A 144,179-nucleotide genomic window follows, 5' to 3' on the forward strand; every position below is an offset into this window, starting at 1 on the left:
CCATCTTTCTTGTCAGGGACATAACCAACAGTTTTTAGCGTTTTTGTCAACTTAGCCAACACCATATTCATTATTCTAGTTTCACTATGAGCTTTATCTCTTGCAAAGAACGTATGGACAACGCTATTGACTTCAATCAACCTATGTCCTGGTTCTTTTGATATTTTATTTTTTGTCCATTCTCTTTCCATGCTAAAAATACTTGAAAGTACAACATAAGATCCACAGTCATTTGGGTCCATCCGGATTGCATTCTTCGTTATATATTTTCCTAAGTTTAATGACTTGCCATCACGCACCGAGCAATCTTGACGAGGCCTGCAAGACTACAAGCGGAGAACAAACCAACGAACGTTATGTATCTGGGTTGTATTCTTTTAGCTCTCATCCTAAAGAACAACATCAAAAGATATTCATTGGCATGCCCATGTTGTGCGTATCTCAAAATCACCGGGTTCCAACACACAACATCTCTTTGGTTTTTCTAATCGAAAAGTTTTTGAGCTTTTTTTATACTCATATATTGCACACGGTATAAACAGAAGGGCATTTGAGGCAAATGATTCCAATTATATACCAGTTTTTTATGAGCTGGTTATGGAACTGCTGACTGTGTATGAGAATATCCAGGAGGTCCCAAGTTCGATTCTCATTGGAAGTGAAAGCTATGAGTTATAGATCCTGGGGTAAATTTAATAGGGCCTGGGCTCCCTCCCAATGTACTGTTCCAAAAAATATATCCAGGTTACTAGCTGCAGCCTGCAGTTACAAGAGGAGCGATTGTGAACTATTGGGTTTGATTCTCGAAACAGACAATTCTAAGAACAGTTTGAGTGCTTCCTTGAAAAACCATGACATCCCAAATTACAATATCTCTTCCACTCATCTTCTTGATCACAAATCCTTCATAATTAATAGAGAAACACTTAGAAGAAACTTCAAATATTACACTCCAATAAGGCCATGAATTGCTTTCTCAAATCCACGGTGGATAGAGAAACTGAAACCCCACGAAGATTAACAAATGTTAAGGATTGATCGAAAACCTCATCTTGTGAAATAGATTAAGTGACTCACAAAGCTTTTGCTCGCGCGCGCGCATACCCTTCGGGCAATGTAAGAAATCATATTGTGTTCAGTCATAACACTGATAGCTCTTCTGGCATCCACAAGTGAACCATGTCTAGCATGCATATCAACCAAGACGTATTTATAGTAAAAGCTTTGTTGCATCTGATCAAATAATTTACGTCCTATCTTAATTTCACGAAAAAAAAAATCTATTAGCACATTCATCACTGAAGGATCAATTTCAGTTCTCTTTGAAAGTTTTCAGTAGTTCGATAAAAGCTTCGTTGGTCATTTACCACATCATTTCGGCATAAAAATCGTCAAATTTACTTTTGAACCTAGCATTTCCGTTGCGTTAATATTTTGTGGTTTTCCAATTCAATTCAAGTCGTTAGATTATAAAATTCAAGATGAAAATCCGACAGACGTGAATATCTCAGAGATAAATCGACGGTACAACTCAAAGAACACCATTGTGCTTTATATAATAGATATCAGAAAATAAAAGAAGACCTTGTTCAAACCTAAAAGAACAAAAAGGATCAAGCGATACACAATGATTTACGAATAAAAATAAAAAAGATGCACTTTCTTGTTTTCAATGCCAAAAATGATACTTGAATAACTAAATAAGTAAAAAAAAAAATCTTCTTCTTCATTATCAACATCTGAGGCAACCAACACACTTCATCGACGACCACAACCTTCTCTAGCAACCACTGTGATTTTGATCTTCTATATCACCCAACTTCATCGACACTCATATGCAAAAAAAAAGCCTAACTATATATTCAACCTTGTCAAAAGGTACAAAATGGTAAAACGGTTCAGATTGGGAGAAATTCAACATTAAGAAATTATATAAGCGACAAAATAAAAAACAACCATAAACACTACCAACTGTGGTTCCAAGGCACCAAGCAGCAAGTTATCAAATCCCATATTGAGATTTGGTATACCCCCTCTCAGTGGCTCTTCTAACTGTAGTTTTCGATTCGTAAGCCCTAACTTCACCAAAAGCTCTTCACGCACAACCTAGGGTGGATATGTCTCCATTAATGATATCTCCAACGAATCAAACCTACCATTAGAACAACCAATTCAAAACAAATTCAACCGTAGAAAACAAAAATGCAACAAAGGCGAAAATTCTAAAAACCTAAACTAACATGCATAAGTTTTCTGCAGAAGCTCTAACAGAGAAGCAGTCTTCATCTTTTTTCTTCACCATCACTACAATTAATCTTCATTGTTTTGAATAGAGAAGTCGCTGATCTTCGAAGGCAACATAAAGGATGATATTCTTTGACCCTGTGTTCCATTTACTTGAAGAGAAAAGCATAACAGATGATATTCTCTTAACCCAAGAGAATGCAGTGAATAGTAGCATATATCAAAGAATATAACTTGGTTGAGCCGAAAAATTGAAGAAACAGTGGTCAAATTTGTAAGACAGAAACTGAATTCAAATTAGGGCAAAAATCAGTAAACCCACAAGAATTGAAATGAAAGAACCAAATGAAATGAAGAAAATTGTAGGAATAAAACTGTTTTATTGATCTCCTAAATTGAAAGACAAATAAGAGATTCATTCGTGTCTGAAAAAAAAGTACTTGTAAACCAACAATAGGTATTGTAGGTATTTCTAAGTCGAGCAACTTGTGATCCAATGTCTTGTATTCACGGTGTAATCATTTAAACAACAAAACTGCCAAAATCATTAAACCATGAAAAGAAGAATATTAAATTTAGAAAATGAACTTACCTCTTGTTGGCTTAAGATAGAACCGATGAGAAATATCCTGCACTCAAGGCTTTTCAATGGATGGTATAATATAGCAAAGAATCTCGATTATATATAAAATATAGGTTCTGAGTCAACATAAAGAGAAGCATAACCTACAAATTAGCCCGTTATAAATTGTATTGTTCCAATGTATTTTAATTAATATTAAGTGAGTTAACTATGTGTTGATATACTTTGTGTGCAATTTATATGATTTATTCGGTTATGCTTGTCTATAAAATACATTTTTTGTTGTTGAAAGTGTCTCTAGAATATATGAGTGTAACAAATTCTACTCTTCCAACACCATAGGCGACTCACACACTGACTATGACAGAGCAGTCACCAAAAACTAAGGTACAATATTTCACATAAAGTCAGGTTATTTACGTAAGTGTCGAACAACATTTAGAGAGTCTAACTAAATGTTTATAAATAACGTAAGAAAACCAAAAACAACTATGATAAACATTATTGATCAATTGAAGAATACCTCATCTGAATCAAGCCTTGTCCAACTCAATTTGGGATCACCTGCCAATAGAAGGAGCATAATTAGCCCAAGAAGTATAAATTATGTGTGAAGCTGGAGTATGTTGATTTTTCAATAGAAGATGCACATATTTGTAGTAGTTGAATAACAAAAAAAGGCCCACTGTGTTCCTCACCTTCTAAATATTGTTATAAATGCATCAGTAACTCCATAGATTAAATTACTAAAAGAAAAACACTTAATATAGAAGGGGTCAGCAACACTAAATCACTTTTTACCTTGCTATACAAATAAGGTTGAAAAGGGTCATATATAATTTCAAATACTATGCTTTTATAGAGGACCCAATATTAAAGAAAACAGCCCATCCGAAGAAAGTGTCAATATTTATGTAAAGTTAAACAAAGAAAATGAAGGAACATGATCCATCCAAAAAAAAATTGAAACCATAAGTTACTCAATACTCAAACTATAATATGTAACAAACACAACAAATATTATTGTCAATAAAAATGAAACCAAGCTAATTAAGAAAGGAAACCAAGCATAAGCTCAAACACCATAAAAAGTGTTCAGAATGGCAAAGAGATGGTAATTCGAAACCCTGAGGTACATAGTTTAACTTATGTAATTATGTATGAAAATCGTTGTATCTAATTTTTTATGAACAAATCTAACAATGTAAATTTTTTTATAAGAAAAAGAATTAAATCTCTCCCACCTTCGCTGTGACAACTTGTATGTCTTCAAAATAGTTCACCATTCTAATCTGTTGAGTAACTATAGACTTAAAACTGCACTGGGGTTAGCAAGAGTATCAGCAGCTTGTCAAGTAATCACAAATTTAAAAAGAGCCAAAGACGAAGCTATACCGTTTTTATGCAGTTTTGTTGTAGGATCGCCATTATATATATTCTAAGAGGCGGCATCCTTGGGTTTGAGTGCTTCATTCATATAGGCTCACCAAATAGATAGATGTCCTATACAAACACTCCTGAACCTAAAACAAAGCAAAAAAAAAGAAGAGCTCTCACCTTCAAATGCATGTAAAATGGAAGATACAGTTCATACATATTCAAAAAATATAGAAGAAACAATAAATGTTTCTCATAGTGCAACAAATAATACCATGTTACTGTGAATTTTTCCAAACAAAGTAAACAACACTTACAATGCTATGATGCCGAAGACGGTTGGTAATTATAGCCCTTGGATGAAGTGAATTAGCAGTTATTTGCACTCTTTCCTGTTCAGATGAATAGACAATGACTTAGATTCCTCAATAAAATCTTGAATAACTTCTTGAAGAAAAGGTGTAAACTTTGAACCCTAAGCAATCACAACTGTATTGAAAACCCGTTCTGAAAACAAGTAAAACAGTGCAAATTAAACGACCCGGATCAGAAATGCATCAGTTTTCTTACATAAGAAGATTCAATGCAAAGCCAGAGAATTGAACTCCGATCCGAAGCAAACTTTCTCACTGATGCCATTGAGCTAAGATACCTCCATTATATCACTTTAGCAGTCTGAGTTTCCTTCACTATTGCTTCTTTGACATCCTCACCAGCCAATATAGTCCCGACTCCTATGACTACATAAACTCCACGCGTCACAAGAACACATGCAGTTTCAGAACCAATACCACTTGAAGTACCTATAGCCCTGATGATACAAACACATCAGTATTACCAAAGCTAAGTCATCTAGTTCTACTTAATGATTCATAGAAGTTAAATGTTCCTTTCTATGTAAGCAATTAGTGACCAAAATATGAGAATGATAAAAGAAAATAAACATACACTGAAATCCAGTAAACCCATCTGTTGGTTGGTTAGATAGGTATCAGATGAGTTCTTCCAAAAACTAAACAGATCTCACACATGGTGATTGATCATGATAATACAAAAGTAACCCATGATTTTATAAAAGTTGATACCCTAAAGAAAGAGAAATGCCTGAGGCAATCGTAGTTCTCAGTCCTTGTTTCATCACACCAAACTTCATTTTTTCTAAATTAGATGGGTAGATACAAAATTTGCAGCTCAGACAAGTTATGATTGATCAAAACAAACACCCAAAATAGTGAAAACCTAACCAGACCCACAACCCATATCCAACTAAAGAACATAAATGATCAAGTGACGATTTTAAGCTCTTGCTAATAAACCTAAAGAGAACCCAAATTTGTGAGCGCAATTATTAGAGAAAAAAACCTAGGATCGAATACTTATGGGGAGTCTAATCTGAAGAAATCAATCCAACTAGACACTCAATGCTGCAAATTTATAATAGGCGTGGAACTGGACAAATTAAATTTTAGAAACCACATCAAGTTGAGAAGAATATCTAGATGAGTTAGAGAAGCTTAGATGTACTTGAAATTAATATCAAAATAGGATGAAGATTTTAACACCCGGAGAAGATTATACCTTTCTGTTTTGACGAAGAGATGAAGAGTCTATAAACCCTAAACCCTGATCTAGGGAAGTGATTGCCATAAATTTTGTAACACGCGAAGAAATGAAGAGTCTGTAACTGGCAGGAAGAGTGGAAAGAGATAACGCAGGAAGGCAAAGACATAACGCGCGAAGGCAGATTCATGGTTCCATTTGCCTTCTTTCATGAAGGCAGATTAAGGGTTTCAATGTACTGAAACTTCATAATCTGTATAGTTCCATGAAATCGAATTCTAAAAACACTACGGTTTTCCCTAGCTTCATTAATTCTTACTTACCCAAACCCTAAATGAATCCAATCCAGTGCTTTGTAGAGATATGCAAGCTTTGATTTTGCATATCTTCTCTGTATGGTTGGATTTAGAATTGTATTCACTTTCCATGCTTCACTCAAGGACTGACTAAAATATGCAGAAATTAAGAACGAAATTTAACTTGTTGAATTTGAAATAATATACCAGTTATCAAGTAACATCATCTGACAATGAGATTTATAAGAAACATGAAAATTGAAGCTTAATTACCGTAGAAAAGCTTAACCTTCCGCTCATAAACGATCACCACCTCACCTATTAGAGGAAAAACTACATTTGGAGAGAGAAAGTAAAGGAAGAAATAGAGTTAAAGATGTGAATTCAGATTTGAAAAAGTTTTCTCATAAGTATTCCAGTAAGATTCAAAATCTATTTGCTGAAAAAAAAAAGGAAGTGTACAAACCCAATGTAATGAAATCTAGAAAGATGTGAATCCATATCTTGATAATGTTGAGCCTACCTGAATTCTTTTATTCATCTCTGCATGATTCGTCGCCACCATCTAGTTATACATGTAAATGAATCGTTAAAAAATATATATCAATATCAATATCTAAAGAGACAACCATTACCTAATCCTACTGAGATCTGAAGCAAACTATCTAAAGAAAAATATGACTAAAAAAATAAGTGATAATCGAATAATCTAAACCAATCAGACAACCATTACCGAGCGATTTTTTTGTTCAAACAAATCGCAGAAACAACGCAGCTTTAGATTAGCAAGTATACAAACTTAAAAGTCCTTCAATTTGTCAGGCTTTGGAAATCTCTTCGACAATTCCCCCACAAAGTTGTTCGATAAAATCTAATTAGACAACGAACCCCAAGAAAGAGAATGAACTAAGCAAAGTAGACATCAAATCTCCATTTTGCAGGGATTAGGAACATATTTCGGGTTTGATCGTTGAGAGAGGGTAGATGAGACAACAAAGATTCTTCGAATTTTAGAGAACCAAGGGTTTTGGGATCAATTGATAGAGAGGCAAAGAGACGCTGGTTTGGAGACCAAGGGTTTTGGGTACAAGGGGGGTTTGAGGTACGAGATGACTTACTCACCATGATCTCATTCAACCGTCCAAATTAAGTCTAGAGTGAGAGTGAGTTCAACCAAAGTAGTATTTGTATATTATAGGAAGAGTAACAGTAAGGGTTGAACATATAAAATGAATAACTGAAGAGTAACAATAATGGAAGAAAGAAAAAAATAACATATTTACCTCAATCAAGTTAAAATCCCAATACAGTTAGTCGTCTGAATGTAAGATTGAATCCAGGAAAATTTTAAGAATTACACAAGAAACTTGGACACATTTAATCAACGAAGAACAAAAGTGGGCGAAAACGATCGAGATAAACTTAACCGACCGAATTTTTGGGCAACTGATGAATAGAGTTTGATTGGTGGGAGGGAGATGAATAGAGTTTGATTGAGGGCGAGGTATTGCCCTTGAATCACCTATTGAGTAGATTCACACGTTTGATGAAGATGAAGATGAAATGGCCAGTAATGAATAGAAAAGACAAAAAATGAGGGAATGGTCCAAATTTTGGCCCATCAATACGCGTTCAGCCCAAACTCGGACCGAAATGCGTTTTAGGTCCAAATGTCAAGGACAGCTAAGAATTTTCTGTTTTTCAAAAAAATTATACATGTTTTGCCCCTCCAATGGAAACACTCTTGTTTCCTGTTGTTTTCTGACGTGTTCAGCGTGATGGAGAGGGAGCATTTAATTCCTAGGCTGAATTTAACATTAATTAAACCCCCAAATCTCTCAAAATCTTTACAAATATCTCTAAATCCCACAAAATACTCTGTTTCCTTTTGTTTCTCTCTCTAAAACCTTCTCAAAATCGATGGTTCTTCCCTATTTCGTTCAAATTTTGAAAATTTTAGATAAAGTTTTGGCGAAAATTAAGCCTCCCGCCCATATTTGTGAAAGATTTCATCTAAAGTAATTAAGCCTCCCGCCAGATTTTTGAAAATTAAGCATCCCGCTGATTATTCTTCTATATCTCTCTAAATTAATATTCCTCCCTCTCTCTCTAAAAACTCCCCCCCTCTCTGTCTAAACTAATCTTAGGAAGTTGATTATCTTCTTCCTCTCTCTTTCTAAATCTAATATCTCTCTCAAAAAAATTCTGTAAATATTTTTTGAAAAACAAAGGAAGAAGATATGTAAATTGTATGTAAATTTTCTCTCTCCCTATAAATATTTTGAAATCGATTATATTCTCACCTCTTATATTCTTGCCATCTCTATCTTTTTGAGAAAAGGAAAGTAGTAAGATTGGAGAGAGAAAATTTGGGAGAGAAAATATGAAAAAAGAATAAAATTTAGAGGGATGGAAAATAGGAAAAATCTAGAGAGAAATTCGAAAAGTGTCTAGTACACAAGAATATCTACAGTAAAATAAACAGTTTCTAGTAAACCAGAAAATTCCCAGCACAAAAGTGTCTAGTACACAAGAAATTCTTAGTAAATTAAACAGTTTCCGGTAAACCAGAAAATTCGCAGTACAAAAGTGTATAGTACACAAGAAAATTCCCAGTAAATTAAACAGTGTCTGGTAAATCAGAAAATTCGTAGTACAAAGGTGTCTAGTGCACAAGAAAATTCTCAGTAAATTAAACAGTTTTTGGTAAACCAGAAAATTCCTAGCACAAAAGTGTCTATTCTTTGTGAAAATTCTCAGTAAATTAACCAGTTTCCGCTAAACCAGAAAATTTCCAGCACAAAAGTGTCTACTACACAAGAGAAATTTCCAGTACACAAGAAAATTCTCACTGCAAAAGTGTCTATTCTTTGTGAAAATTTCAAGTAAATTAGAGTTTCCGCTAAACCAAAAAATTTCCAACACAAAAGTGTCTAGTATACAATAGAAATTCCCATTAAATCAAACAATTTCCGGTACACAAGAAAATTCTCACTACAAAAGTGTTTACTAGATAACCAAGAAAAATCGAAATTAGTTAGAAATTGGTTAAAATTTGAGAAAAATTTGGAATTGGTTGAATTAATAAATCTGGAAAGTTGGAGTGAAAAATTAAAAATTTGAACCAATCTGGAAAAATTCGAAATTTGAACCAATCTGGAAAAATTCAAAATTTGAGATAAGAAACAAATCTGGAAAAAAAAGAAAGAATTTTGAACCAATTGGAGAAAGAAATTTAAAGAGAAATATTTGTTCAGATTGGAGAGAGAATTTTAAAAAGAGAGGAAGTTGTTGAGATTAGAGAGAGAATAAGAATTGGAGAGAGAAATTAGGATTTGGTTAAATAGTTAGAAATTGGTTAAATTAGGAGAGAAATTAGGATTTGGTTAAATAAATAAAGAGAAATAAACTGGAAAGAGAATTAGAGAGAGAAAGTAAAAGAGTAGAGAGAGAAAGTAAAACGCGGAGTGGAGAATCCCGTGATTTTTCAGAGTGGCAATTTCGTAAATTTCTAGGTGGCAGCTTTCGTAAATTTGATGGAAAATCGAGGGTTCACGGTAATTTCCAGTGTGCGTCTGACGCTTTGGACTGGGTTTTACATATTTACCCGGTAATGGACTGGGTTTATATTTTGGGCCCAGTTTTGGGCCCAACGCTCATTCACTCTAGAAAAGATTGGTCGGACTTGGGAGGGAGAGGAATCGAGCTTGAATAAGAAAGAGCTACCACTCTTGAATCAGCCATTGAGTGGATCCACACGTTGAACGAGGGTTCTGATTAATTGTAAAATTAGTTTGAATGATCCAGGATTGTGATTGAGTTATATCTATGCAGCTGCACAAGTCATTATCCAACTCAACATTAGCAATAATTATTTCACTCATTAGAAGATAATTTAATGAGTGTGAAACTTCATGGTCGCGGCTTTGGGGAATAAAGAAAATTCTCCGCGGAATAAAGACTTTTCTTAAAACTAGTCAAATAAGATTGACTTTTATGTTTCGTTTTTATTGCTAAGGGGCTTCTAATTTTAGAAGATGCTATAAAAAAAGGCTCCTTCATCTTATCACCTCTCTCTACCACCTCATCTTCTCGCCACCTCATCTTCTTCTCCGGCGAAGGTCGCCTTCAAACATAAAAAAAAAGAAAGAATTTTGAACCAATCTGGAAAAATTTGTTTAGATTGAAGAGAAAATTTTGAAAAGAGAGGAATTTGTTGAGATTTGAGAGAGAATAGGAATTAGAGAAAATCTAAATTAGTTAAAAATTGGTTAAATTAGGAGAGAAATTAGGATTTGGTTAAATAAATAAAGAGAAATAAATCTGGAAAGAGAATTAGAGAGAGAAAGTAAAACAGTAGAGAGAGAAAGTAAAATTCGGAGTGGAGAATCCCGTATTTTTCAGAGTGGCAATTCCGTAAATTTCTGGATGGCAGCTTCCGTAAATTTGATGGAAAATCGAGGGGGTCACGGTAATTTCTCGTGGGCGGCTGACACTTTGGACTGGGTTTACATATAAACCCGGTCATGGACTGGGTTTATATTTTGGGCCCAACGCTCATTCCCTCTTATCTAGGCGAGTTAGTTCAGTGTGTTCACAAATGCTTATTACTGTCTTGATGTTACGACTACCGTTTTTATGCTTTACAGATTAAATGAAGCTTCTGAGTCTGACTAGCATGCTACACCAATTTTCCCTCTCTTTAATATTTAAACTTTCTATTTCCATCTGAAAGTAGGTGCTTTATGAGATAATATTAGGTTCTATTTCATCATTTAAACTGTGTATTGAAATCGTGTCTTGAGATGGTTAAAGACCTTGTCTCCTTGAGCAGTTCGCCTGTAAGGGTCATGATGTTTTTGAGTGATCACCATTTTGGACTATGAATAAATGTCATTGAATTTCAGATCAAGTTTCACTTGAGACTGAGGCTAGAATATCTCCACTTATCCGTAAAAAGAAAAGGTTATACGATGACTTGTTGACAGCCAAAGGTACCAAAATTTCTTGTGATGTTGTACTTCTTTTCTGTTCTATATCATATGTTACTTGATCTTGTGAGATATAGTTGATCAGCTCTAGGTTCTAATCTATTTTTGAGATCTGCTTAGACATTTTGTTCTTGAAACCTGCATTGGTGATGTCAGCAAACATAAAGGTGTATTGTCGCACAAGACCACTTTTTGAGGATGAGGGCCCATCCGTTGTTGAATTTCCTGATGATTTTACCTTACGCGTCGAAACTGGTGATAGTTCTCTCTCCAACCCAAAGAAAGATATCGAATTTGATAGGGTTTATGGGCCTCATGTGGGACAAGGTAAGAGAATAAGATACCTAAAATTATATCATACTTTATGTTGGACGACTTTGTACTTGGCCTCTTTTCTGATGGATGGCAAGAAAATTACAGCTTAAAAGTATTAAAAAGATAAAAGTCTATAGTACCTTAAAGGCCTAAACTATGCATTTTACATATACGCAGCACCTTGGCCGAAGAACTGCTAAGTCTATGGTCTCTCTTATAATATGAGAAGTTAAATGGGATATCTTTTGCGAGGTCTCCAATCTCCACAGCTTGACCTTTCACGCTTAACTGCCAAGAGCCTCCTCTATTTAGCACAGGAAAGATCTTTCTCATAGATACTAAAACAAGGCGAAAAGTAAGAAAGGGGAAAAGGAAACAGGAAATTAAAAGAAAAAGAAGGCTAGATTTTGGCTGCGTGAAGTTCATCTTTTTCTCATGTCTCGCTTGCATGTGTATTAGTATATGCATATTTTTCTCAACTTACCTGTTTGCTGATGTTTTTACATGCAGGGGAGCTGTTCCATGATGTTCAGCCATTTGTACAGTCAGCAATGGATGGATATAATGTTTCCACATTTGCTTATGGGCAAACTCATTCTGGGAAAACACACACTATGGGTGGTTTGATATTTATTAAAACTTAGAAAGAACTATTAAGTACTGTGGGTGTTAGAAAGTGATTCGTGGAAATGAAATGTAGTTGTAGATGCCAGATTGCTTGTGGGTTAGATGCACCAGACTGGCAGGTAAAGTAGAGGATGAAAGATTTAGGTTTTGGTTGAGGAAAACCATATACCTCCATGTTTATTTATAATAGAACAATACTACAATAGATGGAAACAAATAACGAGAAATAACGTAACTATGGAAACGACCCAAATCCTTAGCATATCCAATCCTTTCATATCTTGGAGATATTCATAAGTAGATTTTTCCTGATTTATATATTGCCCTTATTACCCTCCCGCAAATTGAACGGAGGTTCAAAGTGAAAGTTCAATTTGGAAAATAAATCCATGAGACGAAACTTGATGAAACCATTCTTCTACAAATTCTTCAGTAAGGCAATCATGGAATACATTGATGAACAAACTTTTATTTGGTGTAGATCGGTATGAATATTACGGCAGTAATAACGAACAAACATGACATAATCACACTGGATTCAGAGACCATTTAAAAGACACGGGCTAAACCACACTAGATTCAAAACCCTTTGCACTTAATGAGCTTAATCACAACGGATTCAGAGGCTCACGGCAAAAATACAACCAATTTTTGCTGATAAAGTAAGCAAAAACACAAACTGGAGGCATTAACCTTGCACTCCAAACAACGATAACAATTACAGCCGATATTATCGATCGGCGAAATCTGCCCTTTACGGATATCGAACTTGCACCAAAATTGAATTAACTCAAACTTACTTCAACACCAATTTAACTCTTAAAACATCCATGAACCCCTTTTTCATTATAAATAACCTATCTATCATTATTATATACTCCAAGCACAGAAAAGATTTGTCATTGTGGATGAACTTTCTTTCTTGATAATATAAACCTTAAAATCCACAGTTACTATAATATTAGTAACTAGAGTCGCCACCATTGAATATTATTGAAAAACATTAAAAAAAAAACTTCGACGGTAAACTTTGACTAAATTTATTGAGAAGTATGAACTAAGCTAATTAAAAAATTAGAAAAGACAATAAAGGAGAAAAAATAACTATGATTCCGGCGGACGGTAGTCATAGCGGCTACCGCCGCCGGTTAAGCGGAAGCTAAATAGGATCGAAACTCTACTTGTTAGAGTTTTCTAGGCTCCGATACCATGAAAGATTTAGGTTTTGGTTGAGGAAAACCATATACCTCCATGTTTATTTATAATAAAACAATACTACAATAGATGGAAACAAATAACGAGAAATAACGTAACTATGGAAACGACCCAAATCCTTAGCATATCCAATCCTTTCATATCTTGGAGATATTCATAAGTAGATTTTTCCTGATTTATATATTACCCTTATTAGAGGATAGGCAAGACGAGGGTTTTATGTGAAAACTCTATCTTTTGAGTAGAGAGAGGGATGGTGTTTGTAAGTATAGGATTCTATGATTGAGATGTTGCTTTGACTACAAATTGGGCCGAAAGTGGTGCAAGAATGAACAACAAAACAAGAGGGTTGGGTTGGAAAACCAAAGGATTTGATGTTTTCACGAGCCTGATATATATTTTATAACATTTTTGTTTGTACTTTGTAGTATGAGTCAAAAGTCGTCTTTAGCACAAAACTTTAGATGGTTAGGAGGCTCAGGTGCTGTTTGTTTTTCTATAAAGCTGAATCTGAATTTGACTTCTTATGTGTAATTTACTTGTAAACTTTGAGTTCTTATATGCAGTTATCTCTCGAATAGATTCTGATTTTAAAATTAGATTTCTTCTCTTATTCAGACTTGTTGTTTTTGTTGAAAACACTTACGTTCGATAGAAATACTTGTTTTCAGATCTAAACCCATTAGAGGGATAGAAGAATGCAAAACAACTAAAACTACATGTAGATCATTCAGATTTCAGATTATAAAAAACTAACAAACAGCACCTCAGTATTATGTGCCGCTGGTCCGGCTGCGGGTATTTGTAGATTGTAGTATGTACTGTGTTTTGTTTTGAGGAGCTATTTGATTTATCAAATTCGGATACAACTTCAACTTCTCGGTTCAACTTTTACATCACAATGTTTGAGCTCCAAAATAAGCAGGTTTGTGTTCACTTGCACTTTATGCGTTGTAGTGCGCCTTTCCAGTCATTAGCTAATCTTAGTTCCTAGTCTTGGTATGCTTTATATAGGTAAGGGATTTGCTGCCTGAATCTTTCAGCAATATACCTAAAGTTGGCATGGGATTCGCAGATGGTTTTTGATGCAAATGATTCTAGAATATGGTAGAAGTTTTCTGGGGTCTGGAGCAGTCAAGTCACTAGACTATTAGTCAAACAACATTAAATTCTAAATATTAATTAGGTGTCTAGGTAATGTGAGAGTTGTCTAGTTGCTGCCTAGAGAAGTGGAAGGCTTGTATATGGAATGCTATAAGTAGGGAAGCTCTCTAGGTTGTAAGTCAGTCTACATCTCTTTGAAAACAAGTAATAGTAAAGGGTTTTTCCTAACAAAGGGTTCCCAAAGTCTTTTCCTGGGTTTCAACTTAAGAAATTAGGACTCTAACGGTGTTTGGAGTACGAATTAGGCTCTCTTTACTTCTGTACACAGTAAGTTCAGCTTGTTCACTTTAAGTGTTTCATTAAGTGGTACCGGAGCCACGCTAGATTTGTGATTTTGCGAATCTATGGCAGGGCGGTGTAATAACTTGGAGCAAACGCAAGGAAGTACCGAAACAAATCTAGCAACAAGTAATATGGCTACAAAAGAAGATGTGGAGATGCTTCAAGAGTAACTTACACAACTTTGTGATCGCCTTGAGCAAGCTGGAATCTTTGGGCCTCGTAATGTGACTAATACGGAACAAAGAGAGCAACGTACCAACATATTTCAACAAACTTATCATCGGAGAAGACGACCAGATCGAGCAAGGGTACAAACACAACACCATGTAGAAGAATCTTCAGACGAAGAAGTTGAAGATCGGCCTTATGAAAGACACCCTCCTTTCAATTTGGGTACTCGGCATAATCCGGATCCACATGTGAGAGTAGAAATTCCAAACTTTACGGGAGAGGAACAAATAGAAGAAGTCCTGGACTGGTTGAATGAGGTTGAAAGAATTTTCGAGTATTTGGAGCTACCAGAAAATAAGAAAGTCAAATTGGTGGCTGTTAAATTAAAAGGGTATGCATCTTCTTGGTGGCAACAATTACAAATCACAAGAAGGCAGTCCGGAAAGGAGCGAGTTCAGACATGGTCAAAGATGCAACGGCTGATTCGGAGTCAATTTCTTCCATTAAACTATGAAGGTATGTTGTTTCAACAATACCAATCCATTCAGCAAGGACATCGTTCAGTTCGGGAGTACACCAATGATTTCTACAAAACAAAGACTCGTGTAAACCTAGTCGAATCATAAACACAAGTTATACATCGTTATTTGATGGGACTAAGGCCAAATATAAGAAATTGGGTCGAGTTACAGCCTTGTTGGACATTGGCTAGTGTTGTTCAGTTGACAATGAAGGTTGAATTACAACAAACAAGACGTAATAATCGGCAAAATCAGATGGACAGAGGGCAAGTGCAAATAGGGGCTGATAATGGTCAAGGTGGCTCAACCCAAAAGATCGAAACGGGACCTTCATTTACACAAAGTTCTGGACCAGCACCTTACTCCCAAGGGCGTAGAATCAAGGAAGTGGAACACCAGATTTCAATCCGGGAGATCGTGACATTACATCTAAATATGTGGGAGGAAAAATGAAGTGCTACAAGTGTGGGAAAGAAGGGCATAAGTCTGCTGAATGTCGAAAGAATGATGCCAATTTACTAGTGATCGAGTGAAGAAGTTGAGGGCTTTGGAGCTACTCACGACGATGGTGGCAGCATTAATGATGACAAAGATTTGCCAGCTCTAGTTGTTAGACGAGCCATGCTAGCACCTAAAGCTATCGAAGCTAAACCCCAACGTACTAACATCTTTAGAACAAGGTGTTCGTCACATGGACGACTTTGCAATGTTATCATTGATGGTGGTAGCTGTGAGAATTTTGTTTCTAAAGAAATGGTAACAAAACTGAACCTTGCGATGCAACCACATCCAAAACCATACAAAGTAGTCTGGTTCAAGAAAGGGGGGGAAGTAAAGGTAACCCATCAATGCCTTGTTCCTTTCTCTATTGGTAAAAATTATTCGGATGTGGTTTTATGTGATGTCATTGAGATGGAAGCTTGTCATCTATTGTTGGGTAGACCATGGCAATACGATAATAAAAACAGTTCATCTCGAGGAAAAGAACATTTATGCTTTTTACAAGAATAGAGTTAAAGTGGTTTTGGCGCCGATGCAAGATGAAGACTTTCCCAAAGGTAAAAAGAAAGAAGAGCGTGCTTTGATTATTCAACCATTTCTACAAGAGTGTGAGGCAGATTTGACAACATATGCTCTTGTTTTGAAAGTGGCGAAGGAACGACGACGACAAACACATTCTACTAAAATTGAAGAACTACTAAAAAAAATTGTTGAAGTATTTCCAAGTGATCTATCTACCGGATTACCACCTACGAGAAGTATCCAACAGCATATTGATTTGGTCTCAGAAGCTAGCCTTTCGAGTTTGCCGCATTATCGCATGAGTCCAAAAGAACATGAGAAATTCATTCTACATTTAATGTTTCTGATTTATATGCTTATCATGGAGAAGGAGCAGCAACAACTAACTCGAGGACGAGTTTTCTTCAAAAAGGAGGGACTGATGCAAATGATTCTAGAATATGGTAGAAGTTTTCTAGGGTCTGGAGCAGTCAAGTCACTAGTCTATTAGTCGAACAACATTAAATTCTAAAAATTACTAATTAGGTGTCTAGGTAATGTGAGAGTTGTCTAGTTGCTGTCTAGAGAAGTGGAAGGGTGTATATGGAATGCTATAAGTAGGGAAGCTCTCTAGGTTGTAAGTCAGTCTACATCTCTTTGAAAACAAGTAATAGTAAAGGGTTTTTCCTAACAAAGGGTTCCCAAAGTCTTTTCCTGGGTTTCAACTTAAGAAATCAGGACTCCAACGGTGTTTGGAGTACGAATTAGGCTCTCTTTAGTCTTTACTGCTGTAAACAGTAAGTTCAGCCTGTTCACTTTTAAGTGTTTCATTAGTTTTACAGAAATAGCGCAGGAGAAAGTCGAAAATCCTATAGAGTTTTCTCAAGTTCTTTAAGCAGGACTGCAAAATCGGGGAACAGACGTATCAAAATCCACTGTCTCTCATTTGTATGGTTCTAATCCTGTATTCTGGTGGAGAGAGAGATAGATAATAATTTTGGAGAATTATGTATACTGCTTTATTTTGTAATTTTCTGTTACCTCTCTCGCCCCTTTTCAATCCAAACTACTTCTCTTTTTCAAGGTAAAATATGCTTGTTCTCTTCCATCACTGGATACTGCACCAACAAATAGAGTTTATTTTTTCTGCATTTCCTTTATAAGTTGTTAGTCTTGTGAAACCAAATATACATATTGATTGACTTCATTCCACATTTATCCTCATAAGGCTCTTCTGCTGTACTTTGTCCAGGGTAGTCACTATTCATATACACTACAGCAATTGGATAACCCGAGAAACATTGTACACCAAACTTTCTCTTGTAGACTTGGCAGGAAGTGAATGTTTGGTCGCACAAGAGGCCAGTGGTGAGCATGCAACTGATATGTTACATGTGATGAACTTTCTTTCTGCGTAAGTTCCTTACTTGTCTAATTTATATGTGACTAAAATCTCCTACATTGAAAAATAATATCAGATGATATGTCTGGCTATCTAGTTGGATTTTCTCACTCTGTTGATATTCTCACTTGTAGTTTGGGTGATGTTTTAGCTTCCTTAACTTCAAAGAAGGAGATCGTTCCATATGAGAACTCAAGGCTTACGAAACTATTGGCAGATTCGATAGGTAATCTGTTTTTCCTTAAGCTGTGTGGACCTTTTTTTATCGTGTTACTTGGTCATCTTGTTGCTATATAATTTGATTCAATCATTTAACAAATGTTATCTTGTTCCTCAACCCTGTACTGATCATAATACGCTTGATGCTAATTGCTAATAGGAATATAAGATTCATTTCCTTTTCTTGTCTGGATTTATTTGGATCAACTCTTGTCTGTGTTTAGAATATGTTAGAAGCTTGTTTTTAGTTTACGACTTTCCAATATTGTGGATACACGGCTATTACATCTCTTGGAGTTCTTGATCTCCTACTATTTGCAGGTGGAAACTCAAAAACTTTATTGATGGTGAATGTGTCTCCTAATGGCTCAAGTTTATCTGAGACTTTGTCATCCCTCAATTTTGCTGCAAGCGCTCGGGACGCAGAACTAAGTCTTGGAAATCGAGATACTATTAAGAAATGGAGAGATGTTGTAAGTTCCCACGAGATGTTATAATCTGAAAAAGTTGGCCTTGTTGGAAATCGAGATACTACGGGGGATTCGTCAACCCTTCTAGAAAAACAAAATGTTTATCCTATAGAAAGTTATGTTTAGGTTCTGTAAGTTCTTGCTATTCAACCCTACATTTCCTTGAGAAAAATCTCTTCAAATTAAATTTTTTGTTTCATCTCACAACCTTAACCACGGTTCTTTAAATGCCTCAACTTCTTCCAAGAGTTAGTAAACATACTATGAAAGTTACACTGGTATGTGTGAAGAGGATGATACCTCTTTACTATATATGGTAGCCGAGAGAGAGAAGATAGATAGCCGAGAGATAGAGATAATCGAGAGAGAGAAGAGAGATTTAGAAATCAGTTTGAATCTGATTCTCTTGATGATTTTATTAATGTAAATACAATTATATATAGAGTTGTTACAAATATTTGAATTTTAAATACAAAATCTTAACCAAACTATACTAATCCTAACTATACTTGACTTGTTCAACCGGGTACTCGTTTGGCCGAGTAGAACCGGGTCTTGTAGGATCCAGTGGATCCTAATACTCCCCCTCAAGTTGGAGCGGTAATGGAAATGACTCCCAACTTGCCAATTAGCTTCTGAAACTGATCCGCACCCAACGGTTTAGTAAATATGTCCACTAATTGCTCCGTCGTAGGTGTGAACTTTGTCGAAATGATGTTATCTTTCAATCTTTCGCAAACAAAATGGCAGTCAATCTCTATATGCTTCGTTCTCTCATGAAAAACCAGATTGTCGGCAATATGAAGAGCCGCTTTATTGTCACAATGAACAGTCATTGGGGATGAGTGATCAAAACCCAAGTCTTTAAGAAGATATTTTAGCCACTGTAATTCACATGTAACTGTGGCGAGAGCACGATATTCGGCTTCGGCCGAAGATTTAGCAACGGTTGGTTGCTTCTTGGACTTCCAAGATAAAGGACTTGATCCTAGCATTGTGAAATAACCGGTGGTGGATCTTCTAGTAGTAGGACAACCAGCCCAGTCAGAGTCACAATAACCAGAGAGGTGTAAGGAACTAGAGGAGGATAAGAAAATTCCCTTATCGAGTGACCCTTTAAGGTAACGAACAATGCGATGAGCGGCATCTAGATGAGTATGACTTGGTGACTGCATGAATTGACTAAGCTTATTAACTGAATATGCAATATCTGGACGTGTGACTGTCAGATAAAGTAAACGTCCAATGAGGCGACGGTAGATGGTCAGATCCGGTAATGGGTCACCATCTGACGGACGAAGATGTAATTTTTGTTCCATGGGAAAAGAACAAGGTTTGGAAGCAGTTAATCCGGAATCTTTGATAATATCAAGAGCATATTTCCTTTGACATAAAAAAAATGCCCTCAGAAGAACGAGAAACCTCAATACCAAGGAAGTATTGAAGACGACCAAGGTCCTTAAGAGAGAATGTGGTATCAAGAAATAATTTGAATTTAGAAATGGCAGAGTCATCATTGCCAGTTATGATTATGTCATCGACATAAACAAGAACGAATATAGAAATAGAACCAGAATTAAAAGTGAATAATGAGTAATCAGATTTAGATTGTAGAAATCCTTTGGAGAGAAGGACAGAAGAGAATTTTGAGAACCATTGGCGGGAGGCTTGTTTGAGTCCGTAAAGTGATTTGTTTAAGCGACAAACACGTGTCTCCCCCTTAGCCGAAAATCCAGGAGGAAGTTTCATGAATACTTCCTCGTCGAGATTGCCTTGTAAAAAAGCATTATTGACATCGAGTTGATGCAACGACCATCCTTTAATGGAGGCAATAGACAGAAGCACTCGGACAGTGACAAGTTTAGCTACCGGAGCAAAAGTATCATGGTAGTCTAACCCTTCAATTTGGGTATACCCTTTTGCGACTAAGCGTGCTTTGTAGCGTTCAATAGATCCATCGGGTTTGAATTTTACCTTGTAAACCCATTTACATCCAATAGGACGTTTTCCAGGTGGTAAAGGAACTATTGACCATGTTTTGTTAGTATCTAAAGCCGTTATTTCTTTGGCCATAGCCTCACGCCAGTGAGGGAATTTCATTGCTTGGGAAAAGGAGGTTGGCTCCGAAGTTGATAAAACGGAAGCAAGAAAGACTTGATGAGACGCGAAAAAAGCGTTTATAGAAAAATAACGTTCAAGAGGGTAAGGAGTCGTGGATGAGGTAGAACAAATATAATTTTGTAGATGAGATGGAAGTCGGCGGGAACGTTGAGGACGAATAAGGGACCGATTAGGGTCAGTGGCGGTGCCTGCATACGTAGTCAACTCATCTGGACAGGGGGTGCCTGTAGTTGCTGGTGATTCTTCGGTAGGATGACTAGAAGAGGAAGACACATGGGTGTCTGAAGGCACCCCAATAGAGGATGGTTGGGTCTCATCGTTGTGATGATGGACAGGAGAGTCAGAGGATAAAGGCACCACACGGTGGTCTGGAACGTTTTCCAGAGATCGAGAGGCAGCGGAGTGAGGCGATGAAGATGAAAAATTATAGGTTCCATCATCCGAAATTGAAATAAATGGTCGATGATTCATAGGAGGAGATGATGAACCGTTCATCGGAAAAGAAGAAGAGTTGTTCATGGGAAAAATATCTTCATGAAAAGTGACGTCGCGAGATATGTAGATGCGACGTGATTTAGGATCAAAAATTCGATAACCTTTTTGACCATGAGGATAGCCAATGAATATACCGGATGTAGCTCGAGAATCCATTTTAGTCTTAACTAATGGATTACGTGCAAATCATAAGAACCCAAAAACTCGTAGATGAGCTAGGGTAGGAGGTGATCGAAGTAATTTTTCGTGAGGAGATAAACCTTGAAGAATGGGCGTAGGGAGTTTATTGATTAAATAAACTGCCGTAAGCACACATTCTCCCCAAAATTCAAGGGGTAAGTGAGCTTGAATACGGAGGGAACGGGCCACCTCAAGAATATGACGGTGTTTCCGTTCAACTACCCCATTTTGTTGAGGGGTGTATACACACGAACGTTGATGGTTAACACCATGAGTGTGAAAGAATTGTTGCAATTCATTAGTCAAAAATTCAGATCCATTATCGGATCGAAAAGTCTGAATTTGTGTGAAAATGGGGGCACCATTTCCAGATTTGAAACTAGAAATGGTGGAACCAAATTGTGTAAACACATAGTGGAAGAAACGAATTATAAATTTAGTAGTTTCGGATTTACAATGTAAAAGAAACAACCAAGTGCAACGTGAAAAGTCGTCAACGATTGTCAAAAAATATCGACAACCCGATATAGATGGGACCAAAAATGGTCCCCAAAGATCAACATGTATTAATTGGAAGGGACGAGACAAAATCGAAGTACTAATAGGAAACGGTAAACGAGTAATTTTAGATTGCGGACATACGAAACACGGAGCTTTATTAATGTTACGAGAAGAAAGAGATTGCATACATGGAACCTTAGAAATAAAATACTTAAAACGCGAAACAGAGGGGTGACCTAATCGCCAATGCCAAACATTAAATGAAACATTTGTAGCACAATTATTGACTAATGAAGAAACAAAAGAAATCCTAGGCTCCGTGCGAAGGAAATAGAGACCATCTCTAGGATCACCAAGTCCAATCGTCGCTTTCGTTAGACGGTCCTGAAAGATACATTTATCTGAGTCAAAAAGTACCGTACAATAAAGAGAGCGAGATATTTCAGATACCGATATCAAATTGAATTGAAATGAAGGTATATGTAACACATTTTTTAAACAAAAGGAGGGAGAAAAATAAATGGAACCAATATGGAGTACTTGAACTCGGGTTCCATCCGGTAAACGTACGAAATAATTAGATGGAGCGGGTTCATAATCAACGAACCGAGAGAGGGACGAGCAAATGTGCTTTGCTGCCCCGGAATCAATGACCCAAGGATGAATATAAAGAACATTACCTGTTAGATTAATAGGTTGATCAGGGGTGCTCATAGACGAGGTGCCAGCAGAGGTGCTTCCATTTGTTGTAGAAGTCGTTGGGGGGTTGTCTGCAGCAGCTCTCTGTTGGGCCAGTAACGCAAGGAGTGACTGGTACTGTTCAGGAGAAAGAGAACTGGCTAGGGGCGCCACTGGCTGACTTGCGGTGGTGCCTACAGAGGCTGCTAAAGGTGTTGTTCGATCATGTTGCTTGTTTCGTGAACCATTCCTTGGAGGATACCCATGTAATTGATAGCATGAATTAGTAGTATGGCCATGAACATGACAGTGATCGCAGTAAGGCCTTGGTCTCTTAGCCCTTGGTTTGTCAAAACGAGATGAACCATTTGGATGACCAACGGCTAAAGCCGCGACTTCAACACCAGTAGATGGAGAAGAGATGATATGTTGTTGCACTTCTTCTTGTTTAACGAGAGAGTGGATCTTGAGAATAGATGGGAAAGGATCCATCAATAAAATTTGGCTTCTAAGAGCCGAAAAGCGATCATGGAGTCCTTGAAGGAACTCCATTGCTCTTTCTTGATTTGAACGATCCAAAATCGATTTGCCGTGACCACAAATACACGTTTCAATAGCGAGAAGAGAATGCAATTCATCTTCTAATGACTTGAGATGAGTAAAGTACGACGAGACATCCAAACCGTCTTGCTTGAGTGATGAAATGGCTCGTTTGAGTTGATATATCTTTGGAGCATTGGTTTGGAAGAATCGATCATGAAGATTCTTCCAAATGTCTGCCGCACTTTCATCGTAAAGAATGGAGGAACGTATGTCCGTAGCGACAGAATTCATTATCCAGCTAGCAACTAGATCGTTGCAACGCTCCCATGAACGAGTATCATTCGGAGGAGAAGGTTTTGGGATTGAACCGTCCACAAAACCAAGCTTGTCCTTAGCTCGAAGTGCCATTTTCATGGCTCGAGCCCATGATGAATAGTTGTCTCCAGAGAGAGGTGGAGTAATAAGGACAGTCGTAGGGGAATCGGAGTGGTGGACATCAAAACCATTATTGGTTTGAGAAGGATTGTTGATAGTAGTTTCAGAAGTGATATCACCAGGAGTAGTCATCTTGAATCAAAAGAAAAAAATTTCTTAACTAGCTCTTATACCATGTGAAGAAGATGATACCTCTTTACTATATATGGTAGCCGAGAGAGAGAAGATAGATAGCCGAGAGATAGAGATAATCGAGAGGGAGAAGAGAGATTTAGAAATCAGTTTGAATCTGATTCTCTTGATGATTTTATTAATGTAAATACAACTATATATAGAGTTGTTACAAGTATTTGAATTTTAAATACAAAATCTTAACCAAACTATACTAATCCTAACTATACTTGACTTGTTCAACCGGGTACTCGGTTGGCCGAGTAGAACCGGGTCTTGTAGGATCCAGTGGATCCTAATAGTAATATAGTATGAGACTACCATTAGTAAAATTATTTACTGAGTTTACTACATTCAGCTATTCTTGTTCAACTGAATGTGGAACTCTCCAAACTGAGTCAACTCGGTTATTACTGATGCACCTCAGAATAGCACTTTCTAGATGATTAATAGTGACTTACACGTTCTTCTTTATATGATGGTTATCGTACTCTTGTAGGCAAATGATGCTAGGAAGGAGTTGTATGAAAAGGAGAATGATATTCAGATTCTAAAGCAAGAGCCTTTGGGAATTAAGCAAGAACTTAAGGATGCTAAAGATCAATGTGCTCTACTCTTCAATGAAGTACAGAAGGCCTGGTAATAAGGGTAAAAGTGGTACATAAGTCAAGTATTCCTACCCAAGATACAATCAAGGAAATATTCTCATATATATCTCCATAATATGGATACACTAGAATTAGGATTATTTCTATGTTTACGTGATTTATTTCCAACCAGGCCCGTGCATGGGCCAGTGCGGGCAGGGCGCCCGCACTGGGCCCCCCACTACAAGTGCCCGTTTCTTGTAACACACTAGAATTGCGTTATGTAAAATCCAACAGCGATGAATAACACAATGTACCTATCTGCCCGAGTGGGATGCTTCTGAAGCTTCCACCGTGGAGACACGGGTTCGAATCCCTCTCCACTCCAATTTTTTGTTTTTTTTCAAACTTTGTAGGTTGAGGGTAAAAGTGTTAAATATACTTTTAATCCTACTCCATTATACTTTTTCTTCACTGTCTTGTTATTTTGGATGAATTTTCAATTTTTGAAGTGTTTTTAAAAATGAAAATTTAAGAAAATTCTATCAATATGTAAATATATATGCGAAAATTACTACACAAAAGACATCATATTCAAAAAATTACTTAGATTCTAACTTGGTGTAAAGATAATTTCTTTTTTTTTGCCAACAACCCTTGTTGGAATGGTAAGAGGTATAATCTTCCACCTCAGAGGTCAAGGGTTAGACACACAGTGAACAATTAAAAAAAAGATAAATTATTATTTAAAACTAGCCATGCTCACTAAAAGTCATTGTTCTGCTCCTGGTCATATTTGATAAGTAGCGAACAATCTATATTAAGATCTAGCATTTCATAAAACCTTAATATTTCATTAGAAGAAACAAAAAAATGGGTTTAAGTTATCGTGGATTTTTAGACTAGATTTTTTTATAAAATAAAATTTTAAAACGGAAAAATTTTCTTACGACTGTTTTTGTCAAAATACATTTGGATTCATCTATACTATGCACTAACATATTACCTTGCATTTTTTCAATTTTCATTTGTAATTTTTTATTATACAAAAGGCCTACAAAAAAAATTCGCACAGGGCCCCTGAATTCTCAGGCACGGCCCTGTTTCCAACCATTGTAATTCTCTTCTATTATAAATAAATATGGAGGTATATGGTTTTCCTCAACCAAAACCTAAATCTTTTATGGTTTCAGAGCTACAAAACTCTAAAGAGTATAGTTTTGATCCTATTTTTGCTTCCGCTTAACCGGCGGCGGTAGCCTCTTCCATGACTACCGTCCGCCGGAATCATAGTTATTTTTTTTTCTCTTTTATTTTTTTCTCTAGTTTTTTTAATTAGTTTAGTTTATACTTCACAATAAATTTAGTGAAGGTTTACAATCGAAGTTTTTGATATTTTTTCAATAAAGTTTCAATGGTGGAGATTCTAGTTATCAATAGTATCGGTTAATGGTTAGGGAGGTTTTTGTTATCAACGATGGACGAATTATTTATAAAGGGAAGGGGATCTTCAATCTTAATGAGCTTCGTGGATGGACTTAAATTGGTGTTCAAGAAAGTGTAGGGTTAATTCATTATTGGTGCAAGACGGTAAGAAAAACAAAGTGGTGGTTTTCTTTTTTTGCCGATCGATAATATCGGCCGTCGTTATTTGTCGTCGTTTGGAGTGCAAAGTAGTTGCCTTCCCGTTGGGTGTTTTTGCTAGGTTTGTCTTCACAAAGAAGACGTCTCGTGTTGTTGCCATGACCCCCTGAACCCAGAGTGGTTATGCTCACTAAGTACAACCTTTCTCGATGTTATTACGTCATGTTTGTTGGTTATTACTGCAGTAAATCTTATTGATCTACACCAAAGAAAAGCTTGTTGACCAATCAATTCCATGATTACCTTAAGGAAAAATGTGTCGAAGAATCGTCTCATCAAGTTATTTCCAAATTGAACTTTCGGTTTGATTCTCCGTTCAATTTGCGGGAGGGTAATAAGGGTAAAAGTGGTACATAAGTCAAGTATTCCTACCCAAGATACAATCAAGGAAATATTCTCATATATATCTCCATAATATGGATAAACTAGAATTAGGATTATTTCTATGTTTACGTGATTTATTTCCAACCATTGTAATTCTCTTCTATTATAAATAAATATGGAGGTATATGGTTTTCCTCAACCAAAACCTAAATCTTTTACTTGGAAAGTTTCTTTTACATTGCAGGAAGACTTGAATGTTCGTTGTTTTAGATGTATATGCTAATACATGTATTCTTTTATGTGGCATAGAATTCGAAGGTTACTACCTCTAAGTTTAAACATTTGGTTTTATGTTTGAGGCTTGTTATCTTCTCAAAGAATTCCATGCTACTTGGATTTCTATTTATATTAAAATAATACTGAAAGCCAGAAATGCCCTGTCAATCTACTCTTTCCTCACTTGCGCATGACCAACACTTGTGTTATTTGTATGTCACATGAAACAGAAGAATGACATTCTCTTTTTCTCATTTTGTTGCTGTCAGAAAACATAATGTTAGAGGAAAAGCATAAAATTGAGAAGGATCAGAACGTGCAGCTTATGTTAATTTTTATGTAATTTTACTTAAACTCAAAATTGTTTTTATTTAATTAAGTAATTAGATAATTAAGTTAGTGGGAAGTTAATTTCTTTTGTTGATTAAGTTAGTGGGTTAATGGATGAGTTAGTGGAATCATGTTACTAGTGGTCTTAGTTAGTGGGTAGAATTTGGGTCTATAAATAGACCTGTCTTTGTAGTTTATTTCAAAAAATCAAATCAAGTCAAGTATTCAATTCAGATAAATATCTTCTTTATTCTTCTTTGTTTGTGCAAGTATTTTAATTTCCAACATTTGGTATCAGAGCTAGACTTATTTTGTGATTACTAACCGAATTACAAAATGAATGGATCAATCCAACCTCAGCTTCCGCGATTTTGTGGGAAAAATTTTGATCAATGGTGTATCCAAATGAAAGCATTGTTTGGCTTCCAGGAAATTTGGGAGGTTGTCGAATTTGGGTATGTAGAACCAGTTGATCAGGTAGCACATGAAGCTCTCTCTCAGGTCCAAAAAGATAGTTTGAGAGAGAACAGAAAGAAGGATAAGAAGGCATTGTTCTTTCTCTATCAAGCTGTTGATGAGATTGTCTTCGAGAAAATCTCAAGAGCTGAAACAGCTAAAGAAGTGTGGGATTTGTTGCAAAGATCCTACAAAAGTGATGAGAAGGTAAAAAATGTAAGGTTGCAAACTTTACGAGGTGAATTTGAATCTCTTAATATGATTAACTCTGAAAATATTGCTGATTATTTTTCTAGAGTTCAATCTATTGTTAATCAATTGCGGGTTAATGGTGAAAAATTAACTGATCTACGTGTTATTGAGAAAATCATGAGATCATTGACAGGTCTTTTTGACTATGTTGTCGCTGCAATTGAGGAAGGAAAAGACCTTTCAACTATGTCAGTTGAAGGTTTAATGAGTTCATTATGTTCTCATGAATATAGAATGAACCAGAGAGCTGCTGCAGGGTCTATTGAACAAGCTTTTCAAAGCAAAGTGACTCTGCTTGAAAAAGGTGGTTCAAATGGTGAAGAGAACCATGGTAAAGAATCCAAAAGAATTGGAAGGTATGACAAATCTAAAGTTAGATGTTTTCATTGTAAAAAATTAGGTCATTATAAGTCAGAATGTAGAGTTTCCAAAAAATACTCAGAGCATGCTAACTTTGCTGAAGATGATGTAGAAGAGGGAGAAATTCTTTTATTAGCTTGCATAATAAATGAAGATTCAGATGAAGATTCGGATGAAGATTTAGATGATTATTCGGTAGAAAGTGATGAAGATGCAGTTTGGGACTATCTTGTTAAAGAAGATCATCAAATAAAAATTGATATTGATGATGAGACAGTAGCTTCAGAATCTCAAGTAATTGAGATTCCACCTATTTCTCTGAATATTCATGAAAACTCAAATCCAGAATTATGTCCCAGTTCAACTTGTATTCAAGTTATGTCGTCGAGGTTTGATGGATACGTTGTAAGCAATGATAATGATGATTCTGACGAAGATTTTGCAAGTTTTGCATTTTTTGCAGATTGCAATCCTATCACTTTTAAAGAAGCAGTAAAAAATGTGAGGCAAATTTCAGTTACGAATGATGAAATTCATTCAATTGAGAAAAATGATAATTCGAGGTTAAATTATCTTCCTACAGGAAATAAGACAAATGGGTTGAAATGGTCTTCCAAAAACAAGTACAAACCAGATGATGGTCAAGTAGACAAATTAATTGTGAAAGAGTATGATCAAGAACCAGATTAATGTGCAGTTTTAAATTGAAGAACAAATGGCTGATATTTTCACTAAGCCATTGAAAGTTGATTCATTTTACAAGTTGAAGATCATGATGGGCGTTATACCGTTTGAGTTTAAGGGAGGGTGTTAATTTTTATGTAATTTTACTTAAACTCAAAATTGTTTTTATTTAATTAAGTAATTAGATAATTAAGTTAGTGGGAAGTTAATTTCTTTTGTTGATTAAGTTAGTGGGTTAATGGATGAGTTAGTGGAATCATGTTACTGGTGGTCTTAGTTAGTGGGTAGAATTTGGGTCTATAAATAGACCAGTCTTTGTAGTTTATTTCAAAAAATCAAATCAAGTCAAGTATTCAATTCAGATAAATATCTTCTTTATTCTTCTTTGTTTGTGCAAGTATTTTAATTTCCAACAGCTTAAGCATCAAGTTGCTCATCTGTTGCAGTTAGAGCAAGAGCACAAACTGCAGATACAAGAACGAGATTCAACAATTCAGACTTTGCAGGTATAATTCTGAATGATATCTGTTGGTTGGCGAAAGGGGGTCAATTACCCAGCCATTTTTTTATTGATAATGAATTGACCTGTAATTGAGTTTGTAAGATTATAATGCTGCAAACAAAGCCAGTAGGAGTAACTAAGTTTAAGTTCTGCCGTCGTGAAGCTGGGAAATATCAGTCACGAGTCAGAAGTTTGTTTTCCACAAAGCAATAACTTTCTTCTCCTTTTGCGTTTTATCAGCACGTTTTAAATGTTGGCGAGGCATTCAACAAATTTACATTTTATAAAAATATTGAACATGTTTTAAATTCCGTAGTCCATAGAATTTCTTTTTATGTGAAGCATCCTAACTAAGAGCATGTTGAAGTCCAACTCGGCTGCAAGAGGAGCCGTGCTGCATGCTTTTATCTTATTATCATTGGTTGCATCATTTTTCTCCTGCTTGAGATTTTATCCCGTGGTCCTGATCCAATATGGGTGTATTGAAAATTGCTCTATTTTTCTTTTCTCCTGATTCTCTTTCTTTTGTCACCTTATGGAGATCTTTGTTTTGAGTACCTGCAGGAACTAATTTTTATATTTATCCAATATAGGCCAAAGTAAAGAACCTTGATTCGCAGCTCCGTGAAGCTCTCCATTCTAATGATGCGAGGTCAACTGTTGTTCTGAATCTGGGACTGTTGGGGTTTCATCAACTTCCGTGGCAACGAGAGAAGATGCAAACTCGTCAGCAATTACCAAGAAGCTTGAAGAACTCTCGAAACGTGATGCGCTAATTGAGGTCAGCTGTGTGTTCCTCCGCTGAATTTTTCAAAAAATAATAAAACAATAATAAAAAGTAAACACTCCTAAACTCCAATGGTTATTGTTGCTGTGTGATATAGCTTGTGTTTTTATCATCTCATTGAAGATAATTTGGGGACTATTGAAAAATCATTCATTTACCTTTCATAAGAAAAGAAAAAATTAACTTCTTGAGAATTATTGAAGGGTCTGAACAAACCTCTAAAGTTTTGTTTCCCTTGGCCATCAATTGCTCATGCGTGAGTGGCTTTAATATTCCTGTCATATAATCTTTACTTCATCGAAGTGTCACATTCCGGATAATGAAAAGCTGGCAGCTAAATCTTGCTGAATTCTAGAACTGGGATGCCCAAAAATATATAATTGTCTCGATACTAAGATGGCATACTGCACAGGGACCTTGTAATGAAAACCTAGAACTTTATCCTTCCTAATAAGGTATAACTAGTGCAATTCTTTGGATGTTTTGACAATGAAGCGCATAAACGATAATGGTTTGATGTTACGTCTGACTTGTATAAAATGTATTTCCACATCTTCAGTTACTATCAAAAAAATTCTTCACGAAGTGTTCAGTACAGTGTGACACAGATGCCTTTTGTAAAAGCAGCATTTTCATAGCAGAGGAATTACTGTTCGAGTGTCATGCTAAATCCTATTAGCTGCAGCAATAACAGTATGGACCACTATTTGGATAAACTTAAGTGAAATGTTTACATATGTAGATCAGCTGTAATTTTGAGAGTTTCTCCGTACACCATGCTCGTACTTACCAGTGTCTATATGGGCATGTGAACTCGTTGGCGGAAGCTTCAACAAGAGTTTACGGTCACCGGAAATAATCAACAATAACTAAAATAATTAGAACTAAAAGAAATAAACTTAATATTTGCTGAAAAATAAAATAGCTAGAACTTTTCTATTTGTAACTTCACTAGAGGGTGTTTGATTTTTGCACTTATTAAGTGATTCTCACTTAATAAGTGCTCACTTAATAAGTGCGGGCCGGCAATTTTCACTTCATAAGTGAATATCACTTCTAAGTGGTGCCAAAGTAAGTGCAAAAACGTAAGCTCCAACTTGGAGCTTATTTTTTGCACTTACTTTCTAAGTGCTAAAAAGGACAAAAAAGACCTAAACAAAATTTAGAATTACAAATACCTATTACTACCTAAAACCCTAAATATGTAATTCATGACAAAATTGTGTGATGCAAAACTAGTAGGAATTCCGTATAAGTGAATTCTAGAGAGAAAAGAGTTTTAGAGCATTAAAACATAAAAAAAGACCTACCTACTAATAATCTAAAATCCTAAAGTTTTATTCATTAAGGGGAATTTAACGATACCCCCTTCCCGGCGTGCAAGATATTCTAAAGACACAAAAAAAATATTCCAGAGAGAGAAAAAACTTTTGATGTAAGGTCCTTAGGTTGTTCTTATTATTCATTGTTTAATTAGTTTATTGTTTAATGGTAATTTGTTTGCATTCATTATAATTTTGTTTACACAACATAAATAGTGTCATTGGTTAATATAATAGGAGTATTATTTTTGTTTTTCCCATACATTCATCATTAGTTTTGCCTTGTTCATTGATTAATATACAAGTAAGTTTGGTTCATTACAAACGTAATCTTTAATGGCACAAAAAAAATATTCATTACAAACTTTAGCAAATAACATATATATTTTCGCCATTAATACTTCAGTATAATCCATCTCAAACTTGTTTATTAACTATTAGTTATACTAGTCAACGGTTGGTAGCCCAAGTGGTTCCAAGGTGTTGACATAAACTCCAGAAATCCGTAGAGGTCCCAGGTTCGAATCTCAGAGAAGGTGGAATCTTTGGTTATTTGAATTGGGATTATTAGGGTATAAATAAGGTAGTGTAGTTGGGCTATAGGCCAGGTTATGTTTGAGTGGGCTATAGGCCAGGTCATGTTAGAGTTTGAGTGGTTCCAAAAAAAAAACTATTAGTTATACTAGGGTATACCCCGTGCCCTAGGGCACGAACAGTTGTATCAATTAAATTTTGACGACTTTCAATATTTATTATTGTTATATAGTGGATACCATAATTTTTTGGTATTCTACTTATTATTTATTTTCTTTTATTTCATTTTTTTCTTAAATTAGTTATTTTATGAGAGAGATTTCAATTTCTATTTTTAAACTTTGCAATATCTTTTGTTTCCTTGTTTTGTCAAATTAGATATTTTATTTCTAAAAAAGATTTTTTAAATAGGTTATTTTATTTCTACGAAAGACTATATCTTAAATTTTAGAAAGAGCTTCTAGACAATATCTCTTATTAGATAAGGATGTTTGTCCCAGTCATCATTTTCCCTTCTGTTTCATATAATAGATATAAGGATAATCTAGACAGTTCACATCTTTTATAGCGCTTGTAAGTGATGAAAAACAAACGACATTACACTAATAACTGATAGAAAACAAACGACGTTGCACTTATAAAGTGATTCAAATGTTCCTCATTATATTGAGGGTACTTTCCTAATTACTTTTAAAATCTAAAACTTGAAAGAAAAGTAAATCAAGTAAGGAAATTTGTCTCTAGAATCCTAAATTAAAGGAAAATATGTCTAATCTCAAATGATCTATAAAAAGAATTAAGTAAAAATTATGAACTTCTTAATTTCCGTCTTGTGGCCGGCCCTTAGGGAGTGCCCCTAAGGGTTTCCAGTTTCCATCACATTGAGACCGTTGTCTTTGGCATCAGGGTTGTCGATTAGGTGGTTCATTAAGTAACATTTCCTTCTACTACCCTCAGCCTCAGGCCTTCCAAATGTTTTGATTTTATTCTTGGAGTTACCTTGTGATGGGGGTATAGTTATGGATTTTTTGTTGATTTATCTTATCATCTGAATGGTCATCTTCTAATGTATACCTTTCAAATATTCAGTCCATTTTGGTTCATTGTTAGTTATTGATTAATGTGTTATTGCCAGAGGTTGCATGAAGAAAATGAGAAGCTGTTTGACAGATTAACGGAGAAAGCTTTATTAGGCGGATCACCCCCGGGTCTTACTTTTTTTCTAATTAAACGTATTACATTTTTGTGTGGTGAAACTATCCAAGAGCGTTATAAAATATTGGCAAAAAATTACCTAAAGAAAGTGGGTTGATTCATATTCTCGACCAATTGCACATCTTGGCTAGATCTTCCATATTGCTATGGTATAATAGTACGTGGAAGATACACTCGAATAACCTTAGAGCATCTCCAAACGTGCTCTATTTCTTCATAAATAGAGATTTTGGAGCTCCAAAGGCTCCTCTACTTCTCTATCATGTGAAGGCTCACTATTCACTTCTTTATATTATAGAGCTGACTTGACATAATAGATTTTTGGTCCTTGGTTGCCATAAAATTTATACTTGAGTCCTTAATATCTTTTATGAATTGACACTTGTGTCCTATTACTTTTGTATTCTAGTAAACTAATAATACTATTTAATTAATTATATAATTATAAATGGCCATAATTAAAATTTTATTAATAAACATAAAATACGTAACAAAATACAAAATTGGTAGATACGGAAGTGGTGGATACGGAGGTGGGTATGGAGGTGTAGACGAAGGTGGGTATGGAGGTGTAGATGGAGGCGAATCTAGAAGTGGAGGCGAAGGTGGAGACTTACATGAGTACTAAATAATTTTACGGGAGTAGTCACGTAACAATATTAGTTTATATTTTCGTAATTTGTAGTAATGTACGCATTGTAATATCTCTAAGATTTGTAGTAACGTACTCATTGTAATATCTCTAATATTATATGTATTTTTTAATATAATGTTTTTATATGTAATCTATATTAATTATATTTAATTTATCAAATTTTAGAAGTTATAAGTAATAAAAATAATAAGTTATAAATTTAAAACTAATAAAATAACAAAGATGCCTATATAGAGACTTGAATAGTGTTTTGCGTTTGGAGTGAAACTCTATTTAAGGAGTGAAAATATAGACATTATGCCAATATAGAGGTTGGACGTTTGGAGATGCTCTTAAGTCTTTAAGTGACACACTTAAATCATCAATTTAGTAATATTGTTTTAATCAATAGGTGTACCACAACCTCTGATTTCAATTCATTTGTTGGGTTTCTTGTAAATACACGGAGTCATGGACAATATCTGACCATGTCAGCCACTCTGCATAGGAATTATGAAATGTAGGCAAAATATACAAAGGTTGGAAAGAAATGGCAAACTAGTTTGATTTTTTTTTTGTTGAAATGGCAAACTAGTTTGATGATATGGTCAGATATTGTCCATGACTCCGTGTATTTACAAGAAACTGGGTAATGATAGAGTGCCCAGCAATTTTGCCCATTAAAATGCCCAACTTTCCTTATTTAGAAATAAAAGCGGTCCCCACCGTAGTCAAACTTTGAAAAACCCTTGTCTTTTAGTGATTCCACATCAGCTGGGTAATTTAATGGGCTAAAAACTGGGCACTCTAGCATCTCCCTTCAATAAGGGAAATGATAGAGTGCCCAGCAATTTTGCCCATTAAAATGCCCAACTTTCCTTATTTAGAAATAAAAGCGGTCCCCACCGTAGTCAAACTTTGAAAAACCCTTGTCTTTTAGTGATTCCACATCAGCTGGGTAATTTAATGGGCTAAAAACTGGGCACTCTAGCATCTCCCATTCAATAAATACTAGCAGTTGTTTTCCTAGTTTTGCGCATTATGTGTCAAAAGGGTTTCACGTGTGCTAATTTTTCATGATATTGAGATTTTTTTCCCTTAATACTGAGATTATTTTCTTATATTTATATGCATTTAGGTGTCAAGCCCATCTGCTAAAGCGTTGGTTAATCTACAGACACATGACACTAGCAGGTCTACATTCCAATTACATGTCTTTTTTTATCATTACTCATTTGTGAATTCCACAGTCCAGACTTAAATTTGATGTCAACATCCCTTACTGCTCCATCATACTTTATAAATTCAGTGGGAGGCTATTAAATTAAGATAGTAGCTTGTTAATTTCTCATGTTTACTTGTGTTAGATTTCCTTGGTAAGAATTCTGATTTTATTTCAATGAATTCTAAGTACAATTATAATCCCTATTTATAGGTAGAGATTAGAGAATAACTAGAATTAGTTACAAGTTTAACAGAATCTTGATTAGTTAGTTTTCCTAACTAATTCAACTAATTCTTTATTGTTACAGGTGCCTATAGACACTATTTGATATGCTTGACCATCTTCACAGACTTCTTAAACTGCTTTGACTTGGACTGCTTGACTTGGACTTTGGGCTTCTTGACTTGGACTTGAATCATGACCTTGGTCTTCATTGACATTTGACTCGGGTTGACTATATAAAGGAAATGTCTTTGCCCTAATTTCACTTCATCTGTTTCTCTCAAACCCTAGTTCTTACAGCCCCCCTCAAACGAATGGGGAAGAGAGAGGCGATGAACCATAAGTTTGGATCTCATCTTCTGAAACAGTTCAAAAGCTAAACCCTTTGTAAAGATATCCGCAACTTGATCTTGAGTTGGGATATGATGAACTGCAACTAAACCTTCTGAAACCAGATCCCTCACGTAGTGAAAATCGACCTCAATATGCTTCGTTCTTGCGTGGAATACTGGGTTGGAGGCAAGGTATTTCGCACTTATGTTGTCGCAGTAAAGCTTAAAGGGTTTCTGTAGAGGAAATCGAAGCTCGGCCATCAGGTATGAAATCCATACAACTTCTGTTGCCATTGTTGATAAGGCTTTATATTCTGCCTCTGTAGAGGACTTTGCCACTGTCGCCTGCTTCTTAGAGCTCCAAGATATGATGTTCGTCCCTAAGAAAACACAATAACCAGCTGTAGACTTTCTGGAGTCAGGACATCCTGCCCAGTCAGAGTCTGAATAAGCTGTTATAGTAGTCAGATCACTTGAAGATAGTCGAACTCCAGAGCCCACTGAACCCTTTAAATACCTTAGAATTTTCTTGACCAAAATAAGGTGAGTTGATGTAGGGCTATGCATGAATTGAGCTGTGTAATTCACAGCAAAAGAAATATCTGGTCTGGTTAATGTCAAATACTGTAGAGCCCCAACCAGACTTCTGTATTCAGTTGGATTGGATAAAATGTCACCATTATGAATAGATACCCTTTGTCCACTAGATACAGGGAGCTTTGATGGCTTAGAATTTAATAAACCAGCTTTCTTGAGAAGTTGGAGTGTATACTTGTTCTGAGTTAACATCATAGAGCTTGATGGTTTATCATAAGTAACTTCTATGCCCAGAAAATATGATAGCAATCCCAAATCTTTCATCTTGAATTGTTTGCTAAGATCAGTAATGAGATTGCTAATATGAGTATTTGAGCTTCCTGTAAGGATTATGTCATCTACATAGAGTAGAAGCACCATAATATCTGAATTACTATGCATCACAAACATTGATTGATCTGATCTGCTCTTCTGGAACCCATACTCATATAAGAAGGTTGCAAATTTATTGAACCAGGCCCTTGGTGCCTGTTTGAGGCCATACAAAGCTTTATGTAAGTGACAAACATGGGTTTCTTTACCTTTTTGAACAAACCCAGGGGGTTGTATCATATATACTGCCTCATCTAAAGTTCCATGTAAGAAGGCATTTGATACATCCAGTTGCTTGATTTGCCAAGTCCTTGAGATAGCAATAGAAAGAACTAATCTGATAGTGTTGGATTTAACAACTGGACTGAAAGTTTCTTCATAGTCCACACCCTCTTGTTGATGGAAACCTTTAGCCACCAATCTGGCTTTGTATCTTTCTATAGTCCCATCACTTTTCTGCTTCAATTTAAATACCCACTTACAGCCAAGAATGTTCATTTTATCATTTGAGGGTACTAAAGACCATGTCTCATTGTCTTGTAATGCTGAAAACTCTTCATGCATAGCTTTTACCCATTCATGGTGTTTTGAAGCTTCTTTATAACTAGAAGGTTCAGTAGGAAGCTCCAAAATGGATAAGAAAGCAACATCTAATAGGTGAGATGATGAATAGTGGGCAACAAAATCAGATGGAAGTTGCTTTTGCTTCACAATACCATTTCTGCCTCTAGTGACAATACAATCAGTCTGTTGTTGTTGGTCTTGTTGTGTTGAGTTTGCTGGTGTACTAGTAGAACTACTAGGAATGCCCAACTCAGGAGAATATAGACAACTAGATACTGTATTTGTTGGTGGACTAGTGTTTATACTAGATGTGCCCAAGGTAGTTGAGACAGGCTGATTTGTATCCAAAGTAGGCAGAGGTAATAGAATCTGAGAACTAGTATTCTGATCACCACTAGGCATAGAATTATTGATGTGAGCATAGGGAAAGTTGTTCTCATCAAAAGTAACATGCCTAGACATATAAATCCTTTTAGAAACAGGATCATAACACCTATAACCCTTGTGCTCAGCACTATAGCCCAAAAATACACATTGAACACTTTTAGGGCTGAGCTTATCTTTCCTAAGTTCTCCAAGATGAGGATAACAAGCACACCCAAAAATTTTCAATTGGGTGTAATCAGGAGATAGATGAAATAGAGTCTCAAAGGGAGAAAACCCCTTTAAAGTAGGTGTTGGGACTCTATTAATGATGTAAACAGCAGTGTTGAAAGCATCAAACCATAAATTTTTAGGTAAAGAGCAATGAAAGGATAAGGTATTACCTAATTCAGTGATGTGTCTGTGTTTTCTCTCTGCCTTACCATTCTGTTGTGGAGTGTAAGGACAGGAGCATCTGAAAAGAATACCATTTGAATCCAAAAACTCCCTAAAGTCACCTTTCTTTAGCTCAGGTGCCCCATCAGATTGGAAGTATACAATTTTTGACTTGAGTAGATTCTCATTTGTTGCTTTGAAGTGAGTAAAACACTTTATACTGTCTGACCTGAGTTTCATTGGGTATATCCAACTATATTTGCTATAGTCATCTAAGAAAAGTATATAGTATCTTGCTCCATTAGGTGTGCACACAGGGGCTGGTCCCCAAATATCACAATGAACTAGATATAAAGGTGTATGAGTTGTGGATGAAGAATTTTCAAATGGTTGACATTTGCTTTTACCCATTTCACATGATTTGCAGAAAACTTGACTTGTGGTGTTAGAAACAACAATCTTGTTTTCCTTATGTAGTTGCTTAATAACACCATTATGAGAGTGGCCTAGTCTTGCATGCCAAATATCAAAACTAGTAACAACATGTGCCACATGAGCCTGATCAGATTGTAGATTGTGTGAATGAACCTCTATAGGATATAGGTTGTTCTTAACAGGACCTTCTGCTAGTACTTTTTGTGACCAAATATCCTTAATGTTGTAACCCCATGGAGAGAATTCAACAGAACATGAATTTTCTTTTGTAAACTTGGATATGGACAGCAAGTTTCTTTTTAGAGTAGGAACACAAAGTACTTTATTCAGAGTAAAATCATGACTTGAGGTTGATAATTGAGAATTACCAATACTAGAGATAGATAAGAGATTGCCACTACCTACCATGACAGCCTCTGTTCCATTATATGGCTGGATAGACTTGAGATTTGCAGCTGAATGTGTCATATGGCTGCTAGCACCAGTATCAGCTAGCCAAGCTTGATCCTTAATATCTGACTTATGTGATGAAGTGAGAACATAACATTCTTCATTTATAATATCATCCCTTGTATCACTTATGATTTCTGACTCACATTCTGTATCACTTATGACTTCTGACTCACATTCTAGAAATATATCATCTTTATAAGCACAAATTGCAGTATGACATTCATGAAATACATCAGTAGAGTCATCATCCTCATATACATAGTCATATATAATGGCATTATTGCATTCTAGAAGTAATTCATCTTCATATAAGAAGGATTTAGATTCAATAGGCTCTTTGGGTGTTTCTGAAACTTGAATCTCTTGCTCACTTTTTGATTCAGTATGATATCCACTATGGGTTTTGTTTTTGATAAACCTAAAATAACAGACCCCAGCAGAGTGACCCCATCTCTTGCAAATGCCACAAGGGACAGTAGAGAAGTCAAAGTCCTCTGCCTTTTGATTCTTGTGCTTGACATTATCAGAATGAGTATACTGTTGTTGGGATGAAGACATATCCCTTTTTGCAGAATTTTGATTTCTATAGTATGAAGGAGATGGCTTGTTAACTTGTCTATGCATTGTTCTCTTAACATAATATGCTTCTTGGTCATCTTGTTTTGAAATAAGCCACTGTTCATGTTGTGTGAGTCTAGACTTAAGTTGTATGAAGGATAATAGCTCATTGTTAGCTCTTAGGGCTATGATAAACTGATCATAATCTGAGCTTAGTCCCTGAATAGCAATTCTGACCAAGTCTGAATCACTAATTCTATCATTAACAGAGATAAGAGAATCTGCTAATTGTTTAATTTCTCTGAGATATTCAGAGATTGTAACATTTCCCTTCTTAATTGACTGAAGTTTCTTTCTAAGCTGGTCTTTCTTAGATTCAAGACCTTCATTATGGGTAAGATTGAGACAATCCCAAATTTCTTGAGCAGAATTCAGTCCATATATATCATAATAGACTGATTTGGATAAAGTACTTTTAAGGTATGATTTGACAAAACTTTCTTTACTTCTCCATATTTGATAGTCAGGGTTAACTTGCTCAATCCCATGTATTATTTTTAGTTGTGGTGGGGTTTCAATGGTTCCATTGACAAAACCTAAAAGATCATATGTTACTAACAGTGTTTCAACTTGATCCTTCCACATCATGTAGTTAGAATCATCAAGTTTTTCTGTAATAAAACTAGTAACAGAGGATATAGGAGGAAGGTTACCAAGATTTGCTGAAGCCATGATTTCTTGTGGAAGCGTGCTTGAAGATAAGTCTGAAGAAACAGTAAGTCTTCCTTGAAAACCCTTGAATTTCTTCTTCTTCTTCGAAAATTATCTAAGATCTTTATGAAATGATGATGAATTTTACTGAGTATTGATCATCTTTTGGTTTGTGTTTGATTTTACGAGGTGTTAAATTGATTGCTATTGAATTCAAGTGAAGGAAACCCTAATTTGGATCTAATCTGAGACTGATACCATGTTAGATTTCCTTGGTAAGAATTCTGATTTTATTTCAATGAATTCTAAGTACAATTATAATCCCTATTTATAGGTAGAGATTAGAGAATAACTAGAATTAGTTACAAGTTTAACAGAATCTTGATTAGTTAGTTTTCCTAACTAATTCAACTAATTCTTTATTGTTACAGGTGCCTATAGACACTATTTGATATGCTTGACCATCTTCACAGACTTCTTAAACTGCTTTGACTTGGACTGCTTGACTTGGACTTTGGGCTTCTTGACTTGGACTTGAATCATGACCTTGGTCTTCATTGACATTTGACTCGGGTTGACTATATAAAGGAAATGTCTTTGCCCTAATTTCACTTCATCTGTTTCTCTCAAACCCTAGTTCTTACAACTTGAATTTGCAGTGGTGAAAAAATTAAACTGGAGAAGGAGCTTGAACGACCCACTTCTGAAATATTACGTTGCAAACTGAGATTACGTGATTTATTTCACCATATTGATATTTCATGTGCTGAAGGAAGGTTTGAAGAATGAAGAATCTGTGTTTGATTCCAATGGGGAGATCGACAGTGAAGATGTAGGGGAAATCTTGTGATCTCATAGATTTTTGTTCCATACTTTATCAAGCTGCTCATTACTTATTTCAATGTGGCAGATATTTTGTGCCAAATGCAGGTCAGAAGACTTGTCTCTTGAAAATGATATTATTCTCTGTGATGGTATCTGCAACCATGGCTTTCACCAGATGTGTTTGAATCCCCCATTGTTAAAAGAAGAGAGTAAGTCTCAGACCACTCCTGTAACAATCAGTGCAACGTCTAAATGATAGTTTGCCGAGTCAAAATTTATGCATTTTTCTTCCTTGACAGTTCCCCAAGGAGACGAAGGCTGGTTATGTCCTGGGTGTGATTGCAAAGTAGATTGTATCGATTTGCTTAATCACCATTTGGGAACGGATCTGTCGATCGAGGATAACTGGGAGGTGAATTACAAAGTGCATAGTTCTTATCTGTTTGTGTCTCATGAACATCACCTAATCTGTCCATCTCATTTTCGAATTTCCTTTTCTCCCTACGCAGAAAGTTTTTCCCGAAGCAGCGGCTACAGCAGCTGGAAACAAGCTGGACGACAACTTCGATTATCCATCAGATGACTCTGAAGACATTGATTATGATCCGAATGGTCCAGTGGTGGATGAAAGGGTAGAAGCAGAAGCTTCAAGTTCGGATGAGTCTGATTTCACTTCTGCATCTGATGACTCGGAGGGTTTACCACATGAAGATCCATTCATGGGACTTCCTTCTGATGATTCAGAAGATGATGATTTTGATCCTGATGCTCCAGATGTTGAGAGGAAAAGCTCTAGTTCTGATTTTTACACCCGACTCTGGCGACTCAGGTCCTCTGGGTGATGATAATGAATTTTTGGGTAAAGATGAGATTCCTGGAGACGAGACAGTGAATGGTCCTGCTTGGAGGAGAACTACTGGGGCTAAAAGGGTCTGTTAACTCCGAGCTGTTATCAATACAGGTAACAGGAAATACTTCTCCTGTGTCTCGAAAAAGGCACCGTGAACAGGTGGATTACAAAAAGTTGCATGATGTAAGTTTCTTCTTGCACTTGAATAGTGGTTCAATCGTGATTAGTAAGAAACTTATATGAACTCGTATGAGTATTAAGAAATATTTGGTGAGGTTAGGATTGCTCCTTCCCGCAATTAGGTTGGATCATGGGTGAGGTCAACTGATTTTTTTTCATGTTGCAAAGCCCTTGTGTTAAAGAAGCTCTGGAAGTGTGCGTTGCATCATAATTTCTTCTGATGTCACCATCTCGCAAAGTCCACCCAGAATGTAGTATAAGAGCATCTCCAATGGGACACTCAATTTTTAACACTTAGAGTGCCACATATGACTTTTTGGAGTTTTTGTTAAAAAATCATCTCCAATGGAACACTTTGTTACACACTCTATTATGAGTTGGACACATTTATTATAGAGTGTCTAGAGAGAGAATCTCTAAAATGAGAGTGTCTAGAGAGAGAATCTCTAAAATGAGAGTGTCTACTTGAGACTCTCTAAATGTTACTTTATTATTTCGACCAATAGAAAACTTTGCTTTTCAACTACTTTTTATCTATTGAATTGAAGAGGGACATGTGTATTAAGTAAGAGATTTTAGAGATCTCCATTGGAGACCAAACAAATGTAGAGTGTCTCTATATTGACACTAGGAAAGAGAATCTTTATTTGACACTTGACAACTAGATTTTTAGAGTGTTTATTAGAGTGTCCCATTGGAGATGCTCTAACATTAAAACTTTTGCCCAGTTTCTCTTAACCGTCTCTTTTAATGCTCATCTATGCAGGAGACATATGGAAACGCTTCTTCCGATTCAAGTGATGATGAAGACTGAAAAGATGCAGATGGACATGGGAAAAGGAAGAAGAGTAGTGCCGCTAAAGATTCTGCTTTGGCTTCAAAAGGAAATTCTAGGACAACTATGAGTGGAGCAACTACCAGTGAGAATAAAGGCAATTTAGAGAAGACAGAAAATGACCAGAAGAGAAGAGTTCGTCAGAAATTGGATATGTCAGGTAAAAATAAAACACGGCCGCATTCAAATAAAGAGGGTCTGGAACCGGGTAGTGCTAAAAAAGTGGCAATGCTTCAGGACATAAAGTTCTTGGAAAAGCTGTGACGGAGGTATTTTTCGAGCTGACACTAATATCGAGCATTCCTTTAATTATACTTTTTTTTTTTTGTTGAAAGCATTCCTTTAATTATACTTGTGACAGATTTATAATGTTCTTTTTCCAAGTCAGGTTAGCTAAAATCTAGCTTAGTTCGATTTCTTGTTTACTGTTTGGGGCATGTCTTAGCTTTGATGCTTTTCCAGTAGATCAGAAAATTAGTGGTCTGGTACTAATTGTACAAAAAAGCATACTGTTTGACTTTTCTCTCTTTGTAGCATTATTTTTCTATCTTAATATGTGTAAGCTTCGAATTGCTTTCTATGGCAGATTGTGTACATGCAGAAACTCCACGAATCGTTGAAGGAAAATGAGTACCCTAACCGTGAGAAAAAGGCACAATTGACGGAAGAACTTGGAATCACTCAACAGGTCTCATATCTTTCTTTTTGTATGTCCATTCAATCAGGAAAATCACGTTCTTTTATGACTCTTTCTTCAATGGACATTTAGGTAAACAAATGGTTTTTCAATACTAGCTGGAGCTTGAGACATCCAGGTAGCAGAAACCAACACTCCTCTAAAAAGGAGAAGACGCTTTTAGAAATGAAAGGAAAGACAATCGAACCTGAGCAAAAGATACTTCCCGAACAGCAAAGAAGTAGAAAGCAGCAGAGGATCGGACGAAGCAGACGATGCTTAGGCCGAGGAAAGTACTCCCAAGAAATCAACCGCGCTAAAATTGATAACTGAAAGAAACCGTAAAGGGAATGTTCGTGCTGTTGTATTAGAACACAGCGTAGCTAAAGGAGGTATTCTGCAAAAATCAACTAACCCCAAGTTGAGCGAGGGAAGAAAAGGCAAAGCAGTAGAAGACATAGCTGATGAAAACACTCCACAGAAATCAACTGGACCCATGTTAAGAAAGAAACAATAAGGCGAATGAGAAAACACCAAAGGCAAGTGAGCCGAAAGATTCAGACAAAGTGCAAACACCTCGTAGAAGCGGCAGAAACACGAGTAAGGAAGCGGAAGGATCTTCAAGTCGAACTAGAAGTAGAAAGGCAGTTGCTTGAAAAACGAGTAGCAGTTCTTTTTGACATGGAAATACGAGATATTGATTTTGATTATGCCCTTTAAATCCTCATAGTTATACTGATGATAGATTGCTGCCTTTCCAAGAGGCTATCAAGTTTCTGAATATTTCAAGACCAATTTGTTTGAGTCCCAACTGAGACTCTCTTGAGTAAGCTTACAATGAATTTTCTAATCAAATGATACTATATGCTTAGTCGAAATCCCCTTTTTCCGTCGCCTGCCTTTTCCTTTTTTTTTCTTCTTTTGTTTACATTTACTTCGGAGACTGCAACGAATTCAGTGCCGCCGTATTGGCCTCTTGAGTTTATCTACTTCTCTATTATAACATTTTTTTTGCCTGAAGTCTGGCGACTCAAACGATTTTTTTTGTACTTTTTTTTTTTTGTAATCTAAGGGTCTCTTATGCAACAGAAGAAAAAGCTTCAAGAAAGACCGAGGGAACGCAACGATGTAACTGTAAAAGAAACAGACAACGTAGGTGACCCAAAGCGAGGCCCAAGACTGAAGTGTCCCCAACATGCCCGTTGGGGACCTAACAGGCATGTTTGGGGGTCCTTCCCAGCCGTTGGAGCAAATCCAAAGGCTTGGAATGGGTTCATCACCCTCATCTTTCTATCTCTCTACTCCTTCAATTTCTTTCTCTCCCCTTCATCTCTTTCAAAATGTTTCTATATTTTTCATTTGTTCTTCCTATGGATCCACTAGATACTAATGAATTATACGACGAAAGTTTTATGGAAATGTTATCTCTTATTTCTACTTGCCCGTCGGCTCAATTAGGGTTGAAGATGATGAAGTATTTGCCTGTGTGCAAGAAGGGACTGACTTTAACAAAGATAACTAAATGGGAACCGTATAAACCGGGTGAAGATATTTTTCTTGCTAATTGTTATTTGAAAATCACATTTGATGCGGTTGTCGGAAATGTTCAAAAATATAAAGTATTTTGGCAAAAAATATCGGATGAATGTAATGCAAGTGCAAAGTATCAACGCACAGTTAGAAGTTGTAAATCTCGTTTCAGTGAGATAAGCTCTAAATGTCAAAGTTTTATATCTACTTTAAGGCTAGTAAATAAAGTTCCAAAAATCGGGTAAAACGGTATTGACCGGGTAACTTTTCAAACTTTTAATTCCTTTATTTCTATCCTATCACTTCATAATATAAACTTCAAATAAATTTTGTTTATTTCAGTTAAAAAGAGCACTTGAAATGTATAAAATTTTGATGACACGCAACAAGTGGATGTCAGACATGCCAGGAGAGTCAACATCCGACAAATGAGATTCTAGTATCAATCCATCAGAAGAAATACCAATTGGTTGTAAACAAGCCAAAACAAATGCAAGAGTTGGAGAAAATTCCACACATTCTACTGCTTCAAAAACTCTGAGTGAGGGATATTGAGAAAATATAGTAGAAGAATCCCAACGGAGAGCAACAACAATGGCGGAAGTTATACGGGTTCAACAAGAGACGCTACGGGTTTTAACAAGAGACGCTATGGGTTCAACAAGAGACCCTACGGGTTCAAGAGACCCTACGGGTTGAACAAGAGGCTCTACGAGTAGATAGAGAATACAAGAACCGAAAATACGGGATGTGTTAGAGAGTCAATTCCACTCGGTCACAACCGAGTGGGTTGGTCTTCATTAATCCTAATTCTATTAGGATTACATTAGATAATCCTAATTCTATTAGGATTACATTAGATAATCCTAATTCTATTAGGATTACATTAGATAAAGATAGAGTTTTAGTTTTTAATTTTTATAAGACTCCTAAGTTATAAACCTATAAATATGTATCTCCATAGACAATGTAATCAATCAAGTTGTAGTATTAATAAACAAGGTATTTACCTAGCTCTCTCTCTCCCTCTCTCACGATCAACTGTTCACTAATCATCATCAATCATCCTCGGTTACAACCGAGAGCTCCATTCTTCTCTCTCTCGGTTATACCCGGGTATCCATACTATCACACTCGGCTTCACCCGAGAGTCGTCACATATCATCTCGGTTATACCCGAGACCATCATCCCTTCTCCATCTCTCTCGGTTATCAACGAGACGATCATCTTCTTCACCTCCACTCGGTTATATTCGAGTGTGTTTATCGTTCAAAGGTTTAACCTTTTCACAGGATGCACTTAATGACGACTGATGCTAGGTCTCTCGACGAAGATGGTGCACGAATGTTTAAGGAAGCGCGAGACGCTTATTTATCAGGTCATCCACGAGACCCCAAGGAACTCCTTCTAACTAACTTTAATATTTCTATTGTTGTTTAGTCGTATTTAAGTAAATTTACATTTTTAATCAATTATTAGTTGTAATAAATGTTTTTTAATTGAACTTATTAAGTAAATTGGGGAATTTCACATTCAAATTTTCGGCCTCAAGAGAGGTTGGGGTTGGAAGTGATTTTTTGAGGCTAAGCTGAGGCTGAAAATTTTGAGTGAAAAAAGTGATTTTTCGACTTAAGACAGACTGGAGTTGTAGATGCTCTTAAAACTAATTTTTTCTTTTTCACATGTTGAATCTTTATTTTTGTTTGAATAGTTGAAACTTTTGCCGTATGGAATATCATGAATGTGATATATGCAAAACATGGAACTACATAGAAGGGTGAAATGAAGAAAGAACTGCTTTTGACTATTTTTTACCTATTGAGATGAAGCTACTAGCTAAGGCAAGGCAAGGGGCTCTCACACTTCGGTCATCGAAACATAACCATCAAAATCCCAAACTAGGTTGATTTGCTAGAAGAACCCAGAATGTGTATCCTGGATGGATGGGTCAACAGCCAAAATGCTTTAACTGTTGAGAATCTGCATTGTCTTATATAATTCTATCTGTCTAAATGAATACCTACCATAAATGGTTATCCCCATTTTCATTGAAGAAGTTAAATTCTTTCAAAGGAAACAAGAAGTTCGTTTGACGATTTATTAATAAATAGAATCACAAGTCGCAAATTTTTGTAATTACATTCCAATGGATCATGTGGGACATGAAATATAAAAGGGTATTTGATTTCTTTATTTTAAATTTCAAATTAGAAAAAAAGATAGTACATGACAAACAAGTATAGTTGATGTGTCTATATGATGATTATATTAGGCATAGGCATCTTCTTTCCTATATTCCTATAAAGTACTATGAGATTTGTTGAACAACAAAAAAAAGTACTATGGGATTTTTTTGTTGAAATATCAAGTACTATGAGATGCTCAATTTCAACAAAAAAAAAAAGTACTGAGATGCTCTTTTAACAAAAAAAAAAAAAAAAAAAAAAGTACTATGAGATGTGTTCACATAATTAAGGATCCAACTTGGGTGCCTTTATATTTTGTACTTTCTGTTTTGTAGAACGCTGTTACCTTTCTTTCTGTTGTACTTTGTTTTATTTTGGGTGTGTTTATCTGTTTTTTTGCTAGTGGTGCCTTTATATTTCGCCTTCTGCTGGAGTACTCTCTTAGAACTGTTCGATCCTTCTGCTTGTGGTGCCTTGTTTTTTTTGTCTGTTCTTCTTTCTGTGGTGCCTTCTGTTTGAGGCCGGGGTGCCTTTTGTCTTATGGAGTCACTAAAACCTGATCTGTCTATTCTAGCCTGGAACATACGGGGATGTGGCCAATACTTAAACCGTAAACACCTGTTTAGACTTATTAAAACTAATAAACCGGACTTCATTTTTCTCTCGGAGACTAAGAGCACCTCTAAGCAACTCCATAATACTCTCAGACTTGGGGATCACTACAAGCTAGTGGTGGTCGACCCATTAAAAAAGCTGAAGGGCTTGGGCTGTTTTGCTCTTTTGACTATGACATCAACCCTATTTGGACTGATGAGCACATGATTCACACTATGTGCACCCACATTAGTTCAGGCCTCACCTTTGCATTAACGGGCTTCTATGGAAGCCCGTACAATGGCAACCGGATGGCCCCTTGGAGTACTCTTAGCCTTCATAAGATTGAGCCCTCTATCCCCTGGGTCGTCATTGGGGACTTGAACACTATTCTGCATCCCTCTGAAAAGGAAGGACGCAGAAAGGATATCCCCACTTATGTTCCCAAGATTAACCATGTCATTAACGACTTGGGTCTCCGGGATGCGGGCTACAAAGGCCCGACTTTCACCTGGACCAATAGACAGTTTAATGGTAGGCTCATTAAGGAGCGTTTGGACCGCGCCCTCACTAACCACAGTTGGTTGATGGACTTTCCCTCCTCTCTTGTCACGCACTTATCCGGAGTAGGGTCGGACCATACTCCGATTCTTTTAACTACTCATGCTCCCTCCAACCTGGGCAATAGACCTTTTAAATTCATCCGGACGTGGATGTCTCACCCTGAGTGTCCGGAGTTCATTCAGGACCACTGGTCGCCTAATTTCAACTCTATTCAACCCAAGCTGAATCATCTCGCTATTCAGCTTGCCAAGTGGAACAAGCAGGTGTTCGGCAACATTGACCTCCGCATTCGCAACCTCACTGAGGCTATCCAATATTCGGACAGCTCGGAGATCTACCAGGAGTTAAATAACCATCTTGAGGAAGCGTGTCTCCAGCTGGAGAGTCTTTGGAAAGAGAAATCAAGAAACGATCAAATTCAGCTTGGAGACCAAAACACTAAATTCTTTCATGCCAAAGCCATTAATCGCAATCGGAAAAACCGCATTTCTGCCATCAAAGACAATAATGATTGCTGGATTCAAGAAGCCTCTGATATTGCTAATGTTTTCTCTGCTAATCTGCGTAACATCTCCACCTCTGAGAACCCTAGTTGCCCTACTGAGCTTCTCGACCTTTTTCCAGCTCAGATCACCAGTAACCAAAATCTGGTCCTCACTAGCATCCCAATGGAGACGGAGATCTATAATTCAGTCAAATCCCTTAAACCGGAGGCGGCCCGGGTCCGGATGGATTCCCTCCATTTTTTTACCAGTCTAACTGGAATACGGTAAAACCTGATATCATTCGTCTTGTCTCTGATTTCTTTCTTCACAATCACCTGCCTGAGCTAGTCAACCACACCCACATCTGCCTTATCCCTAAATCCAAAACCCCACAGTCGACGGCCGATCGTCCCATTAGTCTTCTTAACACCACTTACAAAATCATTACTAAGATTCTGGCTAACCGCCTCAAACTCGTCCTTCCTCATATCATTTCCCCATTTCAAGCGGCTTATGTTCCGGGTAGGCAGATCACGGATGATATAATCATTAGTCAAGAAGTGGTCCATTCGTTCAAACACTGTAGGGGAGCCAAAAGTTTTTTTTCTCTCAAACTCGATATGTCTAAAGCCTTCGATCGTGTTGAATGGTCCTTTCTTACCGCCATCATGAGGAGTATGGGTTTCGACTCAAAGTGGATTAGTCTTGTCCATTCGTGTCTCTCCACTTCGACCATGGCAGTCCTGATTAATGGTCGGCCAGGCCCTACCTTTAATGTCAGCAGAGGCATTCGGCAAAGTGATCCTCTCTCCCCTTTCCTTTTCACCCTGGCCATGGAGGGTTTGAGTCGTCTTCTGGAAACGAATAATCTGAACACGCCTTTCCAAGGCTTTCCTATCCCTGGCACTAGCATCAATCTCAAGCATCTTCTCTTTGCTGACGATTGTATTATCTTTGGTCAAAACTCGTTAGTCAACATCTCCTCGCTTCAGAGCATCCTTGACATCTTCTGTCGGGCGTCGGGACAGATGATTAATTACAATAAATCTACAATCTTCTTCTCCAAAAACACCCATCCGAAATTCAAACGTATGATCATTCGCAACTTTAAAGTGCATCAGTCCTCCAATCTCGATAAGTATATTGGCACTCATCTTTTCATCAACGCCAACAAAAAGAAAGTTTTCTCAGCCTTTACTTCTCAAATTGAAAATAAACTCTCTAAATGGCATTCCTCTCTCCTTTCTCCTGCTGGCCGCTCTGTTGTTATCAATACAATAGCAGCGGCCGTTCCCCAATACCAAATGCAATGCTTTGCTATACCGAAAGGCATAAGCAGTCGCATCGAAGTTCTTCAAAGAGCTTTCTGGTGGGGAAAACTTCGTTCTATCCATACCATTAACTGGTCCACCATCTGTCTCCCTAAGAAGCTGGGAGGCCTGGGTTTTCGCTTTCCACATCTCGACAACCAAGCCTTTCTCAGCAAACTAGTCTGGCGGCTTCTTAGAGACTCCGGTTCTCCGTGGGCGAATATTCTCAAAGCAAAGTACTTCACCAAAGAGCACAGACCTAAAACTGCAAAAAATCACCACTCGTGGCTCTGGAAATCCCTAGCCAAGCAGGTAGAGAAAGTGACCAACCTAACCTTTTGGGACATTAATAAAGGCACAAATATTAATATCTGGCATGATTACTGGATCCCCAATCACCCACCCCCTCTCAGTAACCCCACGAATAGTACTCTCACAGTAGTCTCTCAATTAATTAGTAATAATATGTGGAATTTGACGATTTTAACCCAATGCTTTACTCGTGATATATGCAATTCTATCTTGAGCATCAATTTACAGGCACAGATGGAGGATATTCCCAGATGGTCACTTACCAAATCAGGTAAATTCTCTATCAAATCTATGTATTACTATCTCCGTACGGAACATTATCCAGTAGAACAAAAGGACTGGACCTTCATATGGGATTTGCAAATACAGCCGAAAATCAAACTATTCCTTTGGAAATGTTGTACTAACAGCCTACCGGTCAGAGAGAAAATTGGTAAATATGTGGGAAATAAATTTAACTGTGAATTTTGTCAACATACAGAAACGTTGATTCATATGCTATTACACTGTGATTTGGCTCAGGTGATATGGTTCCATTTTAATCTCTTTTCCATCAATATTACTAACCTGGTTGAATTGATTATATCGTGGAAAACTCTGGACAATCACATCAGCAATCTTTTTGCTAATATACTTTGGCAGATTTGGAAAGCTAGATGTGATAAATGCTTCTCCAACAAGCAAATAGTACCAATGAACATCATAGACCAGATTAAAAGTATGGCTCTTGTCCCACAAATCCACGCCACTAACAGAAAGATTGATAGAACCAGCCCTTGGCTACCACCCTTACCACCGTTTAGAAAAATCAATGTCGATGCCTCTTTTATTAATGCACAGGAATTAGCAGGGATTGGATGTATAATGCATGATGAAAAAGCAAACTTCATAGCAGCAATGGCTTGTAATGTGCGGGGACAAAATGCGGAAGAATGTGAAGGCTGAGCGATCTTTAAAGCTCTCCAATGGTCCAGGAAGAAGAACATTCAGTATGTACATATCGAAAGCGAAAATAGTAGCTTGGTGCAATGGCTCAACAAGGAGACTTCGGAGATATCCTGGCAAACGAGCAAAGTCTTCGATAAAGTTCTCAAGCTGGAAGCACAGTTCGCCAGTGTGATCTACTCTCACATCCACAGAGAAGGAAACTACAAAGCTGATCAACTAGCCAAGTGGAGTAGGATACACGTAGGTTCCTGGGTGTGGCTATCTATATCTGATCTTCCAACCTCGTTGTACCAGAATTGGTCTTAGTTGTTTCTGTCTGTTTTTTTGTCTTTCTTTTCTCAACAAAAAAAAAAAAAAAAAACACAACATTAATTTAATCCCATTATTAAAAAAATATATTCATATTTGATTAGGTAAAATCTAATTGGATTTGACATCTTCTTGTCGAGCAAACAGTAGGCCATGTTGGCCACTACATGCATATGACCAACAATATCAATATCTCTATCTAATGCTACGTTCCCGTAAGAAATTGACGAATTAATCTTACGGAATGACGTGGCAGCAGCTTTCTGAAAGTTGACTGAATCTGAGCCGTTCACAGATGAACGGCTCAGATTTATCTATTTGTCTCTAACGCAGAGAGTACGAGAGAGAAAGGACTTCTTCTCCTTCTACTTATCTGTCTCACTTTCTCTCTCTAAAACTCCATTAAAACATGCCCATATCTCACCTGAAACTCCATCAATATTATAATGGTGTGTTTGGTTGCAAGATTCCTAAGTAGGATTCCTATCAAAAGTAAGATTTGGTAGGAATCATGAATTCTTGGAGCATCTCCAATGCAAGACTCAATCTTAAAAACCTCTCCAATGCAAAACTCAATTGAGATCTTAAGATGATGTGGAAGCATTAAGTTTTAAGATGTCTCAACTAGAAACTCTATTTTTGAGATCTCTTTTAAGAGTCTTAAGTGTCCTAGTCATCAAATTTAATTTTTGGACCAATAAAAAGTCTTTCTTTCTCAACCACTTTTTTCTATTAAATGTATGTGTGACATGTGTCTCTATTAGAGTTTTTTAGAGTATTGCATTGGAGAAGGACTTGAATTAGAGACACTCAAGTTAGCCACATAGGAAAGAGAATCTCAATTGAGACTCAACACATAAGCCAATTAGAGTTTTTTTTGAGTTTTGCATTGGAGATGCTCTTGGTCTGTTTGGCTACCAAGAATCTTAAGACTCTTGAATCCTAAGAGCATCTCCAATGCAACACTCAATCTTAGAAACTCCGAGTGCCACTTAGGATTTTTAGAGTTTTTTCTTAAAAACCATCTCCAATGCAACACTCTATTTGGATCTCTAAGATGACGTGTCGAGGGTGGAATAGAGATATCTCAAGAGGACACTCTATTTCTAAAGTGTCCTCTTGAGATATCTCTAATTGTCCACCTCATCAATATTTGATTTTCAACCAATAGAAATCGAGTCTTCTATATTTTCTAAAATAACTAATTATTTATTTACAAAAATAACTATGACACATAAGTAAATAAGATAAGTTTCGAGTTTTGCATTGGAGACACAAAAAATTTGAGGATCTCTATTGACGCCACTTAGGAGTGAGAATCTCAATTGGAACTTGACACATAGGATGAATAGAGATTTTTTTGAGTTTTGCATTGGAGATGCTCTAAGGATTCCTAATTCCAAAATTTGTATTGGACCAAAATCTCACCCTACCCCCTAGGATTTGCTAGGATTTTGGATGAATAAACCTAAATTTCAAACTTAAAACCACAAAATTTATTTCCCTTCTACAAAATAATTATTTTAAAAATCATTATTATTTCAAAAATCATTATTTTTTCAAAAATCATTATTTTTTTCAAAAATCATTATTTTTTTCAAAAATCATTATTTTTTTCAAAAATCATTATTTTTTTCAAAAGTCATTATTCTTTTCAAAAATCATTATTTTTTTCAAAAATTATTATTTTTTCAAAAATCATTATTTTTTATGAAAAAGCATTCATTTTTTTCTTTAAAAATCATTATTTTTCAAAAATCATTATTTTTTCAAAAATCATTATTTTTCAAAAATCATTATATTTTCCAAAGTCATTATTGTTTTTTTAAATTTCCAAATATCATTTTTTTTTCGAAGATCATTATTTTTTCAAAAATCATTATTTTTTTCAAAAATCATTATTTTTTTCAAAAATCACTATCTTTGAAGAATAATGATTTTTGAAAAATAATTATTATGTAGAAGGAATAACTATTTTTTGAAAAAGATAATGTTTTTTGAAAAATAATGATTTTTGAAAAAAATAATGATTTTTGAAAAAAATAATGATTTTTGAAAAACATAATGAGTTTAGAAAAAAATAATGATTTTGAAAAAAATAATGATTTTTGAAATAATAATGATTTTTAAAATAATTATTTTGTAGAAAGAAATTACTATTTTTGAAATTTTCGTGAAAAAATAGGTTTCATGAAATTTCAGTTACCCTAGAGACAATATTTGGATGAGATTTTGTTTTTGGGATATTATTCATGAATTTGAAGGAAATTATTTTAATTGGAATCTTATTTTGTAAGAATCCAAATATAATAGACAAACAAACCAAAAGATTTTAAATGAAAGAATCAAGAATCCTAGAATTCTTATTGGTTACCAAACAAACCAAAAGAAACCATTTGGTTTCATGAATCCGTGGAATCATGAATCCCAAGGACTCGTGAATCCGTGGATTCATGAATCCTGCAACCAAACGCACCATAAATTTCTTTCTCTTCTCTGCTTAGATGAATTGAAGTAAGAAGTTAATAAAATCAACTTGAAACAATCTTAGTTTGATCCTAAGCAAACCAAATCTTCAAGATGTGTTGGGAATTTCTAGGAAAAACCCTAAAATCAGTAGAATAGAAATCCTAATATGTTTAAATCAATAGCAAAAAGGCCTAAAATCATTGTAAGAACATAAAATCAGTATAAAAAACTAAAAACTAGAGAGAGGTTTAGGGCATAAATGTAGAGAAATAATTGATCTTCCCTCTTTTCTGCTTCCCGTACTTTCTCTATGGGTTATTTCCCTAATGGCCCCCTACTTTGTGACCAGCTTCCCGCCTGGCCCCCTACTTTACAAGAAATACCCATATGGCCCCCTACTTTACAAGAAATACCCATATGGCCCCCTTCCGTTATAACACCGTTACTCTCTCTCCTCCATCTCTTTTCTCTCTCTGCCATGTCACGCCACATCATCTGTTACGCCACCTCATCACCTTCTCCGGCAGAGGTCGCCGGCCGGCCTAATTTCCGGCCGGCGACCTTCAAAAAAAAAAATTTTCTTCTCTTCTTCTTCCTCTCTCTCCTATTTTCTCTCTCTTCTTCTTCTTCCTCTCTCTCTCTCATCTTCTTCCTCTCTCTCTCTCTCTCTCTACACACTCCGGCGAAGGAAAAACCCTTCGTCGGAGTATCTCGGTTTGTTCAAGGAACAGACCTTGAAGGTCTGCTCCTTGAACAGATCCCAGTCTGTTCAAAGAACAGATCCGGTCTGTTCAAGGAGCAGACCTTCAAGGTCTGCTCCTTGAACAGATCGAGGTACTCCGGCGAAGGGTTTTCCCTTCGCCGGAGTATGTAGAGAGAGAGGAGAAAGGGGAAGAGAGAGAGAGAGGAAGAAGATGAGAGAGAGAGAGAGGAAGAAGATGAGAGAGAGAGGAAGAAGAAGAAGAGAGAGAAAATAGGAGAGAGAGAGAGGAAGAAGAAGAGAAAAGAATTTTTTTTTTTTTTTAGTTTGAAGGTCGCTGGCCGGAAATTTGGCTGGCCGGCGACTTCTGCCGGAGAAGGTGATGAGGTGGCGTCACAGATGATGTGGCGTGACATGGCAGTGAGAGAAAGGAGATGGAGGAGAGAGAGTAACGGTGTTATAACGGAAGGGGGCCATATGGGTATTTCTTGTAAAGTAGGGGGCCAGGCGGGAAGCTGGTCACAAAGTAGGGGGCCATTAGGGAAATAACCCTTTCTCTATCTATCAAAAGGGGTAAAAGACTTAAGTGGGAATGATAAAGAGAATCAATCTGAGACGTTCATCATTAACGGCCCAGATTCGGTCAACTTTTCAAAAAGTTGTTGCCACGTCATTCCGTAAGAATAATTCGTTAATTTCTTACGTGAAGCTACCATTTCGGTATCTCTATTTCTTTTGAGTTTGAGCAACTTTGCCAAGCAAAACCTACTGTTTTCGAGCAAAATTCGGAGTTGTCAAATGACTTTTTGCCGAGCCAAGCAACATTGTTGTAGCTATTTGGATCTCTTTAACTAATAGTTAGACTCATAAAACCCCAACCTATCTAAATTATTAGGGCAACAATAATGTAGCCACTCTATGCACCATCTAATGTACTTTGACCCATAGATCCACATGGTTGCCCTCATATCTTCAAGTTCCAGTTAATTTAAAGGAGCTCCTTATAACATGAGGAAAAGGAACAATTGGCAAAGGAACTCCACGAATCGTTGAAGGAAAATGAGTACCAGAACCGTGAGAAAAGGGAACAATTGGCGGAAGAACTTGGAATCACTGTTCAACAGGTCTCATATCTTTCTTTATGTCCATTTAATTAGGAAAATCACATTCTTTTCTGACTTTTCAATGGACATTTAGGTAAACAAATGGTTTATCAATATTCGCTGCAGCTTGAGACATCCAGTTAGCAGAAGCCAACACTCCTCCGCTAAAAAGGAGAAGATGATGGTGGAAACGAAAGGAAAGACTCTTCAACCTGAGCAACAGATACTTCCCGAAGATAATAGCAAAAAAAGTACAAAGCTGCAGAGAATCGGGTGAAGTAGGTGATGCTCAGGCCGAGGAAAGCACTCCCAAGAAATCAACTGCGCCAAAATTGATAACTGGAAGAAACCGTAAAGGAAATGCTCGTGTTGTTGCAGTAGAACGCAGCGTAGCTAAAGGAGGTTGTCTACAGAAATCAACCAAACTCAAGTTGAGCGAGGGAAGAAAAAACAAAGCAGTAGAAGACATAGCTGACGAAAGCACTCCACAGAAATCAACTGGACCCATGTTGAGAAACAAAAGAAACAAGAAGGCGAATGAGAAAACACCAAAGACAAGTGAGCCAAAAGATTCAGGCAAAGTGCGAACACCTCGTAGAAGCGGCAGAAGCACAAACAAGGAAGTGGAAGGATCTTCAAGTCGAACTAGAAGTAGAAAGGCAGTTTCTTAAAGAACGGGTAGCGGTTTTTTTGACATGGAAATACCAGACAATGATTTTGATTATGCCCTTTAAATCTTTACAGTTATACTGATGATAGATTGCTGCCTTTCAGAGAGGCTATCAGTTTCCAAACATTTCAAGACCATTTTGTTTTAGTCCCAAGTCCCAACTGAGACTCTTTAGAGTAAGCTTACAATGAATTTTCCAATCAAATGATACTACATACTTAGTCGAATTCCCCCTTTTCCATCGCCTGCCCCTTCCTTTTATTTTTCTTCTTTTGTTTACATTTACTTCGGAGACTGCAACGAGTTTAGCGCAGCCATATCGACCATGCAGTTACATCAGGGCCTGTTGCTTCTCCCTTTTCTGATGAGGATGTTCTCTATCAAAAGACGTCAAAAGAAGGTTGGCGGATCATGATCTTCTGCTCCAAAACAACCATCTAAGGTGAAATGGGTAAATTAGATTTTTGGATGAGAAGGAAAAGACATTGTATATTGAGTTTTGTTCATATATCAGATTATTTGTTTTTGTATACATGGTGTTTCTCAGAGTTTTTTTGTCTCGAGTTTGTATGTTTTGTGTAGATTTTGGAACTTAAATTTGAAATGGTATTTTGAGTTCATTGAATTAGAACATTATATCTAGTTTTCGATACGGAACCACTTGTAATTTTAATGACGAAAGCTTAACAGAGATGAAAGCTTGCGGTTTGGTTGGACCTTCGTAAGATGAAATAAGGTATTTTGAGGTTGACATTCTTCTTAAAAATCCTCACTTCAAAATCTTCCGGTAGTTGAAACATTTGAGGCTATTTTATCGTGTACTTCAATCTTTAAACTAAGCCTATCAACTTCTGTTCCCCAATGGAAGAAGTAAAGCCGAATAGGACACTTGAAAGAGAAGCAACTTGGGCCACGGGAGGGTGGTTTTCTAATTGAAACTAAGACAGTATGAAATTTAGAAAGAAATGTGCCAAAAAACAGAAAGAGGCAATGTTGCATGAATTCAAACTTAATGTTATACAAAATAGTACCAAACAAAACATAACATGTTTGAGAAGGGGGGAGATAAAAGTTAAAGCTCAAGACACATGATCACTCTAGATAGAACTTCGAAGGATCGAATAATGTTTGAACCCTAAAAACCTAAGCTAATCTTACTTTATAATTACCATAAGCATGTGGAGTTCTTCATGAATAACACAAAATTAGTCATAACTACTTGAAACCTTCAAAAAGGTTTATAAGTAGTTATATAACAAAATTAGAGTCGCGCCACCTTTCAATCAAATGCAGGAAACAAATACCCCCCCAAATAAAATCGGTCTCCTATTGGCTCCACTGTTTTTCTTTCCTCTTCAAACACTTTATAAATTTGAATTAAAAGATCCGGATGATAAACTCTCATCGTCCGGCTAATGTGTGGGAATGTTCTCTTCTCAAACATATCCTGTGTTGCAAACAAGTAATAAGGATAACTATTTATTACTAGAAAGCAAATAAAAGAAAATTAAATAAAAAAAAAACATACCTTTGTCTCCTTGATATCAAGGTAATGAGAGATTAGATTTCTGTAGTATTTCACTAGATGTATTGTTGAGTTATAGTACTCCTCAACAGGCACAACGCCACCTTTAGAGGGACCCTTCTCTCGGGAATCCTCACATTTGTTTTTCAACTTATCTTCAAAGTCTGCATTCCAATTGGTATAGTCGAGACTTTTCAAAGAAGTTACGAAGTTTGTATTTTGTATTTGTAAAAAAGCTCCATTCAGAAAATCTCCGTATCGACGAAAATATTCCATCGCTTTTTCATCCTAGTAAAATAGAGGATGGCGTAATAATAGTAGCCAATTACCCTCAAGTATAGGTTTTAGACTACTATCCGGCCTAAAAATAATAAAAAAGAATTAACAAAATTAAACTATAATGTTAATAAGAATAAAATCAAGTGAAGAAAAAGGTTATCATATTTACCCAAATCTTTGTATAAGGTCTAAGGTCTTTGGCTTCCTCGTTGTAAAATTCTTTAGTTGTGGGATCATAGAAAAAATGCTCTACTATACTTTTCAAACTACTAAAATCTGAAAATTAAAAACTCTTAGATAATAATATTTAGTTAAAGTAATAACTAAGAAACCTTTAAGTAATAAAATCTTACCATCCTCCAGCAAAGAAGATGAGGGGAGTATTGGTGCCCTTATCGAACCAAACATAGTAAAATGATCTGAAAATTAAAAAATTCTTAAATAATAACATTTAGGTAAAGTAATAACTAAAAGGGAGAATTACTGAAACCCCCCAACTCTGATAATGCCTTTACTGAAACCCTCCACTTTAATTAGTAATTACTGAAACCCCCCAACTCTGTTTGATTTAACTTTGATATTTTCAATATTACTTTTTTACCCTCTTACGTTTTACCCCCACTTCTGATAATGCGTTTACTAAAATCCCCCACTTTTATTAGTAATTACTGAAACCCCCCAACTATTTGAAATGAATGAGAAGATCAAAATGAAGGGCCTAGATGTTTTGACCGTTTTACACCTTGAAAAAATTACAAGACACCTGACTCAATAGTAGTTCTAAATTATCCACTAATTTAGAACTGTATCCACAAAATTGAAAAAGAGAAATAGACTCAAAGAGAGACTCTGTAAAAAGTAAAACCAATTAAACCAAACCCTACTGATAGTCTCTCTCTCTCTCTCTCTCTCTCTCTCTTTCTACAAAATTGGGAGGTTGCAAATTGACTCTATTTTGCTTCCTCAACCGAAGAGAAGAAACCATTAATTAAAGTAAGTACCTTACTTAGAAAAAATATAGAAATACCAAACATGTCCCTAAAAAACTCCATTGACAAAGCTGCTTCCAAGTCAGAGTTAGAAAGGAATTTCAGTAAAGAGGAGACCTTTTTTTTTTGTGTTAACAATCATCCATTAAACAATTTAAATCTAGTTCATAATCAACAAATTATATTCAAATAATTTGAAAAACAAGTGAACTTGTGATGATTTCTTCAACCTCTGGGATCCTGAAAAGAGAACTGGAATTTGATCGAAAAGAAGGAAAAAAAAATCACTTGCTACTTTAACCTAATTAAACTAAACTTAGGTTTCACACAACAAAGTAATGAACATGACTGCTTAAAAAGAACACTTCTTTTTACTTTACTTCAATTAGCATTACCATGACCTAGTTATCTATACAACCCCCATGTGTTTGAGAGTTTCTTTATTCCACGCTTCTAAGATCATCCTCATCATTGGTGCTGATATTAAGGTTGTGATGGGTTTTGTAGACGGTGAGAAGTCTACGGGTCGGAAGTCAGAAGGTCGGTAGCGGAAACGTCCTCTGGAATTCCAAACGTCGAGTTCTTGATTGATGGGCACCAGCAACGTGTGAAAGAAACCTGCAAAAGAAGGTGAACAGACACAAACAAACCCGTGAAGGCTTGGGGGGACACCGGAATGGTGCCTGCCAAGGGCCCTCCGACGGTCAAGTCAGCAAAGTATTACAGTGAATAATAAATGAAAAGCCGAGGATGTAATCGTTGATGCGTAATCGGAGAGTGGCTGGGCTCGTAGAATGACCGGAGTTCGAATCTACGGGAGTGAAATGATCAGAAATATGAGAGTAGATGTTACCAGTAGCGTCGAGCAAGAAGAGGGTTGTGATCTCCTCGAAGACGTCTGGAAGCGTCGAGCAGGAAGCGTCGAGTCGGAAGCGTCGAGCAGGAAGCGTCGAGCAGGAAGCGTCGAGCAAGGATAAGCTTCAACACCCTTGAGGCGTCTAGTAGAGTCGATGACCAGAACCAGGTGAACTTGTATGCAAAATGTCTCGAGGACAGTCGAAGAACAGAGAGCGAGTAGAGAAGAAGAAGTTGTATGGGTTGCTTTGCTCTGTATTCGATGTGCCTTTTTCCTCCCCCCCTCTGAAGTGAAAGAGCTCCTCTTTATATAGGCGTGAGGAATGATCCGTTGGGAGGAGTAAATGCTGACCGTTACGGAGTAAGTGCATGGCAAGATACCTGGGATATGGTGACGTGTACACTAGCTGTACATGCACAACGGTTGTGCATGTTCTCTGGCAACTACTCTGATTGTGCATGCGCATGGTCTCACATTTATGTGAGACGTTACCATGTTATGCATGTCATTGATGGGGGATAATTGTCTCTGAGGTTACGTTGACCAAGCTTGAGATCTATGTCATTATGGGCATATGTGACATGTCGAGGATCTCATCGTCAAATGATCTTTAACACGTGGTGCATGGAGATCTAGACGTGTCAAGCGCCAGACGTGTGGAGACTCAGGCGTGTGGAGTTATGTGCACGTGGAGACTCTTTGCACGTGGTTGGGCTGGACACGAGTTTTAGGGTCTAGGCGACGAGGTCCCATTAAGAGACTTCTGGGTTGGGCCCGAGAGTGTTGCGCTGGGCTTGACGTCTTAATGGGCGCTTTTGGTGTCGAGGGCCCTGGTGTGGATTTTGGTCAACACAGGTTTCCATGCATTTGAGGAGGTACTTGAAGGTCTCAATTTCACATGGAATAGTAAGCCCACTTTGATGATCAAACCCAAACTCTTCTTCCACCTTCTCCAATAAGATTTCGAACACAGGATGACTTAGATAGTCTGTCGGAATTATGAACCTCCGAAGCTCTTCACCGACCACATAAACGGCTAAATACCCTTTCGGGACATCCGAGGGTAGGCTAGGACTATGACAGGAATCTTCGTCGGAATCACAGAGTATGTAATCATCTTTCAATCTCTTATCAATGGCAGGAGATATGCCACTTGGAAATTTGTGGTCTGATGGAGGACTGTTTCCTCTTGGAGTAAGGGCAAGTGATTGCCATTTTTGAAGCTTCTCTTTTAACCTTACTGGTTGTCCAATTCCTGATATCTTTGATGCACCTTCATCTTCAGCCATGGTGAAATTTTAATTGTCTTTAACTAAGCCAATGTGATGACCTGAATTGACAAAGGACGTGACTTTGATTCAACACCAATTGAAAGAAGAAAAAAAATCAGTCGTTAGAGCTCTGAAATCATTTCTTCAAATCGCCAGCCAACTATTTCAAAGAATTTTGTTTTCGTTGATGATCTTAGAGAGAGAGAGAGTAAAGAGGAGACCTTTGTGGGATACCCTTTCTTCTATTCATACTAATACCAATTTTAGATGAAGGAGAACAGTTTGGCCTACTAGGGTTTCTTGAGACTGTTACACTAGTCCCTTTTCTTCTCACAAAATCGGCCGAAGACGCCAGCTGCTCGGCTTGTGCTTGATTTCGTCTGGTTGATTTTAGCAAGGGAGCATGTAATCATGGAGGTAAGATGGGAGGTGGGAGATGAAGTCGTCTGGTTTGATGGGAGGTGGGAGATGAAGTCGATTTGGGGTTGGGAGATGAAGTCGATTTGGGGTTGGGACAAGGGAAAGTGAGGGAGAAGATATACGCGCCTTTGTTTTTAGTCGAAGGCGCCTCATTTTCTGCTCACTTTATTAGGTCCGGATTTAGCAAAGGGAGATTTAAGTAATTTCCCTCCCACTAACGGCTCAAATCTGTTAAATCAAACGGAGTTGGGGGGGTTTCAGTAATTACTAATTAAAGTGGGGGGGTTTCAGTAAAGGCATTATCAGAGTTGGGGGGTTTCAGTAATTCTCCCTAACTAAAAAACCTTTAGTAATAAAATCTTACCATGTACTCCAATCATCATGGCAGAAATATCTGGATTGGATTGGTCATTATGTTTAACAATGACGATATTAGTTAGTGACAAATCACCTCTCCATAGTCCAACATATTTTAAGAAATTTAGACCCCCTAGTATGTCTTCGAATATCTTGACTAATACTTTAGATGGATGACCTCCTTTTTTATCATCGAAAAGGTTATACCCGAAGCCATGACATCTACTTTCGAACTCTCCAAGGGTACATAAATAAGTTTGATAGACATGGTATGAGTTATTGTTTGCATCCTTGTATATACCCCAGTAACTTAAGAAACTTTTATGATCAAATGTAAATTTATCTACATCTACCACCTGGTTGTTGCATGATTTAGCTACAATATCATGATTCCCGAGCTTTCCTCTGTAGTATTCACCATCTATTTTGATGTAACTCTCAATAACTAATAGCTGGGACATATCTAGAAAAAAAAATAGGTTTAAGTATGTTACATTATGGATTTTTATGTTTTAAACTTTAAAAAATAACAAATAGAAAGAGAAATACTTAACCAACAACTTCAAAATTTGATTAAGTAAAAATGAAGGAACAAATTCATACCTGAGAAAGTTGAAGAACTAAGAGGGAATGAGTGAAAGAAGCCCTAGAACTGTCTCAACAACAACAAAAAAGAAAAAGAAGAAAAACCCTAGAAGTGACGAGTAGAACTGTCGAGTGGGGAAGGAGTAAGAGTGAGAAAGGGTTTTTTCTGTTTTTTGTAGAAGAAAAATAAGGGTCTTTTTGGAAGGGGGTTAGAAAATTTGAAAAAGAAAAGTTCTAAACCTACACCGCAATATTAATTTTGGCGCCCTATTTGCACATTAAATTGGGTGCTAGTTGCTAAAAGCTTTCAACTTATCCAATTTAAGAAAGCGACCTCAACCACATTAAGTAAGTCTCTAATGTAGGGTTCCTGATGGGAGATTGAAGGGGATCTAAAGAGCCAACGAAATAGGAAGCACAGATATTAGAGTTTTGAAGGTAACGATTGTAGGACTAAGTTGTGTTCAATTTTAGAGTTATGTTCGATTTTACATAGTTTTGAAATTGGGTTACTATTCTCTCTTGTTTGGGGAATTTCAAAGTTAACATAATTTTAGAGTCCACAAGGTGTCTTCATTAGTGTTAGATTGTTACCAATTTGGATGCTCAGATTGTACTCTTGTAGAATTTCAAATTAATTGAAATTGGTTCAAATTAGTGATGTGTTGTTGTGGATGACTTTACTCATGTAATTGTTATAGAACTTTTAAGCATTTTAGTTTTACATAACTTAGGGGCAAATAGGCAGACATCGCCACTGCTTGTGTGCATCTAATTCTTAGTTGGGCATAAAGGTTGAGTTCCAATCATTTTAACGTTATTAGTCAGTTCTTACAAAGCATAGGTGTTTAAAGTCCACTTAATGTTATCTTTATGGCAAGAACATTGTGAGAGGCCACTACGTGATTCTTTTGTTGCTATATGTTAGATAGTTTATGCTTGTGCTAACATTTTACATGCCACTGCTGTAGGGATTTACACCCTTCTACTAGTGTTTATTGCGGAAATATGACATCTAATGTCTACACTAGTATTCCCAGGATCACATGCAAAACTAGTAATTAATCTAATGGAGATAGTAGATTACCTTAATCGCTTTTCCCTCGAACTAGTTGAATTGATTGAAGAAGACCAAGAGCTTCAAGTGTAGCTCCTCTACTTGGGACACGAGCAATCAATTTGATCTCCCACCTTGTTGTATAGCTAGCACACCAATGGTGGTTGGATAAGAAGAACTCCTTTCTTCTTGACTAGATAGATAGTTAATGGGAATTAGCTCACTTTCTCTTCTCTACTTGATGTGGTAGAGTAAGAAAGCTTAGAGAGAAATTCCACACCTTATTCTCTGCCCTAAGAGTGTTTATATAGAACCCTAATAAGAATCCACCTCCTTTTAGGTTTCCTAAAACACCCTTTAGAATAAGATTTAGGGAAATAGTCGAAAATAGCAACTATTGGTATTTTCTCAATTCCCTAAGGAGGAGGTGCCCAAACACCACGAAAATTGGCAGATATAATGTTTATTATATCAGCAACTAACCCTCCAAAATTCAGCCCAATCCGAGTCCTAGAAGTACCCGAACCGGTCTAGGCCCAAACACCCTGTTTTTGGCCTTTTTGTACTATCTTTGCCTAATTCCTTTTTAGGCCTATGAGATATGTTTATGGGACACTCCCATGATTATATCTCACTCCCAATAGTCATATCCTAGATCAATTTGTCACTCTTATGTGTAACCCGTTGTAGGATCCGATCGAAGTTAGCCGCGAATTACTTCGTAATTCGACGATCGTAGTTGGTCTCTAGCTACAACTCTACGATCCCTAAATCAATCGGACTTGATGATCTTCCACATCAATTGTCCTATCTGACAATTTGTTCGCATTGTCACCTTGGTCGAAGGACATCTCCTTCAATTCCTTCAACTGCAACTTCAATACACAGGTTGGTTCACAACCAATCTCATCGATTGGATGGGCTTCCTACATTGCGTCTACTGGTCACCCTTTCCAAGGCGCGCTTTTAACAGCATAGGGTCAAACTATACGGCCCCCTTCATCTATTGAACAAACTGGTCTTTGCAAGCTTCGTGGAAGGCCTAAGAAATATGAAGGAAACCACAAAAGACACTTAAACCTCAAAAATCTGATGGTAATTGTTCACTATAAACCCAATAATGGTTTCATGTTGTAAGGGAGAAGCGACATAATGGCTGGCCATCGAAGATGCCACCGGAACATGTGAAGGCTTGGATGTTGGTGGAAATCATTCCGGGGATTAGGTAATCGAGCTGAACATTTGGAGAGATGTATGGAAGAAACAATAGCCAACTCTAAAAGAAGGAAACCATGGTGATGACGCCCAAGATGAAAATTTTTCATACCACAGATAATACACGCAGGAGCTGTGACAGCAGAAATTTTTGCCCCACAAAGATCACAAACATCATATCCAATGGTTGAGAGACGACTAAGTGTGGCCGAACAGAACTGAGAAGGATCTTCTAATGGATCAATAGATTTATTCGTCAATCCCCTTTGGATACACATGTCACTCAAGCTCCTTAATTCGTCTTGCTTGCCCGAAGGTGCCTTTTGAGAGAAGAAGGTCAAGCATCTGTTTGGAGTAAGCGTAATTTTGGATCTCCGCGTTCCATTTAATGGCAGTTCTTATGCAACTTATTCGATGTTTTGCTTGAAGAGGTAAAGAACCCAAATGACGGGAGAGTCTTCCCATCTCATCTTTTGCACTAAGTGCACTAGCGCCTTGAACCTTCTGTAGCCGCCTGATTTCCTGAAATAGAGCCCACCGAAGTTCTCTTACTATACAATGTCCATATGTGTAGGGCCAGCTTATTTATGTGAAAACCAAATATCATTGTTACCAATAAGAATCAGACAGTTAGAAACTTTATGAACAGATTACTGAATGAAGTACTTCACATTTTTAGCATGATTGTTACAACTATATATTGAGTGACGACAGGAAAAGTCAAGCGAAGTATAGTAATTTCCAGCACATCAGCCCAGGACGTGTTTTAGCCCTATTGTCAACTATCAACCAATTGTAATCCCAAATTCCCATTTATACAACAACTAAATGATTGCCACTAGTCACATTCTAAGGGGGAGGGGGGTTACAAAGAAACTATAAGATCCTATATTGCATGATGCCATGATCAAAAGTTATGCTTCCTATTTCCATGTTTCAAATTTTGCTTGGTAACGAATGTTGGATAAAGATACCTGAAGTAAAGCGACTGCAATCTTATATTGAGCACAAATTGTAGCTTGAGCTTTGATATCAGCATCACGGGACTGGTCCTTGGCCAGTGCAAGAAAACAGGATAAAACATCTGAGAGTTGATTCTGCTCCAGATGGACTAATCCAATTTTATAGCACACAGAAGCAGCAGCTCCTCGAGGAACCTATGAAAGAAAAAAAAAACCAAAAGATTACATTTAGAACTTAAAAGCTTAATGAACCGAAACACGAAAATACTGACAATACACTTCATATACCTGCCCAGGGGTTACAGCTGTTGGAGTAGGAGCAGGAGGTTTCCCAGCTTGGACGAAGCAGATCCTTCAAGTGAACTGAGGTCAATCGGTTGAGAGACTGCCATCTGAGCAACTTGTGGTTGTGACTGTGTAGATATACCCGTCGCGCCTATTGGTTGGGGTGGAACACCACCATCTGGGAGCCCAATGGACTCCATCGAGACACCAGGTTGATGAGATGGTTGGGGTGGGATACCACCACCTGGGAGACCAATATCAGGTGCCACATTGGCCTGGTTAGACATCCCCTGGTTGTTATCAACCCCTTGAGAATTCTGATCAAATCTTGAGGTATAGGTCCAGTGTTATCTGGCCCAGTATCAAAGACCAATATCTAGGGATACGGAAGCTGCAACCTGGAGGGACGATATTGTATTCTGGAAAAAATCTTCAGGTATAGGTCCCGGCCCAGCTGATGATCCTGGGCCAGATAACACTGGACCAGGCTGTGCCATAGCTGGAGTTAGTGCCAAGGTATCTGTTCCAAATATATCAGTAGGAGCAGAAACTCCAGTAGTTGCTGGAGTTGCAGGTGGTTGAGATAAAAGCTGTGAGAGATCTTGAGATCCACCAGACGATGTCCTGGTCCTACTCATTGGTGGGCCCAAGCCCTCACCAAGTTTAAATTGTCACGTCACTTCCTTAATTTTATTAACATCTACAGCTGCTGCAACGGGCTTGTCTCGTATTCTAATGTGTATCTTCTTGGTCTTTGATACTCCCTCTTCATCACTACTGCTACCATCTCCAGCATTACCGTATATTGATTTCTTAAATTCCTCTTCTGCCCTTGCCTGTTCATCTACACCAGTTGAGCCTCCCGTTTGTTTAGCTAGGGTTTCCAAACCAGGTAAAGCAGCACCAACTAGGTTATTATCACCCATTCCCTTGGACTTATTCGATAAGTTTGTAAATGCAGATGCTTGAATACCATTTGCCGTTTTATCAGCATTTGCAACAGTAAATGCTTTAACCAAGCTATCTTCTCTTACTTCTATAACATCTCCTCTTCTTTTAATTACGCCCAAGTAAACCCCAATATGATCCGATATGATGGATGGGATTGTACCATCATCAGTTTTCATGTATGGCATCACTTCCCCTGCTAGCTCCCATTGAGGTATACCCTTCATATCTATGGGTGTCTTGATTTCCCAGTTTCCACCTCACCATTCCGGCCCTTTAGGAACCATACTCTCAGCAGCAAAATTGGCAAATATACCTTGTGTCCATCCTGTTGAACGAACTCTCAAAATTCTTTCACAGTATCGTCTCAGTTCTGAATCAGTGCCAGCATCTTCCAATTTCTGAGCAAGACGACGCATAGCGCTGGGATTCAGGTGGCATATAAATAGGTCGAGCATACTTTCAAAGTCTACAATAACTACAAATGTTTCTTTAGCACTGTCGAACTGACCATATCTGCAAATTTCATCTAGCTGGTTATAACCAAGGAATGAAATTTCGGTTTTGGTGGAAATTTCGGTCGGTCCAAAAGTGGAAACGTTTCGTAGAAATGTTTCGGTCAGTATGGGAATCTTACAAATCTACAGAAATGATAGAAATATGATGCAATTATGTATAACAAGATTATTAAACCATAGTGAAGCATAAAAATAATGTTTAACATTATCTATTTAGTTTGAGGGAGTAATAACAATTACACAGTTACTTCCAGGTGTAATTTGAATAACTCTTTGACTATAACGCCCAAAAGATAACATTCTTACTAATAACAGTTAACAAACTATTTTAGTTTCAGAATGTATCGTCAATTATGCATTTATATCTGGGGTGTTACTAAGATAAAATCAACTTTAGTAAGTCAAGGCGTAAATCATTCAAATAGATTTAAAACCCACAGAAAACTAACATAAAAATCAAGAGAGATCTAAGAGAAATGAAGATGAAAAAGACGAAGGAAGAGCTATGATATAAGTATTAGTTTCTCCGGTTTTTTGCTAGATTTCTACTATGTCGGTCGAAATTTCCATCATGTCGGTGGAAATTTCGTTATTTCCAACAACTTCGGTGGAAATTTCGACCATGTCGATGGAAACTATGCAGGAAATAGTTGTAAGTGTTACTTCGTGCACCTAATCTCATTTTAGGAAACGTTTCGCGAAATTTCGGTGAAATTTCGGGAAGTTTCATTCCTTGGTTATAACTACAAGAGTATCGAGTTACTACACAAAGGATTGAGCAAAACTTGGACAAAAAAAACATATGCTGTCTAAGAGATGACACAAGCTAAATAATATAAATGACTTTAAATAAACATACTTGATACAGGCATATCCCAATTGGCGAAATCGGTAGAGAAGCGGAGGGCTTTAATTGCATAGATGCTCCGCAAAACCTATGAAAATTTAAAATACACAAACAAGTTAGAATGTATATCAAGCCATAAAACAGGCATCACAAGTTCACAATAGTTATATCAGACGTATCCCAGTTTGCAGAATATGTGAAGCAGCGAAATTAATTGCAACCACAAGAATATATACAACATAAGAGCTAAATTTCACCTGGGTAAATTGTGGTCCTGCTTGGGATAATGATACTGCAAGATCCCCACAAACAGGAGATCCTCTAGTAAGAATATCAAGGGACCTTGGAGTTATGCGCAAACTGTCAAACCCAATGTTGTCAAATCGTAAATCGTATCGTAAATCGTTTTTCATTTTACAAAATCGTATCGTATCCGTGAATCGAAAATCGTAAGATTTATAAATACATATATATCATAACTATAATAACATAAATATTTACTAACACAAAGAATACTTATATAATAAATACTAATATAAGAATCATTAGCTCATTATCCTTACTATTTACTGTATTAGTATAACATAAAGAATACTAATACTAATATAATATAATAAACATAAAACAGTAACTTATATATACCTTCTTCTTATTTTTATTATTATTATTATAAGTATAGTAATATAATAATCATCAAGTTATTATTATACTACCATTAATCTAATCTAATATTAAGAAAGAAAAAGAAGAGTAAAGAGACCAAAAAACAGACTTGAGAGAGGCAAGGAGAATGGGTTATTCTAGAGAGAGAAAGAGGCCGTATGTATCGTATTATCACTGTGTAGTTCTAGAGAGAAAAAGAGACCAAAAACCATGAGATGGAGTAAAAATACCAAGAAATCTGAAATCAGATGCGAAGTTAGGGTTTTTAAAGAGAGAAGAATGAAAAATATGAAAAAAAAAACACATCTGGTTTAATGGTATTTACTGATTGAAGGAAGGTGAAGTAATTTTTTCTCTTCATTTTCTTGATTTCTTTGCCCGATTTCTTCAAATCCCCTCTTATTTCTTTAGTCAGGGCTTGAATTTCGAATCTGGATTAAAAAACTCTTCAAATTTTGTTCGTTATTTGGATCGTGGGATTCACAATAAATCCCACGATTCGCGATTCAGTTAGGGATTCTGCCAAAAAATCGCACGATCCCTACATATATGCGATTTGAAGACCGATTCAAATCGAAATCTAACCGATTCGATTTAAATCTTACGATTTGCATCGCAAATCGTCCGATTTTAACATCACTGTTCTCAACAAACAAACAAAAAAAACTAGGAAGGTACATAGACTGCAAGACATCTGCAAATGCTATCAATTTTTTCAATATTATCTTTGGGCTAATTTTGCAATCATGAAACCTATGTAATATAGTTTTTTTTATATTTTTCATAATATTGTTTCTATATGAGTTTTACCGTGCCGAAGGCACGGGCTATATTCGGCACGGGCTATATCTAGTATATAACAAAACAGAAATCTTTTTGCTGACTGGGAGTCTGGGACAGAATTAATGCTTCATGATTGGGACAAAATAAATGCTACCGTCACCCTAGACTTAATCTGGACGGTTGAATGAGATCATGGTGAGTGAGTCATCTCGTACCTCAAACCCCCCTTGTACCCAAAACCCTTGGTCTCCAAACCAGCGTCTCTTTGCCTCTCTATCAATTGATCCCCAAAACCCTTGGTTCTCTAAAATTCGAAGAATCTTTGTTGTCTCATCTACCCTCTCTCAACGATCAAACCCGAAATATGTTCCTAATCCCTGCAAAATGGAGATTTGATGTCTACTTTGCTTAGTTCATTCTCTTTCTTGGGGTTCGTTGTCTAATTTGATTTTATCGAACAACTTTTTGGGGGAATTGTCGAAGAGATTTCCAAAGCCTGACAAATTGAAGGACTTTTAAGTTTGTATACTTGCTAATCTAAAGCTGTGTTGTTTCTGCGATTTGTTTGAACAAAAAAAATCGCTCGGTAATGGTTGTCTGATTGGTTTAGATTATTCGATTATCACTTATTTTTTTAGTCATATTTTTCTTTAGATAGTTTGCTTCAGATCTCAGTAGGATTAGGTAATGGTTGTCTCTTTAGATATTGATATTGATATATATTTTTTAACGATTCATTTACATGTATAACTAGATGGTGGCGACGAATCATGCAGAGATGAATAAAAGAATTCAGGTAGGCTCAACATTATCAAGATATGGATTCACATCTTTCTAGATTTCATTACATTGGGTTTGTACACTTCCTTTTTTTTTCAGCAAATAGATTTTGAATCTTACTGGAATACTTATGAGAAAACTTTTTCAAATCTGAATTCACATCTTTAACTCTATTTCTTCCTTTACTTTCTCTCTCCAAATGTAGTTTTTCCTCTAATAGGTGAGGTGGTGATCCTTTATGAGCGGAAGGTTAAGCTTTTCTACGGTAATTAAGCTTCAATTTTCATGTTTCTTATAAATTTCATTGTCAGATGATGTTACTTGATAACTGGTATATTATTTCAAATTCAACAAGTTAAATTTCGTTCTTAATTTCTGCATATTTTAGTCAGTCCTTGAGTGAAGCATGGAAAGTGAATACAATTCTAAATCCAACCATACAGAGAAGATATGCAAAATCAAAGCTTGCATATCTCTACGAAGCACTGGATTGGATTCATTTAGGGTTTGGGTAAGTAAGAATTAATGAAGCTAGGGAAAACCGTAGTGTTTTTAGAATTCGATTTCATGGAACTATACAGATTATGAAGTTTCAGTACATTGAAACCCTTAATCTGCCTTCATGAAAGAAGGCAAATGGAACCATGAATCTGCCTTCGCGCGTTATGTCTTTGCCTTCCTGCGTTATCTCTTTCCACTCTTCCTGCCAGTTATAGACTCTTCATTTCTTCGCGTGTTACAAAATTTATGGCAATCACTTCCCTAGATCAGGGTTTAGGGTTTATAGACTCTTCATCTCTTCGTCAAAACAGAAAGGTATAATCTTCTCCAGGTGTTAAAATCTTCATCCTATTTTGATATTAATTTCAAGTACATCTAAGCTTCTCTAACTCATCTAGATATTCTTCTCAACTTGATGTGGTTTCTGAAATTTAATTTGTGCAGTTCCACGCCTATTATAAATTTGCAGCAATGAGTGTCTCTTTAACTGTAAATAGTTGGATTGATTTCTTCAGATTAGACTCCCCATAAGTATTCGATCCTAGGTTTTTTTCTCTAATAATTGCACTCACAAATTTGGGTTCTCTTTAGGTTTATTTGCAAGAGCTTAAAATCCTCACTTGATCATTTATGTTCTTTAGTTGGATATGGGTTGTGGGTCTGGTTAGGTTTTCACTATTTTGGGTGTTTGTTTTGATCAATCATAACTTGTCTGAGCTGCAATTTAATTTAGAAAAAATGAAGTTTGGTGTGATGAAACAAGGACTGAGAACTACGATTGCCTCAGGCATTTCTCTTTTTTTAGGGCATCAACTTTTATAAAATCATGGGTTACTTTTATATTATCATGATCAATCACCATGTGTGAGATCTGTTTAGTTTTTAGAAGAACTCATCTGATACCTATCTAACCAACCAACAGATGGGTTTACTGGATTTCAGTGTATGTTTATTTTCTTTTATCATTCTCATATTTTGGTCACTAATTGCTTACATAGAAAGGAACTTTTAACTTCTATGAATCATTAAGTAGAACTAGATGACTTAGCTTTGGTAATACTGATGTGTTTGTATCATCAGGGCTATAGGTGCTTCAAGTGGTATTGGTTCTGAAACTGCATGTGTTCTTGTGACGCGTGGAGTTTATGTAGTCATAGGAGTCGGGACTATATTGGCTGGTGAGGATGTCAAAGAAGCAATAATGAAGGAAACTCAGACTGCTAAAGTGATATAATGGAGGTATCTTAGCTCAATGGCATCAGTGAGAAAGTTTGCTTCGGAGTTCAATTCTCTGGCTTTGCATTGAATCTTCTTATGTAAGAAAACTGATGCATTTCTGATCCGGGTCGTTTAATTTGCACTGTTTTACTTGTTTTCAGAACGGGTTTTCAATACAGTTGTGATTGCTTAGGGTTCAAAGGTCAAGAATATCATATTTGTAAACGAGGAGGCTCGTACGAGAAATTGCCGTGGCGGTGGTTATCCTATTCTAAACAAAATTATAGATTTTTGTGTTCTTATGTGGAAGTAACAATGCAGGAGTCATGGCAACCCCTTTCTTGCTATCTCAAGAAAAAATAGAAATGCAGTTTGCGAGAAAACATAAAGGTATGGGGCATATTCTCATAGTATATAAGCAACTCAAAGTGTGCTTTGAAAAGTTGTTTGATTCGAAGCGAACTGTCAAAAAAAAAGTTAGAAATGCTGTAAAAATTCGGTCATAGTAATACCAAACCAGTCCTGGGTCTTATGATATTATCCTCTGCATTTTTGTAAAGATCATGATGCAAAATAAATGTAGTAACTTAAAAAAATCGTTTTTATTTTTGCAGATCATTTTCTTCTAGCAGATCTTCCGTTGGAGAACATGAAAAATGATCACAAGTTTGCATACCGTGAAGGGATTCAATTTGATGAAATCAATGATGAAAAAGACTAATGTTCTGTTCTTTAAAAAAATTACTCTCTTCCAACTTCATAGGATATTTATGTGGAAAAATTCTTCAAACTGCGAAAGCTGTGTACCTCAACTCTCTTTCTTTGTTATAGCTACAGTACCATAAGGCATAAGCGCTTAGGGCCAATCAAAACTTGCAAATATAATGCATGCCAATGAGCTCGGAAGACGACTAAAGGTACTTGTAGCTCAATTCAATTTTACACCTTTTCTTCAAGAAGTTATTCAAGCTTTTATTGAGGAATCTAAGTCATTGTCTATTCATCTGAACAGGAAGGAGTGCAAATAACTGCTAATTCACTTCATCCAAGGGCTATAATTACCAACCGTCTTCGGCATCATAGCATTGTAAGTGTTGTTTACTTTGTTTGGAAAAATTCACAGTAACATGGTATTATTTGTTGCACTATGAGAAACATTTATTGTTTCTTCTACATTTTTTGAACATGTATGAACTGTATCTTCCATTTTACATGCATTTGAAGGTGAGAGCTCTTCTTTTTTTTGCTTTGTTTTAGGTTCAGGAGTGTTTGTATAGGACATCTATCTATTTGGTGAGCCTATATGAATGAAGCACTCAAACCCAAGGATGCCGCCTCTTAGAATGTATATAATGGCGATCCTACAACAAAACTGCATAAAAACGGTATAGCTTCGTCTTTGGCTCTTTTTAAATTTGTGATTACTTGACAAGCTGCTGATACTCTTGCTAAACCCAGTGCAGTTTTAAGTCTATAGTTACTCAACAGATTAGAATGGTGAACTATTTTGAAGACATACAAGTTGTCACAGCGAAGGTGGGAGAGATTTAATTCGTTTTCTTATAAAAAAATTTACATTGTTAGATTTGTTCATAAAAAATTAGATACAACGATTTTCATACATAATTACATAAGTTAAACAATGTACCTCAGGCTCAGGGTTTCGAATTACCATCTCTTTGCCATTCTGAACACTTTTTATGGTGTTTGAGCTTATGCTTGGTTTCCTTTCTTAATTAGCTTGGTTTCATTTTTATTGACAATAATATTTGTTGTGTTTGTTACATATTATAGTTTGAGTATTGAGTAACTTATGGTTTCAATTTTTTTTTTGGATGGATCATGTTCCTTCATTTTCTTTGTTTAACTTTACATAAATATTGACACTTTCTTCGGATGGGCTGTTTTCTTTAATATTGGGTCCTCTATAAACGCATAGTATTTGAAATTATATATGACCCTTTTCAACCTTATTTGAAAAGCAAGGTAAAAAGTGATTTAGTGTTGCTGACCCCTTCTATATTAAGTGTTTTTCTTTTAGTAATTTAGTCTATGGAGTTACTGATGCATTTATAACAATATTTAGAAGGTGAGGAACACAATGGGCCTTTTTTGTTATTCAACTACTACAAATATGTGCATCTTCTATTGAAAAATCAACATACTCCAGCTTCACACATAATTTATACTTCTTGGGCTAATTATGCTCCTTCTATTGGCAGGTGATCCCAAATTGAGTTGGACAAGGCTTGATTCAGATGAGGTATTCTTCAATTGATCAATAATGTTTATCATAGTTGTTTTTGGTTTTCTTACGTTATTTATAAACATTTAGTTAGACTCTCTAAATGTTGTTCGACACTTACGTAAATAACCTGACTTTATGTGAAATATTGTACCTTAGTTTTTGGTGACTGCTCTGTCATAGTCAGTGTGTGAGTCGCCTATGGTGTTGGAAGAGTAGAATTTGTTACACTCATATATTCTAGAGACACTTTCAACAACAAAAAATGTATTTTATAGACAAGCATAACCGAATAAATCATATAAATTGCACACAAAGTATATCAACACATAGTTAACTCACTTAATATTAATTAAAATACATTGGAACAATACAATTTATAACGGGCTAATTTGTAGGTTATGCTTCTCTTTATGTTGACTCAGAACCTATATTTTATATATAATCGAGATTCTTTGCTATATTATACCATCCATTGAAAAGCCTTGAGTGCAGGATATTTCTCATCGGCTCTATCTTAAGCCAACAAGAGGTAAGTTCATTTTCTAAATTTAATTTTCTTCCTTTCATGGTTTAATGATTTTGGCAGTTTTGTTGTTTAAACGATTACACCGTGAATGCAAGACATTGGATCACAAGTTGCTCGACTTAGAAATACCTACAATACCTATTGTTGGTTTACAAGTACTTTTTTTTCAGACACGAATGAATCTCTTATTTGTCTTTCAATTTAGGAGATCAATAAAACAGTTTTATTCCTACAATTTTCTTCATTTCATTTGGTTCTTTCATTTCAATTCTTGTGGGTTTACTGATTTTTGCCCTAATTTGAATTCAGTTTCTGTCTTACAAATTTGACCACTGTTTCTTCAATTTTTCGGCTCAACCAAGTTATATTCTTTGATATATGCTACTATTCACTGCATTCTCTTGGGTTAAGAGAATATCATCTGTTATGCTTTTCTCTTCAAGTAAATGGAACACAGGGTCAAAGAATATCATCCTTTATGTTGCCTTCGAAGATCAGCGACTTCTCTATTCAAAACAATGAAGATTAATTGTAGTGATGGTGAAGAAAAAAGATGAAGACTGCTTCTCTGTTAGAGCTTCTGCAGAAAACTTATGCATGTTAGTTTAGGTTTTCAGAATTTTCGCCTTTGTTGCATTTTTGTTTTCTACGGTTGAATTTGTTTGAATTGGTTGTTCTAATGGTAGGTTTGATTCGTTGGAGATATCATTAATGGAGAGATATCCACCCTAGGTTGTACGTGAAGAGCTTTTGGTGAAGTTAGGGCTTACGAATCGAAAAAGGGGGTATACCAAATCTCAATATGGGATTTGATAACTTGCTGCTTGGTGCCTTGGAACCGCAGTTGGTAGTGTTTACGGTTGTTTTTTATTTTGTCGCTTATATAATTTCTTAATGTTGAATTTCTCCCAATCTGAACCGTTTTACCATTTTGTACCTTTTGACAAGGTTGAATATATAGTTAGGCTTTTTTTGCATATGAGTGTTGATGAAGTTGGGTGATATAGAAGATCAAAATCACAGTGGTTGCTAGAGAAGGTTGTAGTTGTCGATGAAGTGTGTTGGTTGCCTCTGATGTTGATAATGAAGAAGATTTTTTTTTACTTATTTAGTTATTCAAGTATCATTTTTGGCATGGAAAACAAGAAAGTGCATCTTTTTTATTTTTATTCGTAAATCATTGTGTATCGCTTGATCCTTTTTGTTCTTTTAGGTTTGAACAAGGTCTTCTTTTATTTTCTGATATCATTTTCAAGAAAACAAGTGAATGCACTATCGAAACCCCATATTTCATTAAATGTCACCCGCGACGTTCACTAATTCTACTTCAATTTGTTCTTTTTATCGATATATTTAACATTAATCTCTTAAAATTCAATATCATGGGTTTTTTTTTCAAATTTGTGTAATTCACTAGATTGTATGGTGATTTCGTTTTTAGATCAAAGTTTAAGTGATCAACAACTTGCGTTGTATTGGAGCAAACGGCCCGTGCCCTATGGCCACGGGTTATCCCTAGTATGTACATATATATATATATATATATATATATATATATATATATATATATATAATAAAATAGGTTGAAAAGTGATGACTAGGACAAACAAAAAGATAAATCAAGCCGTCCATCCAAGATCATCACTAATTTGAACCGTTTGATCATTTCCTTTATGAATTCATTAATTGCTCTAATTTAATTGGCTCTCACTTTGGGTTCCCTGGAATCAAACCTAGGAAATTTTCTAGGCGCCTCAAATTATAGCAATTAAGCTCTAGGTGCCCCAGACTTTTTTAAATGTGGATGGCGCCTGTAGCAGTTGCTTTTATAACAAACCTTTAGTCTTTCTCTCCCATTAAACAATCTGCTTTCTCTTCCGTTACCTTTCCCTTCACCACTTCAATATTCCAACGGTCTCCTCCATGTCTTCCGTTACTTTTTTCTTCACCACTTCAATATTCCCTGTATCTCTCTCCTACCTGTCATCATTCATCCATTAATCTTCATCAATGGAGTAACTTCAGTTACTTTACCTCTGTACAAAACCAGAGCTGTTCACCATGATTTTGCACCCTTCTAATAAATCCCTGAATCAAGGTTCATGTTGTTTTGAACTTTTTGTAAAAGATTTGATAGTGGTTTATTGTTCTTCTTTTGATGTTATATGTTCTCCGTCCCACGACTTTGGTTGATTATCACCTTCAATATGCTACAGACTCATCCAATTTAACAACCCTAATTTGGTAAATTCAAAATCCTAATATTCATTCAATTTAATTGTTTTGATTTTCAATATTCTTTTGGCTTTTTAATTCGGAAGTGGGTAGTGGAGATTTCAATTTCCCCTTTCTTTCTAACAATTGTTTTGATTCCCAGCTCCATCATTAAGCCAAGGTCCTATTAAATTTACCCCAGGATCTATAACTCATAGCTTTCACTTCCAATGAGAATCGAACTTGGGACCTCCTGGATATTCTCATACACGGTCAACAGTTCCATAATCAGCTCATAAAAAACTGGTATATAATTGGAATCATTTGCCTCAAATGCCCTTCTGTTTATATCGTGTGCGATATATGAGTATAAAAAAAGCTCAAAAACTTTTCGATTAGAAAAACCAAAGAGATGTTGTGTGTTGGAACCCGGTGATTTTGAGATACGCACACCATGGACATGCCAATGAATATCTTTCGATGTTGTTCTACAGGATGAGATACATAACGTTCGTTGGTTTGTTCTCCGCTTGTAGTCTTGCAGGCCTCGTCAAGATTGCTCGGTGCGTGATGGCAAGTCATTCAACTTAGGAAAATATATAATGAAGAATGCAATCCGGATGGACCCAAATGACTGTGGATCTTATGTTGTACTTTCAAGTATTTTTAGCATGGAAAGAGAATGGACAAAAATAAAATAGCAAAAGAACCAGGACATAGGTTGATTGAAGTCAATAGCGTTGTCCATACGTTCTTTGCAAGAGATAAAGCTCATAGTGAAACTAGAATAATGAATATGGTGTTGGCTAAGTTGAGAAAAATGCTAAAAACTGTTGGTTATGTCCCTGACAAGAAAGATGGTAAGGATAAAATCCAATGGAAACAACACAGAAACATTAGTTGATCATATTAACAAAAAAAACATGAATTCAGATGTTAGAACTACTTATTCTATGTCTAACTTACATAGGGAGGAGTACGGTCGGCACAAAATTCTGATGTTAATCATATCTTCAAGTCATTCTGAAATAGGCCTCAAATGGTTTTGACAACAGGAATTTTAATGGCTAATTGCAGTTTATGTGACATGGTAGTAAATGGATTGGGCCTTCCTAGTCTTTTTTTTTTTTTTTGAAGATGGCCTTCCTAGTCTTTGCTAGCCTTTTGTGAGGTTGGAAGTTGTCATTGATATGAAGCTCATCCATGGTGAATTTGAACATACTTCCAATAGCATAGTGAGTTTGGTTTCGGGTTTTCACTAGCAAGCGTGGAAATAGACCCAATAAGTGCAGTGATTGCACGAAAAGCTGGAGTGCAAGAAGATAGCTCACCCATCGACTTGAGGCAAACTCGTCTAACTTAAGACGAAGGCAAGCCTAACTTGCTTGAACTCCAAAATTTTTTTTTTCTGAACCAAAATCACAAAACAACACAATGTATTAGTACGGGATACTAACAAAATTTAAAGACTTCATTGCCTAAATAAATAATTACTCTTTCTGACTATAAGCCATATCCGTACTGGACCCAAATTGACAACAAAACAACGCTGAAAAGAGTTCAAGATCTAGTCGGAAAGTTCAACAATACAGTAGCAGTAAAAATGCCATTACTTTCGAATCAAAGAAGAGCACGATATTGTTAGCCAAAATCTTGATCTGTGAAAGTCGTACACCTTTATAAGAACAAGTTCGTCTTCTACAACATGATGCTGGCAACGACCCCGTGCTTAGGGGTGGGAAACGGTCCGGACGGGCGGGAAACGGACACTAACTCAACCGGTCCGGGCGGAACGGGCACAAGTCTTAAGTGTCCACTCGGGCATCCAGACAAAACAGACGGACATTTCGGATTTTTCTCAACAAAGTGCCCGTCCGTGACCGTTTTGATAGTCGGGGAAAACCGGATATCGGTCGGTCGGGCACCGGTCACTAATGATCAAATAAAGAATTTTTTATTCGAAACTAAAATTGTTTAGTAGCTAAATACAACTTTCTAAACTTCCACTTTACAATCCCAAAAAGTAAATGACTACAAAATTAATAATAATCATTGAGATTTCTCATGGATTAAGATCGGTTTTATTCTTCTTCTCACGGATTAAGATCGGTGTATTATGGATTCTTGGGTTACTAATAAGATATTGAGATTTTTATGGAGTGAGACGAAGACAAGATTAAGAAAAGTGATTTCTAGGATTATATATTTTTACTCTGAAATCTAACGATTGTAGCTAACCCTACAAATCTAAAGGCTTAAAATCAACCATATAGGCGGGCGGGTATAATGGGTAGGATAAACAGACGAGTATGGACGGGTTTGTTCGGGCGGACTATATAAGCGGACGGATTCCGGTCGGAACACCGAGTAAGGACCTATGCCCGCGTCCGTCCGCTTAAACTCTTTCGGTCGGGCGGGTACGGACTGATTCGGGCATCGAACGGTCACGGACCTTTCGGACTCGGACGGTCGTGAGCGGGTTCCGGATTTTCGGGCCAAAATCCCGCCCCTACCCGTGCTGCAGCCAGAGGCAGTTCTGTTATATTTTCAAAGAAGTAGGGTTAACTTCGTAATTGCAGCCGGGGGATTTTTTTGTTTAAGTCCCATTACCTTCTTCAGTTATTGTCACATCGTGAGTCTCTGACCAAGAGGAATCCCAGGGAGAGCTTTAAATCCTTAATCGAGAGGTTTGGGTCATCATCTCTCTCTAATCTATATCATCAAATTGAAATATTTCTCTAACATTAAAGCGAAATCTTCTTATATATAGGGTTCTTCTTCAACTTCTATAGATTGATCATTGAAGATTCAAAGTTAATAGGTAAATAATATTTCTTACCTCTTCTTCTTTGTTAGATTTTCATTTATGAGATCTTCCTGTTGAAAGATGTTAAAAGATATAACACAAACAATATATAAGACCCAATACTATCAATCAATAAATCTCATCAAACTTAGTTTCAAAATATGAGCTCAAATCTCTTTCAATAACAAAATTAAATCTCATAAATAACTACTAACCTTTAGATTTAAGCAACACAAAACACCATTAAACTTATCTCTTCAAAACAGCATATACCCTTGTAAAGAATCACCATGAACACACCTTCCACTTTCTCCCACTATCACTTTTTTACACTTGCTCTTCTTTTTCTACTAACACCCTTCTATTTGATAGCCACACATTACTCAAGCCCACACTAATACTTAGTATTAAGCCCAAATTCAAATTTGGTTTAAAGCCCATTTTCCAACCCGACACGAGAAATCCTCTTTGAAATTCCATTAGATCTTGAAACAGTCCCACACTTATGAGTTGAATTATCAAATTTTCCAACCCTAATCCTTGATTATAATGAAATAATGGAATAAGAGAGTAGATTGTATAATGTAATAAGCCTCAAACTTCACAAATCTTCAATTGCTAGATCTCCATTTATAAACTAGTTCTTCCATTTTGGTGATTGATTGTGTGGATACCTAATTTCGAATTTTGATTGTAACTTACAGAATGAAATTCCAAACGGGTCACCCGGTTACCAAATGAAATTCCAATTTCTATGAAGTGGACGCTCTTACAGAAGAAACCCTAGAAAGAAAGAAAACGCCGAACGCCTGTGCCGCTGTGCGAGAAATCATGGAGGGAGAGAACTCGAGAAAAAGAAAGGCTAACTGGGAAGAAGAAGAACAAGAAGAAGAACAAGAAAACAGTCTGTGCGAAGAAAAGCAAGAAAATATTACGCAGGAAGAAATTGACAAATTAAGCACAAGTTTACTCCAGAATTTAAAGGACGACAGGTATGGATCTTATCTCTCCAGTGATTTAAGGCTTCAGTTTGATGATCTATAAGCCGTTTGCATTGGATAGATGTTTTGTGTATTTTGATTCATAAGTTTGAATTTGTGATTTATGTTGTTCATAGATCTCTCTGCATGTTAGAACTAAAAGTACGCCTCCCACACTGCAATATCTTTTTTTTTTTTTTTTTTTTTTTTTTTTACTAATTACTGCGTACCCTAGGATAAGTCAAGGAAGTCACCAAATTTACGATTTTTTGTTTTTCATAGGGAAAAAGTCACTAAGTATATGTCTCAATGGATGATGATGAAGACCTATGAAGATAAGAAGAAGGAACGGATTGACACCTCTTTGGTAGATTTTCTACAGCTACATGTACAACTCAATACATATTTTGAGGCCTTGGAGGATGGTTATATACAATTGGATGAAAGTCGTGGTTATTTGCCATTGGACCAATCTACTAAAGAAGAAATAGTAAATGAGGCTAAGCTCTGGGAGGTAATCATCTTTATGTTATGTTTTCTCTTCTCAAGGCATATATTTATTTACGTTCAATGTTTTCTCTTGTCAAGGTATATATTTACGTTCGTGCATTATAATATTTCTTGTTTGTTCAGCACTTACGGCTTTATATTGTTAGCAAGGTGAAAGTGTCTGTATTATGTTACCTTTCTATACTAATGTATTAATGTGGTATCTTTTTTTTTTCATATACTTAGTGTTCGTCTTTGTTATTATGGCAGGGCAGTGCTTTGCTTATTCAAAGCAAATTTGAAACCTTGTTAACATCATTGTTATTATGGCTTATTTTATTAGTTTTCACAGTAAATTTGATGTCGTAATATGGTGTCCTGTTTTCTAGGGATTTGGTTATCAATGCACAACTGCAAGACACGCCTACGCGGATACCTTTAACTCCGTTGTCACTCCTAAAATTGAAGCATATTGTTGTAAACTAAATAAGGTATTGTAAAACCACAACTCGAACTTGAGTCCATCTACGTCTTATTGTATTGGCCTTTTCTTCTTGTTGAATTTCGGTTTTATGAACAGATTGAAGGTGTTGTTGATAAGCTATGTAATGATATCACGCTTGAGCACCTGGTGTTAAATAATATCCTGTACAATCTGGACATCGTTAGAGAGCGGTACGACGAGGACGACGCAAGTGCTGCAACTGCAGATTTCACTGAAGAGATGTACGAGGTAATATCTATTTTTGTTTTTGAGTTTCGTTTAATAAATAGTGACTTTTAGTGCTACTGGTGTCGGAGATTGATAGACACCACTAGTGTTCCCCGTTACCTTTCAAAGTAGGTCCATAGGTTTCCTGTGTATGAAGTTAGGTCTGAATATTTTTTTTTTTACAAGGAAAAACTGATATGAGTTTTTGCAACCGTAGTATAAAAGGTAGTTTGAAACGTTTAACGTTTTATTAATCTAAATTTGGAAAAAAAGAACAGAGTTTGTAAGAGACTCGAGACAAGAAGTATATCCCTTGATCAAAAGAAGGACGAATGAAGAGCCTTTTTTGCTTGTCCACTGAAATCTGATAAAAGAATAATGAGAAATGATTCGGTGTTCATGTACGATCTTGGATCAGTTACAGAGTTGTACACAAAATGTTTGGTTGTAGTATATTTTTTTTATATGGAGAAATTCATATGAGGTTTTTGCAACTGTAGGATCTGAAAAAAGAGTTGGTGGATTTGTTGAAGGACAATTTTTGGTTTGATATTGCTGATGACTTGAGACTTTTATCGCAATCTGCACATACAATAGCATCACGGTTGACAAATCTCTTTGTTTGGAATGATATTTTGGTTTGATTAGTCACTAGGAAGTCTCGGTAATGATGATGAAGCTGGGCAACATTAGAGATGATGGATGATATTTTGTGGGGACAGACTTTATATATGTTACTAGGGTATATCTAGGGCACAGATACTTGTATCAATCAAATATTACGATATTTATTATTATACTAAGGTATATCCCGTGCCCTAGGGCACGGACATTTCTATCAAGTAAATGTTAAGAAATTTATTGTTATATTTTATTCAGAGAGAAATTTTTATTATTTATTATTTTTTTGTATTATTTTTTTATTTCTTTTCTCTTACATTAGTTATTATTTTATTAAGAGAGAGAGAGATTTTAATTTTTTTTAACCCTTGAAATTTATTTTGTTTCTTTTTTTCTTGAATTAGAATTTTTATTTCTAAGAAGGAAATGATTATTATTTTTTAAATAGGTAACTTTATTTCTACGAATGACTATGTTTTAAATTTTGTGAAGGGATTCTAGACAATATTCTTTAACTAAAAAATGATTTTTATTTCTAAAAATAAAAGGATTATTGTTTTTTAAATAGGTAACTTTATTTCTACGATGGACACAGACACTTGTATCAATCAAATGTTACAAAATTTATTGTTATTTTTTATTGAGAGAGAGAGATTTTTATTAGTTATAATTTTTTTGTTTCTTTTCTCTTAAATTAGTTATTATTTTATTGAGAGAGAGAGATTTTAGTTTCTTTTTTATTAGTTACTAGGGTTTAGCCCGTGCCTCCGTCACGGCATAATTTCGTGTGAAAATAAGTAGGTAGTGGGGAGGAAAAGAATTTAGTGGGTGGTTTGTAACTAATTTTCTGAAAAAGTGGGAGGGAGAGAATAGTGGGTGAGTGGTTATTTTTTAGCAGTGAGAAACCGTGGTTTTTTGTGGTTGGTTATCAAAAAAGTGGGAGAGAATTAAGGAGGCTCTGATTTAGTGGGTTTGAAATTCAATTTTAGTCGTTAGATTAGATAATTCTTGATGAAAATCGGATGGACGTGAATATCAATGACATAAATCTACGGCTCACCTCAAAAAACACCATTGTGTTATATATAATAGATTATTATTTTTATTAGTTATTATTTTTTTGTATTATTTTTTTGTTTCTTTTCCCTTAAATTAGTTATTATTTTATTGGGAGAGAGAAATTTTAATTTCTTTTTTTAACCCTTGAAATTTTATTTTGTTTCTTTTTTCTTAAATTAGTTATTTTATTTCTAGGGTATATCCCGTGCCCCAAGGCACATACACAAATGTGACGAAATTTTAACCCTAATTTTACCCGACTTTCCATATTTAATGTTGTTATATTCTGGATACCCTAGTTTTTTTGTATTATTTTCTTAAATTAGTTATTATTTTATTGAGAGAGATTTTAATTTTTTTAACCCTTTAAATATCTTTTGTTTCTTTTTTCTTAAATTAGTTATTTTATTTCTAAGAAGGATACGGTTATTATTTTTTAAATAGGTAACTTTATCTCTACGAAGGACCATATCATAAATTAAGAGAAGGGTTTCTAGACAATATCCGGTATTATTTTCTTAAATTAGTTATTACTAGGGTATATCCCGTGCCCTAGGGCACGGACACTTGTATCACTCAAATGTTACGAAATTTAATTGAGAGAGAGAGAGATTTTTATTAGTTATTATCTTTGTATTACTTTTTTGTTTCTTTTCTCTTAAATTAGTTATTATTCTATTGAGATAGAGAGAGAAATTTCAATTTCTTTTTTTAACCCTTGAAATTTATTTTGTTTCTTTATTTCTAAAATTAGTTATTTTATTTCTAAGAAGGAAACGATTAATGTTTTTTAAATTGGTAACTTTATTTCTACGAAGGACTATATTTTAAATTTTGAGAAGGGCTTCTAGACAATATCCTTTATTAAAAAAGGATGTTTGTCCCAGTCATCGTTTTCCCTTCTGTTTTGTTATATAGATTTTATTGAGAGAGATTTTATTAAAAAAGGATGTTTGTCCCAGTCAGCGTTTTCCCTTCTGTTTTATTATATAGATTCTCTTAAATTAGTTGTTATTTTATTGAGAGAGAGAGAGATTTTAATTTCTTTTTTTAACTCTTAAAATTTATTTTGTTTCCTTTTTACTTAAATTAGTTATTTTATTTCTAAGAAGGAAATGATTATTGTTTTTTAAATAGGTAACTATATTTCTACGAAGGACTATATTTTAAATTTTGAGAAGGGCTTCTAGACAATATGCATAATTAAATAAGGATGTTTGTCCCAGTCATCGTTTTCCCTTCTGTTTTATATAATAGATTTCATTGAGAGAGAGATTTTTATTAGTTATTACTTTTTTATATTATTTTTTATTTCTTTTCTCTTAAATTAATTATTATTTTATTGAGAGAGAGAGAGAGAGAGATTTTAATTTCTTCTTTTAACCCTTGAAATTTATTTTGTTTCTTTTTTTCTTAAATTAGTTATTTTATTTCTAAGAAGGAAAAGATTATTGTTTTTTAAATAGGTAACTTTATCTCTACGAAGGACTATATTTTAAATTTTGAGAAGGACTTCTAGACAATATACATAATTAAATAAGGATGTTTGTCCCAGTCATCGTTTTCCCTTCTGTTTTATATAATAGATTTTACTTTTTTTTTTTTGATGAAGAATATGTTATTTTACTTGCTACATTTGATATCTTTTTGTGGTTAGGGAACTTAGGGTGATATTAACACTTAAACAAAATGGTAATGAACTTTTATTTTAAAAAAATTGGTAAACATTTTGATGGTGTGTTTGGATGGCGGAATCATGAATCCGCAGATTCATGAGTCTCTGGGATTCATGATTCCACGGATTCATGAATTCAAGTAATATTTTTTGGCTTGTTTGGCAACTAAGAATCCTATGATTTATTATTATTTGAGTATTTTTAAACTTCTTTAGAAAAAATATGATTTTTTGAAAAAAATAATGATTTTATAGAATGAAATATTTTTTTGTTGATTTTAAGTTTGAAATTTAGGTTCATTAATCCAAAATCCTAGCAAATCCTAGGGGGTAGGGTGGAATTTTGGTCCAATACAAATTTTGGAATTAGGAATCCTTAGGATTCAAGAGTTCTAGGATTCTTGGTAGCCAAACAGACCAAGGATTCACGATTCCTACCAAATTTCAATTTTGATAGGAATCCTACTTAGGAATCCTGCAACCAAACACACCATGAGTGTTTTTTTTTTGTTCTTTTCATATTGTCGGATCTGTTAGTGTAATTAATGAGTTTTAGCTAGTAGTCCATATCAAAGAGTAGAGATATCGTAGGGGTAACTGAAGTATTATGACAAGGGCTTCTTAGATAAGCCTTGCATGCTAAAACTATGGGTTATGCTTCCTCACCTCCTTTCCTTGTCATTTTTTTGTATCCTTTTAGAATTGGGTCTTTTTTTAATCAACGAATGGATGCTTGCTTCCATTAAGGCCGTTGATGTGGAGAATAAGAATATTATCCGCGGTGAAATATTTTCAAGGGAAGATGTGAAATTCCAACTACATCTGGCTATCATCACAACCATTTTCTCTTCTTTTATCTTCCTCCTTTCCTTTAAGGTTGTGTTTGATATCAAGTAAATAATTTTGTGAAAATTAAACTTTTCTATTGAAAGTCTTTAATGGAATTTATTCCGTGGAAATAAGAGTTCTTTTGTTTAATTTTCATTTACTATTTCGTTGAATTATATACTATGCTATTTGGTTGAAAATTAACTTCTACGAATATAATATTCAATTAAGCGCTTTTATTTGTTCTTTATGTAGTCAAAATGACATTTCTACTCTTATGTTGCTAAAATTACATTTCCTTATCTGGGGTAAGCTTTTTCTCTTTATTTAATACTTATATTTAAACTTTTCTTCATGTTAGAATGTCGATTTAGTGGTGTTGCTTTGTATCAAATTATGTTTGATTTTCGTTATGATGTCACTATTTTGTTTGTTCATCTCTATCAAATTATGTTGGGGAAGGGTTTGATTTAATCTTGTGAACTCTTTGTACTTATGAACAAGGGCGGAGCCAGGTGAAGGCTATGTCTGGCTGTAGCCAGGGGTTAACTTAAGATATATAGTATGCATGGATGAAATGTGACCAAAGGGATAGGTCGCCTAACTGGTTTTGTCATTGTCTAACAAACAACAGGTCCGGAGTTCAATTCTTTGAAACCTAATTCTAACGTTTTATTTCTTTTTTTCGAGAAATACCGTATTGGCCCCTTATACTACATATATTTTAACTTTAGTCCCAAGTTATGCCCCTTTTTTTGGAACCAAATTCTTTTTTGACCCTTTATTTTTTGCTTAGTCCAAGTTCTATTCCTTTTGTTAGGTTCAATCCAAACTATGTTCTAGTTATATGTCTCCCACATACATTATAAATTGTTAATGGTTAGTTCTTTTTTAAGTTTTTTTTCTTTTGAACTACTAACGAAATTTTACATGTATTTTGTTTATTCTAACGTGAATTTTTTGAATTACTTATTTTGGATTGAAAAGTTTTGACAATGATAAAAAAGTATCATATTTAACAAAAAATTGCTTTATACTACTTGTCATATACGCTGAAAAGGAGCTCTGTAAACAATTTTAGGCTAGTCAGGGCTAACATAAAATCCTGGTTCCGCCCTTGCTTATGAATTTGTTTAATTCAAAAAAATTTAGTGTTTGTTGATGATTCTAAAATTAGAGAACTTACGGTATTGTTCTCTAACATGAACTACCTAGGTTTAAAGTAAATTTCTTAGTTTAATGCATTTAGGCTGTAGAGTTTTGTTTTACAACAATGTAGGAATAAAATTCTAGATGTCAAAGATGTTATATGGGTACAAAATTTTCGACTTAATGACTCATTTTCACTAAAAGACAAAAAAATTTCAAAATTTGACTTTGATCGGGACTGTTGTTTTAACCGTATGACTCATTGAGTCAAGAGTTTTGTCAAAAAATTTTTGTACACTAGCATTTCCCATAAATAAACAACATGAATTTCTTAGTTTGTTGATGTTTAATGGATCGTTGTTATGGTTTATAAGTTCCAATAATGACACATAAATAGACAAGTTCAAGAGAAAATCGATAACCCCAAATTAAGAATTGGATTCTATTTTTCTCGCAGCTATTGCTATCTCGTTATATGACAAACTGTTTAGACTGCGGGACATGAAAAATAAGTTTGTAGTTGCTTACAGAATGATTATGGTGAGCTTCTTCTTCTTCTTCCCCTGCATTACCTTGGAATACATGATAAGCTTATATCCTCTTTATTATGTATTTAGGTAAACAAAATTAACATTTTGATTGATAACATGTAGTTTTATCGATGTATTTGATGTTCATTTCATACGTCTAAGATAATTCATTAACCTTAAATGTTCATTGACGAAGAATTTATATATTTTAATCTTGACGTAATAAACAAAGAGCTCAAAAACTTGTTGGTGCTGGTAGATTCTTCTGTAAGAGAGCATATGTTTTTTATGTTTATCTCTTTGCTTGATTCGATGATAGACGAATATTCTCTAATTTTATTCTGTTTGTTGTTGATGACGTTTGCTAGACTACTCAGGATTCAAAATGAAGTTTCCAGGTGCTTTCAATGGCCAAGAAATATTTATTAGCAATGATGAATTCTTATTTGGTTCAAATGAGGAAGTTCGAAGCTTTGAAATATTATGTTGAAAAAATCTCAGTACATTGTTAGAGATGCACATCTCGTGTTGGTTTCCATTGATGAATTCACTATAAAAGCACAAAAGATATCCTATGTCCTAATGAAAATGAAGTAGGTGAAAATTTTGATTACTCCACTGCTTCATTAGCAGTATATACTCTCCATTTTAGTGTTTGGGATGGTAGATTCAACACTGTGAACTTTTGATTTGTAGCTAATTTTATCTTTGTTTCATTTTTGTACTACTTTGTGCGGAAGTGTCAGGTACTTGCTCAAGAGATATATCAATAAAGTTTCTTTTACCTCTGTCATTGTATGTTGTGTTAAGAAAAATAAGTTAATTAACTTGTTCAGGAATATGTATATAAACGATGTGAAAGTAAAAGCAGAGACACCAAGATTATTTAACGTGGCAAAATGTCCCTCCAAGATAGAAGGTACAAAAACCACGGGTCTGTGACGCCTCGTGTTCCGAATCACGATTTGCCAGGCAGTTTGTAAAAGAAACTCGATCTCAGACTCACTAAAACCAGTTTCAAATATAAACCCAAGCCAAAACTCTCCTTACGGGTTACAAATCAAGACCAAATGCAGCGGAAAATCAAATTAAGTTTAAACCTTTGAAAATATGCTCGAAAAACGTGTAACCCAAAATAGTTTTCATAAAGAGAAAAACAACTTGAATTCATGTATATGAACAATTCACAGGAGAGACTGAATTTGGACAGAGTCTCCTCTATAAATTGAACATATCAAACCTGAAAAACCTGTCAAACATACATACATTTTTCATAAACTCCAACATATCAATAACATCAATTCAAAGTGATAATGTGCATACTATTTACATATGTACAATCACAAACAAGTGAGAGAACGCTCCTGACTATTCTAGATAATACGTATATAATATTAATGTTGTGATGAACCATAAGTTGAAAATATAATAAAAAGTATATCGAACTTACATAATGTGAGCCGACGAAGTAAACTATGTCACTCCGCGACACCAATACCTGCAACTGAACAAAAACAAATAAGAACGAGATAACCCGAATGTCAGCTCAGTAGGATACCTAGACATCCTACCCGCACCACACACATTAACAGTTTCATATATTAATAGTTATAAGTGATACGTAGATACACAGAGATATCATTATGCACAAGAAGCAAAGCAATATAGCAAGATAATTCTTCTAGCTTACCAAGATCACGACTGAATACGCCCTCAGTCGGGGTCACTTACTATTGAGCTAGGAAGAACCGTTCGGCCTTTGTTAGTGCGTCGACAGGCGGCGACTTATCGAACGTTTGACTACTGTAGTGTACACATGGATCCATGTAATACCCCGGTAAGAGCTTCCGTAACTCTCCCTTCGTCATCATCGCCCATCGGGCTATATATCTTGCGATCTCAATACGCATCGAATAGTAAATCCCACCCAAACAATGATACGCTTAGAATATGTCATGACTCAACCAGACGACTATAAGAGTATAGCAGAGCCATATACCCACGACGATACAATTATCTTGTCTTGAGGCGCGTCCTACATCCGGCCAGATCTGACAGTCCCTCGCAAGGTAACTCATTAACCATTCTAAGAATACCCAAACATATGCATGAACCTATAATAACATATGCACTGGTCAGTTCCCTAATCACTCCAAGGGTCGACCCTAACTCCCAATCTCTCTCGGACCCCATTCCGGGTAAACAAGAATGGTCGTTACCAAACAGCTGGCCACACGCACCGAGTGTAACCCTTAACATGAATTCATGGCTAATCCATAACAGAAAAATAAACAAGGAGACCAATCAATGCCCGACATCAAAAAATCATTACACGTAACATAGATCAAGCGATTTCGCCTTCATGTTATACACGCGGCTCAAGCGATTCCGCCACCACGTGTTTACAATTCACACAAAACAATAACACAGATCAAGTGATTCCGCCTCCATGTGATTATTTTTCAGAAAAACTAATTTGTTTTGAAAATATAAACATCCATAACAGAGAGCAAACCACACACATTCATATCATACCATATATAATTTGATTTAGAGAAAGATAAAAAAAAGATAATAACTGAATATATATATATATATATATTATATATATATCTAATATATATATATTATATATATATATATATTAGATATATATATATATATATAATAGATATATATATAATGGTGAAACGGGGAACACCCGTGCTCCAAGCAGATTCATAGGATCCTACCTCTTCTTGCGCCTCCAATGGTGCTCCTAACTAAGCTCCAACTCTCCTCGAGCTTCCTATTGTAGCGCATTAGTCCTACTGAAATATAAAAAACGGTCATAACTGTCAAGAGTCCTCCTGCAGAGCAAGAATGCATAGAATGAATGAAACTACACTAAGAATGACCCATTGGCACTAAAGAGGTCAGTGAGACATTCCATCGAACAACCGATGCACCTTATGAACCTACCCATAAACCATGAACTCTATTTTACATTTCCGACTCTTCATTAAGCTGACAAATTATATAACGAACTCAATAACACGAATCCCTAACTGTCAAATCATAAAATGAAGCCAATAATATAAACCTATAACTGAAACTATTGATCCACGTGATATATGACAAAGTTCAGATAACCATCTATATTCCAATTCATTCCCAAAATTAGTCTCAATAAGAAATTCGAACAATAAAATAATTCGGCGACAACACGTCTGTATATGGACACCTCAAAATAGTCCACAATATCCTAAACATGATCCTGAACATAAATCATTCGAAGAAACTAATGAATAACTGCTCCAAATCATGAACCCAAAAGAAATTATACCCAACTATACAGTTATCGGAATAACCATCAAATAACTATCAAATACGGAGGAAATTGAAAATTTTAAACCGCTAAAAATGTAAAACAAGTCGAATAGAATTACCTAAATCAAGTTTCAACGAATTCCGATCAACAAGCGCCAACAAATCGACGACGGAAACATCGAAACCCCTCACGGCCAAAACCTCACTTTGCTTGTTACGACTCTGGAGCTCTTGAAATTGATTTTGAAAACTAACATTTAGATTTCAGTAATACTCCACTGCTTAGTCTCTCCCTATTGTTCTCTTTTTCTGGTCTTTGCTTTCAATGAACTGATCTTGTACCACTTGCATGTCATCATGTTTTTCTAGCTTGAATTTCCTCTTGGCTGGTATTATCTACTCATATACTTCACTTTGTTGGCTAACAGTTTAATTCTCTTGATTAATCTGGGAGTCTTTAGTTTCAAGTTTGATTAGTGGTGCTTAGTCTTAGTTTTAGTATTTTTCTGTTTAGTTTTTTGTCTCAGGAGCTGTTTATGATTTAGTCATCTCTTTTGTCTGCAGCAGTCCTCTTTCTCCGACTAGTATAAGATAGTAGGGGATTCTTGTGGTTTGATTAGTGTTACCAGTCAGATTGTAATTTTTGTTGCTTTGTCTTCTGTCGATTTTGACTTAGTTGATGGGTTAGTTCAGGGCTCTTAGTTGGGTGTTGTTTGTTATTAGTTGATCCTACTAGTTGTCAATATCATTATCTTCTAGTTCATCTTCTGTAATTTATTTCTGCTTTCTCTATGTTTTGTTTCTCTAGTTAGTATCTTTGCTTTCGGCTTATTTATACTTTCATCTCTCTGCCTAAGGTTCTTTCTTTGTGGAGTGTCGTTAACATACTACTTTGGTTCTGTTTAGTTAGGTATTAGTAGATATTATTTTATGTTTAGGCACTTGGGTTGTCTTTTTCTTCCCTTATAAAATGGATAATAACACCCCAAACATGGAAAGCCCATCCATCTTAAGTTGGAATGTTAGAGGTGCCTCTTCATTCCTCACCAAAACACATATCCTTAAGCTAATCACTAAGAACCAGCCGAACATTGTCTTCCTTTCGAAGACTAAAAACAAATCTAACATTATGAACAAAAACATTCCCATCAATAAAACTTATGCTAGCCACTTTGTTGATCCGATTAACAAAGCTGGTGGTTTAGCCCTTTACTGGAAGCATAACCTTAACATCAACATTAAATACTCAGACAACAATATCATTCATGCAGAGATGAAAATTTCGAATTCGACCAATCCCATTATGATCACTGGCTTCTATGGTTCCCCTTACCACAAGAACAAACTTAAACCCTGGAAATCTCTCAATCAACTCAATACCGACAATGATAACCCTTGGATAGTGATAGGAGATTTGAACTGTATTTTGGATACTCTTGAGAAAAGTGGAGGCTCCAATGTATCCAATTCCCATATGCCTAAAATCATAGACATTATCAACAATCTAGGTTTACTAGATTTGGGGTACCAGGGTAAACCGTATACTTGGAGTAACAAGCAGTTCGGAGAGAATCTTATTCAAGAAAGACTAGACAGAGCTATGGTGAATCTCCAATGGCTTCAACATTTTCAATCTTCCGGAGTCACCCATTTAGATGTTGTAGGATCAGATCCTATCCTCCTAGACAACAAGGACCTTAGCCAGATCAGCCCTAAACCTTTCAAATTCATCCGTACTTGGATGACCCACCCAGACTGCCACAGTTTCATTGAAGAAAATTAAAATAACATTAAGAACACCCTGGACCCTAACAATATCCAGCATGATCTCAAGAAGCTTAGCAAGAAGCTCACTAGTTGGAACAAAAAAGTCTTCGGTAACATTGAGAATAACATCCATCGGATTATTAAAAAGCTCCAGAATAATAATTCCAAAGAGGAACACATCCGCCTCAATCACAACCTTGAAGAACTCTACAGCCGACAAGAAAGCTTATGGAAGGAAAAGTCGAGAAATAACTTTATCTCGCTCGGAGATAAGAACACCAAATACTTTCACTCCCAAGCTATTCAACGCAACAGAACTAACAAGATTAGAGCCATTAAAGATAAGAATGGAGATTGGAAGGAAGACATAAAAGATATCAAAGATACCTTCACATCACATCTCCTTGACATCAGCACCTCTATAAACCCCAAGGAGGACCCTTCAACTCTTAATCTTTTCAATGTGGTTATCTCTTATGAGCAAAACAAGGATCTGCTTGCCATTCCCAACAAAGAAGAAATAGACCAGGCGATTCATAGTCTTAAAATGGAGGCAGCCCGGGACCTGATGGCTACCCTCCTTTTTTCTTCCATTCGAACTGGGAGACGATTAGCTCGGACATCTACGATTTGGTTCAGAACTTTTTCAAGACAACTTACCTCCCCTCTGAAATTATACATACCCACATATGTCTTATCCCCAAGACTCCCATCCCCTGCTGATTATCGCCCTATCAGTCTTTTAAATACCACATACAAGATCATCACCAAGCTATTGGCTGACAAGCTTAAACATACTTTGAATCCCATCATCACCCCTTTCTAAGCTGCACATGTTCCGGGAAGACAGATAACAGACAACATCATCATGGGACAAGAAATAATCCATTCTTTCAAGAAGATGAAAGGGGCAATAGGTTATTTTGGTCTCAAGTTGGACATGTCCATAGCTTTCGACAGGACTGAATGGAAATTTCTTATTGACATCACGAGACATTTAGGTTATGACGAACACTGGATTAAGATGATCCATACTTGTATCTCTACATCCTCTATGTCAGTTCTAGTTAATGGTTGACCGGGCAATACATTCTATCCTTCCAGGGGCATCAGACAAGGTGACCCACTCTCCCCCTTCCTCTTCACCCTGGCCACGGAAGGCCTTAGCCGCAAGCTGATGGCGAATAATAATTGTGACGCCCCGTGTCCCAAAATAGACACGACCACGCCCCGGAACTACCTGCTATGATATAGGTCACCAGAACTAACTGATCAGATATAGGTCACTAGAACTAACTGCTCTGATATAGGTCACCAGAACTAACTGCTCTGATACCAACTGTGACTCCCCGTGTCCCAAAATAGACACGACCACGCCCCGGCAATTCACAGACGAGACAAAAATCCGGCAGAGTCTCCTCTGTAAATCGAACCGGTCGTACCTGTAAAACCTGTCATGCAAACCATACATTCGCATAAACAAGAAAAATAAACTAAAGCAGAAGCTAAACAAACTCAACTCAGTTTCGGGTCGAAATCCGAACCACAAACATACAAACGCCTCATACAACACCGACGATTTATAAACAACTCTAAGTTTTACGTATATACATATTAGAGTTTGGTTTCTGCAATAAATACATAACTTGAAAATAACGAAAAACCATATAAAACGACATAACTCTACTAGCCTCGTCAGACAAGATCACTGGCTGGAATACAACTCCGCCTCGAGGCTACGACAAAGCACCTGCACACTAACAACTAGTAGGGGGTCAGAATAGTCATCGTCACGAGTTATTCTGTTAGAAGACCAATCCAAAACCCATCACGTTTTCAAAGGTTCATTTAATAAGTTGTAAACATCATGACAAAACGAGTTATCAAACCAGTTACTGTATATACTATATACAAAACGTTTTCCTTAATCTAGCAAGCAATAACAGTGATTAGCTGCCCACCCATGGTGCGCTCCCAATAAGAGGAGAGTTCCTCAGGAGAACCTAGAGTGCGTTAGATAGTACCAGCCCATTTAGGCACTAGCTAATGCACTACGTCTCCTCGAGAAAGAAACTTATCCCTAGCCGGTAAGTCTCTCTCCCACTACGGGACTCCGCAATCATTGAAGAGTTTACCTCATGATACATATATATACCTTAAGTATCTAAATACGTTTTTCTGATCACCGAGTTCGAATAAGAGAGCCGTCCCCCAATTACTATAGAAGGACCTGAACCTCATTCTCTTCGGTACCCTGTCATGCATCTAATGCGATCTTTTAAAATCAGTTTCATTCATTTATCAAAACCAATATTCATATTCGATTAATTATCTTATCAAACACGGAAGTGGAACAACCAAGAGTCATATCGCCACAAAGCAGAGGAATCTCAATCAATGTCATCTCCCAGGCGAGCGGTCAGGGTGTACGGCCCTGAGCCTCGAGCTGGAGGCACAAGCACCAATGGCCAGCAAGTGAAGCACTCTACTCCCACAGGTCTCATGACTAGTGTCGCCCACCTCACCGGTCTCACACGGGTTACAACCGTGTCCACATGTCATCCTACCCTCAATGGCTACGTGCCCGTAGGTTGACATAATCCGCAGTCGGGTACATACAAGAAAATCCCCATTAGTTCACAATCATCGTAAAATCAGTTCGAAAACATTTCTCATATCGCATCAAAACATTTCAAGCATACTTCAGTTCATCACATAAATCGAGTTTCATGCTACCTAAACTCTAGTTATAATGGCGCATATATAACTGTATAATCTAGCATATTCATTATCTATAAAACCATGCTGGATAAAGGATTCAGAACCCCTACCTAGCGGTACAAGAACTAGTCTTCCTCCGCTGCAATCGTAGCCAAATCGTTCACGAAATGCTCCGGCTCCCCTTCTACCAAACCAAAAAAAAACAAATATACATTAGGTTCTTCGGTAAGAACCTTGGTATAATTTAAAGAGTATAAAAATGTAAAACAATAAAACTTAGCAAAAACACAAAAGAAACCCGTAATTTGGAAGACTTCGACTCAACCGAATTTTGATCGATCTTCTACCTTTCATACCATGTGCACTTAGGGTCAACCAATTAGTGTTTGAACTTACTTATGTCCTTATAATTTAGTTATTAAATGTATTCCCCAAAATCCAAGTGAACCGCCTTTGAAATTTGTAAAATACGAACAACAACAAAGCAGAATTTTCCTAACTGCGCATTGTTCGTTAAAACAGCCATAACTCTCTCGTCCGAGATCGAAACGACTTGTACCATACCTCTCTGGAATCATCACAAGACGAGCTACAATATTCAAGAAGACTCAAACAACATTCTATATCTCGATGACCAGCTAAAACAGTAAGCGGATTTCATATTTGCTGAATAACGCTCTGTTTGGTAAAACAGTCGTAACTCTCTCTTCCGACATCGAATCGAGTTGTACCATACCATTTAGGAAAGCTATCATCCTAAAATACGACTCTCGTTTTTTGGGAAAACACATCCAAGTATTGTACAATGCCCAGATTATACGATAACAGACTGCACTGTGCAGTCTTTCGAAATTGTTGTTCGATCATTAAACTAACCCAATTAACTTCTCTAACTTGTGTATATCTCAAAATCACCTAATTCCCAGCTAAATACATCTTATAATTGCAAGAATTATAAAAACGCCCAAATTCCATAAGCCTCAAACCCTAGAATTCAGAAACAAGTAAATTATACCATCAAAACATAACAACTTACTTGATTAAGATGTTTAGCTTGTCCTTAGATGAAACCCCTTCCAATTTCTATAAAATTCGAAACCGAATACTCCATTAAAATTCAGATTACAGAAATTCAGAGTTTTAGAAAGAGAAAGTGTAAGTCTCTTCCCAAAATCATCAAAACCTAGCTAAAACAACTCCTTTATGCTCGAATTAAACAACACCAGATTTTCCCTTTGAAATACTATCAAAATTCTCTCTTTGGTTGAGTTTCTTTTCATTCCCAAACCCAAACCCTAGTTCAGTCGAGCAAAAGAGAGTTGGAAAACCTGATTTCTTTCCTTCTCTTATTCATTCCCACGGATTTACAGTTAGGTCCCTGTTTTTTACCTGATTGCAAAATACCCCCAAATTGAACTCTTTGTTGATTTAGTCCCTCTTTTGATTTGACCTAAATGTCAAATAGTCCCTAAACCAACCTTTTAAAACACGGGATGTTCCAATCCTCCCCCCTTAAAGAAATTTGGTCCCCGAAATTTAGATCAGCTCACACATTGCCCCAAAGCATCCCTCAAATTAAATCGTTTTCCTTTAACGACTTCTTAACCAGATCATATCACAACTCTTCTTTATCATTTCATACTATGATGGTATACTTCTGACCCATAAATTGATTCTATAAGAATTCCTCTCGTTCTTGTTACTTATGACCTTGCTCAGATAAAATCATATCGGTCACCACTATTACATTCTTCATGCATCTGAATTTGGATTAATCTACAAACCCAATTTTGTGGTCTTTGCTGAAGTTATGGTCACACCAATGTGGCCAACATACTTCTTAAGTGGTTCAATATGTAGCTTCTTCATCACTTGATGGCATTTCCCATATTACCGGTTCGCCTAGGTTAGCTACTCTTGGCAATGCCTTCATATGAGAATCACATGATCGAGTGACTTAGGCTCACAAATTTTCACCACTAGTCCATCGATCTTGAAAAAGTTGACCACATATATTAATCCTTACCCAAATGAACTATATGTTGCAAAATTCTTTAACAGTTCGTTGTTGTCGATCGTTGTAAACTTGTGTACTGGCAAATACCAATCACACTTAACCTCCTCGTACACTCTTCGACACTTCAACATCTTCAATATGTCGACCTACCCAAAATTTCTCATCAAAACCTCTTAACCCTTGGTTATCCTCTTATACCATCTTGTACAACAATGAAGGAAATATACCATCTTATACCATCCTTCGAGTCTTCCTTTCGCGAGAAAAACAAAACAAGAAACGAAAATAAAAAGAAACAAATACATGTATAACATCTTTTATTCTTGGTCGCTTTTAACCTTGAAGCTTTTAGACACCTAGTCTTGTCATTTTTATCTTTCCCTAAAGTCTAGAGCACTCAATGCTCTACACTATACACGACTTATAGGTCACCAGAACTCATGCTCTAATATAGGTCACCAGAACTAACTGCTATGATATAGGTCACCAGAACTAACTGCTCTGATATAGGTCACTAGAACTAACTGCTCTGATATAGGTCACCAGAACTAACTGCTCTGATACCAACTGTGACGCCCCGTGTCCCAAAATAGACACGACCACGCCCCGACAATTCACAGACGAGACAAAAATCCGGCAGAGTCTTCTCTGTAAATCGAACCGGTTGTACTTGTAAAACCTGTCATGCAAACCAGACATTCGCATAAACAAGAAAAATAAACTAAAGCAGAAGCTAAACAAACTCAACTCAGTTTCGGGTCGAAACCCGAACCACAAACATACAAACGCCTCATACAACACCGACGATTTATAAACAACTATAAATTTTACGTATATACATATTAGAGTTTGGTTTCTGCAATAAATACATAACTTGAAAATAACGAAAAACCATATTAAACGACATAACTCTACTAGCCTCGTCAGACAAGATCATTGGCTGGAATACAACTCCGCCTCGAGGCTACGACAAAGCACCTGCACACTAACAACTAGTAGGGGGTCAGAATAGTCATCGTCACGAGTTATTCTGTTAGAAGACCAATCCAAAACCCTTCACGTTTTCAAAGGTTCATTTAATAAGTTGTAAACATCATGACAAAACGAGTTATCAAACCAGTTACAGTATACACTATATACAAAACGTTTTCCTTAATCTAGCAAGCAATAACAGTGATTAGTTGCCCACCCATGGTGCGCTCCCAATAAGAGCAGAGTTCCTCAGGAGAACCTAGAGTGCGTTAGATAGTACCAGCCCATTTAGGCACTAGCTAATGCACTACGTCTCCTCGAGAAAGAAACTTACCCCTAGCCGGTAAGTCTCTCTCCCACTAAGGGACTCCGCAATCATTGAAGAGTTTACCTCATGATACATATATACCTTAAGTATCTAAATACGTTTTTCTGATCACCGAGTTCGAATAAGAGAGCCGTCCCCCAATTACTATGGAAGGACCTGAACCTCATTCTCTTCGTACCTTGTCATGCATCTAATACGATCTTTTAAAATCAGTTTCATTCATTTATCAAAACCAATATTCAAATTCGATTCATTATCTTATCAAACACGGAAGTGGAACAACCAAGAGTCATATCGCCACAAAGCAGAGGAATCTCAATCAATGTCACCTCCCAGGCGAGCGGTCAGGGTGTACGGCCCTGAGCCTCGAGCTGGAGGCACGAGCACCAATGGCCAGCAAGTGAAGCACTCTACTCCCACAGGTCTCATGACTAGTGTCGCCCACCTCACCGGTCTCACACGGGTTACAACCGTGTCCACATGTCATCCTACCCTCAATGGCTACGTGCCCGTAGGTTGACATAATCCGCAGTCGGGTACATACAAGAAAATCCCCAGTAGTTCACAATCATCGTAAAATCAGTTCGAAAACATTTCTCATATCAACATCAAAACATTTCAAGCATATTTCAGTTCATCACATAAATCGAGTTTCATGCTACCTAAACTCTAGTTATAATGGCGCATATATTACTGTATAATCTAGCATATTCATCATCTATAAAACCATGCTGGATAAAGGATTCAGAACCCCTACCTAGCGGTACAAGAACTAGTCTTCCTCCGCTGCAACCGTAGTCAAATCGTTCACGAAATGCTCCGGCTCCGCTTCTACCAAACCAAAAAAAGAACAATTATACATTAGGTTCTTCGGTAAGAACCTTGGTATAATTTAAAGAGTATAAAAATGTAAAACAATAAAACTTAGCAAAAACACAAAAGAAACCCGTAATTTGGAAGACTTCGACTCAACCGAATTTCCATCGATCTTCTACCTTTCATACCATGTGCACTTAGGGTCAACCAATTAGTGTTTGAACTTACTTATGTCCTTATAATTTAGTTATTAAATGTATTCCCCAAAATCCAAGTGAACCGCCTTTGAAATTTGTAAAATACGAACAACAACAAAGCAGAATTTTCCTAACTGCGCATTGTTCGTTAAAACAGCCATAACTCTCTCGTCCGAGATCGAAACGACTTGTACCATACCTTTCTGGAATCATCACAAGACGAGCTACAATATTTAAGAAGACTCAAACAACATTCTATATCTCGATGACCAGCTAAAACAGTAAGCGGATTTCATATTTGCTGAATACCGCGCTGTTTGGTAAAACAGTCGTAACTCTCTCTTCCGACATCGAATCGAGTTGTACCATACCATTTAGGAAAAATATCATCCTAAAATACGACTCTCGTGTTTTGGGAAAACACATCCAAGTATTGTACAAGGCCCAGATTATACGATAACAGACTGCACTGTTCGAAATTGTCGTTCGATCATTAAACTAACCCAATTAACTTCTCTAACTTGTGTATATCTCAAAATCACCTAATTCCCAGCTAAATACATCTTATAATTGCAAGAATTATAAAAACCCCCAAATTCCATAAGCCTCAAACCCTAGAATTCAGAAACAAGTAAATTATACCATCAAAACATAACAACTTACTTGATTAAGATGTTTAGCTTGTCCTTAGATGAAACCCCTTCCAATTTCTATAAAATTCGAAACCGAATACTCCATTTAAAATCAGTTTCATTCATTTATCAAAACCAATATTCATATTCGATTCATTATCTTATCAAACACGGAAGTGGAACAACCAAGAGTCATATCGCGACAAAGCAGAGGAATCCCAATCAATGTCACCTCCCAGGCGAGAGGTCAGGGTGTACGACCCTGAGCCTCGAGCTGGAGGCACGAGCACCAATGGCCAACAAGTGAAGCACTCTACTCCCACAGGTCTCATGACTAGTGTCGCCCACCTCACCGGTCTCACACGGGTTACAACCGTGTCCACATGTCATCCTACCCTCAATGGCTACGTGCCCGTAGGTTGACATAATCCGCAGTCGGGTACATACAAGAAAATCCCCAGTAGTTCACAATCATCGTAAAATCAGTTCGAAAACATTTCTCATATCAACATCAAAACATTTCAAGCATATTTCAGTTCATCACATAAATCGAGTTTCATGCTACCTAAACTCTAGTTATAATGGCGCATATATTACTGTATAATCTAGCATATTCATCATCTATAAAACCATGCTGGATAAAGGATTCAGAACCCCTACCTAGCGGTACAAGAACTAGTCTTCCTCCGTTGCAACCGTAGCCAAATCGTGCACGAAATGCTCCGGCTCCCCCTCTACCAAACCATAAACAAAACAAATATACATTAGGTTCTTCGGTAAGAACCTTGGTATAATTTAAAGAGTATAAAACAGTAAAAAATAAAACTTAGCAAAAACACAAAAGAAACCCGTAATTTGGGAGACTTCGACTCAACCGAATTTCGATCGATCTTCTACCTTTCATACCATGTGCACTTAGGGTCAACCAATCAGTGTTTGAACTTACTTATGTCCTTAAAATTTAGTTATTAAACGTATTCCCCAAAATCCAAGTGAACCGCCTTTGAAATTTGTAAAATACGAACAACAACAAAGCATAATTTTCCTAACTGCGCATTGTTCGTTAAAACAGCCATAACTCTCTCGTCCGAGATCGAAATGACTGGTACCATACCTTTCTGGAATCGTCACAAGACGAGGTACAATATTCAAGAAGACTTAACCAACATTCTATATCTCTATGACCAGATAAAACAGTAAGCAGATTTCATATTTGCTGAATACCGCGCTGTTTGGTAAAACCGTCGTAACTCTCTCTTCCGAAAACGAATCGAGTTGTACCATACCATTTCGGAAAGCTATCATCCTAAACTACAACTCTCGTGTTTTGGGAAAACACATCCAAGTATTGTAAAAGGCCAAGATTATACGATAACAGACTGCACTGTGCAGTCTTTCGAAATTGTCGTTCGATCATTAAACTAACCCAATTAACTTCTCTAACTTGTGTATATCTCAAAATCACCTAATTCCCAGCTAAATACATCTTATAATTGCAAGAATTATAAAAACCCCCAAATTCCATAAGCCTCAAACCCTAGAATTCAGAAACAAGTAAATTATACCATCAAAACATAACAACTTACTTGATTAAGATGTTTAGCTTGTCCTTAGATGAAACCCCTTCCAATTTCTATAAAATTCGAAACCGAATACTCCATTAAAATTCAGATTACAGAAATTCAGAGTTTTAGAAAGAGAAAGTGTAAGTCTCTTACCAAAATTATAAATATCTAGCTCAAACAACTCCTTTATGCTCGAATTAAACAAAACCAGATTTTCCCTTTGAAATTCTATCAAAATTCTCTCTTTGGTTGAGTTTCTTTTCATTCCCAAACCCAAACCCTAGTTCAGTCGAGCAAAAGAGAGTTGGAAAATCTGATTTCTTTCCTTCTTTTATTCATTCTCACGGATTTACTGTTAGGTCCCTGTTTTTTACCTGATTGCAAAATACCCCCAAATTGAACTCTTTGCTGATTTAGTCCCTCTTTTGATTTGACCTAAATGTCAAATAGTCCCTAAACCAACCTTTTAAAACACGGGATGTTACAATCCTCCCCCCTTAAAGAAATTTCGTCCCCGAAATTTAGATCAGCTCACACATTGCCCCAAAGCATCCCTCGAATTAAATCGTTTTCCTTTAACGACTTCTTAACAAGATTATATCACAACTCTACTTTATCATTTCATACTATGATGGTATACTTCTGACCCATAAATTAATTCTATAAGAATTCCTCTTGTTCTTGTTACTTATAACCTTGCTCAGATAAAATCATATCGTTCACCACTCTTACATTCTTCATGCATCTGAATTTGGATCAATCTACAAACCCAATTTTGTGGTCTTTGCTAAAGTTATGGTCACACCAATGTGGTCAACATACTTCTTAAGTGGTTCAATATGTAGCTTCTTCATCACTTGATGGCATTTCCCATATTACCGGTTTGCCTAGGTTAGCTACTTTTGGCAATGCCTTCATATGAGAATCACCTGATCGAGTGACTTAAGCTCACAAAATTTCACCACTAGTCCATCGATCTTGAAAAAGTTGACCACATATATTAATCCTTACCCAAATGAACCTATATGTTGCAAAATTCTTTAACAGTTCGTTGTTGTCGATCGTTGTAAACTTGTGTACTGGCAAATACCAATCACACTTAACCTCCTCGTACACTCTTCGACACTTCAACATCTTCAATATGTCGACCTACCCAAAATTTATCATCAAAACCTCTTAACCCTTGGTTATCCTCTTCTACCATCTTGTACAACAATGAAGGAAATATACCATCTTAGACCATCCTTCGAGTCTTCCTTTCGCGAGAAAAACAAAACAAGAAACGAAAATAAAAAGAAACAAATACATATATAACATCTTTTATTCTTGGTCGCTTTTAATCTTGAAGCTTTTAGACACCTAGTATTGTCATTTTTATCTTTCCCTAAAGTCTAGAGCAGTCAATGCTCTACACTATACACGACTTATAGGTCACAAGAACTCATGCTCTGATATAGGTCACCAGAACTAACTGTTATGATATAGGTCACCAGAACTAACTGCTCTGATATAAGTCACCAGAACTAACTGCTCTGATACCAACTGTGACGCCCCGTGTCCCAAAATAGATACGACCACGCCCCGGCAATTCACATACGAGCAAAAATCCGGCAGAGTCTCCTCTGTAAATCGAACCGGTCGTACCTGTAAAACCTGTCATGCAAACCATACATTCGCATAAACAAGAAAAATAAACTAAAGCGGAAGCTAAACAAACTCAACTCAATTTCGGGTCGAAACCCGAACCACAAACATACAAACGCCTCATACAACACCGACGATTTATAAACAACTCTAAGTTTTACGTATATACATATTAGAGTTTTGTTTCTGCATTAAATACATAACTTGAAAATAAAGAAAAACCATATATAACGACAAAACTCTACTAGCCTCGTCAGACAAGATCACTGGCTGGAATACAACTCCGCCTCGAGGCTACGACAAAGCACCTGCACACTAACAACTAGTAGGGGGTCAGAATACTCACCGACACGAGTTATTCTGGTTAAAGACCAATCCAAAACCCATCACGTTTTCAAAGGTTCCTTTAATAAGTTGTAAACATCATGACAAAACGAGTTATCAAATCAGTTACTTTATATACTATATACAAAACGTTTTCCTTAATCTAGCAAGCAATAACAGTGATTAGCTGCCCACCCATGGTGCACTCCCAATAAGAGGAGAGTTCCTCAAGAGAACCTAGAGTGCGTTAGATAGTACCAGCCCATTTAGGCACTAGCTAATGCATTACGTCTCCTCGAGAAAGAAAATTACCCCTAACCGCTAAGTCTCTCTCCCACTAAGGGACTCCGCAATCATTGAAGAGTTTACCTTATGATACATATATACCTTAAGTATCTAAATACGTTTTTCTGATCACCGAGTTCGAATAAGAGAGCCGTCCCCCAATTACCATGGAAGGACCAGAACCTCATTCTCTTCGATACCCTGTCATGCATCTAATGCGATCTTTTAAAATCAGTTTCGTTCATTTATCAAAACCAATATTCATATTCGATTCATTATCTTATCAAACACGGAAGTGAAACAACCAAGAGTCATATCGCCACAAAGCAGAGGAATCCCAATCAATGTCACCTCCCAGGCGAGCGGTCAGGGTGTACGGCCCTGAGCCTCGAGCTGGAGGCACGAGCACCAATGGCCAGCAAGTGAAGCACTCTACTCCCACAAGTGTCATGACTAGTGTCGCCCACCTCACCGGTCTCACACGGGTTACAACCGTGTCCACATGTCATCCTACCCTCAATGGCTTCGTGCATGTAGGTTGACATAATCCGCAGTCGGGTACATACAAGAAAATCCCCAGTAGTTCACAATCATCGTAAAATCAGTTCGAAAACATTTCTCATATCGTATCAAAACATTTCAAGCATATTTCAGTTCATCACATAAATCGAGTTTCATGCTACCTAAACTCTAGTTATAATGGCGCATATATTACTGTATAATCTAGCATATTCGTCATCTATAAAACCATGCTGGATAAAGGATTCAGAACCCCTACCTAGCGGTACAAGAACTAGTCTTCCTCCGCTGCAACCGTAGCCAAATCGTTCACGAAATGCTCCGGCTCCCCCTCTACCAAACCATAAACAAAACAAATATACATTAGGTTCTTCGGTAAGAACCTTGGTATAATTGTAAGAGTATAAAAAGGTAAAACAATAAAACTTAGCAAAAACACAAAAAAAACCCGTAATTTGGAAGACTTAGACTCAATCGAATTTCGATCGATCTTCTACCTTTCATACCATGTGCACTTAGGGTCAACCAATCAGTGTTTGAACTTACTTATGTCCTTAAAATTTAGTTATTAAATATATTCCCCAAAATCCAAGTGAACCGCCTTTGAAATTTGTAAAATACGAACAACAACAAAGCATAATTTTTTCTAACTGCACATTGTTCGTTAAAACAACCATAACTCTCTCGTCCGAGATCGAAACGACTTGTACCATACCTTTCTGGAATCTTCACAAGACGAGCTACAATATTCAAGAAGACTCAAACAACATTCTATATCTCGATGACCAGCTAAAACAGTAAGCAGATTTCATTTTTGCTGAATACCGCGCTGTTTGGTAAAACAGTCGTAACTCTCTCTTCCGACATCGAATCGAGTTGGACCATACCATTTCGGAAAGCTAAAATCCTTAACTACGACTCTCGTGTTTCGGGAAAACACATAAAAGTATTTTACAAGGCCCGGATTATACGATAACAGACTGCACTGTGCAGTCTTTCGAAATTGTCGTTCGATCATTAAACTAACCCAATTAACTTCTCTAACTTGTGTGTATCTCAAAATCACCTAATTCCGAGCTAAATACATCTTATAATTTCATGAATGATAAAACCCCCGAATTCCATAAGCCTCAAACCCAAGATTCTGAAACAAGTAAATTATACCATCAAAACATAACAACTTACTTGATTAAGATGTTTAGCTTGTCCTTAGATGAAACCTCTTCCAATTTCTATAAAATTCGAAACCGAATACTCCATTACAATTTCGATTACAGAAATTCAGAGTTTTAGAAAGAGAAAGTGTAAGTCTCTTACCAAAATCATCAAAACCTAGCTCAAACAACTCCTTTATGCTCGAATTAAACAAAACTAGATTTTTTCCTTTGAAATACTATCAAAATTCTCTCTTTGGTTGAGTTTCTTTTCATTCCCAAACCCAAACCCTAGTTCAGTCGACAAAAGAGAGTTGGAAACCCAAACCCTAGTTCATTCTGTCTGCCGAAGAATCAAGGAGGCCTAGGGATCTACTTGCCAGAGCTGGACAACACCGCTTTGCTATCTAAAATGGCATGGAGGCTCAAAACTGAACCGGAAGCTCTATAGGTGAAACTTCTTTAAGCCAAATACTACCCCCACTCTGATAAACCTGGTCCAGCGAAACCTCATCATTCTTGGAGCTGGAAAACTATCAGGAAACACTACAATCTCATCGATGATTTAGCCACTTGGGAAGTTCACTCAGGTAATGATATTAACATTTGGGAAGATAGTTGGATCCCAGATATCAATGAACTAGTGCCAAACACCAATCAATCCAGTCTGAACAAGGTAGCCCAACTTATTACTAATAACAACTGGAACAATGAGGCTCTCAACGCCAATTTTGACGTCTCGACTCAAAACCTAATCAAAGCTATTCCAGTGAACAACGAAGGAAAAGATCAACTCAAATAAAAACTTACCAAATCGGGTAAGTTCACTGTGAAATCTATGTACCAACATCTTAGCACTAACAATATCAATAAAAATCCTAATCAGCAGAACTGGAAGTTCATCTGGTCTCTTCCAACTATTCCTCGTGTAAAAATCTTCATCTGGAAAATCTGTACTAAAGCCCTCTCTGTTAGAGAAAGAATAGGAAAATACATCGATAATAACACTAAATGTCCGAATTGTATGAATACCGAAACAATTGAACATGCACTTTTACATTGTGCACTGGCAAAGAACGTTTGGTTTAATTTTAATATTATATCCGAAAAAATAACACCTACCTCAGATTGGATCTTCTCGTGGGAAGAAAATACCAATCAATGCTACACTAGTGAAGATATTCACTTTGCGAGCATACTCTGGATTTTATGGAAAGTAAGATGTGACCACTGTTTTCAACATGAGATTAACAATCTTCATAAGATCATGATGTAGACGCAGCGGAATTAAAATAAGAACAATAAAATACACGAAGAACTGTAAAGAAAACAATAAATAAACTAAAACGTGATTAACTTCAATGGTTTTTCTCTTCAATATGAATAATAAAATAGACTAGACCTCCTTTTATAGGATAACAAACTTTCCTAGATAGACTCAAACTAGGATTCCTAAAATAATAAAATACTCAAAATATAGAAACTTCAAAATAAAGAAATATCAAATTGAAGTAACTTCCTAATCCTATACTAACTAGGACTACTATTATGGCCGAATAGGATGTGGGCACGCGTGGACGTGGGCCCACATGTTATGCGCCTGCATCAGCACCCTGTTCCTCGGAAGGTTCGTCCTGAACCGATTGTTGGATGGAGGTAAGTTCAGGAGATCCTTCCGCAATCGGCAACAAAGTGATAATCTTCTTCTTCCATGGAAACTCATAAACATTCAAACGTTCTTTGTAAATAGCATCCACAAGTAATTTCAGACAAATAGAAAGAGCCAATAGAGAGTGAAAAGGTACACATGCGATCAACACGTGTAGCAGTACCAGATTGAATCCAAGCAGTACGATAAGGATGTGGTTTTGGAATAGTAGGAATACCCAAGTAAGCTACTAGTCTAGATGAAATCAAATTCTCCACACACCCATTATCAATAACAATCGTACAAACTTTGTTCAAAACCGTACCTCGTGTAACAAATAAATTTTTCCGTTGAGAATGATCGGGTTCAACAGGAGTAAAAAGTACCCTACGAGTTACTAGCATAACACGGTCACCTGAATCAGGGTCAATATTGACATGATCGATCTCCTCATCGAATGAATCCAAGTGATCTTGTTTTTCCACCAAGTTTGCCTTACCACGTAACGGGCAATTATTAGAATAATGACCTGTTTCAAAACAACGAAAACACTTACCCGTAGGTAGTTTTTTATATGGATTCTCAGGAATATTCTTAGATCCGTCATCCGTTGGTTTTGATAGATCAGTATCATCTGTAGGTGGTCGAACATAATTGGGACGATTGTAGTTCCCCCTATAGAGTGATCGAGAATCTGACTCAAAAAAACGAGCCACACTAATACATTCAAAGGCGGAAGAGAAAGGACGGAGGTTGACAAGGTCCTTAATGTCACCTCGAAGGCCATCTTTGAATTTTTCCAATTTCATGGACTCAGTATCGAGGAGATTAAGCCGAGTACTCAAACGCTGAAATTCGGAAGCATATTCTTTAACTGAACGTCGTCCTTGACGACAACGAAGATATTCTAGACATAACTGATTTTCGTAATCAGGAGGGAGAAAACGTGCTATCATAAGTGGTTTAAGTTCAGACCACGAGGATAAGGGAGGAAGATTTGATAACCGTCGTTGTTCAGATTCTTGTTTTCACCATGTTAAAGCTGTTTTTGAAAGATATCTGGTAACACATCTTACCTGTTCTTGTCCGTATACCTGCATAACATCAAAGAAAATTTCCAAACGAGCAATATAATCCAAGAAGTTTTCAATGTTGATGAAACCGTCATATGATGGGACGTCCATTCGGATACGGTACGAAGAATAAGCTGGTGGAGGATCGTGATCATCATCGGGATGGTGGTCGTCGGGTTCGTGATAAGTGGGACGTGGTGGATGAGCATTACGGTTTTGTTGTATGGACCTAATAGGGTTCGGTTCTTGATAGTTGGTACGGGTTTTGGGTCGATCCGGTTCATAAGGGTGGGTTCGGTTTTGAAGACGGGGTTCATGACGGTAAGGTGGGTAGTCGGGTTCAACGAAGTGTGTTCGGTTTTGTTCATGAAGTTCCTCTCGGTTATGGTGATGGGTCAAGGGGAATTCTGGGTATCGGTTATGAGGGGGGACGGGAAATCGGTGGGTCGGTTGGTGAATGATTCGGTTTGCCGGTTTCGGGTGGATGGATAGGTGTAGGAAAAAAGTTAAACTTGGTGGGTGAGGGGTTCCGGTTCTCGGTTGTGAAAGGGGTGGTGGGTTTCGGTTCGGTGGTTCGAAGACGAAGCACCTCGGTTTGGTGTGAGGTGGGGAGATACGGCTTGAGAGTGTAGGCGAGTGGGTGTATCATTCGTATTTCTCAAGAAGTCTAGGTCACGGTTAGGTTAATTAATCTCGAGTGGGAGGGTGGTTGGTGAGTAGTACTGCCGAGGTGCATGGAAGGGGTATTGTTGGGTTGTATTCGGGTTTGTAGTGGAGTGGTGAGAGAACGAATCCGGTCGGGTTGATGTGTGTTGATCGGTGAAGGAGAAAGGTGGTGTGGTTGGAACGGTTGTGGGGTTTGTGTATGTTAATGGGAAAACCGGTGAGAGTGGTGGTGTAGGGTTGGTGTATGAACAAATTGGTGGTAGGATTGAAGTCGGGCATGGGTTGGTGATAGTGTGGCCGAATAGGGGTAATGGGATTGGTGTGGTGATGTCAATGGTTGTGTTGGTGGTGGTTGGAGGTGGTTGTTGTGATGAGGTTTGAATTGTAGTAGAAGAGGTAGGAGTGGTGGTGGGAGAGGGAGACTTACATATGCCTTCTAGTTGTTTAGATAACTTCATGATGAAATCATTGACTTGATCGAATCGATGATTGATATTGTCGAATTTTTCCATATTTTCCTTCTTGTAATTTTCGAAAGAATCTTCCAATTTTGTAACCGAGGATAACTTCTTGTTGATGTTGTCCCATTCGGAGGCAAAAGTTAGTGTCTTCTCTTTGATTGTTGTAGCAGGAACGGCAGGATTAACCGTTGTGATTGGTTAAAAAAAATGGCTCTGAATACCACTTGATGTAGACGCAGCGGAATTAAAATAAGAACAAGAAAATAAACGAAGAACGGTAAAGAAAACGATAAATAAACTAAAAGTTAATTAACTTCAATGGTTTTTCTCTTTAATGTATGAAGAATAAACAAGACTGGACTCCCTTTCTCAATATCATATGGTGTTGTAAGTCTCCGTGAACAACATAAAGTATTAGTAACAAAAGAGTAAGAAAACCATGGCAAATACTCATCGAGAGGAAGAAAACCATACCTGAGGATGCTTTTCAACGTCGTCCAATCATCAAGTGGCCCGGAATTTTAGAAACTTGATGAATTTTTCTTTCATCCTTCCGATCCATATAAAATTGAATTGTATCTCTAATTGGATCCCAACATAAACGTGGAAAATTTTTCCAACATTCAAGAGGAGATGTATCCATCGATATTTTTATTGTATTATATTTTTATTTTATTTTTTTGTGAGAAAAAAAATTTCCAGAATTTTGATGGCTCTGAATACCACTTGATGTAGACGCAGCGGAATTAAAATAAGAACAATAAAATAAACGAAGAACTGTAAAAAAAACGATAAATAAACTAAAACTTGATTAACTTCAATGGTTTTTCTCTTCAATATGAATAATAAAATAGACTAGACCTCCTTTTATAAGATAACAAACTTTCCTAGATAGACTCAAACCAGGATTCCTAAAATAATAAAATACTCAAAACATAGAAACTTCAAAGTAAAGAAATATCAAATTAAAGTAACTTCCTAATCCTATACTAACTAGGACTACTATTATGGTCGAATAGGATGTGGGCACGCGTGGACCTGGGCCCACATGTTATGCGCCTGCATCAGATCATCAGAATCATCAAATCATTTCCAAAAAACAACAAAAATCCTAAGAAAATCAAACATAAATCCACTGAAAAATGGCAACCACTAGCAGAACATTTCATTAAGATCAACGTTGATGCATCCTTTATTAACGTAACATCCAATAGGAGAATAAGCTTAATAGCTCACAATGCAGATTCAAAATTTATAGAAGCTCAAGTGAAATCCTCGAGGGCAAGAAATAGTGAAGAAAGTGAAGCAATGACAATTTTATATGGCATGGAATGGGCGAAAGAACAGAACCACAAGTCAATTATAATAGAAAACGACAACATTAACCTTATCAAGCACATTCACAATAGTAAACATTCAGTTCACGGGCAATCTTTAATCCACCTCCGAAGAATACGAGAAAACAGAAGAAATTTCGATGTAGTTCAATTTAAATGCACAAGAAGAGAACTCAACTCGCAAGCAGACAAGCTGGCAAAATGGGCTAGAAAGAAGAATAGAAGCAAAAAGTGGAATAATGTTCCTTATATTTTAGTTGATAAATATTGTAATAACGTTTTTAGTAATTAATGTATGGAAAATTAAACACAAAAAAAAAGTGGGGTGAAGTTCAACAAAAAAAAAAACATTTAAGTGGGGTGAGGGAGATGAAAATTGGGACGGACACGTGTACAAGCATGGAGTGACTATGTATGGGTTGGCTTTTGAAAATAATTAAGTATTATTATAGGCCAAACATTTGTGTCAACCCACTTTTATTACAAATTTATTAACCAATCAAATTAAAAGCTTACAACCCACCATGCAAATCCACTTTCAAAAGCTTTGACCTTTCAAACTTTAATTTTGAAATGATACTAAATATACTTTTTTTAATTTAGTTATTTAAAACCAACCAATTGTTAGTATTCATATGATTTTTGAAAAAATTGTACTAATTAATATAATCATTATGATTATATAAAATATTTTGACTCTAGAAAATACTCCATTTTAGTCAACGGTAGACATCCTTCGATCACCGCAATTTCTATCAACCTCCTATTCAAGTCAAAATTTCGTCGGAACCTCACAAGCGACCAGTCAAATACCAAAATTTCTCGATATCTATCTGATGAATGTTCAAGCTCTAAGTATTCAAACACAAGTCTCAAAACAAACCACTAGCTCTACTCGACGATCTAATTCGTCTGATTCTCTGACCCGAAGATCTGGGTGTTATAATACTCCCCTCCTTAATTGAAATTTCGTCCTCGAAAATAGGGTGGATAATGAAACAACAATTGTCAATAGGGTGGATAATGAAACAACAATTGTCAATGTCAACAGAATCTGCCACAAATCTTGAACCCAAGAGAAAATCCCATTTCGATGCCCAATCAGACTTCTGCAGCCTGTAAATTTCTTAGGATTCCCTTGTTCCTAGTGGTACTTCATCGAAGTCAGAATCTCCTGAATTATTTTGCCGTGACATTCTCACCTAAGAAGAGATCTCACCCTTAATACTCAAGAGTCTTTGACGATGATCAAAAGAACTTCCCTATCATATTTCCCAATCTGATCCAAGAAGGTTTATAACTAAAATCGATAAATGATGACAAACACGAACTCCAAACACAAACTCAAATGATATCATTCTGGTGAGAATAAGTTCGACACTAAAATTTGAATCATCTGATAATGTGATAGACAATGAAATAAACCCTCAATAAGTAACTCGAGAATCCCATTCTAAGCATCCACTACGATGCTAAAAGAATTTGACCATAAACTAAGAACAAAACTAACCAACCTCTTCTATTCTTCTACCTAATTCTATCTACCAATTCTGAACTTGAGAAAATCTATAACCATTTCTGAAATCACAAACTCACTGCATCTAATAACAGTCAATCTCGTTGAACGCTATAAACAAACAAGCCTTTATATACCGAATTCTTCTACAAAATGTATAATATAAAGAAGTGAGAATGAGGGTAAACACTAATATGTGCAACCATAGAATAAATGACACATATGTTTCCTCCTCTCACATCAAACACATACTCTAAAATAAATTCTGAAATATCAAACAGCTGAACGATAAAACCGAATATCTATCTTAACACACGACCCAAGAATATTTGATAACTATCCTCGATACGAGAAAGTAAAGAATGACGACCTCCATAATCTAGATGTATAAGTTGTCGTTGATCCCTCATCCTCAAAAATGTCATTCTCAATAATATAAGAAAATAACATTCTCGATAATATAAGAAAATACCATGATAATATAAGAAAATTGTTGTTCATATAGTATAAGAAAACAAATAATAAGGGTCTCTATAATATATACAAGTCAATGTTGGCGTTGACACTATAATCTCAAAGAAAATATAGTTGTTGTCTATAAGGATAAAATAAAAGTAGAAGACCGCTATAATATCTATACAAACCAAATGTAAACCAACCCTCGAAAAATATTCTGCGATAACCTGACAACCCTGAATAATTCTAAAGTAAACATCGTCCCAATCAATATAACCTCTAATATCAAAATGCTCTATCAACCCAATAAATTCAGACCCCATACCTTAGCCTTTGCAGTATAACAATAACTTGCTAGACGATACTTCTCTAATTTCTAAATAACACTGTTGTCGATGAAAACTATAATAGTATGAAAATTTTTTATCTTCAAAAATATCGAAGTCAATATCATATATAGTCAATACATACAGTGAGAATGCTATCTCCTAAATAGAGTACCTCAAAGAAATGTGACAGATAACAACTGAACCCTGAAAACTATCGATCTCACTAGTTATACCCTGACAGCTACTCTTGAGACCGAGACATAACGAACATTTGTGCCACATTACCAACCTGAAGACCAAAACATCTATAATTTCCTGGTGACTAACTACCCTTCCGTGATCTATCGGCAAGTTTGTGCTAATGCCCTTGATTCTCACCACTAACGACTATAGTCCATAAAAAGATGAGTATCTCTATCATATGACACTCTCTCAACCAAACCATACATTAACAGAAACCAAACCGAACAAATAATTATTGGATACAAACAAATCAAAGAAATTCTCAACCCTTATCTGAAATAACCAATCTGATAAAAACTCATCCATGCACGAACGAACACAACTGCCTGAAGGATATATCCGTTCGGTCTGAAAGAGATGTCCTTCTGAAGGAGTGTCCTTCGACCAAGGTAACAATGCGATCGATTTGTTTAGGACAACGATGAATTCGTCCTGAAGATAATCTAGTCCGGTCCAATTAGGGGTCGTATTGCTTTGCTAGAAGCCGATTGCGATCGTCGAATCACTTCGGTGATTCGCGGCTAACATAGACCGGATCCTACAACGGGTTACACATAAGAGTGTGATGAGACATGAAAATGTTCCATCCGAATCTCTTAACTCGGGTTAGTTGGTCTCTTTCGAGCAGTTACTCTGAGAAAATTAATGACCAAAGGTCAGCATATATCCTTTCATCGACACGTGGCTAGTTCAGAAACAAAAGATGGATGGTGGGATGTTCACGTGGTACACCTTCGGGTCCTTGAGGACGGAGCTTGGGATTTTCCCGAGAATATGATTCGGTAATTAGACGTATCCAAGCTTCGGTATACCCCATGCATATTTAACGAAGTAGGTAATACTCATGCTGATCGGATGGTTCTCCCTACGTAGTTGCGTATTAACTCGGTAGACCCGGCTACACTTAATCTTACGCCAACACCACCCACCAATCACGTATGAGATTTTATTGAATTTAAAATTCAAACCTCTCTTATAACAGCATCTCCACGTGAATTTGATGCCAAAAAAATGGGAATTCCTTTTCCCTTTTATTCCCTATTTTATTTTAGATTGAAAAAGGGGAAGGTTTATAATATATCTAGAGAGAGAATATCACTATTCTTAAATATGGAAGGAGAAGTATACAAGAACAGAGATGGAAGGTTTTATTTAAAAAAGCAATGGATTGGCTTGATTCTAGAGATATATACAGTTAGAAAGAGAGAGAAATAAATCTCTCTCTTTTAGAAAGAAACCGAGAGATGGAGAAAGAAGGAGATTGCTAGTGAGTTTAAGAGAGATTCGATTGGAGCCGAGAACATAGAGAGAGAAGGTTTCTGAATATTTTCCTACCATTAGACAAGTCAGAGAGAAAGATTGAAAGAAATATTTTTTAAAGAGAATATGGTTGCTATTAGTTTTTAGCTGGAAATTTCTCTTATCTTCAAGGATGATGGAAGGTGCTAATTGAAGAAGTAATACAGATTATAGACAGAGAGGGACAACTGCAACTAATTCATTCTCTTATATATATTGAAGAACAGAGAGAAGGAGGGGATCTCATCTTTTGGGGGTTGATCCTCTCAAGCTCACTAAAATAGAAATATTAGAGAGAAAGAGAGAGAGAGCATATCTCGGTTTTTGCAGACATCTTCCCACGGTTAGAGAGAGAAAGAAACAGAAACCGTTTCATCATCATCACCTGTTTTTCTTATTTTTCTGTTTTGTAATATTTGTTCATAGTGAGAGAGGGAGAGATTACAGAGAGAGATAGAAACAGGGAGTTGTAGAGAGATTATGTAGAGAGAGAAATCACAAAAGAAAGAAAAAAAGGAAGTTTTTTGATTTGCCTTGTGTTTATTTTTATTCTTCCCGGAAATGGATTCCCTGTGGGAAAATTATTTTCTCACCTTCTCCAATTCTCTTTCTCTCTCTAACTTTCTGATTTTCTCCCTCTTTATTTTATACTCTCTCAGTTTCTCTTTCTCATTAAGAAAACATTAAAGCAAGAACAAAAATAAACACAAGGCAAATTCAAAAACTTCCTTTTTTTTCTTTCTTTTGTGATTTCTCTCTCTACATAATCTCTCTACAACTCCCTGTTTCTATCTCTCTCTGTAATCTCTCTCTCTCACTAAGAACAAAGATTACAAAACAGAAAAATAAGAAAAACAGGTGATGATGATGAAACGGTTTCTGTTTCTTTCTCTCTCTAACCGTGGGAAGATATCTGCAAAAACCGAGATATGCTCTCTCTCTTTCTCTCTAATATTTCTATTTTAGTGAGCTTGAGAGGATCAACCCCCAAAAGATGAGATCCCCTCCTTCTCTCTGTTCTTCAATATATATAAGAGAATGAATTAGTTGCAGTTGTCCCTCTCTGTCTATAATCTGTATTACTTCTTCAATTAGCACCTTCCATCATCCTTGAAGATAAGTGAAATTTCCAGCTAAAAACTACTAGCAACCATATTCTCTTTAAGAAAATATTTCTTTCAATCTTTCTCTCTGACTTGTCTAATGGTAGGAAAATATTCAGAAACCTTCTCTCTCTATGTTCTCGGCTCCAATCGAATCTCTCTTAAAATCACTAGCAATCTCCTTCTTTCTCCATCTCTCGGTTTCTTTCTAAAAGAGAGAGATTTCTTTCTCTCTCTTTCTAACAGTATATCTCTCTAGAATCAAGCCAATCCATGGCTTTTTTAAAGAAAACCATCCATCTCTGTTCTTGTATACTTCTTCTTCCATATTTAAGAATAGTGATATTCTCTCTCTAGATATATTATAAATCTTCCCCCTTTTCAATCTAAAATAAAATAGGGAATAAAAGGTAAAAGGAATTCCCATTTTTTTGGCATCAAATTCACGTAAAGATGCTGTTATAAGAGAGGTTTCAATTTTAAATTCAATAAAATCTCATACGTGATTGGTGGGTGGTGTTGGTGTAAGATTAAGTGTAGCCGGGTCTACCGAGTTAATACGCAACTACGTAGGGAGAACCATCCGATCAGCATGAGTATTTCCTACTTCGTTAGATGTGCATGGGGTATACCGAAGCTTGGATACGTTTAAGTACCGAATCATATTCTCGGGAAAATCCCGAGCGCCGTCCTCAAGGACCCGAAGGTGTACCACGTGAACATCCCACCATCCATCTTTTGTTTCTGAACTCGCCATGTGTCGATGAAAGGATATATGCTGACCTTTGGTCAATTAATTTTGACTCGAACTTTGACCTTATCTATTTTTCTCATCCGACATCCGAGTTAACTTCTGTTTTCACCGTTGGGATCGTCTTGGGCTCTACTTTTCGTCCGAGCACTAATGTTAATCCAAATTACCAGAACCAAGAAATGACCAAAATACCCCTAGCACGTCTTTCTCTTGATTTTATCTGTTTTTCACACTGAACTCCCTAAAAGACACCTGGGAAAGAGAAATACACAATTTATCAGAGTAACTGCTCGAAAGAGACTAACTAACCCGAGTTAAGAGATTCGGATGGGACATTTTCATGTCTCATCAAACATCCCCAAACTTAGATTTTGCTAGTCCTCGAACAAAACAGAAAAATAAAACTAAACTCATTCCACCACTTTCGTAGGGAACCACGATTGCACTTAGCACGTGCAACAAGCCGTTAAACCTCTACGTTACCCTAGAGGACGAGTTTTGTCTCGTGAGGGTTTGCAGTGAATATACCCACAAATTTCAAAAATCTCAAAAATGCAGAAGGGTCTAAATATGCTATGGACTAAAAATGTTTATCCGGTAGACTTTCGAAAGTTAATAGAAATGAAATCTAAGTCGACCAAACAGTACAAATGCTAAAAATCCCTTCACTAGTAATCAAGACTCGAAGTGCACATGACCAGCCAATATGAGTATCATTTCGGTTCAGAACAGATAAGACTTCGATTACTTTCTCGATACATTTGGCCTCGACTACTGCCTCACGGTAATACCCTCAAAAATTTAAGTCACTCATAAATAGTTCACTCAATGTGTGAGTATGAGTATAAAGGAAAACTCAACACATGAAAAAGACGGACTAAATTTTTTGTAAACGACTGATCTCGAAGAAAGGAAACAACCACTAATACGGAATGGGGAAGCTAACCAACTCTTCTCACCTGATCAACTATCTAACAATGCTTCCTAGAGGTCAATAGACTATAATGATGAACTAGAACTCCTGAGAACTCGACGTCTTCAAATCTTCAAGAAATACTTCAAGGGATAAATATTCAAACACAACTAAACAAACACTTTTCCTTTTTTTTTTTTTTTTTTTTTTTTAATACGCTTCTGGTAATAAAACTCAAAATACACAACATACTTTCTTAACACTTTCCTTGGGTATAATTCTCTCCACTTTGTTTCATGCCTTATTCTCAGGGTTTTAAATGATGGATGAAGTTCCTATCTTCCTCTAGTTGACACTGCTTTCAAGTTTCTCAGACTACAAGAGAAAGGTTCGCTTCCTGATGACATCCCTAGTGGTTGTAAAATGTGAACTCAAGAGATCAATGAGCTCTAATGAATATTGCGAGGTTGAGTAGCTCTTCACTCTACTCGGAATTAGCTCAGAAGAGATCACTCAAAACAACAAGAAAGGCTCCAAATCTCACATAGGTTAAGTCTCCACTAATGATCGATTGAGTTCTCTCCGAAAAGTCTACTTTTTACCTATCTAACACTCACATGGCTAGTGCACAGACAACTTCAAGACTCGGAATTCATGGAAAGACCTTTAGCAAACGGATAGTCCGACCAACTAGACTCTATAACTATTAACAAGCAAAAACAACTAGACTCACATTTTCAATCCAAAAATTAAAAATTTTGAAAAATTTTAAACCCTTTTGAATTTTTGAAATAAGGATTTAGCAAAAAATTCAATCCCCTATCCCCAAACTTAAACCGAACATTGTCCTCAATGTTCTGAAGACTATGTAAAAATAATAGGATGAGGGAAAGTATTACCTGATTCGGAAGTCCGAAGCGTGGGTTGCCTCCCAGAAAGCGCTAAGTTTAACGTCTTCAGCCAGACGAAACAGATGACTTGAAAAATAGAAAGAATTATACCTACTGGATTACAAAAGTGTAACTAACTATAAACCAATAATCGATACATCTGTGGGTCCACCCAAAACACAAAGTTTTCAGTGAACGATAGTCTCACACCCCAAACTTAGACGACAATAAGGTCGTTAAGTTTGGCACCGCACTAGAGAGAGTACAGACCGGATAGAATGGGTCTTCATATGGATGATCGACAGAGGGAGTGAGTGCTTCAAAATGTACACATGGTTTTAAGGGACAAAATGCAAAGTAATCTAGAGGACTATCAATGACACCCGGACTTAAACCAGGGTTCTCTAAAACAGGTACTTGGGGTTCCTTCAATGGAGAAACCCTACTATCAGACTCACAATCCCTAGAAGTCGTGTTAGATAGTCCTTCTATAATTTCTTTTATCATGCTATCATCGGTGTCCCTAAAGAATTCTAAATCTTTGTCTAAATCAGGCGAGTCAATCCTCTCATTTAGCAAATTGGTCAACCATGATTCATCATCCTCAGTTGAGTCAAACAACTTCAAATCATCTTCAACTCTAGTGAACTCTTCATTATGGTTTGAATGGATTTCAAGTTCGATACAATGAGAGGATATCTCAATATCGGGCTCCATCGTTTCAGAGATTTTAGTCTCAATAACGATGTTGTCGGGAGAACTGTCCTCCTGTAAAATTGTATCCTCGTCATCATAGTACACAGGACACTGTGGACCGTACTCTACATTCTCATGGTGATCTTCTTCTATAATACTGGTTGTTATTTCTTATAGAGGTCTATAGATATTGTCAGTCTTTTCTTCTAAAGTCTGACAAAACTCGAAAGTACTCTTTTGAAAATCACTAACAGTTTGGGTCAATGAAGATGATGATAAAGATGGAGAGTCAATAGTTTCAACGTTATCCCATTGAGGTTAAGACACATTTAAAGCATAAGACTCTTCAATAATCTTCCTTAACATGCTCATAGTTTCGGCCAACGAAGATGATCCTAAAGATGGAGAGTCAACCTTTTCACCGTTATCCCATTGAGGTTGAGACGTGTGGAGCATAAGACTCTCCATTAATCCTCCTTAGCGCACTAATAGTTTCGAAAGTAATCTTTTGAAGATCACTGACAGCTTGGACTAATGAAGGTGATGCTAAATATGAAGGATCAACAGTTTCACCGTTATCCCATTGAGGTTGAGATACGTGTGAAGCATAAAATTCTTCGTTATAATGCATGTAAGAGTCATTAGTTTCAATGTTTTCCCATTGAGGTCGGGACACATTTGGAGCATAAGACTCTCTACTATAATGCATGTAAGATGATCTGTCAGGATATCTATAATATGGTTCATAACCTTCTTGAGGTTGATAACAATCCCTACGACCATCATTATGCACATTGTCTCAAGGATGACTACTACTATTCTACCCATTTGCTAAATACCACCATGGTAGATTTGAAGAACTCTCGTCCCTTCTGCCATTATGTTAGGACCACGATCTATCCATTTCTCATCAATTTTTTTATTTTTTTTTAAATCGAAAACCGGGGAAGCACTACGAAGATCCTAGAAGGAAAACAACCACAATCAAGCTGACTCAACCAAGTAACCTAAACAAAATCTAGACGACTGACAGGTTGGTCAATTTCACTTAAAAGTCTAGACAGCTCCTATATTGTAACAAAGCCTGAACTATAGTTGTTATGAGGGTTACTCTGTCAAAGTAATACGGTCAAACAATTCTCGGTGACAACCAACGATGAACGTTGTGATAGTCGTCCAACCTTCGGTAACGTTTCCTCTTCTCGAGGTGACCTTTTAAAGAATTGAGTGACACTTTCCTTTTAGGAATGCCCAAATAAAAATTAAGTCCCTGAATTGTTTCAAAGATCCTATGAGCTCGATACCCTAAGGCCAATGTCTAAACCAGATTTTAATTTAAGTGAGGTTTGAGATTCGCAACGTTGTTTCCTAAATGGGCAAGAGACCAGTGATGAAATCTGACTCCTATCTTGTAATGGGGTTTGTGTCCTTACTAAAGACGATTAAACTAAGCAGTTCGTCAAATCAATGAGGCACACACAAAAACATTCAAGTACCCACTTACAGGGGATTCGTGGGTGGTCAGAGAAATTACCTCCCGTTCAAGACGGGCGATGACCTTTGTGGACGACTCGGGGAACTCTTCCCTTAAGTGTCCGAACCCGAGGCTTCGTTTGATTTTCGGTTACAATTTATAAGCCCTCTAACTTAGGGTCAAAACTTTAATCCAGAAAAATAAAATTAAGAAAGTCTAAAGTCTCTCTGTCACAAAAAAAATAAATAAATAAATAAAACTGTAAATTTCTTATTTTCGACTCCTCCTTGTTTGCGCCTTCTCTTTCGCTCCTTAATGCCCTACACACCAAAAATAGAGAAGCAAGTCAAAGTGGCCAAAAATCAAAACTTACCAAAAATAAAAACTTTTCAAGATTAAAAAAAAATTAAAACATAGATTACAAAACAGAAAAAATAAGAAAAACAGGTGATGATGATGAAACGGTTTTTGTTTCTTTCTCTCTCTAACCGTGGGAAGATGTCTGCAAAAACCGAGATATGCTCTCTCTCTTTCTCTCTAATATTTCTATTTTAGTGAGCTTGAGAGGATCGACCCCCAAAAGATGAGATCCCCTCCTTTTCTCTGTTCTTAAATATATATAAGAGAATGAATTAGTTGCAGTTGTCCCTCTCTGTCTATAATCTGTATTACTTCTTCAATTAGCACCTTCCATCATCCTTGAAGATAAGTGAAATTTCCAGCTAAAAACTACTAGCAACCATATTCTCTTTAAGAAAATATTTCTTTCAATCTTTCTCTCTGACTTGTCTAATGGTAGGAAAATATTCAGAAACCTTCTCTCCCTATGTTCTCGGCTCCAATCGAATCTCTCTTAAAATCACTAGCAATCTCCTTCTTTCTCCATCTCTCGGTTTCTTTCTAAAAGAGAGAGATTTCTTTCTCTCTCTTTCTAACAGTATATCTCTCTAGAATCAAGCCAATCCATTGCTTTTTTAAAGAAAACCATCCATCTCTGTTCTTGTATACTTCTTCTTCCATATTTAAGAATAGTGATATTCTCTCTCTAGATATATTATAAATCTTCCCCCTTTTCAATCTAAAATAAAATAGGGAATAAAAGGTAAAAGGAATTCCCATTTTTTTGGCATCAAATTCACGTGGAGATGCTGTTATAAGAGAGGTTTGAATTTTAAATTCAATAAAATCTCATACGTGATTGGTGGGTGGTGTTGGCGTAAGATTAAGTGTAGCCGGGTCTACCGAGTTACTACGTAGGGAGAACCATCCGATCAGCATGAGTATTACCTACTTCGTTAGATATGCATGGGGTATACCGAAGCTTGGATACGTCTAAGTACCGAATCATATTCTCGGGAAAATCCCGAGCGCCGTCCTCAAGGACCCGAAGGTGTACCACGTGAACATCCCACCATCCATCTTTTGTTTCTGAACTCGCCACGTGTCGATGAAAGGATATATGCTGACCTTTGGTCAATTAATTTTGACTCGAACTTTGACCTTATTTATTTTTCTCATCCGACATCCGAGTTAACTTCTGTTTTCACCGTTGGGATCGTCTTGGGTTCTACTTTTCGTCCGAACACTAATGTTAACCCAAATTACCAGAACCAAGAAATGACCAAAATACCCCTAGCACGTCTTTCTCTTGATTTTATCCGTTTTTTACACTGAACTCCGTAAAAGACACCTGGGAAAGAGAAATACACAATTTATCAGAGTAACTTCTCGAAAGAGACTAACTAACCCGAGTTAAGAGATTCGGATGGGACATTTTCATGTCTCATCAGAGTGGTAACTTGGTCGGAGAGAGTTGACTAGTGGGAGCTTTCCTATAGATGGATATGATCCAGTCTGATAGTGCTAAAAGATAGAAAGGATCGAGCTCGAGAGAGAAGCCCGGAAAAGTGTTCAACCCACTGAATGGGTGCCCGGGGCACACCCGAATGGGGGCAGCCCCTGGCCGGCCATAAGAGTGATATGGGCCAGACATATCAAGCCCATAAAGGGGCTGATATGGCCGGCCATAGAAGTGGGAGAAACCCATTAGGGTTTTGGGTCAAACAGAGTTCTGACAGTTTATCTTTTCTGGACCCTTTTAGAAACCTAATGGGAATATGATTCTAATTAGGGTTTCTCTATGTATGGGTCATTAGAGAAAAGAAAAGGTGTGGAATTTTCTCTAAGAGAAAATCAACTCTCTTTCAGACATTTTAGAGAGAGAGAGTTTTTTAGAGAAAAGCTTCCCTTCTATCAAACTAGTCAAGAAGAAAGGTTGTTCTCAACCTTCGATTAAAGACCTAGCAGTCATTAAGGAAGGGAGATCAAGATTAACCTACTCGGTGTCTCAAGTAGAGGAGCGACAATTGGAGCTATTGATCTTCACGCGCGAATTGGAAAGGTTCGAGGGAAAACGTGTAAAAGGTATTTATCCATATTTCTAGTTCATTGTTAGTTCTTGCTTATTGATCCTGGATATCTAGTGTTAACATATGTATGTTGAAATTCCGCTTAGAGCACCAGTGTATTAGATACATGTAAATCCCTACAGTGGCATCATGAGCCGATTGCATGAAACTAACCTTGACTAGGCGAATAAGATTCGATCTTGATTGATTAGGAATTTTATGTTAGACATGAAAATTGATTAGTTTAGACCTAATGGGATGAAAAACTAAAAGGTTTAGATGGTTGAAGCTTTAGAAAATCGAATTTTGAAAGGGGTTTTCAAAACAAAAAATGAGGGAATGGTCCAAATTTTGACCCTTCAATACGCGTCCAGTCCAATCAAGGACCGAAATGCATTTTAGGTCCAAATGTCAGGACAACTAAGAGCTTCCAGGTTTTTTGAAATTTTTATACCTGTTTTGCCCCTCTGATGGAACGTTTGTGCTTACTGTTCGGCCCTGACGCGTTGAGTGACTGATGGTGAGGGAGCATTTAATTCCTTCCCTAGATTTGACGTTAATTAAGAAATTAAAACTCTCAAATCTCTCCAAGTATCTCTAAATACCTCTAAATCCCGCGAATTTCTCTTATGGTTTTTGTTTCTCTCTCTAAAACCTTTTCATAACCAGTTTTTGATTCAAAATTTCAAAGTTTTCAAAGCAGTTTTGGTCGAAAATTAAGTCTCCCGCCCATATTTTTGGAAGATTCTATCTTTGTTCGTATTTATACATCAGAAGAAAGTTAATCTCCCAACCAAAATCTCTTAAATATCTCTAAATCTCGAGAAATAGTCTATTTTCTTTTGTTTCTGTCTCTAAAACCTTCTCAAAACCGTTGATTATTCCCTATTTTGTTCAAATTTTGAAAATTTTGGAGTAATTTTTGGCAAACATTAAGCCTCCCGCCCAGATTTTTGAAAGTTTCCATATTTGTTCTTATTTTGGAGTAATCCCTCTCTTTTCTGCTTCTTTCTCTCTCTAAATCCTTCTCAAAACAGCTTATTATCTCTCTATTTATTTCAAATTTCGAATCTTTAGAGAAAATTTTGCCGAAAAATCTTCTTCATCATTCTTATTTGTTTCACATTTTATCTTCTTCATCTCTTTCAATCTCTAAAAACATTAAAGTTTTATATTCTTTCTCTCTCTAAAAGTTTTATGTTCTTATTTATTTTCTTCATCTCTTTCAATCGATTATGTTATTGGCTTCTCTATCTTTTTTGAAAGAACTAAATCTGAAAAGTTGGTGAAAAAAATTCGAAATCGGTTCAAAGTTGGAAAGAAAATAAAAGTAAATAAATAAAGAAATCTGAAAAGATTTGGAAAGAAAATAAATAAATAAAAGAAATTGTTTCAAAGTTGGAAACAAATTTTCCTGTACACTGAAAACCAGATGATTTCCTGAAAACTGGATGATTTTCCTGTACACATAACCAAAAATGTCCAGTACACGGAACAATTGCCGGTACACACAAAAATATTTCCAGGAGACCAGATGATTTCCCTGAAAACTGGATGGTTTCCTGAAAACAGAAAACTGGTTCAAAGTTGGAGAGAAAAATTTGAAATTGGTTAAAATTGGTTAAAAATGGAGAGAAAATAGGAATTGGTTAAATAAATCTGGAAAGAGAATTAGAGAGAGAAAGTAAAAGAGTAGAGAAAGAAAGTCAAATGCGGAAATCCATTAGAAATTGGTTAAAATTTGAGAGAAAATAGGAATCGGTTAAATAAATCTGGAAAGAGAATTAGAGAGAGAAAGTAAAAGAGTAAAGAGAGAAAGTAAAATGTGGAAATCCATGACGCACAAACCTTCCGAATTTTTCTGAAAATTTCGTGTTCCCGGGCAAATTTCAGTGGCATATTTCGTAAATTTGAGTGGCACTTTTCGTAAATTTGATAAAACAAAGTCCCGAAACGTTCTGATCCATCACTTCATGACGCACGCAAGTCCTGAAATTTTCTAAAATTTTCGCGCGTTCCCGGGATAATTTCAATGGCATCTTTCGTAAATTTGATAAAAACTCACGGTGTTGCGGTAATTTTCTCTAGGGTCCTGACGCATTGGACCCCTTTCACATTTTCAGTTATGATTGGGATGGGCCCTTATTTTCGGCCCATTTTTGGACCTTTTGTCCATTCCCTCGTTTCAAAAACCTGTTGTTTCAGCAGCTTAGAGTCGGAAAACAGAAGAAAAACGCACTGGAACAGGTTATGTCCGAGAGTCCGACCGGCGAGGACGCGTCCTAGTCCGTCTCAGACTGGGAGTCTGAGATAGTCTCGGACGGAACGCGTTCGAGAGCGACAAGGTCGCGTCTGTTGGACGCGACCAGAACGATCCGTGTGCGTCTCGGATTAGGAATCCGAGACGCGACTGACGTGGAACCTTCCAGACGCGTCTAGGACGCGTCTGTGGAAACCGGAGCCATCTCAGACTTGGAGCCCGAGATGACCTAGGACGCGTCCTAGGTCAGACGCGTCTGGTTGGGGCCGAGCATCTCGGACTTAGCATCCGAGATGCACATACTTGGGACAAACGCGTATGTGGGCCAAGGACGCGTCCACCCGAGCGACCAGGCACGTTCTAGAACGTGCCGGACTGGGTCCGATCATGGTCCGGACCTTGACCGAGACTTGTCTTAGGTCAACCCGAGATTGGTCAACGTGTCACTTGACCAAGTTTGACTTGGGTCCTTGGAGTTTGACTCGTGTCTTTTAGGCCTTGACTCGAGTGGGAGGTTTCGACTTTTTCTTCATCCGACTTTGACCATATTTTTCCGAAATTGACCCGGACCATTCGAGGGTCCAAACGGAGTTTTTCCTTAAAGTGATTTCGAAAATCATTAAGGAAGAAACATGACGTGTCGTTAGTCAGTATTTCACGTAAATAGACTTAGAATTCACGTTAGACATAGGAATGTCACAATTTCCCACAACTAGCTATACGAAACGTAGCGAACCTAGAAGCGAATCTAGGATACATACCTTAGGGGCGTGGGTGAGGGGGTGCGAGCGGTGCGATCGCACCGGGCCCCCTCCCCTTAGGGCCCCTTTTTCTGAATTTGTTTTATATAAAAGTATATATATATACCGTGAGAAAGCCTATATAAAGTGAGAAAGCCTCCACAAAACAAGAATCAAGTTATCTCGGTTGATTTGGTCCTTGCCTACTTACATGAAGGTCGTGGGTTCGATTCCCCTGTAGGACATTCAGTTTCTTTTTTTGGTTTATGGGGCCATAAAGACTGACTTGAGCTCTATTGTTTGAAGACTCAAATATATTATTTTGTAGGCCCCCACAAATGACTTCTAAGTATTTACTAGGTTAGTAATTTCACTTCTTTAACTTTGGATCAATTGCTTTTTGTTATCTCATAAATACACTTAAGAGGTTTATCTAGACGTGTTAGATGCCAATACGAAGCCAAACGAAAATATCAAAACTAAATATTTGATGTTTCAATTTTTCTTTTTCTCCATAGGGTTTAGGTCTTTTTCTCTCTTTTTAGTCATTTTTCTCTATCAAATTGAAAAAAAAAATCATTTTGTTTTTATATTGATATTTAATCGAAAATAGTCAACTTAGTTTGTTGGATGAATACTATTATTTTCAGATTATTACAACAATTTTAATGAAATTGTAAGTTCTTGAGATTTAATACTTACAAAAATTTCCAACAAATTTATTTTGAATACTAACAATAATTACAACAAATTTATTTTCGATAATTATTTAGGGTGTATAATTTTCTTTTATTTTCATATTGCGATATAAAGGCCCCGATCAAAATTTCGCACCGGGCCCCCAAAATCTCAGCCACGCCACTGAGTCATACCTTATCTTTTATGATTGTCATATTTTACTTGAGCTTATTTTTAATGATCAATTATATCTCTTTCTTTTTTTCTAAAGGAGAAAGAAAATGTATTAATTATCTTCAAATAAGGTTTCTTTTCATTCACTCCTCGAACAATTCGATTTTGTGTTCCAACGCTTGGGTCAATCTTATTGCAAACGAGGAGAGTTGGCATAGTGTGTGATATCGCATGCATTGGTGAGGCAACTGCTTCGGCTACTAAAAGATTAGGCTTGAAGAATGTATATTTCCCAACAAATCGTGGTTTTGAAGGGTACTCCTCAAGCCTACACTTTATAAAAGAGCTCCTGGCTGATGTGCTAGAAATACTATACTTCGTGTGACTTTTCCGTTTTACGCAATTTATAGTCGCAACAATAATGCTAACAATGTGCTGTACTTAATTCATAAATCTCTTCATAAAGTTTCCATCTATTTGATTTTCGTTGGTAACAACGCTAGTTGGTTTTCACATAAATAAGTTGTCTCTATACGTATCAACATTATTATAGTAAGATAATTTTTGTGGGTTCTGTTAGTAGTAGGATTTGAATAAAAACTAATAACTACTTCTATTGAGCTAAAGAGACTTTCACAACACAAATTACTTTAGTCCCACATCTCTCCAAGAGAAAAACAAACTTGTGTTTATAAGGATAAAGTTGGGTGTAAAGGGGTGTGGCCCTTGGGGTTACAATAGTGCTCTCCGGAGGAGAGACCCATCACTTTTTAGAGGCACCCTTACCTTAGGCACACTTTAATTTATACCTTTCACACCCTCGCGGGTCGGGTCACCGACCCGACCCGGAATCGGACTCGGTCTCGGTCTACCAGAGAAATGCCCTAATTTTTTCTCTGACCTTTTCCTCCCTTACTGGCTAGTGGAAAGAGTCCACTACTGACTTGTTCTTCCACTACTGGCTAGTGGAAAGAGTCCACTTCCTTAAGTTTCTCAGTCCTATTCTTCCTCTACTGGCTATTTTTTCTCCACCGTTGGATCAAAACTACCCAAGTCTTATGATCTAAATTCGTACTCTATAAATAGGGATAAACTCCCAGAAGGAAATACACAAAAAAATTATTTCGTCTTCTATCTCTCTCTCTCTCTCAGTTCTCTGTTTACTTCTCTGTTTCGAATTCTGTCAAGATTAGTAGATCAAAATTGAAGTTTGCTTCTTCACTTTTGATAAGGAATAGTTGAATCCTAGGGGACTACGTCCACAGACTGCAAAGCAATACCTAATTCTACGGTAGGAGGGGCGTTTAAAGTCTTCAGGAAAGCGAGTCCAACTTGTGCCTCTGTTCCACCTTTACTTTACTACGGTTTATTGCGGGTTCATTCTTTCTGGTTGGTTCGATTAACACTTGATTTCAGCACTGCAAAAAGATAAGTCACTTATTTAGTTTACTGTTTATTGCTCATTGATATTTTCCTTTTCCAATTCGATTTTTAATACTATTTTTAATAACAATCTGAAGACTTTAAAACATTCCCTTTTCAAAAATCGACCAAAACAATTTACTGTTTTACTGAAAATGGAATTTAAGATGAGCAATGAAAAACCAGAGAAATTCGATGGTCAAAATTTCAAAAGATGGCAACAAAAAATGTTATTTTTTCTAACCACTTTGAATATAAACTATGTTTTAACCGAACCAGCTACCACTGTTGTGGGGGAAAATGAACCTGGTAGATCTGGAGCAGTAGAGGCCTGGAATAAGGCTGACTATCTATGCAGAAATTATATTCTGAACTGCTTAGATAACATCTTATATGATATTTACTGCCATACTAAGACTGCCAAAGAATTATGGGACTCTCTACAAGAGAAATATATATCTGAAGATGCAGGTATTAAGAAGTTCGTAGTAAGACGGTTTCTGGATTACAAAATGGAAGATGAAAAATCTGTAGTAAGCCAATTTCAGGAACTAAGGCTCATTCTAAATGAAATCAAAACTGAGGGAATGGTTATAGATGAGGCTTTCCAGGTTGCTGCAGTTATCGAAAAGCTACCACCCAGCTGGAATGATTACAAGAAGAAACTCAGACACAAAAGGAAGGACATTGACATGCAATACTTGATTCTTCAAATCAGGGTTGAAGAAGAACATTTGAAACAGGAGAAAAATGAGGTGGCTGCTTCACTTGTATCTAAAGCTCACATCGTGGAAGAGGTAAAGAAGAAAAAGCTTACCAATTACAAACCTTCTAACCAGCGGAAGAAAGGTAATTCTAAATTCAAAAGGGCTGGTTCTAAGCCTAACCATGGTAATTCTAAACCTTGTTATGTATGTGGTAAGTCTGGTCACCTAGCCAAGGACTGCAGACACAGGAAAGCAAACCCTAACCCCCCGACCAAACATCCCAGACCCAATCTTGCTCACGTAGTCGAAACAGAGAACTTTTGTGCAATGGTAACTGAAACCAACTTAGTGACGAACACTAAAGATTGGTGGTTTGATACAGGAGCCACCAAACACATCTGTTCAGAAAGGTCACAATTTTCTTCATATAACCCAGTAAAAACAGGAGAACAACTGTACATGGGTAACAACTCTTCATCCACAATTGTAGGAAAAGGGAAGATTGTTCTAAATATGACTTCTGGAAAAACTATGACTTTGAATGATGTGCTTCACGTTCCTGAAATTAGGAAAAACTTAATCTCTGTTTCGGTACTAAACAAGAAAGGGTTTAAAACTGTGATTGAAAGTGACGAGGTCATTCTGTCCAAAGGGGGGGTCTATGTGGGGAAAGGGTATTATACTGAGAGTCTATTTAAGTTAAATGTTATTTCTGATTCTGAATTAAATAAAGAATTTTCTTCTGCTTACTCGATTGTGCATAATCCTACTAGTAATTCAGATGTTTGGCATGGTAGGTTAGGACACCTTAGTGTCTCCACTTTAGAACGACTTAGGAAACAAGGATACATTCCTACAAATAAACAACAAAAAGAAGACAAATGTGAAATTTGTGTAGAGACAAAACTTAAAAAGAAACCATTTAAAACCGTAGAAAGAACAACTAATGAACCGCTAGAATTAATTCACTCTGATCTAGGAGACCTAAAAGCAACTCCTTCGAGAGGAGGCAAACGCTTCTACATAACTTTTATTGACGATTACTCTAGATTTTTTAACATCTACCTTCTAAATAGCAAAGATGAAGCCTTAGAAAGTTTTAAAACCTACAAACTAGAAGTAGAAAATCAACTAAATAAAAAGATAAAAATCCTTAGATCAGATAGAGGGGGAGAATACGTAGGAGATCTCTTCACTCAATTCTGTAGGAATCACGGCATAATACATCAAACAACTGCTCCTTACTCACCTCAATCCAATGGGGTAGCAGAAAGGAAAAAACAGAACACTAAAAGAAATGATGAACTCTATGCTAGTAAGCTCAGGGTTACCTTTTAACTTGTGGGGAGAGGCTATTCTGTCTGCCTGTTATGTGCTTAACAGAGTACCCTCTAAAACACAAGATAAAACTCCATATGAACTATGGAAGGGTAGAAAGCCTAGCTTTAAACACTTAAAAGTGTGGGGGTGTCTGGCAAAGGTTGCAATACCTTTACCTAAAAGATCTAAGATAGGACCTAAAACTGTTGATTGTGTATTCATAGGGTATGCACAGAACAGTAGTGCCTATCGTTTTCTAGTGATAAATTCTTCCGTCGACAGCATAAACTCAAACACGATTCTAGAATCAAGAGATGCTAAGTTTTTTTAAAACACTTTCCCTAGAAAGAGTGAGACTCTTAAAAGGAAAGATCCTGAGTCTAGTCGACCTTCCACTAGCTCAGATACTCAACTCTCAAATGATGAACCTAGAAGTAGTAAGAGAGCTAGGACAGAACACAGTTTCGGTCCTGACTTCCTCACTTACCTGACTGAAGATGAACCCCAAACATACAGTCAGGCAATGACTTCTCCAGATGGACCATTCTGGAAAGAAGCGGTAGTAAGTGAGATGGACTCCATAATACAAAACAACACTTGGAAACTCGTTGATTTACCTCCAGGTTCTAAAACCATAGGAAGTAAATGGATCTTTAAGAGGAAACAAAAACCAGATGGCACTGTAGAAAAATACAAAGCTAGGTTAGTAGCCAAAGGGTTCAGACAGAAAGAAGGACGTGACTTTTTTGACACCTATTCTCCTGTCACAAGGATCACTTCGATTAGAATTCTAATAGCAATCGCAGCAATTTACAACCTAGACATACATCAAATGGATGTAAAAACTGCCTTTCTAAATGGTGAATTAGAAGAAGAGATCTACATGGACCAACCAGAGGGGTTTGAGGTCAAGGGGCTAGAGAACAAAGTCTGCAAACTCATTAAATCCCTATATGGTCTTAAACAAGCACCGAAACAATGGCATGAAAAATTTGATCAAATAGTATTGGAGAATGGGTTCAAGATTAATGAGTCAGATAAATGTGTGTACACTAAATGTGTAAAATGGGTGTTATGTGATTATATGTCTATATGTAGATGACATGTTAATCCTAGGCACTTCCTTAGAGATAATAAACCAAACTAAGGAACTTCTGATTAAAAACTTTGAAATGAAAGACCTAGGACAAGCAGATGTAATTCTAGGGATAAAAGTAATAAGAAAACCTGAAGGGATTATCTTGAGTCAAACACACTATATCGAGTCTGTACTAAGGAAGTTTAATCAATTTGACTCCTCACCTGCAAGAGTACCCTTTGACCATTCCTTAGTCCTAAAGAAGAACAAGGGTGAGGCAGTATCCCAACTAGAGTACTCTAGGGTGATAGGAAGTCTTATGTACATAATAAACTGCACCAGACCAGACATTGCTTACGCGGTAAGCAGACTGAGCAGGTACACATATAATCCTGGACAGACCCACTGGGATGCACTAATTAAGGTACTCAGATACCTTAAATACACATTATCACACAGTTTACATTATTCACGGTATCCTGCGGTTCTAGAAGGATACACAGATGCAAACTGGATTTCAGACTCTGAAGAATCCAAATCCACGAGTGGATTTGTTTTTACATTAGCAGGGGCTGCAGTTGCTTGGAAATCATCCAAGCAAACCTGCATAGCAAGGTCAACTATGGAATCAGAATTCATCGCACTTGATAAAGCCGCTGAAGAAGCTGAATGGATACGAAGCTTCTTGGATGATATTCCAATTTGGCCTAAACCAATGCCTTCAATTCTGATTCACTGTGACTCCACGGCTGCAATAGCTAAAGCTAAAAACAACATCTACAACGGAAAGTCTAGACATATTCGCCGCAGGCATAACTCGATTAAGCAATTATTGGCTAATGGAGTAATTTCCATAGATTTTGTGAGATCTAAGGAAAACTTGGCAGATCCTTTGACGAAAGGATTATCAAGAGATGTTGTAAATTTAACGTCGAGGGGGATGGGGCTAAAGCCCATATCAGAGTAAATTATCTATGACGGATACCCAACCTTGGAATTGGAGATCCCATGACCTTGGTTCAATGGAACAACTAAGTTGTAGATGAGAGCTTGTAAACACTCAAGGGAGAAATCTCCTACCCATCCCTATGACAAAGCGAGTGTACCTGTTCAATGTGGGGGATGAGATCTATAGCTTGGGTATACCAAGTGGGGTGGAACAGGACACCCTTGATGGACTCACCTATATGAGTGTGGAAGTGGGGCCGCTTCCTATGAGAATTGGGCTATTCTCTAGAGCGCTCATGAATACTAGGATATGCTCATGGTCTTGGTCTTGGTCTACCAGAGAAATGCCCTAATTTTTTCTCTGACCTTTTCCTCCCTTACTGGCTAGTGGAAAGAGTCCACTACTGACTTGTTCTTCCACTACTGGCTAGTGGAAAGAGTCCACTTCCTTAAGTTTCTCAGTCCTATTCTTCCTCTACTGGCTATTTTTTCTCCACCGTTGAATCAAAACTACCCAAGTCTTATGATCTAAATTCGTACTCTATAAATAGGGATAAACTCCCAGAAGGAAATACACAGAAAAATTATTTCGTCTTCTATCTCTATCTCTCTCTCAGTTCTCTGTTTACTTCTCTCTGTTTCGAATTCTGTCAAGATCAGTAAATCAAAATTGAAGTTTGCTTCTTCACTTTTGATAAGGAATAGTTGTATCCTAGGGGACTACGTTCACAGACTGCAAAGCAACACCTAATTCTACGGTAGCAGGGGCGTTTAAAGTCTTCAGGAAAGCGAGTCCAACTTGTGCCTCTGTTCCACCTTTACTTTACTACGGTTCATTGCAGGTTCATTCTTTCTGGTTGGTTCGATTAACACTTGATTTCAGCACTGCAAAAAGATAAGTCACTTATTTAGTTTACTGTTTATTGCTCATTGATAGGTGGCCAATACGTGGACAACCAATTTTCTTATGTGGACAACTATTTTATGTAGACAACTAGAAAATTTAAAAATTTTATATGGACGACAGTTTTAAGGGGACACCACTCTATTATTTTTTTTCATCAAGTCCTCAAAGAATTAGAACTTTATTTTACTAATTCTTCTTCATTTACTACTTCTTCTTCATCACCAAAAAAATGTCTCGAGAGAGAAAAACCCTAGTGATGTTTCCCTAATTCAAACTCATAGACATCACTTATCTGTTGATTATAAATCACAAAGGGATCACGATCTAACAAAATTAATCGTGGTAGATCAATTGATTAAGGAACATATAACAGAGCTCAAATTAATTAACAAAAGATGAAGACATGTATATATATATAGAGAGAGAGAGAGAGAGAGATAGTAATATAATAGTTGCTGATATCCAAGGTTTGATGATGATGGCCGTGCATATCATAAGAGCGGGAAGAAACCCTCTCAACAAATTCACAGGAAGTTCCCGGAATACTTCCATCTAAACTAAGTGACTTCTCTACTTCTTCTCCTTCATTATCTTCTTTCTCTAGAACTCCAGGTCCACCGTTGTCGCCGCTTCTACTAACGCACGACACGAGGTTATCCTGGTTCTTCTACACAAAGGTTATGAAGAAAAGGGTAGAGAGAGAAAATAACAGATTTTGATGGTGGTGGTAGTGGCGATTATAGGTTCGTTTTAAGGCATGAAGAGAGAAGAACTCTGTTTTGGCATTGATGAAGATATCCAAAATGATTGTTTGGGGGGAGGGTGGGGAGAACGATTGGAGTAGATATTGATGACATAGATTCCATCTTAATGTTTTTTAATGATCTAAGAAATTAATACCGCACCAAATCTGAAATCTGGAATCCGAGATCTGAACTAGTGAAGAACGAAAGGAGGATAGAAGGTGATGATGATGATGAACATGACAGTAAAGTTATATATTTTTAAATATTTGTAATGGTCCAAAAATTTATAATTGTTAATATTTAAGGCCTTATGGAGTTGTCCCCTTATTAAATCAAAGTCAACTAAATCAAACATGGTTGACTCGCATCGTACCCGAAAATAGTTGTCCATATAAGAGAATTGGTTGTCCACGTATTGGCCACCCATTGATATTTTCCTTTTCCAATTCGATTTTTAATACTATTTTTAATAACAGGTTCTACTTCTGGAAATCAGACGGCTACAAAAGGTTCAAGGGGCTAGTGCACTCGGTGCAAAAGTTAATCTCCCAACCCAAATCTCTCTAAATATATCTAAATCTCGAGAAATACTCTGTTTTCTTTTGTTTCTCTCTCTAAAACCTTCTCAAGACCGCTGATTCTTCCCTATTTCGTTCAAATTTTGGAGTAATTTTTGGCGAACATTAAGCCTCCCGCCCAGATTTTTGAAAGTTTCCATATTTGTTCTTATTTTGGAGTAATCCCTCTCTTTTCTGCTTCTCTCTCTCTCTCTAAATCCTTCTCAAAAACAACTTATTATCTCGCTATTTAATTCAAATTTCGATTTTTAAAGAAAATTTTGCCGAAAAATCTTCTTCATCATTCTTATTTGTTTCACATTTTATCTTCTTCATCTCTTTCAATCTCTAAAAACATAAAAGTTTTCTGTTCTTTCTCTCTCTAAAAGTTTTATCTTCTTTATCTCTTTTTATCGATTATGTTATTGGATTCTCTATCTTTTTTGAAAGAACTAAATCTGGAAAGTTGGTGAAAAAATTTTGAAATCGGTTCAAAGTTGGAAAGAAAATAAAAGTAAACAAATTTTCCAGTACACTGAAAACTGGATGATTTTCCTGTACACATAACCAAAAATGTCCACCACACGAAACAATTCACGGTACACAAAAATATTTCTAGGAAACCAGATGATTTCCCTGAAAACTGGATGGCAAAAATTTGAGAGAAAACAAGATGATTTCCTAAAAACTTGATGGTTTCCTGAAAACAGAAAACTGGTTCAAAGTTGGAGAGAAAAATTCAAAATTGATTAGAAATTGGTTAAAAATAGAGAGAAAATTTTGGTTAAATAAATCTGAAAAGAGAATTAGAGAGAGAAAGTAAAAGAGTAGAGAAAGAAAGTCAAATGCGGAAATCCATTAGAAATTGGTTAAAATTTGAGAGAAAATAGGAATTGGTTAAATAAATCTGGAAAGAGAATTAGAGAGAGAAAGTAAAAGAGTAGAGAGAGAAAGTAAAATGCGGAAATCCATGACGCACAGACCTTCCGAACTTTTCTGAAAATTTCGTGTTCCCGGGCAAATTTCAGTGGCATATTACGTAAATTCGAGTGGCACTTTTCGTACATTTGATAAAACAAAGTCCCGAAACGTTCTGATCCATCACTTCATAATGCACGCAAGTCCCGAAATTTTCTGAAATTTTCGCGTGTTCCCGAGATAATTTCAATGGCATCTTTTGTAAATTTGATAAAAACTCACGGGTGTTGTGATAATATTCTCTAGGGTCCTGACGCATTGGACCCCCTTTCACATTTTCAGATATGATTGGGCTGGGCCCTTATTTTCGGCCCATTTTTGGACCTTTCGTCCATTCCCTCTTTTCAAAAACCTGCTATTTTCTGATGTTTTACATCAGAAACAACACCTTAGAGTCGGAAAACAGAAGAAAATCGCAATGGAACAGGTTCTGTCCCAGAGTCCGACCTGCCAGGACGCGTCCCAGTCCGTCTCGGACGGAGCGCGTCCGAGACCGACAAGGTCGCGTCTGTTGGGCGCGACCAGAACGCTCAGTGCGCGTCTCGGATTAGGAATCCGAGACGCGTCTGGGGAAACCGGAGCCATCTCAGACTTGGAGTCCGAGATGACCTAGGACGCGCCCTAGGTCAGAAGCGTCTGCCTGGGCCCGAGCATCTCGGACTTAGCATCCGAGATGCACATACTTAGGACAGACGCGTCTGTGGGCCAAGGACGCATCTGGCCTAGGGCCAGGACGCGCCCACCCGAGCGACCAGGCACGTTCTAGAACGTGCCGGACTAGGTCCGATCAAGGTCCGGACCTTGACCGAGACTTGTCTTAGGTCAACCCGAGATTGGTCAACGTGTCTCTTGACCAAGTTTGACTTGGGTCCTTGGAGTTTGACTCGGGTCTTTTAGGCCTTGACTCGAGTGAGAGGTTTCGACTTTTCTTCATCCGACTTTGACCATATTTTCCAGAATTGACCCGGACCATCCGAGGGTCCAAGCGGAGTTTTTCCTTAAAGTGATTTCGGAAATCATTAAGGAAGAAACATGACGTGCCATTAGTCAGTATTTCACGTAAATAGACTTAGAATTCACGTTAGACATAGGAATGTCACAATTTCCCACAACTAGCTAGCGAAACGCAGCGAACCTAGAAACGAATCTAGGATACATACCTTATCTTTTATGATTGTCATATTTCACTTGAGCTTATTTTTAATGATCAATTATTTCTCTTTATTTTTTTTCTAAAGGAGAAAGAAAATGTATTAATTATCTTCAAATAAGGTTTCTTTTCATTCTTTCCTCGAACAATTCGATTTTGTGTTCCAACGCTTGGGTTAATCTTGTTTGCAGAAGAGGAGAGTTGGGATAGTGCTATCGCCTGCATTGGTGAGGCAACTGCTTTGGCTACTAAAAGATTAGGCTTGAAGAATGTATATTTCCCAACAAATCGTGGTCTTGAAGGGTACTCCTCAAGCCTACACTTTATAAAAGAGCTCTTGGCTTATGTGCGGGAAATACTATACTTCGTGTGACTTTTCTGTTTTACGCAATTTATAGTTGCAACAACAATGCTAACAATGTGCAGTACTTAATTCATAAATCTCTTCATAAAGTTTCCATCTGTTTGATTTTCGTTGGTAACAACGCTAGTTGGTTTTCACATAAATAAGTTGTCTCTATACGTATCGACATTATTATAGTAAGATAATTTTCGTGGGTTCTACTTCTGGAAATCGGACGGCTACAAAAGGTTCAAGGCGCTAGTGCACTCGGTGCAAAAGATGAGATGGAGGGAGTCTCCCTTCATTTGGGTTCTCTACTTCTCTGTCTCTTCAAGCAACACAATGAATAAGTTGCACAAGAACTGCCAATATGGGGTTCCAAAACTATGCTTACTCCAAACAGATGCTTGACCTTCTTCTCTCAAAAGCACCTCCGGGCAAGTAAGACGAATTAAGGAGCTTGAGACTTGAGTGACAAGAAGAATTAGAAGATGTTTCTCGTACGCCGCACTTAGTCGTCTCTCAACCATTGGATATGATGTTTGTGATCTCTCTAGGATAAAACTTTCTACTGTAACAGGTGTAGGGTGTATTATCTGTGGTATGGGAAGTGTTAAACGATCAGATACAGTTGCACCAGGGCTTGTTGCTTCTCCTTTTTCTCATGAGAATGTTTTCTATCAAAAGATGTCAAAAAGAGGATGGCACATCATGAATCGTCCCCCTCTTCTGCTCCAAACAACCTGCTCTGCTCCAAAAAACCGTCTCTAGTGAGTGTGTAAATTAGATTTTCGACGAGACGGGAAAGACATCTTCTCTGTTGATCTAGTGAGTTGTGTAAATTATATTTTCGACGAGATGGGAAAGACATCTTCTCTATTGATTTGTGTTCGTATATAATATTATTGGTTTTTGTGTATATAGTGTCTTCTAAGTTTTTGGTTTTGTTTGTTTTGTGTTGATTTTGGAACTTAATGTTGACCTGGTAAGTTGAGTTCATTGAATAGAACATGATAACTTGTAATCGAAGCTGAACCCCTTGTAATTTTAATGACGAAAGCTTTTGTAAAATAAACAAGGTCTTTGAGGTTGACATCCTTCTAAAAGGATCATTAGTTCTCCAACAAGTCAAATAGAACACCTGAAAGAGAAACTAACTCCGCCCAAGAGGCAATGTTGCAAGAATATTAATTAGCCAAGAATTGCCCAGCAATACGAGGGATTCACAATATTACAAAATTAGAACTACCCCACCTTGACTCAAACAGGTCTTTCTTCAGTGGAAAGTAAGTACTCTCCCAAACCTAACATAGGGAATTAGAGCTTGTTTTCCATTTCATACGCATCATAGATATAAATGAGGAGATTCGGATGATACCCCCTCATGACCCGACTAATGTGGGAAATTGTTCTCCATTAAATAAAACCTGTGTTGTCAATAAATAAACACAATAACTATTTATTATTAGAAAACAAATAAAATAATTAAACAAGAAAAGTTTACCTCATCATTCTCTTCATCATTCTTCTTCGGACTATTAATGATCTCGAAGTAATGAGAACCTACATTTCTGTAGTATTTCACTAGACAAGATGGTTGATCATAATAATTATTTTCATTTGCAAATTGCCTTTCATTAAAAGCGTCCTTTGGCGAATCCTCACATTTGTCTTTCAACACGGTTGGAAATTTGTCATTCCACTGAATGTACTTGACGTTATTCAAATACGCGGGAAACGCCGTACCTTTAACTTTCTCTAAAAAGTCACCAAATCTACGGAAGTATTCCATAGCCTTACTATCGTCAAAAAAGAGCGGATGACGTAATAACGGTAGGATGTTGCCTTTAAGTTGGGTTACTAGTAAGTTTACACCCTCAAATCTAAGAATAAGAAACAAAATTAAACCATAATATTAATAAGAACAAAAATGTAAAAAATATAACATATTATATTTACCTCAATCTTTTTATAAGATTTTTGGCTTCGTCGTTGTAGAAGACGCCACGAGAAAAGAAAAAATGCTTGAACAAAGTTTTCAAATTATCCAAATCTAAAAATGAAAAGTTCTTAGATAACACTATTTAGTAAAATTAATAACTAAAAAAAGCTTAAGTAATAAAATCTTACCATCTCTCATCTTATTATCTGGATTACGTCGAACTTTTACTTTTCCGATCAGCTTCGCCAAAATGTCAGGATCGGATTTGTCATAAAGTTTTACGATGACAATATCTTTTAATGACAAGTCAATGATATTGGACTCTAAGAAGTTGAGACCCCTTAGTATGTCTTCGAATGTTTTGATTAAAGTTTTGGATGGATGACGTTTGTCATCATCAAAGAGGTTATACCCGTGGTGATTGTAGACGTTAAAATGTCTACGGGTCGGAAAGTCTGACAGTCAACGGGTCAACGGTCAAAGTCTTGTCGGGTCGGGTCGGATGTTTCGGGGACCGGCTACGTGTCGAAAAGAACCTGCACACAAAAAGAGAGAAGAGATCGTGAAGCCTCTGGGACACCGGGATGGTGCCGGCCTAAGGGGGCTCCGACGGTCAAGTCAGATACTCGATCAAATATAAATAAGAAAGTCAAAGTGGGCAATAGAAGGGTAACCGTCGTCGGAGTGCTTAGGTGTCGCGGCTCGTGAAGTTGTCGGAACAGATCTCCACGGTAATGATTTACTTACGGTAATTAAGAGGGTAATGGTAATGAAGTATCGTCGTTGACTCGCTGGTCGTAAAGGAGACTTGCAATAAGGTGTTGGTCGTAAAGGGATCCGCAATAGAGTGCTGGTCGTAAGTGGATCGGACGGTGAGGATGAATGAAGATGATACGCCTAGCGTCTTATCGCTAGATGAATGATGCGATAAGGAGGTGGTGGTATTAGGATGGTGATACCGCCAGCTAGTTACTGCTGGATGGGTGTTACCGTCAGCTCCTTAATGTTGGATGGGAGATACTTCAGACCAGAGGGCTCTTATGCAACAAGGTGGTGGTCGTAGGGTGTTGATACGGTTAGCTAGTTGTCGTTTGAATTGTGACTATCAGACCCCTTACTCCCAATTTCTAAGACAATGAGTCAGAGACTTTGAGAGGATCAGAAGATCTTTGAGATGCTTATGAGAGAGCAAGTGAGTAGAGAGAATGGATTAGGTTACTCGAGTACTGTCGTCGAATATTGGATGCCTTGGTCTGGTTATAGCCTCTTGTATTTATAGTGGTAGAGGAGGGTCGTCTTGATTACGGTCAGCTCGTAACCGACGTAATTATTCTGTGACATTACTCATGGAAGTACGTTAAGAGATAGAGGATCTGACGTATCGACCGTCAGATGAGTATATTCGAATCTCTTGGGGGACGGTCAGGATGTTACCGCGTGTGCGATAAGCTACTTGCCGGTAACGTCCGTCTTCAAGTGGAAGATACGGAATATTTACCATTAGTGCGGTTATGGATTGCGCGATAACCTTCTAGCCGTCAGATAGCTTAGTACTAGGAGGTGGTTATCGTGTGACACGTGTCAGATACGCTTAGTGTTAAGCGGGTATGGATCTGGTGATCATGCTAGCGTCTTGGGCCGTTACCGGGCCTCCTTATCATGCTTCGCGGATTTTATCCTTACGAGGCGGTTGTTCATAAATTCTGCGGGCACCTCGTGGGGCGGATATTTGCCCATACAATTTGCCCCCCACTCTCTAAGTCCGGATGCGGAGTTAGAGAGTAGTGAGGTACGACCGTGTCAGCGGAGGAGTGCGCGTCTCGATCACATTTTACTAGTGGGAGTGCCACTTTGCATCGTAGCGATGGCTGTTTCGAGGTTGAGTGTCCTACTCGTATTATTGAGGTGCCGGTAGGTTTCGGATACTTGGTCTGACAGAATCGCGAGAAGATTCGTTTGATGGAAAATTGGTCGCGAAGAAAAAAAATCAGAGATTTCGGACGCTGGCAGTACGTTTTCGGGCGTCGGGCGCAACGGGGGTGCGCGGGGCGCCTGGAGCGCGACCATGGCGCTCCGGCGCACAGGAGCGCGCGGGGCGCACAGGAGCGCGCCACGTGGCGCGCGCTGGGCGTTTAGAATACGCCCAGCGCGCTCCTGCGCGCTCGCACAGGAGCGCGACACGTGGCGCGCGCTGGCCGTTTGGGAAACGCCCAGCCCGCTCCTGCGCGCTTGGCCAGGAGCGCGCCACGTGGGCGCGCGCTGGCCGTTCAACGGCCAGCGCTCTCCTGCGCCCGTGCTGGCCGTTGAACGGCCAGCGTTCTCCTGCGCGCGGGCTGGTTGTTGATCGGCCAGCGCTCTCTTGCGCATGCGCTGGCCGTCTGGACGGCCAGCTACTTCTTGCGTGCCGACCGTCTGGACGGCCAGCTCCTTCCGGCGCGCTGGCCGTTCAGACGGCCGGTTCTTTCTTGCGCGTTTGCCGTTCGGACGATCAACTCTTTCCGCTTCGTTTTGTCTGGGTGTCCGGGTGTCGTCCACTCGATTCCCGCGTATGCTTCAGACATGTCTTGGGTCCTTGGGACGCCTATGTTCTTCACGTATCAGTGTTCAAATGTACTTGTGCGAAAGACTACCTTGCGGGAAGGAGTTGGGGGGTACCCCTTGGGTTGGACCTTATAAAAGAGGTTTAAGGCCATTGTTTCACTTGCCATTTGGAGCTTGGATTGCTGTCCTTGGCTGGTAGCTGATGTCATGTTCGCTTAACTCCACTGCCCATTTGGTCAATCTCCCAGACAGCTCTGGTTTGTGAAGAATATTCTTCATTGGGAAAGTTGTAACCACCACAATTGGGTGGCATTGAAAGTAAGGTCTCAGCTTTCTGACTGCAGTAAAAAGGGCAAGGGCTAGCTTCTCTAGTTGGCTGTATCGAGTTTCAGCATCGAGCAATGACTTGCTTGTGTAGTAGACAGGCAGCTGCTTACCGTCTTCCTCACGAACGAGTACTGCACTTACCGCTGTCTCTGAAACAGCAAGGTATATGAATAATTTCTTTCCATCTTTTGGCTTGGAGAGCAAAGGTGGAGAAGTGAGGTATCTCTTCAGCTGTTGTAGAGCTTCTTCACAAGCAGGTGCCCACTCGAAATTTTTCCCCTTTTGCAGAGTGGTGAAGAACAAGTAGCATCTCTCGGAAGACTTAGAAATGAATCGGCTAAGTGCCGCCACTCTACCTGCAAGCTTCTGGACGTCCTTGATGCATTTCGGGGAAGGAATACCCATCACGGAATTGATCTGATCTGGGTTGGCTTCGATCCCCCTTTGAGTCACCATATAACCTAAAAATTTTCCAGAGGACACGCCAAAAGAACACTTAGCAGGGTTTAGTTTCATATTATACCTCCTGAGTACCTCAAATGCTTGTTCGAGGTGTTCCAAGTGTTGTTCTGCTACTAAGGACTTGACTAGCATATCATCGATGTAGACCTCCATAGTGTCGCCTAACATGTTGGCGAACATTTTGTTTACCAGCCTCTGGTAGGTGGCACCTGCATTTTTTAGTCCAAAAGGCATGACTTTGTAACAAAATATACCTCTTTCCGTGACGAAGGCGGTTTTCTCCCGGTCGTTTGGATGCATAAGGATCTGATTGTAGCCCGAGAATGCATCCATGAAGCTCAAGAGTTCGTGGCCGGCTGTGGCGTCTACTAGCATGTCGATGTGAGGTAGTGGGAAGGAGTCCTTCGGGCATGCTTTGTTCAAGTCTGTAAAGTCAATACACACCCTCCACTTACCATTCTTCTTTTCTACAACCACCACATTAGCAAGCCAATCTGGATAGTGCACCTCTCTTACTGATCCGATGTCAAGTAGCTTCTAGATCTCCTCGTTAATCACCTTGTTGCGTTCTGGTGCGAATTTCCTTCTTTTCTGTCTGACCGGGGCATGGGAAGGGTCTACCTGTAACTCATGAACTATTATAGAGGGGTCTATCCCTGTCATATCTGCATAAGACCAAGCAAAACAATCAGAATTAATGGTTAGGAATTCAATGAGCTTTTCTCTGAGAGTAGGAGGTAGTTGTGCTCCAATTTGGACTTTGTGCTCTGGGATGTCGGGGTTAATTTGGACTTCGTCTAACTCCTCCATGTTTGGTTGGTTGAGGTTTGAGTTGAGGGGCACTTTGTTCTGTAATTGCTACAAGGGCTTCTTGGGAGCCTTCATTGTGTTCTTGTAGCAGTTCCTGGAAGCTCCTTGGTCTCCTTTGATTTCCCGTACTCCCCAAGGTGTTGGAAACCTCAATACTTGGTGGTATGTTGATGGTACTGCCCTCATCTCATGGATCCAAGGTCTTCCAAGGATCATGTTATAAGCTGATGGGCAGTCCAGTACCACAAAGGTGGTGCTAAGGTTAATTCCTCCTGCGTATACCGGTAACACGATTTCTCCCAAGGTATACTTCTGTTCTCCACTAAATCCTATAAGGACAGTAGAACGTCGGCAGATGTTTGATTCTTCTAGTCCCATTCCTAGCAAGGCATGAAGAAATAAGACATTAGTGGAGGATCCGTTATCAATTAGTATGCGTTTAACTAACACATTTGCAATAGTGAGAGAGAGGACAAGAGCGTCATGATGAGG

General features: G+C 37.0%; 2 protein-coding genes, 4 long non-coding RNA genes and 2 pseudogenes across 33 annotated transcripts; 3 read left to right on the forward strand and 5 right to left on the reverse strand.

Annotated features, from left to right (window-relative positions):
* Positions 1-1,610: 1,610 nt before the first annotated feature.
* LOC147568713 (uncharacterized) lies at positions 1,611-7,617 on the reverse strand. 7 transcript variants are annotated; one of them, XR_015231108.1, is made up of 10 exons: positions 6,794-7,331; positions 6,584-6,625; positions 6,334-6,393; positions 4,775-5,015; positions 4,522-4,596; positions 4,223-4,350; positions 4,072-4,149; positions 3,351-3,391; positions 2,241-2,873; positions 1,611-2,152 (listed from the first exon to the last, which is right to left on the reverse strand). It is a non-coding gene; the product is annotated as an uncharacterized LOC147568713 (long non-coding RNA). The 7 variants fall into 7 exon arrangements; XR_015231106.1 differs by lacking the exon at positions 6,794-7,331 and adding an exon at positions 7,344-7,617 and having other exon boundaries at positions 2,241-3,391; XR_015231109.1 differs by lacking the exon at positions 6,794-7,331 and adding an exon at positions 7,344-7,617 and having other exon boundaries at positions 2,241-3,391; positions 6,527-6,625.
* Positions 7,160-75,995, forward strand: LOC147568714 (uncharacterized). Of its 16 annotated transcripts, none has more exons than XR_015231088.1 (11): positions 7,160-7,223; positions 69,935-70,331; positions 70,500-70,541; positions 70,731-70,790; positions 72,107-72,634; positions 72,859-73,161; positions 73,257-73,331; positions 73,502-73,629; positions 73,703-73,780; positions 74,467-75,617; positions 75,705-75,995. It is a non-coding gene; the product is annotated as an uncharacterized LOC147568714 (long non-coding RNA). The 16 variants fall into 16 exon arrangements; XR_015231101.1 differs by lacking the exon at positions 7,160-7,223 and having other exon boundaries at positions 69,866-70,331; positions 74,467-74,507; positions 74,973-75,617; XR_015231098.1 differs by lacking the exon at positions 7,160-7,223 and having other exon boundaries at positions 69,868-70,331; positions 72,107-72,342; positions 72,438-72,634; positions 73,708-73,780.
* LOC147568715 (homeobox protein HOX1A-like) lies at positions 39,658-41,403 on the forward strand (annotated as a pseudogene).
* Positions 57,157-62,346, reverse strand: LOC147568716 (uncharacterized). The gene is made up of 5 exons (XM_086655121.1): positions 61,890-62,346; positions 58,343-58,408; positions 58,159-58,265; positions 57,714-58,071; positions 57,157-57,632 (listed from the first exon to the last, which is right to left on the reverse strand). The coding sequence occupies exons 1-4, from the start codon at positions 62,341-62,343 to the stop codon at positions 58,063-58,065; spliced, it is 636 nt and encodes a 211-aa protein (XP_086511247.1). The 5' UTR covers positions 62,344-62,346; the 3' UTR covers positions 57,157-57,632; positions 57,714-58,062.
* On the reverse strand, positions 64,631-68,712 carry LOC147568717 (uncharacterized; annotated as a pseudogene). Its single transcript, XR_015230504.1, has 5 exons — positions 68,557-68,712; positions 68,312-68,387; positions 65,990-67,450; positions 65,714-65,896; positions 64,631-65,261 (listed from the first exon to the last, which is right to left on the reverse strand). The product of XR_015230504.1 is annotated as an uncharacterized LOC147568717 (transcript).
* Positions 75,996-80,267: 4,272 nt separating the features above from the next.
* Positions 80,268-86,219, forward strand: LOC147568718 (uncharacterized). 3 transcript variants are annotated; one of them, XR_015231085.1, is made up of 8 exons: positions 80,268-80,532; positions 80,799-81,030; positions 81,301-81,532; positions 81,897-81,998; positions 82,088-82,240; positions 82,720-82,961; positions 85,486-85,634; positions 86,072-86,219. XR_015231085.1 is itself a non-coding variant. In XM_086655120.1 (6 exons), coding segments are annotated over exons 1-6 (864 nt in total). In that variant the 5' UTR covers positions 80,436-80,531; the 3' UTR covers positions 82,864-83,132. The 3 variants fall into 3 exon arrangements, 1 of the variants encoding a protein (XP_086511246.1); XR_015231086.1 differs by having other exon boundaries at positions 80,504-80,532; positions 80,814-81,030; XM_086655120.1 differs by lacking the exons at positions 85,486-85,634; positions 86,072-86,219 and having other exon boundaries at positions 80,436-80,532; positions 82,720-83,132.
* A 2,858-nt stretch (positions 86,220-89,077) lies between these two features.
* LOC147568719 (uncharacterized) lies at positions 89,078-102,706 on the reverse strand. Of its 4 annotated transcripts, none has more exons than XR_015231112.1 (5): positions 102,559-102,706; positions 99,953-100,026; positions 91,510-94,921; positions 90,814-90,891; positions 89,078-89,585 (listed from the first exon to the last, which is right to left on the reverse strand). It is a non-coding gene; the product is annotated as an uncharacterized LOC147568719 (long non-coding RNA). The 4 variants fall into 4 exon arrangements; XR_015231113.1 differs by lacking the exons at positions 99,953-100,026; positions 102,559-102,706 and adding exons at positions 95,989-96,062; positions 96,915-97,219 and having other exon boundaries at positions 89,078-89,579; XR_015231111.1 differs by lacking the exons at positions 99,953-100,026; positions 102,559-102,706 and adding exons at positions 95,989-96,062; positions 96,915-97,219.
* A 1,397-nt stretch (positions 102,707-104,103) lies between these two features.
* LOC147568720 (uncharacterized) lies at positions 104,104-106,629 on the reverse strand. The gene is made up of 4 exons (XR_015231110.1): positions 106,495-106,629; positions 106,363-106,409; positions 105,437-105,510; positions 104,104-104,371 (listed from the first exon to the last, which is right to left on the reverse strand). It is a non-coding gene; the product is annotated as an uncharacterized LOC147568720 (long non-coding RNA).
* Positions 106,630-144,179: the final 37,550 nt, after the last annotated feature.

This window comes from Eschscholzia californica, unplaced genomic scaffold (genome assembly GCF_041429995.1).
Source record: "Eschscholzia californica isolate CP2 unplaced genomic scaffold, dmEscCali1.0.p SCAF_1, whole genome shotgun sequence".
Taxonomy (NCBI): domain Eukaryota; kingdom Viridiplantae; phylum Streptophyta; class Magnoliopsida; order Ranunculales; family Papaveraceae; genus Eschscholzia; species Eschscholzia californica.

Excerpts from the sequence above, each read along its gene's own strand:
- LOC147568716 (XM_086655121.1), bottom strand. The coding sequence starts at position 62,343 with ATGTCCCAGCTATTAGTTATTGAGAGTTACATCAAAATAGATGGTGAA. Across the intron at positions 58,409-61,889 it reads CATGATGATTGGAGTACATG|ATCATTTTACTATGTTTGGT; the intron begins GTAAGATTTTAT and ends TTTAATTTTCAG. Across the intron at positions 58,266-58,342 it reads ATCTTCTTTGCTGGAGGATG|ATTTTAGTAGTTTGAAAAGT; the intron begins GTAAGATTTTAT and ends TTTAATTTTCAG.
- LOC147568718 (XM_086655120.1), top strand. Across the intron at positions 81,031-81,300 it reads CAGAATTTAAAGGACGACAG|GGAAAAAGTCACTAAGTATA; the intron begins GTATGGATCTTA and ends TGTTTTTCATAG. Across the intron at positions 81,533-81,896 it reads ATGAGGCTAAGCTCTGGGAG|GGATTTGGTTATCAATGCAC; the intron begins GTAATCATCTTT and ends CCTGTTTTCTAG.